Below are 144,179 nucleotides of genomic sequence, written 5' to 3' on the forward strand. Positions count from 1 at the left end.
CTGTGTACTGCATGTAAGATCATCACAGTGAATAAATGTGTGAAGTTTCAATACATTCCCAATAGCGGGTACTGAGATACCAGCTGACATATAAAACCTTTACCAAAAATTTCTAAGTCGGAAAAGGGGCATAATTTTGTAAAAAAAAAAGCAAAATAGAGTTATGGAACCAGTGCAGTTTAAATCAGTTTATCATAGTGAATAACTGTGTGATGTTTCAATCCACTCCCACAAGTGGTTACTGAGATACCAGCTACATACAAAAACTTAACCGAAATGGGACGCAGACACTGACGCCGAAGCATGGACGAGTCCAATACCTCTACCTATTCTTTGAATAGTCGAGCTAAAAATAATGGATTTCTAGTTCCGTCTCAACACGTTTTTTTTACATTTATGCACAAAGCATATGACTGTTTCAGTTTACATTCCCAGATGATTATCAGACGAGAAGAACAAGAAACTTAACGTTAACAATAAAGGGAACATTTCAAAGTCTGAAAAATAAATGTTTATTTCTGTTTAATGTTATTCATACATCTTTCTAAATGATAAAAGAAATGCGTAGATAATTTACGAGCAACATATTTATGTCTAATCTTTTCCCGAGTCATGGTTGTTGTCCCCAAGGCATGGTAATTGTGAAATTAAATTATAAATGTCAACGCCATGGAAGAAATCTAGCAGGAATGGTCCTACGCGCATCAGTTATTTAGGGCCAACAGGCCCAGCATCTACAAAGTCACAAAGAGGTGTGTACTTAACATCATCACCGTACCCAAACCTTTGAGGACCAACGAATTTCAAAGCTTGTTCAGAACTGATCATGGGCGATGCACGCAAAGCAACAACGGCAACACGTATTCCAAACCTTAATTCTTCTGTAGGAATGGGCTGTGCTGTGTCTGCGTCCATAAGAGTGATTAAATCTGGAACGCAAACAAGAACCTTGTCTTTTCCAGCCCGATTTCTCTTGCGAAAAGAAATTCATTCTGAAATTCCACACAACAGTTTTTCCTGCATAATCATAAAGGGACCATCTATAACCATTCCCTTTGTTGAGCCACCTGTTGTTCCCTTAAAACATCAGTAATTTTGCCAAAAATTAAAAATTTTTTCCATTTTCTAGTTTATTAACGCATCAAGGGTGGATCTATTTTCGGTCGAGCCGCAGAAACCGTGCCCCCAATTCCGCCAGCGTGACTTGTGCTGTACTGAACATTGAGGACAGAACTCGGTCTTTGTCAAAATGCGACAGTACCACTCCCCCGCTACATCCCATACTGATAACAACTTCTCTGAAATGATTTTCTAGACTTTTTGGATGGTCAGCATACAACACGGCTGCACGTCGACCTTTATCGTCTGCAAGAGTCGCTGGGTACGGGTTGTTTCCATAAATAAATGGTGTGAACATCTGCAACTCCGGAAATGCTCGGCCCATTCCGTCACAATCCAGGACAGGAAGATCCAACGCCGCACCTACGATTAAAGGCTCTATACAGTTCATACCGCCAATCTCAGCGCTCATCAGTGCTACTATCTTCTTATCTCCCATATTTGTGTTTGATTCAGATTTTACACCAGAATTTGCTTTGTAATCATCGATATATGTAACACCGTCTTTCATCTTTATGTCTACGCCATCTTTGTTAGTAAGCTTTCCATCTTTATACCCACCAACACTGTACAGATCTTGCAAACATTCCAAAGCGCCGACGGTCTCATTACCGGCTATAAGCTTTTCATACATAATAACTGGGGCACCCATAAACGCAACAAGCGAAACTAAATCATTTTGTGGGTGGGCGTTTTGGAAAAATCTTGAAGGTGTTATCACACGTATTGTCTTCCCTTTTCGAAGAGTACTGACAGCTAAAATGTGCCCAAGATGTGGGTTCCCGCCTCCACCACACCCCAGAATCCCTGCACCAATATGGAGACAATTTATGTCATACTCCGAGAGTAACCACTCACCGGTACTTTCATCGATGTTGGGTGATTCTATTCTAATGGTATCATTATTATCTTCAGATAGAATAACGCCTGTATTTGTAACGGTTTGTTTCTTCGTTTGCAATCCAGTCTGCGTCTCACTTTGATAGACAGTTTCAGGGACTATGAATTTATCAGAATCTGAATCAATTTTAAGATCTCCAACCACTTTCATTTTTATCCTGGTTACATTTCCGGGAAGGTATGCTAAAGCGACAGCATCCTTGTTGACAAGAGTAACAGAATCCGGATTTGCACCCGATTCAATGGTCTCTTTCTTTGCTTGTTCCAGAATTTCATACATGACCTGTTCACGTGCCCTTTGGAAAAATTCCTTCCTAACGTTTTCCGTTATTTTGCTTTCTCTTCGTCGGAAGTACACCTCTCTTTCGCTTAGCTGGCCTCTTTTTCTTTCATTTCCGAGTTATTTGTGTATTTTTCAAGGTCGACAACTTGATCTTTGTTTGTAGCGATCTGGCTTAAAGCAGCACCGACAGCATTTGCAACGTCGGAATATTTTGGACTAAGGATTTTGGATACTCCATCAAATTTCCCGTTTCTATCTACGATGATACTTCCTCCTCCAACAAGAATTAGTGGTAAATCTCTGTCATTGAATCTCATCTGATCAATACATGCACTGATCATGCTATGTATTTTATTTACAGCCCCCTTCACGTTTTCCTTGTTTAAATGTTTGACATTACTTATCAGACCAACATTGGCTATTCCTGAGGCAACAGCGACGTCAGTTGCGGTAATAACCCGATCATTGTAATCTCCCGGTTGAGCAAATACAAAAGCTTCTTTCTCAATACAGTAACCTGCACTCTGAGGACCTACTTTTATCTGATTTTGTCCTCTGACTTGCGCATTTGTTACATACGATCCACCCCCTAATCCGATACTGATGACATCAGGCATTCGAAAGTTCGTTCTAATTCCACCGACCTTCACCTCTGCAGATGCTTCCCGGGCAAAGCCTTTCAGCAGAATACCGACGTCGTACTTGTCCCCCCAACATCGACCACAATCGCGTCTTTCAAGTCCGTCAAGAATGCAGTCCTCCATGCTGTTGGTGAAACCGGTAGCGAAAGAGAAAACTGGAAAGCGAAGCGCATTTCTTTTTCAAAAATCGGGGCCATCATTCGGGGTAAGATACATCGGACTTTAAACCCCTAGATCATCAACGCGAACGAAACCCCTTGATTGTTTTAAGAAAAAGGGGTTTTAATACACTCATTGAGAATTGCAGCATTTTCCCTTCCCCAGCATACCAATTTTTCCAAATTTCGGGGACTTGCTGTGACGCTCGCTTCTGGGAAATTTTGCGAATCTTTTTAAAAGACCTGGAGTTCCTGTTCTTCTCTAACTGGTGAAAATATGCCGGATACAACAATGTTCTTTTCGCCATTTCTTTTCATAATATCGATACAGTCTTGAATCTCTTTCTCATTTACCGCCGTAATTTCGCTACCATAAAATTGGTAACCTCCGTTCAACAAGAATACCTGCTTCTAATCGATTCCACAAGTTTTCTGGAAAATCACAGAAGGGAGGCAATCTCCTCGATGCTGTCCCAACACAAACGAATCACAGCTCTTTGGTTAAATGTCTACCTTCAACAAGTGCTTTTAAATAATGTGTAGTCCCAATGTTAACTTGTTGCACCGAAAGTATTCGGTTTTCTTTCCGCGAGTCTAAAAGTGCGAGGTGAATCGCAGCCCGAACACCGTTTGTAACATCGCTCGTTGTTAGCGTCTTTGCTTGTGCAAGGATTGTTGGTTTATCGGCACTCCTGTCGACGATAACAGCATCAGTATTTGTGCCTCCAACGTCGACACCTATAATAGTTCTTATAACGTCCATATTTGATGTTATAGCACCGGAATACTTCCTTCAGGTATAAAAACAATACCCAGCCAGGCATGTATCCGGGTTCTTGTTTGGTTGAGTCGGTATAATATTTCAGGATAAGTAAGTGTATTCGAGCTGATTTTATCAGGACTATAAACATCATTTAAACTAGTTGATTAATGATACACTGTATCAAACGTGTAAAATTAGATCAAGGCCGGTATTCAACACTTTATGATAGATCTATATGTACAACGTTTGTTTTTTTTTAAAAATTCGTCAGTAAATAGCCTAAAGTAGTTTAAATAAGACTTTTAAATATGACAGTTATGTACATCTTTTGGCACTTTATGTTACTAACTCTGTATGTAGCTTAAAGCTGGTTCGACTGCCGCATATGGCGTACCGTAAGGGTCGAAAATGCCGATTTAGCTTTAAGACAATTCGATTTAGTATGACCCAGGGTCGGACATATTCCAATTAGTATGACCCTGGTTGAGAATTAGCTTAAAGCTATTTCATTAAGTACGACCCAGGGTCGGACATATCATATTTAGTATGACCCAGGTTCTGTTATAATGTTGGTGGATATAAAGGAGACACAACTGTTTTCTAAGCTTTAATCTATAGGAATGAATATTCTATATACAACAAACATACAAGTAAGAGAGTGGTCAGTGGGCGGTGCTTATCAGTAGACCTGATAGCTGTGATTCGCCAGTGGACTAGCCTATAACGTAACATCTCCCTTCTTCATAAAAAAATGAAACCATCAAACAGTTAATCATTTTCCATCAACTGTCAGTTCAAAGCAATAAAAGTCTCATGAAGTTCAGCCTTCTGTTAGAGATTGATTATGTATTCCAGGTAGACTCTATCAAGTTACAGTTCCTGTTCCACTGAATGTTTATCACTTCACAGCTCATTTACAATCAAAGATCTCTGTCTGTTTCAAAGCTGCAAGATCATCACTCTAATAATATACTCTTAGTAATCAGCTGTATTTCATTTTACTTATCTTGAACATCATTCATTATATCACCAATATTTATATAATAAACACACACATGTGAACTATTTTATCACTTTTAACTGTTTATTATTTCATATTGATCAAAAGACAACCTTGAGGTGGTTAATACTACGACTGTCTTGTTTCTATAAGTGGCTGGACTGGCCTGGGGCGATCAGGACTGTGTTTGTGGGGATTGTGTTTTTTGCGGAGATTGCTGCATAGTTTGTTCCCAGCGAGGGTGGGGTAGAATATTGAGCTTGAGGCATGTTAGACTCAATTTTTTTGGGAAACTCTCTGTAGAATTTTTTGTGTTGTGTGTTGTTTGAAAAGGGGAAAGGGTGCTGTGCATAGTTCATGATCTGGAATGGCTGTTCGTTTGACTTCAGAAGATGCTGCCTATTTCTTCTATAGCTGCCACCATTTTCAGTTGTGACAATTATGACCTATCATGTACTTTTTCTCAACTATGGCAGGTAGCCATTGTTTTCCTTGTGGGAGTTTTACACCTTCCCCAATTTTCTATGGTTTGAGCTTTTTTGTGGACATATCATAGTAACCCTTTGAGATTTGTTTTGATCTCTGTAGGTGGCCTTGATCTTTTGTTGGTCGGCACATTGGGATGTAGTTTCTCAGAAATTACAGGAAGTGTTGACCTGAGCTGTCTGCTCATTAATATTGAGCTGGCGATTTACACATGCCATGGGGAATTGCGGTACCTAAAAGTGAAAGATATGGGTCTTTTCCCAGCTTGTTTTGCTTTTGTAAAGAGTGCCTTGATTGTTTTCACAGTAATTTCTGCTAATCCATTTCCTTACTGGTGACCTGGGGAGGAATTGACATGAGAAAAATCATATGCTGTGAAAACTTTTTGAACTCTGAACTATCGTAACAAGGCCATTATCTGAGTATAACACTTCCGGAATACCATGGCGGCTAAAAAAACCCTTTTGAGTTTACAATCACAGATTTTGACCTTGCACTAGAAAGCTGACTGACCTCGAAATTCTACTGTATGCTCGACTAGCAGTATGTAATCATTGTTGTTCCAGTAAAATAAATCTGTAGAGCAAACTTGCCATGGCCTATCGGGAATTTCTGTGGTTGCAGGGGTTTCTTTAGTGTTTGAACACCTGTGTTGTATGCATTTTGGGCAGCTTAGTACTTTGCTGTTTGTCTTTGTACATACTAGGCCAGAAAAGTATTTTTTTCGCACGCTGTGTACATTTGGTTACACCTAAGTGTGAGTCATAAATTTTTTCAAGCATCATTGGCCTTAATTGTTTTGGAATCAAGATTTTTGACCTTTTCAAGATGTTTGCCATCAATCACAGATAGTTCGTCTCTATAATTCCAAATTCTAATACTTGACTGGGGCAATTGGCTCTATCATTTGCCAACCATCTAAAATGACATTGGATAGATGTTGCATTTGCGAATCTGATTGAGTTGTTGACCTGATAATTGCATTTTACTGTCACCACAGTAAGTTGGACAGACTGCATGTAATGATACTCTAAGTCATCTGCAATTTCTGGATTTTTGTCAGGTAAAAATTTTGGGCGAGATAAAGTATCTGCTAGGGGATGTTTTTTCCCGGCTAGAATACCAGATCTATATCATATTGCTGCAGCTGTAACAGCATGCGCTGTGGGCGAGGGGGTGCAGAATGCAAGTCTTTTTTCCAGATAGCAAGGAGTGGCTTGGGGTCTGTTTGGCATGTGATACGTCTACCATATGTGTACGGGGAAAAGCGCTTGCAGCCAATAGTATAGCATATAGCTCTTTGTGATTTGCGCAAAAATGACTTCTGTGGGTGTTAATGCTTTTGATGCAAATGAAATTGGCTTGTCATTTTGCATGAATGCAGCAAGGCCATATTTTGGAAGCGTCGACTTGCAGAGTAGCCTTATTTTTGGGTCAAAGTATGCGAGGATAGGACCTGGGCTTTGCGTAATGAGCTGTTTGACCTTTTGAAATGCATCTTCATGGGTGTATCCCATCTGAATTCAAAAATCTTTAGACAAAAGTTGTCTTAAAGGGGTAGTTATTTCTGATAGATTAGGTGCAAATCTTTCAGATATGTTACCATCCCAAGTACTGTTGAAGTTCTGACTTTTTTTGGGTGAAGGCATCTGTTCAATGGCTTTAACCTTGGATGGGTCCATTTTTAAACCTTCAGATGTGAGAAGGTAAACCGAAAAAAAGGGTATTTCACTTTTCCCAAACTCTGTCTTATCTGGGTTTAACTTGACCCCATTTCTCGAAAACTTTGCATGAACATGTGGAGATTTGTGTTGTGTTCAGTATGGTCTTTACCATAAACCACAATATCATCAACAATTGTCGTTACACCGGCAGATTTCAAGGCACTGATCCTTTTTTTGATTGAAACAAATCTTGCACATGAAATTCCAAGGGTAACCGTAGAAAACAATATCTTTAAAATGGCGTTTTAAAAGCATGTAAGGTATGAAGACCCTCGTAAGTTTTATGGACCATAACCACTACAAAGCGTCAAATTTAGAGAACACTGTAGCATGTGACATTCAGGAAGTATGTCATCAAGTTTTGTTTGGGGTGTGGTCCTTAATGGCATTGTTCAGGTCTTTCGGTCTAAGCAGATTCTCAGAGATCCATTAGATTTTTCAACAGTGCAAGACTGTTAAACCCATTCAGTTGGCTCTGTGACCTTTAGCGATTATGTCCTGGATTCCATATGGTCGACTCTGCCTTGAGCTTGTCCTTAATTGCTATGGGCACTTTTCGTGGAGGAGTATAACTGGAGTTGCATCCCGCGTAAATGTATTTTTACATTCACCAGGAGTTGCCCTATACCTTGAAATATATCCGGGTATTGACCTAGTACTGACTCTTTTGTTGGATGCGAGTCTGAGCCCACACTAGGACCAACTTTATGACATTAAGTTTCAAACATGTTTTAAACCTATTATGGGGTGTGACCTGGTATCTACTATATAGAACTCTTCCCTGAAATGTTTGCCCATTGTATTTAATGGCAATTTGATGATACCATCCACCCTTAACGGCTTTCCGTCTAGCCTGTTTTAAAAACTTCTGATTAGGTGTTAGTGGGCCTGCAAACTTAAGAGATGCATAAACGGACCTTGGAAGGCATTTACCTGTGCACCGCTACAATTTTCATGGAAACTGGTGTTGTACCAATTGTGATTGTGGCAAATGCTTGATTTGTGTAGATCATGCTCACTGTATTGACATAGAATTATCATCAGGGAAGGGGGTCAGGGAAGGAATATTCAAGATCAATGTAGTATCAAATGCGTTACCTCATTGATTTGTTGTTGTCAAGCTTTCTCCTTCTGCTTACTTTGGCAAAATGATTAGGTTTGGCGCAATAATCACAAAATTTCCTTTAGCGGGACTATTCATTAATCCATGCTTTGAATTCCCCCAATTGTCACAGAAATTGCTAGTCCTAAGCGTATCATATTGTCCACCTTGTTGTTTCCCTTGAAATGGTCTCTGTTGGCGATCTTGGGGGTTTCTGGAATAAGTCTGTTGCATTGTACTCCGTGATTTCTTCTGCGCTGCCCTGTGCATTGCGGTTCGTCCGATAGCATTCACCGACTGGGATTGACAATTAAAGTCCTTGACCTGAGTTTTGACTCAGCTCATAAGTCCGTGCTATATCCATGCACTTTTCAAGTGTAAGTCCCGATCCTTCGCTGATGAGTTTTTCTCGTATTTGTGCGAGCGTATTCCAACACTATGTGATCTCTGATTTATTTCGTCAGTGATTGTGTCTGGATTTCCACAGTCCTTAAAAAGGATTTCAGTTTTCCCTTACAAACGTTCAAAGACTTCTCCTTCTTGCTGAAATTTGCGATTTAAACTTGTATCTGCTGTATATGTGGTTTGACTTTGGTGCACAGTAGTTTGCGAAACCATCAAATTGTTTGCAATACTTCTTTGCTTCTCGTCAATGTTCCATGTTGAGAATATCTGCCGGCCTTTTTCCCAAACCCCAAGCATTAGATAATTGCATTTTGATTCCTCGTTTTCTTTCTAGGGGTCCACCAAACATAAATTCGGCATGCTCTTTAAAAACGCTTAAACGCATTTGGCAAGTCATTTGATTCCCCAAACCATCCTGGGATTTCTTTGGTTTCCATCTTAACAATGGTTTTTTTTATATACAAAACAATAGTCCGCAGAATATTAATTGTTTAATCCGTCAGTAATTAGGTACAGAATAAAGTCACTTTACTTCTGACACCATGTTATAATGTTGGTGGATATAAAGGAGACACAACTGTTTTCTAAGCTTTAATCATTAGGGAAAGAATATTCTACATACAACAAACTACAAGTAAGAGAGTGGTCAGTGGGCGGTGCTTATCAGTAGATCTGATAGCTGTGATTCGCCAGTGGACTAGCCTATAACGTAACAGGTTCGGAATTAGCTTAAAGCTATTTCAGATTTAGCACGACCCAGGGTCAGACATATCGGAATATGCCCGACCCAGGGTCATACTAATTGTAAATATGTCCGACCCAGGGTCATACTAATTGGAATATGTCCGACCCAGGGTCATACTAACTGGAATATGTCCGACCCAGGGTCGTACTAAAGATGGCTGCTGTAATTGGGGGGTCATACTAATTCCGAATTGTCTTAAGCCAATTGGAATATGTCCGACCCAGGGTCATACTAATTGGAATATGTCCGACCCGGGTCGTACTAAAGATGGTTGCTGTAATTGAGAGTCATTACTATTCGGAATTGTCTTAAAGCTAATTGGAATAAAGTCCGACCCAGGGGCTACTAATTGTAATATGTCCGACCCAGGGTCATACTAATTGGAATATGTCCGACCCAGGGTCGTACTAAAGATGGCTGCTGTAATTGAGGGTCATACTAATTCCGAATTGTCTTAAAGCAACTGGAATAGGGCCGACCCAGGGTCTACTAATTCGAATTGTCTTAAAGGGAAATAGATTTATCTTAATTCAGGGTCGTACTAATTCGATTTAGTATCATACAATACAAAATGAAATTGTCTGACCCTGGGTGACTAAAAAGAATAGCTTTTAAACTATTTCTCAACCAGGGTCATACTAACTGGAATATGTCCGACCCTGGGTCATACTAAATCGAATTGTCTTAAAGCTATATCGGCATTTTCGACCCTCACGGTACGTCATAGCCGCATGATACATATTATGTTAATTGTTATACGATCCTGGTAGCTCATATCATTTTAATTTCATTTTTCCTTCACATCCATTTTCATAGTATTTCCATTACATAACTTCGGTAAAATAGATTAAGTAGTGTTCTTTGACAACTTTCATACATTTCCGTTAAGTACAAGAAATTGACTAAAACGGTCGGATAATAGATCTGCTCTGGTCGGATTATACTCTGTTCCGGTTAGAAAGGAATTCGGGAGAAGAACTATATATATATATATATATACCCGAGTCATGATGATGGCGTTAAGGGTCAATATACAAAAAGGTTGCTGTTAAATTACTTAAAACATGCAAGATGTAGCGGTGCATACGCGCAGATATGATCACTGATTAAAAAACACATGGCTTCTCTGTTTTAACAATACTTGTTGCATATTGAACTTCTAGTAGACTAGTTGGTATATAATTTTCGGAAAGTACTGAGGTGTTTACATGTTATTCAGTTGAATGAAAAAAGAGAACATTTTTAAAAGTAGGTATGATGAAGTTTATTAATAATGAATTTGATATAGTTTAGTAGTTTGAGTAAATTAATGAATAAACAAGAGCTGTCGGAGGACAACAACGCTCGACTATTCAATTGAATGAATATAAAAAATGAAAAAGGGGCATAATTATGTAAAAATACAAAACAGAGTTATGGAACAGTGCTCATGATAATGGACAAGGGTGTGAAGTTTTAATCCATTCCCATTAGTGGGTACTAAGATACCAGTTTACATACAAAAACAATACTTGTCCGGCTACATTTGTTACATATTGAACTTCTAGTAGACTAGTTGGTATATAATTTTCGGAAAGTACTGAGGTGTTTACATGTTTTTCAGTTGAATGAAAAAAAGAGATCATTTTTAAAAGTAGGTATGATGAAGTTTATTAATAATGAATTTGATATAGTTTAGTAGTTTGAGTAAATTAATGAATAAACAAGAGCTGTCGGAGGACAGCAACGCTCGACTATTCAATAGCCTTGTCAATTGAATGAATATAAAAATGAAAAAGGGGCATAATTATGTAAAAATACAAAACAGGGTTATGGAACAGTGCTCATGATAATGGACAAGGGTGTGAAGTTTTAATCCATTCCCATTAGTGGGTACTGAGATACCAGTTTACATACAAAAACTTAACCAATAACATAATAAATCGAAAAAGGGATATCATTTTGTAAAAATGTAAAATAGACTTATGGAACCTTTGCACTGCACTGCATGTCAGAATATGACAGCGAACAAGTGTGTAAAGTTTCAATCCATTGGCGGGTACTGAGATATCAGCATACATGCGAATTCTTAACCAAAACTCGAAAAGTCGAAAAAGGGACATAATTTTGTAAAACAGTAAAACAGAGTTAAAGAATCTGTGCAATGTAAGTCAGTTTATCACAGTGAATAAGTGCGTCAAGTTTCAATCAATTCCCACAAGTGTTTACTGAGATACCAGCTTTCATACAAAAACTTAGCAAAAAAACTGCTCAGTCGCAATATTGTAAAAATGTAGAGTTATAGATCCTGTGCAGTGTAAGTCAGATTATCACAGTGAATAAGTGTGTGAAGTTTCAATCCATTCCCGCAAGTGGTTACTGAGATGCCAGCTTACATACAAAAACAACCAAATCGGGACGCCGACGCCCGCACGGGTGTGTCCAATAGCTCTACCTATTCTTTGAATTGTCGAGCTGAAAACTATTTCAAACATTTGTCCAAGCGGGGAATACACTTTATTGTCAAAACTTATGAATATAGAAGACCGACGCGGAAACTGGCTTCTTGCCAGACATCGTCTAAGGATCTTATGGCAATATGATGTAATTTCTTATCTGCGCATCAGTTATTTAGGGCCAACAGACCCAGCATCTACAAAATCACATAGAGGTGTGTACTGCACGTCATCCCCGTAGCCAAACGCTTGCGGACTGACGAATCTCAAAGCTTGCTCAGAACTGATCATGGGAGAAGCACGCATAGCAACAACGGCGACTCGAATTCCGAATCTTAGTTCCTCCGTTGGAATGGGTTGCGCTGTGTCCGCGTCCATCAGCGTAATCAAGTCCGGAACGCAAGCAAGAACGACGTCACCTTCTCTCGCGACAAGAAATTCATTCCTAAATTCGACGATAACCGTTTTGCCACTATACTCACCAAGGCCTTGCAGAATAAGGTTCCCCTTATTAAAACCACCTGTTGTTTCCCTAACAACATCAGTAATTTTGCCATAAACTAACAACTTTCCATTTTCTGATTTTACGACTGCATCAACGGTTGATCTTTTTTCAGCTCGAGCCCGCAAGACCGTGTCTCCAATACGCCATGCGTGGCTTGTGCTATATTGTACAGTTGACGACAGAACTTGGTCCTTATCAAAATAAGACATGACCACTCCTCCAGTACATCCCATACTGATAACAACGTCCCTGAAGTGATTTTCTAGACTTTTTGTACAGTCTGCACGCAAAACAACTGCACGTCTTCCTTTGTCGTCTGCAAGCGTTGCTGGGTATGGGTCATTTCCGTAAATAAATGGCGTCATCATCTGTAGCTCCGGAAATGCTCGGCCCATTCCGTCACAGTCTAGGATAGGAAGGTCTAACGCCGCACCTACTACTAAAGGCACAATACTGTTCATACCGCCAGTTTCCGCGCTCATCAAAGCTACGATTTTCTTATCTCCCATATTCGTGCTCTCATCGGATTTTTCACGGGCATTTACCCTGTAGTCATCGATATATGTAACACCATCTTTTGTCTTTATGTCCACACCATCTTTGTTAGTAAGCTTTCCGTCTTTAAATCCTCCAACTCTGAACAAGTCTTGCATACATTCCAAAGCATCGACGGTCTCATTTCCGGCTATAAGCTTTTCATACAGTGTTACTGGAGCACCCATAAACGCAACAATGGATACTAAATCATTTTGTGGGTGGACATTTTGGAAAAATCTTGATGGTGTAATCACACGGATTTTTTTCCCTGCTCGAAGTGTGCTGATGGCTAAAAGACGCCCAAGATAAGGGCTTCCGCCTCCGCCACATCCTAAAATCCCGGCGCCAATATGGATACAGTCAGTGTCGTACTCTGACAGTAACCACTCACCAGTGTTTTCGTCGACGTTTGGTGTTTCTATCCTGATGGCATCACTATTTTCAGACAGAAGAACACCTGTATTTGTAACAGTTTGTTTCTTCGTTTGCATTCCAGTTTGCGGCTCCTGATGATAGACCGTTTCTGGGACAATGAAATTGTTTGAATACGAATCAATCTTGAAATCTCCAACCACCTTCATTTTTATTCTGGACGCATTTCCAAGAATGTACGTCAAAGTGACGATGTCTTTCATCACCAGAGATATGGTATCTGGATTTGCACCTGATTCAACCGTTTCTATTTTTGCTTCTTTCAGAATTTCGTCCATGGCCTTTTCACGTGCCTCTTGGAGAAATTCCTTCATTACGTTTTCAGTTATCTTTAGTTTTCCCTCTTCAGAAGTATCAGCAGTTTCTTTAAGATCAGCATCAATTTTTTCTTTCATTTTCAGCTTATTTATGTATTTGTCAAGATTGACAACTTGATCTTTAACTGTGGAGATCTGACTTAAGGCAGCACCGATAGCATTGGCAACGTCGAAATATTCTGGTCTAATGATTTCTGATACTCCATCGAATTTCCAGCTCCTATCTACGATGACACTTCCTCCCCCGACAAGAACTAGTTGTAAATCTCTGTCATTGAATCTCATCTGATCAATACATGCACTGATCATGCTGTGTATTTTGTTTACAGTCCCCTTCACGTTTTCTTTGTTTAAATGTTTGACATTACTTATCATACCAACATTGGCTATTCCTGAGGCAACAGCTATGTCTGTTGCAGTAAGAACTCGACCGTTCATATCTCCTGGTTGAGCAAATACAAAAGCTTCTTTTTTGATACAGTAACCTGCACTCTGTGGACCTACTTCTATCCGGCCTTGTCCTCGAACTTTTGAATGTTTAATGTATGATCCGCCCCCTAACCCTATACTGATGACATCAGGCATTTGAAAGTTCGTCCTTATTCCACCGACCTTCTTCTCTACAGACGCTTCCCTAGCAAAGCCTTTCAGTAGAACACCGACATCGGTACTCGTTCCTCCAATATCGACAACAATTGCTTCTTTCAGTCCCGTCAAAAAGGCAGCTCCTCGAATGCTGTTGGTTGCACCAGAAGAAAAAGAGAAAATTGGGAAGCGAAGCATTTCCTCTTCTTGTAGAATTGTGCCATCGTTTCTTGTAAGATACATTGGGCATTGCAATCCTAAAGCGTCCAGAGCAGAACGGAATTCTTTGAATTTCTTAATACAAAGTGGTTTAATACACTCATTGAGAATTGCAGCGTTTTCACGTTCCAACAGACCAATTTTGCCGATTTCATGACTTAATGTGACGCTTGCCTCTGAAAAATATTTGTGAATAAGCTCCATCACTTGCAGTTCCTGCTCATTCCTGAGGGGTGAATATATGCCAGATACAACAATATTCTTTACACCGTTGCTTTTCAAAATATCAACACTGTCTTGAACCTCTTTTTCATCAATCGGCGTTATTTCCTTCCCATCAAACTGATAGCCTCCGTTTAACAAAAACACGCTGCTTTTAATCGAATCCACCAAGTTGTCTGGAAAATCACAAAAGGGAGGCAACCGCCTCGATGCCGTGCCACACAAACGAATCACCGCTACTTTGGTTAAATGTTTTCCTTCAACAAGCGTGTTTATGAAGTGGGTAGTCCCAATGTTTATTTGCTGAACAGAAAGTATTCGGTTCCTTTTCTTGGAATCTAAGAGAGCTAGGTGAATTGCAGCACGAACTCCAGTGGTAACATCGCTCGTTGTGCGAGTCTTCGCTTGTGCAAGAATTACTGGTTTATCGGCAGTTCTGTCGATGATCACGGCATCAGTATTTGTTCCTCCAACGTCCACACCTATAACAGTTCTTATAACTTCCATACTTGCAAAGTAACGCTCAGATTTTAGCAATTTGACTAAAGTACACGATATCCGCACTGAAAGCGTAGCGTTTTGAGAACATTTCATGTAATCAATATTCAGCCAGGTATGCCTTTTACATCATTTAAATCGCTAAAGGTATATCACATCCTATAAACGGCTGTACTCCCCCTCTTCCTGTTGCGACCGATCAAAACAATAATCTGAAAGCTAAAAGTTTGTTAAAACTATTTTAAAATGATTAATGTGCTTTACTGGGGTGTGTTTATAAATATATTTATTTCCATATATAATGTGTTAGTCTGATTACAGGTAAAATTATAGCAAATAACTCGATTTTGTCAAGAAATTGCATTTTGTTGGCGTCAAAAGTACATACTTTCTTGCCTGCAGAATGATCTACATATAAATCCCACTGTTTCACGGATAAAGAAAGAATACTAATTTGGTAATGTTTGCGACTTTCGTAAAAAAAGACTGTATGCCTGTTAGCAATTGACTTACTTATATTAAATATTGGCTGTTACCTTGCTCCTGTAGTATTTCTACATAGATATATCCCGCAAAGAAGTTTGAAGGAGGTGGGGTATACAGGTGTCGCCATGCAGTCTGTCTGTCTGGTCTGTTTGTATGTGTGTCCTCATAAATTTGGTCCTGCAATTACTTGAATTTGTTTCAGACGCAGCACCTCATCATCATCTTCTCCGATGAATAAACAAATAATGAATAAATGGTAAAATATTGAATTCATTTTGATAAAACAATACTTCTTGGTGTAAGAAAACTTGGATTTTTTTTTCCATTTAGAGACTTTCAGTTTTTAGGCCATTTCTGGGCAAAAGTGAACCTTCTCCTTTATTTACAACTGTATAGCCTTTATATTTTATAATATCCCCATAATTTAGTTGCTATCCCCCGCCGAACCCTAATACCACATAAAACAGACAAGTAACATATCTACGTTTTCCAGATAAATGACGTTACGTCATCACTTCCGGTTTATCAAACATGCAGAACTACCTTAACCCACTTCACAAATATTAGGGATATGTTCTTCCTGACTGCATTTGGACTGAATTTGCAGAACTACCTTAAAGTCAATGTCACAAGGTAAAAAAGGGTCAATTGTTTCGTGTCCGTTCCACAACTTCTTTATTCATTAAGGGCTGAAATAACTTGGCGCAAATGTTCACCATCATGAGACAATGTGTCGCACACAAGCTCCAAGGGCAAGGTCAAATGTCAAAAATAGGGTCGGTTCATTTTTCGTATCCGGGCCATAACGCCTTTATGCATGAAGGGATTCTGAAATAACTTGTTACAAATATTCACCATCATGAGTGGCTGTGTAGCGCATAAGACACCGGGACCCGTCTTTTAAAACATAGTACGACTAAAATCGATCATAGGTCAAACCTGTTAAATCTGTTTTTTAAAATATGGACACATTATACAAAAAATATGCTACCTGCCTGTAGGCCAACACATAAAATCTTGAACACATGCAATTGGTAACGTGTTTTATTACTGGTATCAGAAAGCGCGTTCAGACAAAATTTTGGTCGTACAATACGGTAAGATGTTTGATAAATCCAGCCCGAGCTGTTTTTGGCAGACGGACAGACAAACAGACACAAGGACAGACGGACGGGGGTAAACCTATAGTTCTCTCTTGTCTCACCGCATCGACTTTTTGAAGTCGTCAGGACACATTTCTTCGCGTGACTTCCATAGGGAATCGACAAGGTAATTTCTTGCGTGACACACTAAGGATCCTTTCGTTTTCTAATTCTGTATTTTATAATAGTATATGTCTGTAAAACCAACTGAAGCATTCAGTTGCATTATATAATTAGGTAGGATAGCGAGTCACAGACCCCACCCACAATGGATTAGTACATGCATAGCACGAGGGGTTCAACATTAAATGACATTATATACATGAAGACTGATCGATAGAGACACGTTTAAAGGACAGAAATCGCGTACTTAAGCCTAATCAAGTCGCAAAATGGAATACAGTGTCAGACACAAATAAGAGTTTAGATCGGCATACAGTGAATGTCTTTTACCGTCTAGATAAAAAGTAATTTCTTTCTAAAACGCAACGGCTATGCAACATCTTGTTTACATGGAATATGCATGCTGATTTCAGAAAACAACATGGATTATTGGATTTCAAATCAATTTGATATGGGGGTCCGTGGACGGATAGCTCAGTGGTTTGCACACTGGCCTTCCAATCCTGAGGTCGGGGGTTCGATCCCCGGCAGCTACTCGGGAATTTTCAGAAACGCTTTTCAGTGTCAACTAGAGGTGGTCAGGAACCCAGGCAATCCTTGCGTGTATCAGTGCTATACACTGGGCACGTTAAAGAACCAGGCTGTCTATTCGCAACGAGCTAGGCTAAGTTAGCCGGACAAGCCTGTATCTGATTTCTGATCTCTCTGGGGGCTTTGTCTCACTCTGTCCCTCTGGTCAGATCGCTCTGTGTTTGCACTAGTAGAGGATGAATTACTAGTATGCGCCCTGTGTGGCTGCATTTGAACTATGTAAAGCGCCTTTGAACGTGAAATTGATCATGAAAAGGGCGCTATATAAATCTGGTATAATAATAATAATAATAATAATAATAATAATATGTTATTCACCAGTTTCGCGACTTGGTCGAGGGAAATTCCATGCAATGAGTGCGATCAGTCAACATTTTGTAAACATTACTTGTCTGTTTCATCTGTTATATCACCACATACACCACATACACCTTAAATACACACACTGTCTAAAGCAAAACAATTAATTTGAAGACGATTTCATATCTTCGGACTGCCAGCAACAGGAAGAGGGAGAGTACAGTCGTTGATAGGGGGTGCATATGAGTAGGTTGTATGCATTAAACCTTTTATAGTTTGATCAAACGATAAAATATTATGTCTACATTAAGTTGCAAATGCTTCGCGTCGAGTGAACTTATCGATTAAAAAAATGACATGATATTTATAGCCAATTTGCATTATAGGTTATAGATCATTTATTGAACTTCTAATGCAATTAAGTTGCCGAAACGGAGCGTAGCGATGGTCGCCCTGACACTTGTAAACAATAAATACGCCGTCGTTGAAGCATCAAAAGCTACCGGGATCTACCAACTACCGGTTGCCGGGAGAATATGGCAGCTGGCTGAGTGGTTCTTCATATAAAATGTTATTGCCGAAATGTGGCCGACGTGGAAATGACCGTTGATGTATATTCTGAGCCATTGCTTATGTTTATTTTGTGTACGTAACATCTTTTAATCTCTTGTTTTCACAGTACTGTGAATTATACTAAACTTACATTGTGTAAACAACAGGCGTTGAAATCCAAGCATATTTTCACAGACATTTTATTGTCTTGAGATTGCTTACATAAAGCGATAGCTATATTAATAGAAATCGGTACAGGAGACGCCGACGAAGCAGTTTGACCTCATGATGTACGTGTATGTTCGTGGCGCGTACAGGATGGTGCTTGTAGCACCACTAGCAACAGACAACAGGTATGGTACGACAAACGTACATGACTTTGATTATTTACTGTCATCCGACAGTGCTAACTTGTCCTTCTGCAGAGGCTACTTGTCATCTGGCATTATTTGGTGTTAACTTTTCATTCGGTTTTTGTTTTAATCAAGCACATGTTTTCCGGAATGAGTCGTTTTTTACAAAAAAATAAAAATAAAAATAAAAAATAATACAAAAAGTATGTATTACCTACTTAAATCTAGTGTCGCAATGTCACATAAGCGGAGCACAGGTGCTGCTCGAAATTGCGTGATTAGCATCCGTGTTTATGTAAGTGCAAACCAAAGTGTGCATTTCTGTTAACACGTCTCCTTGTTCAATACTTTATGCACATGTTCACCCTTGAGTTGCGGTCAGTCCTGTTTCCTCGGTGTGGCGGTGTGATTGCGGTTTCATGCCACCCAGACTAGTAAACTGGAACAATCCCGGTGCATTTTAGTAGTGTTAGTATGTTTTGTTAAATTCACTCGGCATTCAATAAATGCACAATATCAATCAATCCAGCGTTATTGTTCCTTTTTACCTATACAACAGTGACTGACCAAAGCTGCTTTATCCGGAACAAATCATAAATGCACAGTATAGGTTATAACACACTAAATAGTTGTTGTTCTTTATTCTATATAAAATTGACCTATTTCCAATGACCGCAACACACATCAGGACCCATTTTAAATGTCTGTAACTTACATTTTCTTGAAGAATATGGTCAGTGCTAACTAAAAATCAAAAGAAAAGTTGGGGTCATGTTTGATGCAAGAAAAATAATTTCAGTCAAACACACAAACTGCAAAATCAGCTAAAAAATGAGACCCCAAATTATACTGGTGGTGTAGGATCTACGTTTCCATGAAAAATTTTGTCATGTTGCTATTTCATTATGAAAATGCTACCTACATGTCAAGCATAGATCTGTCGTGTGATTTTAGCAAAAAAATTGCAAAGAAAATAAGGAAAATAGCTCTGCAGAGCAAAAAAAACTGAGGACTATTTGTATCCGCCGAAAAAGCGCTTTGACAAAACACATGGAATTATTTTAGAAATAATATATCTCATTTAGTGATTTGTCGCTGAATAAATCATTGTTTGGAGTTCAGATGCGAAGGAATTATATCACGAGGGCGCAGCCCGAGTGATATAATAATACGCATCTGAGCGACAAGCAATGATTTTATTCAAGAGCAAATCACTAAATGATATATATTCTTTCGATTCTAACACGTTACCAAGGACTTTAAAGTACATCCTTGACGGCATTCAGAGGCGTACCTGGATGATTTTGAACTGTACGCCAGATAGACGAGCAGCATAACTACAAGCCAACAGCGATACTGTGAGTATGTGGTAGGTGAGAGTAGTGTCTCGATTGAATTGTGTAAGAATATTTTATTTTTGTTGTTAATATCGTTTTTGAAATTATCGTAATGTTTAAATTTCATGCATGACTTCTACATCCGCATTCTGACAGGTTTTTGATAAATGTGTACATTGCGAATGTGTCAGGTTTTATCAAATAATCATTCATATATCTTTCTCACATGAAAGTAAACATTTTCTAGAAAACGTAAACAACATCAATTTTTGCAAACGAAAATTCAAACTGCGTAAATTTCTTTGGTATTTCGGTATCCTGATCTTGATCTAGATTGATAGATTGAATTGCAATGACTCAAGTATTTTTGTTCTCCATTTGCATGCTTCAATACAAATGTTTCAGCTGGGGCCTTAATGGCCGAGTGGTTAAGGTTGCTAACTTTGAATCATTTGCACCTCAACGATGTGGTGGGTTCGAGCCTCACTCGGGGCGTTGAATTCTTCATATGAAGAAACCATTAAGCTGGCTTACGGAAGGTCGTTGGTTCTACCCGGGTGTCCGCCCGTGAAGAAATAATGCAAGGAGGAGTACCTGGGGATTTTTGTTTTGTAAACAATAAATGATTTCGAATGAAGAAACATATCGAAGGTTTTACCATTGCCCGTTCCTGGGCGGTGCCAACAGTGTTCCTTTTGTCATTACAGTCTGTTTGTGTGCGTGCATGCATGTGTGCGTCTGTGTTTCTATTTCAGGCGGGCCTATTTGGCGATGTGCGGCTCTGGCTGTATATGCCGTGCCTTATGCTTGCAAGGAATCTACCCTTACCATTTACAAGATAATTGCAGGAAAAAATAAATCTACCTATAAAAGAATTTGATCAATCTCATGCAGATGATATTGTTAAACGAAGAACTTGAAATAGCCACCTACTTCCCTTTAGGCTTTACATTTAATTGCATTTTTCGCACTTTAAGTTTTTTCATTTTCCCGGTGTCGAATTTAATTGTACGCACTGGCGTATCGGCGTATGCCCAGGTACGCCCTTGGCATTCATTTAATATTTGCCCGTTTTCAACCGGTTTCTTTTCCAGCGCGCCGCTATGCCGTTTGACGCTATGACGTAATACTTGTGACGTAAGAACAGTGAATTGTTGTATAAGCCTTCTTTGTTTAATAGGAAAATGAATCGGATCGTGTTAGAATAAATGATTTTCTAGTACCTGGGAAGAAGATAGAATTAAATAGATCATTGCTCCAGTGTAAACGTCAAAATATCTAGAACTCAACGACTGAACTGTTTTGCGGCAGCATATGTAGTAATGCTTTGAAATAAACGTTAACACATTTTCATTGTCGCTGAGATGCGGGAACGTCTTTAAAATAGAAAAAAATCTCCATACAAAAAGCAGTGATATACACGTCTGATCAAAATTAAACCACGTGCGTGCGTGTGTGTTTGTTTAAAATTAAACAGTATTAATTTCCAAATGTGCATTGCGTAAAAACATATGTTTATGTCATAGAATTTAGGAGTGAGTAAAACATCTGTCTTGTATAATTACTACATTACCTTTCTCATTATTTCGTTTGACTCTTTATCCGTTTTTTAAATGTATATGTAAGTCAAACTGAAAATTAGGCCTATTAAGCTAAAAGTTTAGGTTACAGTGCCGCCGTCGGGTCCCAAGTCCCGAATTTGTATAGCAGAAGTTTGTTGATAAAAAAACAAAGAAAGAAGAATTGTCTATGTTTCAGCGGAAAAGCTAACATACGATAAAGAGACCTTGATAGAGACTTTACTTAACTTGTTTAACAAAAATAACAAGAGGGCCATAATGGCCACAAGTCGCACACCTGACCTTGACTATTTGACCTTGAATATATGTATAACAAACTGAATCATGAATAGTAACAACTACGCTTATTCTAAAATACACCAAGCAGGTCAAGTGCTCCCATCTGAACAAATCTGAGGCGGAGAACTTTACAAAAATGCTACGGATTAAGCTTAATGAAGATACACAAAGCGAATCAATGTAAAACTCATTTAAAGATACTTCTATTTTTAACTCTAGTGGCTTTTTGAAGGAGCCCTATGCTCCATTTGAAGAAATTTAACAGAGGACTTAAAAGAATGTCGTCAACTAAGCTTATCAAAGTTTGATGAAGATCAATCCATCGCTTCATGAGTAGAGGTTGTTTCTAGTGACCCCTCAAGGTGTCTAAGTACCCCCATTTGAATAAAATTGGGAGTGTGCCTTATAATGATGCTACAGACAAAATTTGATGAAGATACATCCAGCTATTTATAAGAAGTGGTTAAAGTTTTTTTTTTTTTTTTTTTTTTTTTTCATTTTTTTCATTTTTAGGTCTTATGGCCATTGGCAGGGGCCTTGTACCCCCATTTGAAAACAGATTGGAAGAGAACCTTATAATGATGCTACTGACCAGTTTGATGGAGTTCCATCAAGAGGTTCTTGAGAAGTTGTGTCAAGAAATTGAATATAAGATTCACTGGTTGTGGGTGCAGATGGGAATTTCCGGCCTGGAGGGTAACTGGGCGGTAACGAGGCTCCTGCCGAGTTACCGCCTAAACGGTTACCCGAGGGCCGGATATTCCCATCTGCACCTATAACCAGTGATAGAATCTTTTTCTTGCATACCGATTTCAAGAAATAATAATAAAAATAAAATCAGTCGAGCGGCTTTCTTTTTAGAACTATTTCTTATAGCAGCGTATTTAAACAAAGCGCGGGAAACCAACGTCCGTAAACAGGAAAGGCGTCATGACGTTTCAAAGACAAATAACAATGTTTAGTTTTGTTTTGTTTTATCAGTTGCAGCGTAACGTTATGAATTTTTGATAAAATAACGTGTTTTGAATCGAGAAATAAACAGTCAAGAACAAGGAGGAACTGCCAAGGCATTTGATTTTTATTACGTTTTTTGAAATAAAGTATAAATTACTGCATAAATCTTCTACATATATGTAGTCCGTAATACATACGTCATTTACAGCTCGAGAGATGGATTTTTCCAGCACCGGTAACTTGAAATACAGGAAATTATTAGACCAGTAATTTGAACACATTCCGTCCATTGCTGAACATCAAAGCTCATGTGCGAATAAATACCATCACTTTAACCAAGTCTCAGTAGCAAATCAGCGAGAATATGTAACAGACTGAAAATACTTCAGCCCTGACTGGGAATCGAACCCGGGACCTCTCACACCTAAGGCGGACACTCTACCACGTCGCTATAAAAGCTAGCTCAATAGCAAGGAAGTATAAGTGCACCCTTATACTATACACTACTATATACACCCCCTCCATTTTAGAATTCGTCCTCGAATTCCAGGAGTTTGAACCTCTGTGGGACGTTCCAAGGTGTCCATTCAATATCTACTCGTGAGTTATTTACGTTGGGCGCAAAATGTAACAGACTGAAAATACTTCAGCACTGACCGGGTATCGAACCCGGGACCTCTCACATCTAAGTCGGACACCCTACCACGTCGCTATAAAAGCTAGTTCAATAGCAAGGAAGTATAAGTGCACCCTTATACTCTACACTACTACAAATACACTGTTAAATATGTAATGGACAATCACAATGTAAACAACACGCCATACGGATACAGATTTTTTTTACTTGGGGCTCCAGTTGAGAAGGCCTCAACGGCGAGGAGCGTAACACTCAATTGGAGAAGTGATAGGGTGTAGGTACGGGAGGTGTACCCCCTCATGAAGAGTTCAAGGTAGAATGACGAAATGGTGGCTTTCTGGTGCATGTTTGGATCTAAATTATCATTAATCTGAACGCAGGAAGAGACCAAGGCATGTAACTACCATCGATCATTTTGACAGAGCCACCAAAACTATTCAACCTCTGTGGGGTACAGGAAGTCAGATCAATGTTTACAAGGGAGTACCTTTCCTTTGGAATTTTAGAAATACAGTCCTGAAATGGTAGCCTTACTCTGTTGCAATTTGGGAACCAAAATATTATTAATTTGAACACAGGAAGAATAGGTATAGAACTTCACTGCAGACATCATTCTGGAAGAATCCCCACCGCTGTTCAAGCTTTGAGGAAGACTAGGTAGGTTCTTTTAGATATAGATATAGGTATAAAATGGTGGCCTCTGGTGCATTTTTGGGGTGTAGATTTTGATAAGTTTAGGTAACTTCCCGGTCAAATTTGAGGGTCGCGACGGGGGCGGGACAAGGATCCCGGTCTCCAACCTGGGTCCGGGCCTGAACTTGTCGGTTTAAAAGGGCGAGGTGAAACGCAACGCTAACACCGGTTATAACATCGCTTGGTGCAAAGGTCTTTCCATGTGCAAGTACAGATTATTTGTCAGCATTTCTGTCGTCAACTTGTATTTCCAACGTATGTGCCTATAACAGATTCGGAAACAGCCGTACTTGTCGAGATACATTAAGTGCTTTGGACGGGAGTATATAAAATCTATACCTATTCAGGTATGCGTTCCGTATTCTTGTTTTCGCTTATGCTGTGTTACCTCCCTTGTCTTACAGATAAATTTATTTACGGCTGAAATAGGAGTCTAGTTTTCGCTTTAATATCCCATATTTCTCAGGTAATCGAGCTAAATATCAAATTCTCTGTGGCCAAAAATGTCCTCTTAACAGTCTCCGGCAGACAAGACAATCGCTTTAGTGCTTATGCATAGAATTCTTTATTGCAAAGTACATTTCACATATGATAGGTTTGTCCGCAATCTGTTCGTCATTTTATTAACAACGTTCAAATATCGTACTTGGGCCTGTGTTTCTCGACAAAGGTGATGATAGGATGAAAAAAAAAATTGGGAATAGTCTGGTTTTCCTGGTTTTTTTTTCTTTTAAAATTGAAGGGGTCCGTGCAAAAAGGTAGGCCTACCTGTCTCCATTTTTTGTCAAAATAGAGTTAGGACCTTTGTGACATAAAAAAGAACACCTGATTAACTCCCCCCAGCAGCGTATTCTTCTGTTTAAGAGTAAAAAATGGTATTTCAGGTATGCAACATTGGGTCTATCTCCACAATTGGGTCTATCTCCACAATGATGCACAAATCAAGTTTATCACTTCTAAAACATGGTTTTAATGCAACATTGTGGTCCTATTATAAAAAGAACACTAGCCTAATGTAAATAGACTATATCAATTTTAAAAGTCATCAGGTATTTGAAATTAATATATTTCATTGATATATTTAGGCGTAAAAAAAATGTTTGTTTCCGGTATCACGGCCTACCCTAAATTTTTGTCCCGACCCTAAATTTTTTTATGGCATAGGAGAATATTTTTTTTTCAACATTTTAACAAAAAGTTGCAAAACTGCACTTTTTATGTTTTAAAAATGGTCAGTGATGTTAGAAGTCAACTTACTGATGCTCTAAAGGCATAATCCCCTTATTTGTATTCATTTTTTGACACAAAAATATTTTCCGGAAAGTCTCACTTAATAAAAAAATTCCAAAAAAAAAAAAAAAAAAAATTCCGACCTACCTGCCCTAATTTTTTTGAGCATGTTACCGGAAACAAAGATTTTTTTAGGCCTTAGGCAAAATGATGCGCAAATCAAGCTTATCAGTTCTAAAACATGGTTTTAATGCAACAATATGGTCCTAACTCTATGGACTTAGAACCCTTGTTGCATAAACATATATAGGCCCTAATCGACATGATAAAAAAAATGATATAAATAGCGCAAAATACACGAAACTATGAATGTTTAAATTGTATGCAATCTATAGCTGCAATTATTTTGGGAAAATCACACCACCGAAATTTTACAAAAATGCGTTTTTCCAACATTTTTACTAAATTGAGGTAGGTACCTTTTTGCACGGACCCCTATTATTCTAATATATTATTTTTTCAGTTGTTATCAGTAACTGTTATTAAGTATACTTAAAATCTCGCTGAAGCATTATCTGAGGTATTTCAATTTCACGAGTGCATTAAATACAGGTAGATTTGTATTATTCGTCGGTATTTCTTTGTTATTAACTTTATTGCACTAACTTCTAATATATAACGTAAAGCCAGATTGTTAGTAATTCAGAACTACTGTGTGCAATTATTACGCCCGACGTATAACCGCCCATCGTGCATAAATAGTGAGAGGCTTGCATTTTATTGTTTTATTCAACGAGTTTAATAAATTCAATATGAAAAGACACGCATATAATATACTCTATTTCCTTCACATCTGAACTCCAGCCAATGATTTTATTCGACGACAAATCACTTAATGAGATATATTATTTCTTAAATAACTAAATTTTGCAGTAGCAGAAACTAAATGGTACGTAATGCGTTCATTAAGGCAAAAAGACTAATAGAAAATTGAACCGAAGTTTTTGAGATTTTTCGAAACGGTATCATTATTTTTTTTTATTTCAATCCACAAATAAGACAACATGTTTAAAAGAAAAGAAAACAAACTACACTTAGTAGTACTTTTAAAAGCAAGATTTTTCAATTTTAGTTATTAACAGAAGTCATATGGTGTGTCTTACTTAGATCGATCGGACAATGACATCACAAAAAGCAGCCTTGGTCATTGGTGCCTCGCGTGGTATTGGTCGACAGATCGCCTTGACACTTGCAAGAAATAATTACGCCGTCGTTATAGCATCGAAGACAGAAGACGCCTCTGAAAAGTTACCGGGATCTATCAACACCGTTGCCGAGGAGATTAAGGAAGCTGGCGGGGTGGCTGTTCCGGTAAAATGTGATTGCCGAAATGAAGCCGACGTGGAAAGGGCCGTTAATGTTGCAACTGAAAGGTTGTCGTTTTTTTTTTTTTCAAAGAACTTTCCATGTATAGCTTTTGCATCATTTTTCTTCACGGCACCGTCTAAGCCCGCAGTATAGGAGATACAGTTAAATGAACTTTCTCCATGTCTATAATTTTTGATAAAAATATGTTTCATTATTCATGAGCAATATTCTTTTGATCAGTATACCCGACTTTAAAAGCATATACTGAGTGCTACGCACTGTGGTGAATGGTTTCGGGCTTTATCATTCAAAGATAATACCTTAAAAGCCTTAGTCTATTTTATTAACAAATCGAGACCTTGACAAAATAGTTACTTCAAATGTGCATAAATAATTTTTGGCAGAGTATCAAGAATTATTGCCTTTTAAACAGCATAATTACAAATAATTTCATTTAACTAATATGACTTGAGTAATGTGCATGTACGAGTTAAATGGCTTGACAACATGACTATTTTCTCCACAGGTTTGGTTGTCTGGACGCAGCTGTGTACAACGCTGGAGCTATATTATGGAAACCGGTTCTAGAGACGCCAATGAAGCGGTTTGACCTCATGATGCACGTGAATGTTCGTGGCGCGTATGCAATGGTGCTAAATGCCGTACCAAAAATGATAAAACAGAAGCACGGACGAATCGTGCTTGTAGCACCGCCGATTTATAACAGGTTTGCCTGAAAATATAAATGAAGACGGGAAGTGACTTTTAAATGTTGAAGAATACGGGACGGAACGGGGGCTGCCTTTTTTCATACAGTTTTCGTATTATTATACTTAATGGAAAAATGACAGAAGAAATGAGAGAAGGCATATTACAATTTGATCTGCAGGTTTACATATGTTTTTTTCTAGCTCACCAGGGCACAAAGTGCTCAAGGTGAGCTATTGTGACCTGTCATTGTCAGGCATCCGTCGTGCGTCATTTGCCTTGTGAACACTCTAGAGGCCACATTTGTGGCCCAATCTTTATGAAACTTGGTCAGAATGTTAGCCTTGATGATCACTAGATCAGATTCGAAACTGGGGCATGTTGGATTAAAAACTAGGTCAGTAGGCCAGATCAAAGGAAAAACTTGTGAACACTCTAGAGGCCACATTTGTGAACCAATCTTAATGAAACTTGGTCAGAATGTTTGTCTTGATGATCTCTAGTTAAAATTTGAAACTGGGTTATGTGGGATCAAAAATTAGGTCAGTAGGCCAGATCAAAGGAAAAGCTTGTGAACATTCTAGAGGCCACATTTTATACTCAATCTTTATGAAGCTTGGTCAGAATATTTGTCTTGATGATCTCTAGGTCAAGTTTGAAACTGGGTCATGTTGGGTCAAAAACTAGGTCAGTAGGCCAGATCAAAGGAACAGTTTATGGACATTCTAGAGGCCACATTTGTTACCTAATCTTTATGAAACTTGGTCAGAATATTTGTCTTGATGATCTCTAGATTAAGAAGTAAATTGGGTCATGTGGGGTCAAAAACTAGGTCAGTAGGCCATATCAAAGGGAAAGCTTTTGAACACTCTAGAGGCCACATTTATGATCCAATCTTTATGCATCTTGGTCAGAATGTTTGTCTTGATGATCTCTAGGTCAAGAAGTAAATTGGGTCATGTAGGATCAAAAACTAGATCAGTAGGCCAGATCAAAGGAAAAGCTTGTGAACATCCTAGAGGCCATATTTGTGATCCAATCCTTATGAAAACTTAGTCAGAATGTTAGTCCTGATGATCTCTAGGTTACAGTTGAAACTGGGTCATGTTAGGTCAAAAACTAGGTCAGTAGGCCAGATCAATGGAAAATCTTGTCAACACTCTTAGAGACCACAATTCAAGTTTGAAACTCATTAGAATTAGTCAGAATGTTTGTCTTGATTATCTATAGGTTAAGTTTGAATCTGGGTCATGTGGGGTCAAAAACTAGGTCACCCGGTCAAATCAAAGGAAAAGCTTGTGAACACTTTAGAGGCCACAGTTGTGACTCAATCTTTATGAAACTTGGTCAGGATGTTTGTCTTGATGATCTCTAGGCCATGTTTGAATCTGGGTCATGCTGGGTCAAAAACTAGGTCAGTAGGCCAGATTAAAGGAAAAGCTTGTGAACCCTCTGGAGGCCACAATTTTGACTTAATCTTTATGAAATTTTGTCAGAATGTTTGTCTTGATGATTTCTAGGTCAGATTCGAAACTGAGTCATGTGGGGTCAAAAACTAGGTCAATAGGCCAGATCAAAGGAAAAGCTTGTGAACACTCTAGAGGCCACAGTTGTGACTCAATCTTTATGAAACTTGGTCAGAATGTTTGTCTTGATGATCTCTAGGTCCAGTTTTGATCTGGGTCATTTGGTGTCAAAAACTAGGTCACATGGTCAAATTAAAGGAAAAGATTGTGAACACTCTAAAGGCAACAGTTTTGACTCAATCTATATGAAACTTGGTCAGAATGTTTGTCTTGATGATCTTTAAGTTCAATTCGAAACTGGGTCATTTGGGATCAAAAACTAGGTCAGTAGGCCAGATAAACTCTGATGAGCGATATAGGGCCATCATGGCCCTCTTGTTTTAATTTCAAATACATATCAGTAAGTATCAGACATCAAATCAGCAACATCAAAACTGATCTTTTTTGAGAATGCTATAAACTCTACAGGTTGACAAAAGCAGTAGTATCAACCACAGGTGCAAGACACAAAATCAAATATTTTACTTAATAAGCCGATAATTTATATATGTATTACTATATCCTATACAAAGCCCACCCGCTTAGCTCAATAGGTAAGACCGTTGGTCTATGGATCTCGGGGTTGCGAGTTCGATCCTCGGGCGGGGTGTATTTCTCCGTGACTATTTGATAAACGACATTGTGTCTGATATCATTAGTCCTTCACCTCTGATTCATTTACAGTTTGGCAGTTACTTGCGGAGAACAGGTTTGCACTGGTACAGAATCCAGGAACACTGGTTAGGTTAACTGCCCGCCGTTACATGACTGAAATACTGTTGAAAAAACGGCGTTAAACCCAAAATAAACAAAATATCCTATACATATATACATGTAGCTATATCCTGTACATATATAGACTTATTAAGTAAAATAGTTGATTATGTGTCTAGCACCTGTGGTGTCAACTGCAGTAGACAGCAGCTTTCTTCTATCATTACCTGCAAGTTTAATATAACTAAGTAGTGAATAACAGTCCCCTTAACTGCTATGGACAGTTGAAGTCTTTACATTCAGCAAGACAAATGTGTAACTAAAAGAAACAACCTTAAAATCAATGTAGTCTAGTCTCGGAGTTGTTTTGATGTATCTTTCTATTCAGGTTTTTCAAGGGGAAAACTCCATACAGTATCAGTAAGGTTGGAATGACAGTACTGGCCAAAGGAATGGCCAGCGAACTGACTGGCACTGGTAAGTGAATTAGTTGTGTCAGGCTGAAAGCCCATGGAATCATGTTTGTGAGCTTTTAACTCTTGTTGGACAGTACATTCAAAATTATACTAAGTCTAGATAGCTGTGTTAATGTACAGTCAGATGTATGCAGTTAAGCATTAATTGTTCATTTGTTTTTGATTATTGAAATGTAGCAGTAATTATTAATTTCTCATTGTGCAGAAACAACACAATAACTCTAGTAAACTCAGTGCTGTTGGTGTAATAATCCGAACGCCAAATTTTCAAAATATAAAGAAATCGAAGTGTTACTTTCCAAGGGACCCAAAGTGGTATAAAGGATATCACTCTCGCTTAATAACAACACTGATTTTTTCAAATCATAATACAAAATTCTTAATTTTAGTGTCAAAAGCCTACTTGCTATAATATAAAGTAGATCTCTTTTCATAACCACAAGTTTCTGCGAAAATTGCATGATAAATCAATGTTTTATGAACGTGCATATCTAAATTTTGTAAGACTTGGAACATTCTGAATTCTGACACTGTGTAGATGCCAGTTGAAAGGTATATATGTGTAAGCATGATTGTGTAAGAATGAAATTGTGAGGATTCTCTGATACAGTGAAGTGATCACTAGAGGTATGATGATTATGATGATGATGAAATTTCAACGTCTTTATTTGTTTGGAAATAGATGTGAGTATAAGTACGTTATGGCCAGCAACTGTGATCAAAGCTCATGTAACAGACGTGATGAACGTGCCGAACTCCCATATGAGAACGCCAGATATATTTGCTGATGCTGTACTGGGTATAGTTAATGAACCTACAGATAAGTAAGGCTTTATCTAATGACATCTTTCCATCAGTGTAAAATCTAATATGAGACAGCTGACGGGGTGTGGTTTAAGGTTTTAAGGAGAGTAAGCAGAAGGAATCAAGATAATTTCGAACACCTTTTCATAGAAATAAGTTTGTCAGAATTGCTGACGAGTTCGTTAAGATTTTACAATTCGAAAATGAAGATGAAGATATAATTATAATAATTAATTGAAAATCAAGAAATAATAAAAATCTTAAGGTAAGGGTCAGCTGCCCCAAAGGTCAGTGCGACTGGGGTCAGATATATTTCCGTTGTTAACAGACTTACTGCAGAGAAGTCAGATTAGATTAGATGATAAAGATCAAAATTAAGACAACAGTCAAACATGTCCATGATCTATGTTTGCAGACTAAATGGCGCAGTGCTACTTGACGAGGATTATTTACGTTCCGAGGGCAAAACTGACTTCACACAGTACCAGTGTGAGCCCGGAGTGGAACCACCGAGGATGATGCCCAAAAAACTCCCAGACTTAACTGTTGAAGAGGAACAAGAGAACCTTGGTCTAATTAATAAAGACAGTAAATTGTGATAATCAATAAAATAAATGTACTTGTGCCATACTATACAGTATCTAGTAAATGTAAAGGTACTTTTACAGTAACTATACAATACTAAGTAAATGTAAAAGTACTTTTACAGTAACTGTACAATACTAAGTAAATGTAAAAGTACTTTTACAGTAACTGTACAATACTAAGTAAATGTAAAGGTACTTATGCAGTAACTATACAATACTAAGTAAATGTAAAGGTACTTATGCAGTAACTATACAATACTAAGTAAATGTAAAGGTACTTATGCAGTAACTATACAATACTAAGTAAATGTAAAGGTACTTATGCAGTAACTATACAATACTAAGTAAATGTAAAGGTACTTATGCAGTAACTATACATATCCAGTAAATGTAAAGGTGCTTATGCAGTAACTATACAATACTAAGTAAATGTAAAGGTACTTATGCAGTAACTATACAATACTAAGTAAATGTAAAGGTACTTATGCAGTAACTATACAATACTAAGTAAATGTAAAGGTACTTATGCAGTAACTATACAATATCAAGGAAAGGTAAGGGTACCTGTACTGTAACTAAATATAAAGGTACTTTTGCAGTAACTGTGAAATATTCAGTAAATGTAAAGGTACTTCTGCGGTAACTTCTCAATACTTAGTAAATGTTAAGGTATTTGTGCAGTAACTGTACAATATTCAGTAAATGTAAAGGTACTTCTGCGGTAACTTCTCAATACTTAGTAAATGTTAAGGTATTTGTGCGGTAACTGTACAATATTCGGTAAATGTAAAGGTACTTCTGCGGAAACCCTCTCAATACTTAGTAAATGTTAAGGTATTTGTGCGTAAACAGTACAATATTCAGTAAATGTAAAGGTACTTCTGCGGTAACTTCTCAGTACTTAGTAAATGTTAAGGTATTTGTGCAGTAACTGTGCAATATTCAGTAAATGTAAAAGTACTTCTGCGGTAACTTCTCAATACTTAGTAAATGTTAAGGTATTTGTGCAGTAACAGTACAATATTCAGTAAATGTAAAGGTACTTCTGCGGTAACTTCTCAATACTTAGTAAATGTTAAGGTATTTGTGCAGTAACTGTGCAATATTCAGTAAATGTAAAAGTACTTCTGCGGTAACTTCTCAATACTTAGTAAATGTTAAGGTATTTGTGCAGTAACAGTACAATATTCAGTAAATGTAAAGGTACTTCTGCGGTAACTTCTCATTACTTAGTAAATGTTAAGGTATTTGTGCAGTAACTGTGCAATATTCAGTAAATGTAAAAGTACTTCTGCGGCAACTTCTCAATACTTAGTAAATGTAAAGGTATTTGTGCAGTAACTGTGCAATATTTCAGTAAATGTAAAGGTACTTTCTGCTATAGATATAGAGTAAATTATGATGTTTAGTTAATTGTGCTGTCAGAAGACAGTAAATTGTGTGTCCCCCTCAAAAATGAAGGTACTCCTGCTATATAATGAGACAATAAATTTTGCGATATTGTGAACTGGGCTATAAAAGGCAGTAAATTTAGAGTCATTTTATTATGGAATAAATGTATTTTTCCAGTAGAAGTATATTGAAGGTAGAAAATTGTGATATTCATTTGTATAAATGTGTAATTCATCTTTATCATTGTTTTTTTTTTTTTTTTTCAAATTTTACTTATAATTGAATAAAGGTGCCCCCTTCTAAATAATGTGTTTTTGTTATTTCATTCCATGCTGTATTATTTAATTCATTTGTTATTCTTTGTATACTTTATTTTACAGATTTGAAAAAAGACAACATTAGTAAGGCTACTGTTTTAGACCCAGAAATCTGACATCTTGTGTTTACCATGTCTACATGTATTTATAGAATATAGTATGACTGTATTAGAGTCTGTTGATGTATCTCACATTGTTTGTTTGTTTGTAACAAGATGAAATGGATGATACACATCTACACACCAGTGTATTTATGCATTATGACCTAGCATTGATCTATCATAAAGAGTAAGACCACTTACACTGCTCAGGTTATTATTTTGTCATAAAGGCACTCCTGTAAAATTTGCATTATTACTTAGTCATAATCATCCAATCTTACGATGAACAATATCAAAGGTCTGTGAAATCTTTTGGTATGTTCTGTGTAACAGAACAACAAAGTGCTAAATATTATAAAAGCATATTGACAAGGCAAATCTCCACTAGAATTTCTATGAATACTTCTACCTTTTTCTGCTTCTAAAACCAAACAATTGGAGACCCAGTATGTAATAAATAGGAATTTCTGGCAGTAACATCCTGCTCTTTCATACCTGTACCAATTTTGCTAGTAATAGACAACAAAAAGAACTGGAAAACTAGAAGGTGTTTTTGTCACAAAAACTTGTATCTTCCCCCTATGTATACCTTTAGCTCTGGCAGCCATTTTGTGCAGCAAAGCGGAAGGTGTCGGCAATATGCACAACTAGGCTTGGTACTGATTACTCCTGTAGAGTTTCGTCGAAATCTGTCTAGCAGTTTGACCTGTGAAAGCCGACAAGATTTTTCTATTTTTAGCTCTGGTGACCATTTTGTGCAGCAAAGCGGAACGTGCCAGCGATGTGCACAACTAGGGTTGGTACTGATCACTCCTGTGAAGTTTCATCAAAATCCAGCCAGCAGTTTGACCTGTGAAAGCTGGACAAGATTTTTATATCTTTAGCTCTGGTGGCCATTTTGTGCAGCGAAGCAGAATGTGTCGGAGACATGCAAAACTAGGCTCGGTGCTGATCACTCCTGTGAAGTTTCGTTGAAATCTGGCCATCAGTTTGACCGGGGAAACGAAAGATTTTTTCTATAGTTATGTAGGTCTTATGCGACCATTTTGTGAGCAAAGCGGAATGTGCGGCGATATACACAACTAGGCTTTGCGTAACTATCATTCAGGGTGGAAGTTTCGTCGAAATCAAGGTCTTTTGGACTGTGAAAAGTAATGTAAAGGTTATTCTGCTCTTATCATCTGGGGCCATTTTGTGCAGCGAACGACAAAAGTGTCGCAATACCGCTAAATAGGAATTGGTATGTCTTGTTAATTTCTGTCGAAACGGGCCAGCAGTTTGCCCTATGAAAGCCGGACAAGCTTAATGGGACGGACAGATGGCGAAAGCAAAAACAATGTGTCTCCCCCACCTATACTGAACAACTTTAGACCTGATGTTTTCGCATAAAATACTCTGGGAACTAAAGTCTGACCTGAGGATCACATTTGGCACGTCTGCATTCTAGCTGGTATAGTTAAAAGGACAGTGTTCAACTGTTCAAAATAACATTTTGTGATTTTGCTAGTTTTCCTATAAAAGGCAGGTCTTCAAACATAATCAGAGAAAAAAATCAGTTGGCAATTTTAAAGAAATTTAAATGGGCAAGAGAAAACAAAGGCAAAAAATGTAATAAATACATGTATTTCAGACATTTTAACAAAGGTCCATAACATCATCACATGAAAAAAAAAAAAAAAAAGATGCACTCATTTTTTACTATTTACTGAAACAAAATATTGAAAATTTATATATTTACCCCTCCTTTTATCTACAGTCTGTGAAATCTTTTCCTTTAGAAAAAAATGGTGGATAAATGTTTTATAAAAAAAATCAGGTTAGGGAAAATACAAATCAAAACATAATACAGCTATTCTATTAATACTAAAAATCATAAAAAAGAATCTGTATCATATTAGAGTTGTTTTAAATATCTACTAAAACAACACAGTTATGCCATCAGTGTTTAATTCATTATTATTATAATTAGTTATTTATTACATTATTCATTGAGAAGAAGTGTTGATTGTTTTTTTTTGGTGAGATGACAGCAAAATCTCGGACGCTGTGAATTCAACTTCAAATTCTGTATTGGATTTGAAGTACAGGGAGATTAGTGCAGAAAATAAGAGAAACAATATATAAATGCAGAGTCTAACACCTATAAGAATAACAATTTTCCCTGTAAAATATAGGAAAACTGCACATATAAGGTATCAACCTTTTTATCTATGGAATTTATATGAGCGTTCTTGGTTGCTTTTTATTTGGGACAATTAAGACCATAACTTTGCTGTAATATGGTCAGTCATTTTTGTCAGTAACATACAAATCTTGTGTATATCTCATATGGGCGAGGAATAATTGACAGACACTTGCCTTTCAGCACCCTATAGTATGAAAATATAAAGAAATATTACCGGTAGTTAAAATGTACGAAAAGTAAGTCTTAAGAAAAATGACCAATCTTTAAGTACAGATAATGGGCTGATGGCCTGTTTCTAACATAAATATTAAATACGCACCAATAGCATACTGCACTTATCTGTTAAGCTTAAACCTTACAAACATCCTGACATACAAATATTGAAGGTGTCTGTTATAAAAGTGTTTTTGTTGGGATAGAAGGTTTGTCTCAGCTAGACTACCATCATAGTAGTACAAATCACCTGTCATTCATTTTTGGATAGTTTTCTTGAGTCACTACCAGTAAGTTCCCTGAATGACCATTATAAATGGGTTGCACAGCATAATGTTATATAATGAGATGACTATCATGTATTAAAACCAAACAATTTTTACCGCCTATGATGTCTAAAAAAACACAATGTAACATGAATGATGTAAACATTGTCAGACGCAAGCTCTATGAAAATGCTGACGAGCTAACAAATGATGTATAAAACAGGGCAGTAAATCAAACATGAAAGTCCTATTAATATGCACATGTCAATTTCATGTTGATGATGTATACCAAGTATTTCAGTTTAAGAACACAATAGTCTGACATAGTTGTAACATTTTAAAGTCTAAACAAAGGACATTATTAAAAACAATCAGATAAGACAGTCTTGACAATATGGTCATGCCCACATCATATTTACAGAGATGATGTATACCAAGTTTCAGCTGGATGGAAACTGTATGAGCCAAGTACACAAGGAAGTGTTACACACATACTCACCAACAGACAGAGAGTTCATATACTGTATGCTACCATAAAAACAGAACAAGAAAATAAAATTATCAAGAAGAGACTGGTCCTGCTCATGTGCCAGGGTTCCTAGAACTACAGGTTGAAGTTATTCAGTTTCTGATAACGCACAGCTAAATGGTTCCCAGCATGAAAGAATTTGACTGGTTCTAGATATGTGCTTGGAATTTCTGGGATACCAGATGAACCTGTTCAGTCACTTAACAGGTTCCCAGCATACTAGTATAAAGATCAAACAAGTTCCTGATAACTAGTATTTGACTGGTTCCCTTTCTGATAGTGGCACAGACCACTCAGTCACAGACAACACAATATTTAACTGGTTCCCTGCATTTAATAGAAATGTCTGATTAGCTGATGATTACTGTTATATTACAGGTTTCCATAGAGACACTGCTTAAAGCTATTCAGTCATAAATGAAACAACATTTAACTGGTTCCCTGCCTAAGTTGATATGTTCAGTCCAGAATCACTTGAGCATCCTTGCCATCTATTTTATGTTTGATTCCATTCTTGAGATCAAATTCCCTCCGTAGATAGGCAAACAGTAAATCTGTGATCAGGAATATCTGTAAAATTATAACGCAAGACAACTTTATTATCAACACTGTGAAACTTTGCAAAAAATGAAATTTTAATGGTTTTTTTTTTTTTGGTATTTATTTTGTCTCCAGAACATTACTGTGTAAACTTTCTTTTGGATTTACAGATTTTTTTTATGGAAATGACGGTGTTTTTTTCAGTTGATAAACTTCTGAAATCCGAATCAGATCAGTGGGCTTGGATGTCTACAGTTTGTCCATTTAATTCAAAATTTAGTCATAGTTCCATAAGAACTACAACGCAAACACTGTCAAAGCAGCCATTCTATGGTGCCAGTAAAACTGGCTGTATATAGCAGATTTCTGTCTACGAACTAGACTGAAAATTCGGTTTAGCCCCTTCTTCACTATTTTCAGCTGTACATGGATGGATTTTACTTGTAGAATAAAGCATAATGTCCACCTTTATAGTATTGCCACACTTGAGTATCATGCCATAGACACATTACAGGATTCCCCATCCAGCCACATAATATATGCATTTGGGTGAAGAGTCCAAGAACTACTTTCTTAATATTATGTATATTGGGAAGTTAATTTATAGTAAATGTGGAAATGAAAAGTCCAAATTAATGTTACTTAAAACGTCACTGTTAATTGTTTTGGGTTTAACGCCCTTTTTCAACAGTATTTTAGTTATGTAATGGTGGGCAGTTAGCCTAACCAGTGTTCCTGGATTTTGTAGCAATACAAACCTGTTCTCCGCAAGAAACTGACAACTTCCCCATATGAATCAGAGGTGGAGGACAAATGATTTCTGACACAATATGGAGAACATATGCCTCACCAGAGGATTGAAACTCGAGTCACTGTTTGACAAAGCTAACTGTTTGTGTATATACAGTATTACCTGAGCTGTAGAGAATGTCAGAGCTATAGCAAAGTAGAAGTTTGCGTTGGCACTTCCAGCGTATATCCAAAGATGCCACAGTATAGGAGACAGCACCGTACAACATAAAAACATGTTGGTTACAATGAATGTGTTTCTCATATCTGAAATCATACAATTCCACTGTACATGTTTATGTTCCTGATACATAAAATCAGTAATAGTATTATTCTTTAGCCTGCTGGCGGCAAATGATTTTGCCTTTGCGACCAGTGCAGACTAAGATCAGCCTGCACGTCTGTGATCAGCCTGATCACGGTCTGCACTGTTTGCTACTCAGTCAGTAAATTTTCGGTGAAAACCCCTTTGAATTATAAATAGTACTGCCCAAATTTAATGATAGACCAGTCTATTTTATAAAGTTAGCGGGACAGAGGTTATAACTGTGTGTTACAGCTATATTGTTTAATTGTTTCTTAAGGGTTTAACACACTATTTCATCAGCAACAGTGGTTATTTAACCTAGATAATGTACCTGAATTCCTTACCACTTCTTGCATGTTCTTTGCAAATAACTTTCAACTCTTATATATGAATAAAACTGTGAGGGTGAATCAATTCAGATGTTTCATTTTGTGTCAAGTCGTCACACTGAAATTCTCCTTACACAGGGATCAAACTTTCAATCCCGAGATTGTTTGACAGGCCGAGTGACATATTTCATCCATGATAAGAAAAACTGTAATTTTTCAATATATATATAGATATTTTTTTTTGGTTTAGCGCCGTTTTTCAACAGTATTTCAGTTATGTAACGGCGGGCAGTTAATCTAACCAGTGTTCCTGCATTCTTTACCAGTACAAACCTGTTCTCCGCAAGTAACAGCTAACTTCCCCACATAAATCAGAGGTGGAGGAGGAATGATTTTAGACACAATATCTTCTATCAAATCATCACAGAGAACATGCGACCCACCCGGGGATAGAACTCATAACCCTGCAATCTGTGCTCTCCCTATTGAGCTAAGCGGGCTAAGCGGGCAGGTATGAATATATGTTTGTTGAGATTTAATTATGTAGCTCAATACAACCATGAAATCCACAAACTTTAGTCCATAACAATGATTTTACAGTACAAATGTACGTCTTTAAGATTTCTGATGCAAAAAATTTGAATCCATAGCATTCATTTTCAATTATGAAATTATAAACACTTACAGAAAAGACCCTTTTAACAACTTACAGCTGGGGAAGTAATATTAATACAACTTACATGTAAAGACATGCCTCCACATTGGCAGTAAAGTCACAAATATCGCAACATCAGCGTAGCTTGGATAAGATTTGAATATTGACATCAGCGTGACAAGAACATAGGCCAGGAAAACTGGGTGATCTCTGAAATATATCATCATCAGTGTAACTTTTTGGAAGACAGTTATAAACAGCAAACAATGTAACATGAACATAGGCCAGCACGAACCATACAGTCTGTGAAATACATCAACATAGGTTACCTTGGACAAATTTTACAAATAGTAAATAGGTAACAAGAACACAGGGCAGAAAAACTGGGTGATCTCTAAAAAATCAACATCAGTATCACTTTGAACTAATTTACAAATAGAAATTAGCATCTCAAGGGCTGGAGAACTGGTATCTCTGAATAATGTCATCAACTGCATAATATTTACAAAATAACAATGCCCCCATGATGGCCTCCTGTGATCACTACGACCTTTGTCCTTTGACCAACTGATCCAAAAAGAATAGGGGTTATCTACTGATCATTGCAATCTTGACCTACTCACTCCAAAATCATAAGGAGTCCTTTAATTACCGCAAGCAATCATTCTATAAAGTTTGAAGCCTGTATGCCCAAGTGTTCTTCGGTTATCAAACAGAAACGGACATACGAATGGTTCCACTTCTATATGCCTCCACGTTGGAGGGCGTAACAATTGAAAGGGTATCAGTATATCAAGGATTTCAATGAGTCAGCTATTATGCATGTTCTCATATCCATTCTTATGATACACATGTTCAATGCATCCAAATTTTAAATTAGTTAAAAGATTTTAAACGCACAAAAGCATTTTTAAGTAGACCAGAAGCAAGTGGATGTTTGCCATTTGATCGAGTTTGAAATGGTTGTTTGAAATACCCATTCAATGAAAAGTATAAATATACAGATAAATACTTTGTAAATTCTCTTAAAAGCTTTATTATTATCAAAACCCTACCTTAGTTTGATAGCTAGAGGCACTGTATATAGGAATGCATTGATCTGAAACACACAGATGAAGAATGGACGGAAATGCTCAAACATCTCGGTAAAGAAGTACCAAAATACTCCCATGTTAGGGGTCAGGTCTGGTACACCAAGTCTGAAATAAAAATTATGTAAACCTTGATACTATGTATGTATGTATGTATGTATGTCTGTCAAATTCTCTACAAAAATTAGGAATGAAATACCTCAAATATTTAAAAACACCCCAAACCATGCAACCGTTTTTGTCTTGAATCTACAGCCTTTGAACTCGAATCAGATTTTTCTTATATTGACTACTCTTTCAGATTGTGAGTTACAATGACAGTCTTCTCGAATGAATTTGGATTTTATTACAGTGTGTAAAAGATAAAACAAGAACATTCTCATGGATTTATAAAATGTTTTACATTAAGTTAATTAACCAATATTTGATGTCCTATGTTTGTTTCGCTTGACAAGCCTAAATACTATCACTTTAACATGCCTATGTTATGTCATTTTAACATGCCTAAATACTGTCTTTTTTCTTTTTTTAAATGCCTAAATACCTTCAATTTAACATGCCTAAATACAATCACTTTAATATGCCTAAATACCATCAATTTAGCATGCATAAACTTAAACACATTTAACATTTCTTTCAGACAAAAATATCCTAAACTGCCAGTACACATATACAAATGGAATTTCAACTGTGCTTACATGAATCCAGTGGTTGCATGAAGGAACTTCCAGGAATGTTCCATAAAATATGATACAATGAACAAGGCTGCTGTTAAAGCTATACCAATCATTGCCGACCCACCATACTTTGGTACAGTAGCCGATTCCTTAGATTTCTTAGCATTAGACAACTTCTGAAATATAGGCGAAATAATTTTGTGTGACATGAAAATAATCTCAGCCATAAGACTTTATACTGGACAGTTCAGAATTCTGAGTACATAAATTAATAAATAGAGTGTGCAAGTAAATGTATTCACTGACAGAGAAGCTGAGGTTGCATAAAGTAAGAAATACTTGCTGTATCAGAATATTAAGGGATTAATAAAACTGACTTACTCGCATTACTAACTGTTAGGTCGAACAAAATGCCTGATAATGTTAGAAAAATTTGCCACGAAACATCTGGAAACTGTTCTAATCTGTTAGCATGAGAAATACTTAAAGAAGAAGAAATTGGCTTACATAGAAAAAATATATTGAACATTTTTTTGTCTGTTTTTACATGACATCAACATAGAAGATTCCAAGTGCCTCTCCTGGCATTGTTTTACAAAAACTGGCACCAAGGTTAAACCACTGACCTTTCCCAAGTCAGCTGGATGGAACTGATGACCAGAGTGAGATCTGAAGTCAGAGCAAGTGATTCAAAGTCTGCCGCCTGAACCACTTGGCCACAGAGGCCAACAGACTGTTTTAGATGCAAACATTATGGTGACTGATATTATGACATTTTAAAACTCCTACATCAGACCTTCAATATTGCTGTTTAAAATTCTGGCGATGAGAAATAAATGAGTTTTAATATACAAACATTCTATCCTTAATACTCACAGTATTGAAAAAGATGGCAGCTGGTACAACAAGCATGATGGGATACAGCGACTGGTATGAGGCAAATGCTATAGCAGCCATACACAACCACTGGTTCCCTGAAAAAGAAAGTAAGGTTATTATAAAATTACACTGACTTTGTTTGGTGATTTTTCAAGACTGCAGCAGATTGCTAACACTTTCTGATATTATGTTGTTTAATCTAAACACATGTTTTGAATTCGCCACTTATACTTTGTGTGAATATTAACAAAAACTAGAAATGTGCCCATATAACAAAGATGTCCCTGCAATATCATGTTAGAACACGGAAGTTAGGTATTTCTTCTGATATGGAATGAATAGTGTCAATTTTAGGCTATTAGAAATCTGTACTCTCTGCCGAGTCCCTGGGTTGTAGTAAATTACCGAATTCATCCCCTCTAAATCTGTCCTTGGTATGCCAACCATTTTTTAAAGGCAGGGGCATAAAAACACAGAGGAAACATTAAAAATATTCAGTCAAAGTGCATTCTACCTAGAAAAATCTTATTTTGCTTTCTGTTTGCTTCTTGGAGCGAACAGAAAACAAAGCAGAATGCCTCGCTGTATTATCATCATTTTTAAACAGGGATAAACATTTTTGGCCATCCAAAATAAACAAGGGCACCGGCAGAAGTCAAATGTGTGTTTCAACTACAACATTATCTCCCTTGTAGCCACAGTAAGGAAAGTAAACAATCTCTCCTTTATTTTCTTACTATAGGATAAGACTACGATATCAGTTGCTTATCTAGTCTTACAACCTTATATATCTGACACCAAAATGTTGCAATGCTTGGCAGAACTGGAATTTCAACATAGCAATGCATGGTTGCTGATAGCTGTATACTAATATTGAATCCTTGTTGTTCATTTAATCTTATTTAATCGTAACTAATAAAACTTATGTATCTAAATAGAAGATAAGAAACTTTTACCCTAAATCCCAGTTTTTAAGTGTTTCTCTGTATAGTAAAGGCAGTGGGCAGGCAGAAAAATCTCTAAGCACAAACATGAAAATGGTCCTCAACGTTTTTGTACAGCCTTTTGTAGCCTAGTATTAATTAAATGCATAAACATTTAACAGTTCTATCAAATTCTTAGAAGCGAATAATGTTAAAAAATATTCGTAACAGTCAATTAAGCTTCAAACTGCAACATTTCTCTCCAAATCTAGTTAATTAAGCAATCACAAGAATGCACTAGAAAGCAGAAACTGTTTACAGGACATTTAAAATACCTGTTTGGAAACAACATTTTTGCAAAAATTCTTCTTATCTAGCCAGTATTTGGTATTCATTCTCCTTACCAGAAATGTTAAATTTTTTTTTTTTGTGGGGTGGAGTGGGTTTAACCCTTAGCCTGCTAAATTTCTAAAACTGACTGGTTCATCATTCAATTTGGGCAGTACCACTTCTTATTCAAAGGGGTGTTCACTGAAAATTTACTGACTGAATAGCGAACAGTACAGACCATGATCATCTTGGCCTGCACTGGTCGCAAAGGCAAAAGGTTAAGTAAGGCTATGTTTATCAGATGTATATATTTAAAGTTTTGGGGGGGGGTTTTCCTCTCGCTCTATCCCTCTGGGCAGATGACTATATACCTATACAGGAAAAGAATGAACTTTACACTCAATGTGGCTACAGTTGTACATAAAGCGCACTTGAATGTATTTTATTGACATAACGATCAAAGTGCCAATTAATCATGACTAAACTGTCCATGACGTGACCGTCGATGAAATTTTTCATCATCGTTGAACTTTGATTTTCTAATAATGCCCCGAAAAATAAGTTAAATCTTGTAAGATTACCACTCTTAGCTATGAATGTGTATGTATAATGATGACAGTTCCTGGGCAATGTGTTCAATATTTCTGGAGCTACATTATTGTGCTAAATTGAAACTGCTATCTTTCTAACTATTGTTCGAGCAAAACTGATATCAAGCATTTTTTTATACTTATATTCAACATAAAATTTTTGACCAATTCCAAACATTGACCTATTTATCATGAAAAGGTTGCTTAGAATGTTAAACATAAACAAGAGCTGTCTGTAAGACAGCGCGCTTGACTTTTCTCAGTGCTTGACTCTGAATCAGAGCTTTGCCAGTAAAAAAGATTCTAAGTTAAAAAGGGACATAACTCTGTCAAAATTCAAACCAGAGTTATGGGAATTGTGTCTCCTGGTATAGACTTTGATAGTAAATAACTATTTTGAGTTTCAAGTCAAAAGCTTTAACAGTAACAGAGATATTTGACTTTTAACAAAAAATTCTAAGTTAAAAAGGGGCATAATTCTGGCAAAATTCAAACCAGAGTTATGGATATTGTTTCTCCTGGTGTAGACTTTGATGGTAAATAAGTATTTTAAGTTTCAAGTCAAAAGCTTTGATAGTAACAGAGATATTTGACATTATCAAAAACTTTAACCAAAAAATTCAAAAATTCTAAGTTAAAAAGGGGCATAATTCTGTCAAAATTTAAAACAGAGTTATGGGAATTGTGTCTCTTGGTGCAGACTTTGATTGTATATAAATATTTTGAGTTTCAAGTCAAAAGCTTTAATAGTAACAGAGATATTTGACTTTATCAAATTTTTTTTTAAAAATTCTAAGTTAAAAAGGGGCATAATTCTGTCAAAATTCAAACCAGAGTTATGGGAATTGTTTCATCTGGTGTAACCTTTGATGGTAAATAAGTATTTTAAGTTTCATGTCAATAGCTTTGATAGTAACAGAGATATTTGACTTTATCAAAAACTTTAACCAAAACTTCTAAGTTAAAAAGGGGCATAATTCTGTCAAAATTCAAATCAGAGTTATGGGGATTGTCTCTCCTGGTGTAGACTTTGATAGTAAATAATTATTTTAAGTTTCAAGTCAATAGCTTTGATAGTAACAGAGATATTTGACTTTATCAAAAACTTTAACCAACGGCGACGCCGACGCCGGGGCGAGTGCAATAGCTCTACTTTTTCTTTAAAAAGTCGAGCTAATAAATAGGCTAGTAGCTATTTAATAATGTCATTCCCTAAATACTGAAGAGTTTCTCTTAAACACTATATTAAACGTAGAAACTGTTACGCTAGTTCACTGATACAGATTTAAGGCAGCTTAATTAAAGAAGCACAAATCGGCCAATGTTCCTCATCAGCAGATTTTCAAAGTCTACATACCAGCAGACAACCAAGAGCTCTCCCTATAAGCGCAAAAAGTGAATTTTATAGATTTTTATCATATAAAATTTGTTATTTTTATTTGTTCATCAAACTTTTACTGGTTGTGAAATAATTTTCATACGATCATGATCAAGACTGTCTATAGTTTTAACAACAGTCACTTATTTGGTGTTATTACCGCTTCATGACTGTATAAATAACTGGTCTATAGTTTGTGCTATTGACCGGTCTAGAGTTCAACATTAGATTCTGCAGATCTGAAGTGAAAACTTAAAGAAAAACAAGACTTGTCCGTTAGACAGCCAATGCTCGACTATTCAAATTGTTGTCCGAGAAGCAGGAATACTACTCTAAATGTTAAAATATCTATAGAGTTTCAATCCAGTATCTGCATTAGTTTTGGAGATAGTGACTTGCATGCAAAACTTTAACCAGAAGCTATTAAGAACTATATGAAACCTAGAAATTATAGATGTACTAAACTTACAAAATGTAAGTGTTATTGAATGCAGGCCCTGGACATGGTATTGTGTCATAACCAAATGTTTATTACGAAAGTTATGAACCAGACAATACTTTGGAGAGAACCACTGCAGATATGAAATGAACACTACTTTACACCTTTTAACTTTGACTTACTTTAGGGATGTTCAACCTACAGTGATACAGGAATTCTCTATGACAAGTATTTACTATTTATTAGTTAAATATATGCTTAAATATAATTGTTTTTGGTTTGTTTTTCCAAAAGAAAGCATTAAACTACCAGTACTTTGTTGTTATTACTTCCAAATTGTGATTTTTTTTTCTAATTAAAAAATCTGTTGCCTAGTATTTTAATCACAGAAATATATTGCAAATTCTACTTTAGGTTCCATTTTCTTATATTTTTACATTTTATCTACATGTAAACCAATTAAAGGAATGTATACCTAGTTACACTTTCAGTACCATTTACAATATATAACCAAAAAAATCACAAATTAGCTCAAAAAATGAAATTGCTATAACATTTCATGTTGGACTTAAAAACATTCATATTTTTTTGAAAACAGTTTTTTAAACTACTTTTTGTTCATATTTGATCAATATACCCTCTCTATGAAAAAATTAAATACCAGCTGGAAATGGAAGTTCAAAAGAGATAAATTTTCAACAAAGTTAAAGGTATACTAGACCCAAATTGTCACTAGACAATACTATGCATAAAGTTAAAACAGTACACACGTAATAAAAATGCATGTATAGTCAAATACAGTATAAACATGTACTAGCACTGAAAAACTGGAAGTGTTTTTAACGCTCAAATGTTATTTAATTATAAATACACAATTAATTAATACATTTAGTAAAGTTAATACATTTGATAAGGATACTGTACACTTGAAATAATTATATTAACCCTTTCGCTGCCGAGGAACCAATAACGTTATGTACACTTATTTGCCAAGGCACTTTCCTGGAAATCACCTTGGTTTTGAAAGAATAGTTAAGAGGCTTTATTGTTCAGAGAATGTACACAAAACCTATAATTTTTAGAAAGAAAAATAATAAATGCATACAAATGAAAAAAAAATTCTACAAAAAGTCTTGTTTTACTTTGAAATATGCTGACGTAAATGTGGGACGGGTATACCCATCCTACATGTAGACAGCGAAGGGGCTAGATGGGGAAGAATCACTGTAAACAGCTAAAAAAAATGAAAAATTTGCTTAGTTTGTAAACCAATATTTAGAAAACAAAGCAATATGAAGTACCTAATTTCCTTATCGAATCCTCAACCTTCAGAGGAAATATTGGAGCTGTTTTCTCTACTTTACCCAGCAGTTGAATCGCCGTCCGCCATTTTGAAAATGTGGAAATTTACACGTCACTAAGGTCATTATGGGCTTTCCTATGTACAGTATTCTAAAAATACTGCAGCGAACAACAATGGGAAACATTCTTCTGATATGACTGGTTGCTCTGGGACAAATTCATGTGATGTCATTTGCATTGTTTATAGACTGGAATGTTGGGAAATCCCAAAACAGGTATACCCGTCTTGTAGGCAAATAAGCCGACATTGTAGTGGACGGGTATACCCGTCTCGTAGGCAGCGAAAGGGTTAAGATAAAATATTTTAGTGAAAAATGAGCTCTGTATATCTTTAAAAAGGTTTAAGCTGCCCCATACCTGCAATCTACTTTAAACAATCAGATTTCAAAAAAAATATGTCTGGTACAGTTTTAACTGTCAGTGAAAAAAGTTTCAATTGACAAATAAAAAGAATAGGTGTATCTTGTTATTACACCAAATTTACACTCAATGACCAGAATTGATAATTATGTTTCAAGGATTTCAAAGTATTTTTTGATAAGTTAGCTATTTTATTTATTCCTGTTTTGTTCTGCTGAGAAATTAACACAATTTTCCTCTTTTCTACACAAAATGTCTCAACTATATATTTCATTCTTGCAACTTGTATGCCAAATATTTCGTTATTCATTTAAGATTATTACTTAAATCCAATCTTATTGTGCTACTTAAAACACAGCCTTTGCTTATGTCATAAAAAGCTTCCAAGAAAATAAATAAACACATCTGGAAAATCTTCTATAAACAAGAAGAATGCCGACACTGTATGATACATGCTAGATAGAATAAATAAAGTCCACTGCAGGGCCGTGACTCACATCTCCACTTCAAATTGATGATGTACACCAAGTTTCAATTTAATTGGATGGAAACTGAAAGACAAGTTTAATACAAACTGTTCTGATGTAGATGTAATATTTCCAAAAAAATCTAAGTCCAATAAAGGGTCATAACTTGAAACATAATAAACAGATATGAAAGTCCCCAAATTATGCACATGTCAATTTCCTGTTGATGACGTATGCCAAGTTTAATTTCAGTTGGACTGACACTGTATGAGTGAAGTACACAAGAAAGTGTGGAGCATAGACTGACATACTGTTCAAAGACTGTAATACTGCCTCCTTAGTCTTCAACAATGGGAAATAAAAATTCTTTTGAATCTACAGGCATTTTTTGGAATCCTTCAGTGTATGATCAGTTGTACAAGACTATTACACGTGTTCAAACCTAAATTCTAAATATTGGAATAGTCAACATGTTTATGACTTCTTTATACAAAGACTCATCAAATATATTAGAATTAAAACCTACTCATTAGAGAGTCATAAATGACAGCATTCACACATTTCACCTTTCAAACTGATCACAATACTTGTCTTAGCACAAATAATGTTGTTTCCCAAAAATAATATTATATACATCTCTAGTTATAAAATATTTTTAAATGTTCACTTTCATAACAATGTTCATGTATTACAGCCATCTAATCACTGTATCACTACCTCCGGACAAGGATGAAGTTTGACGACATTCTGCGGGAACTCGGAGAGTTTGGATTCTATCAGAAACGACTGTACTTGTTGCTATGTATACCTGCCATCAGTGTTGGTTGTTATATGATGGGGAACATCATCCTACTATATACCCCAGATCATAGGTTAGTTTATCATTTAACTGTACACTCTGGACCATAAGTCTAATAGTGTTTCATATTGTTGTATATCCTGGACCATTGGTTAGTGTATCATTCAACTGTATACCCTGGACCATAAGTGTTTCATTTTGTTGTATATCCTGGACCATAGCTTAGTGTATCATTCAACTGTATACCCTGACCCATAGGTAAGTGTTTCCTTTTGTCGTATATCCTGGACCATAGCTTAGTGTATCATTCAACAGTATACCCTGGGCCATAGGTAAGTGTTTCATTTTGTTGTATATCCTGGACCATAGCTTAGTGTATCATTCAACTGTATACCCTGGACCATAGGGAAGTGTTTCATTTTGTTGTATATCCTGGACCATAGGTTAGTGTATCATTCAACTGTATACCCTGGACCATAGGTAAGTGTTTCATTTTGTTCTATATCCTGGACCATAGGTTAGTGTATCATTCAACTGTATACCCTGGACCGTAGGTAAGTGTTTCATTTTGTTCTATACCCTGGACCATAGATTACTGTATCATTCTACCATATACCACTGCCCACAGGTTAGAGAATCATTATACTGTATACCCCAAACCATAGCTTAGTGAATCATTCTACTGTGTACCCCATACCATAGGACAGTGCATCATTTCACAGGTTAGTGTATCAGTGTACTGTCCCAAGACCTCAGGTCAGTGTATCATCTACTGTAATATTACCCTTGACCAAAGGTTAGTCAATAGTATTAATTGCTGACCTGCATATCGCATTAACCCCTGGTCCTTTGAACCTCAGGCAAATGGCTTAAACTATTGACTGGTTTTTCATGCTTTTCAATAAGTGTACAAAAATGAATGCCTTTAACTCAAGTGAAAATTAACCTCTCTAACACAAATTTTTTACAGATGTAAAATACCTAACCTAGACAATGACACATGGGAAATTCAGGGAGACTGGCACCAGGATATGGTCAACAAGTATATACCACCATCCTCGGATTATGACTATGACAGATGTCACGTGTACAGAGATGGTCTTAATACCAGTGAGTACGAGTGTACTGACTGGGTGTACAGCAAAGAAGTCTTCCATGAATCATTCACATCAAAGGTAAGCTTTCTGTAACATTTTATGATATATTTTTATTGTCAAATTGTATATTTCTGTTAATCATTTTAGTGGATCTGAGGGCAAGCAATATTCCAAAGTACACGAGGAATGTGTAACAGACTGAAATAGTGTTTTTTTTCATGTTATTTATGCTTCGATACAAGTTTTATCATAACAGTGTTCTCACATTTAAACCGTGCAATGTTTGTATCTTTTACAAAAGTGACCAAAACACAGTATGATCCCTCATAAATGCTGCACTACTCCTGACTGGTACAGGGAAAACTTCCTGTAATGTTGAAAATATTCAAAAATATATTACAGCAAAACTTTGTTTGTGGGGAAGCTCTGAAAACATCCCATCTACAGTTGGTGTATTACTTTGGTGTGTTGGTAGGTGATCTTGGGTTTGGCTTACTCTCTGATGTGTAAGTATAATATACTCTGAAATCGTTAGTATTTGTGGTGAACTATACATTTTCATGGATTTTGTGGCTGAGTAAATCCACAAAATTAAGTCCCAACAAGTAAAATTCCCATTCATTTTACATTCAAAATCTGAAATCCACGAATCCATATCCCCACGAAAGAACCATTTTTGCTCAAACCACAAAATTTTGTGCACAAGTAATAATAATGACTTCACAGTAAATCTTTTTCTTCTTCAAGTTAATAAATTGTTCAACTCTGGGAGGACTATTTGTAATATGATTAAAGAATTAACCTTAACTTTCTGTTGATAAGAAAATGCTCATAAAGTTTTAATCCAGAGCAATGTTTAGTGTACTTGCATTACATATACATTGTAATTAAATGATTCTTCAGTTCAAATGTTGCCATTTTAGAGAGATAGCTGACCAAACTTTGAATGGAACATTCTGACTGGATACGGTTTTTTAACTGCTGCCAGTACTGTTTCCGGAACAAACAATTAATGCAAACAAACCTAAAAATATCAACATATTGTGCCAGGGGCAGGGCTCCAGATAAGATGCGTATTAGTGTAAATTACGCTTTGAAATAATGCATATACGCATGTCTGCTAATTTTTTAGCGTATAGAAACGTACATGAAATTACAGAAACGCATGCAATGACTTTTTACAAGTGTAAACAAAATCTGAATCGTCTGGATGCTTTGCATAACAGTGCATGATCGGCATTCATTGTGCCACATTGAACGTACACAGGCATTGAATGGTACTCTATAAACCTAGGTTAAACTATATTATACACTCAATGCATGTGTAAATCAAATTGTTGGGAATTAATATTGATGGTAAGGTAGTGTATTTTAAACCGGTGTCGATTTAAAATATCAACTTCTGGTGTGGAGTAAACAACAACATGTCTCTTTCTAAGAATGTATGAAGTGAACAAACGTGCTTCGCATTCTTTAAACCAACAAAAAACGATTCCTAAAACATCGTTAAAGGTATATTGAATAATCTATTGGATTTGGCAGTGAGTGTGAAGCCAAAGCAAGCCAATGGAGAAAAAGAAGCAAAAACTTGAATGCTGAATTGAAACTGAACTGCAAACAAATTCATGGGTGTTACATCCAATAAATATGTTATAAAACTAATTTCTGTTTTTTTCTCATTTACATTTATTCAGGAGTAAAATTACCCCTAGTCAGTTTCAGATTTTACCATTTTACTCATTCGCAAGAATTATGATGAGTAAATACTCATAGGCCAAAAAAAAATATCTGGAGCCCTGGCCTGGGGTTCTATTACTGAACCATGGTACATCAATGGTGTGTAAGAATTATTACTTTAACTGTTGCGATTTCTTTTCAGAATAGGCAGGAAGAAGTCATTCTACATATCATGTATCCTACAAGTGGCAAGCGCCATGGGTGTAGCATGGGCACCAAACTTCTGGACATACCTAGTGTTAGAGTTTCTAGTGGGTGCTGCCTGTCATGGAGTCTTCATGTGCTCATGTGTCCTTGGTAAAGTTTTATTCCAATAAAGTCCTAAACAGCTCCTCAAACCACCATTTTTTTTACAGAGAACCAATTATTTAGTGATTCAACATCATTTAAATAAATTAGTATTAACCAAAAACTAAAATGGTAGCAAAGGAAGACATTATAATGTTTTAATTGATTGTTTCAAATACTGTGAAGCCATGTCCAAATTGCTAACAGAAACATGTGACTACGAAGCATTTTGATGATGAGTTCTTCAATCTAACTGTATAACATTTTCATATGTAGGGCCCATATTCATCAACAGTCTAAATCTGAAATTTAGACTTCTAAACTTTAAAAATTAAAGTTGCCATAAGTTCCTTTGTAAAGCATCTATACTGCTGAAACTTTGCAAAGCTCATTTTTGCAGTAAAAATTATATATATGACAAGTTTTATTAAGTCTATACAAAATTTCAGAATACAGGGCAAGAAGTATACTTAGCAGCACTTCATAACTGAGCCGTGCCATGGGAAAACCAACATAGTGGCTTTGCGACCAGCATGGATCCAGACCAGCCTGCGCATCCGCGCAGCCTGGTCAGGATCCATGCTGTTCGCTAACAGTTTCTCTAATTACTATAGGCTTTGAAAGCGAACAGCACGGATCCGGTCTGGATCCATGCTGGTCACAAACCCACTATGTTGGTTTTCTCATGGCACGGCTCATATATAATTTGCATATAATGCAACTCCCTAAATTAATGGTCTTTTGAACCAATTTCTCAATCAACATGAAAGTACGCAAGTATGAGCATCAAATATACATTAGCTGACACTAGACAGCAAACTTTTGCAATAAGACACCAGTATAATCATGTTTTACATTTCGCAGGCCTGGAGGTAGTGGGACCAACAAAGCGTGTATGGGCTGGGGTTGTGATTCATGGCTTCTTCACTGTGGGACTGTGTTACCTGTCTGGTGTGGCCTGGCTGCTCAAACACTGGTCTTACATACAGATAGCAGTTGCTGCACCATGTGCTCTCTACCTCACATACTGGTGGTAGGGATATGCTTACATTTCAATTACATTTGAAGGGCCACTAAATGTGCAAATACAATATCAAAATTTCTAAAACTGTAAAGTATTAAAAGTTAAAGAAAAAATACTTCATCATTTAAGTTGATGTTTTATGAGTACATATATATATATATATATAAAGTAAAGCTTTTTTTTAAATTTTAAATCAAAATTTTACCGTGCACCTTCAGACCTTTTTTCATCATTTTGGGAATGCCAGTGAAATTGGGAAAATGTTCAGGGAAATGGTCTATATGTATTGGGGAAAAATTGGAAGATCGTGTAACATTTGCACAAGTCTGAAATGGATTTCATCTTGTTTAACAAATTCCAGGTTTATCCCTGAATCTCCAAGATGGCTGATCAGTATGGGTCGTCATGCAGAAGCAGAAAAGATCATCAGACGTATGGCAGCGACCAACAAAGCTACACTACCAGAGAAAATGTTCAGTCGGGATACAGTAGAGAAAAAGAAAGGGGGAAAACTCTGGGAACTCTTCACTAATAAAGTCCTTTTTGTCAGGACTATGATCATTTTCTTTAACTGGTACATGAAACTTTGTTGTTGTTTTTTTCTAAAAGCATAAACAGTTTGAAGACACACAAATATTATGAATATTCGAACAACACTAAGTTGAAAAGTAGAAAAGCAATGAATCCCCGAAAATCCTTACCTAAAGTATCACTTCTTTGTCAGTGTACGACATAAATTCGCTACTGTGTGTATTTTTGTTCAAATAAAACATGAACAGATCAAATGTATTCTGTATAAATAAAAATTCTTTATATGCCAATAATAGCTTTACGGAATTTTATTTTAACTTTCTTTTTCGAAGTTTGTTTGTTTTTGGGTTTAACGCCGTTTTTCAACAGTATTTCAGTCATGTAACGGCGGGCAGTTAACCTAACCAGTATTCCTGGATTCTGTACCAGTACAAACCTGTTCTCCGCAAGTAACTCCCAACTTCCCCACATGAATCAGAGGTGGAGGACTAATGATTTCAGACACAATGTCGTTTATCAAATAGTCACGGAGAACATACGCCCCGCCCGAGGATCGAACTCGCGACCCCGAGATCCGTAGACCAACGCTCTTACCTACTGAGCTAAGCGGGCGGGCTCTTTTTCGAAATACTGGTAATATTAATTCATGTATTAATTTATATAAAATATAATTCAATGTCAGATTAGCACAAATGTAATTATTTTCTTACATCACCAGGATAATAGTAAGCATGTGTTACTATGGTGTAACTATGTATGCTGGGACAATTGGTGGCAATTTTTATCTCAACTTTTTCCTGCTGGCCATAATAGAGTTTCCAGCTTTCATCAATATTCCAATGTTAGACTGTATGGGACGGAAGTGGACACACATTTTCTTTATGTGGATAGGGGGATTTGCATGTATTGGAACAATTTTCACAGTTGTCTATGGAGGTGATGGTAAGTATAATGCTTAAACAATTTTCTTTCAAAACTTCCTAAGTCTCTTGGTTATCAATGAGGTCAGGAAAAATCTTACTATCAAATAAACAATGTTTTGAGCACAATGTATGTAAACTTACAACAGATGTCATTTGTCACCTAGCAACTTACTTCAATATTGACCTTAGTTGACTCTCTAAACCACACTCTAAAAATGTAGGAACATATTTGCTGCAAACTAAACACAACTGTCATTCATTCTGATTCTCAGCCATGTTAAATATACAAAATTTTTAGTTTAATCTGATCATCTGCACAATGCCGAAAAATGTTCAAAAGTTCTAATTTTTTTTATCAAGACTAAGTCTTTATTGACTTATCTCTTCCAGAAATTAACAGTGATTACTGTATACATGTATATTACCATAATATCATAATGTGTATTAATTGTCAAGTTTTGATCATGGGTCATGTTGACCTACATCAAATAAATGTTATTTGTTTTATTATGATTGTATATTGAATAAACTTCAAACTTCATCCATATTTAATTTCAGTTACATCCATATTAAAATTCAATTACATTGTTATCTATTCAATTTCAATTACAGATTATCACACCTTCACCTTGGTTCTTTCACTAATTGGCAAGTTAGGACCTTCTGGAGCTTTTGCTGTGATATATATATATTCACTAGAACTATATCCAACCCTTCTCAGGAATGCTGGAATGGGCGCCAGCTCCTGTGTGGCAAGATTTGGAGGAATGGCAGCACCTTATGTCGCAAAAATGGTATCTATTTTTATGCAGGCATTGTTGAATATATTCTAGCAAAATCACTTGTGTAACTAATAAATCCATCATCAATTTTAACCAGAGCACCGCCTATGGGTGCCATCGCTTGTCTACAAGTGCTGGACAATATGTAATAAAAGAGTAATAGTTAAGATTTTCTAAGTATAAAAAGGGCCATAATTCTGATAATATGCTGGTTAGAATTATGGTTCTTGGCTTACATAGTCCTCTTATGATGATAAAAAAGTGTGTAAAGTTTCAAAGCTGTAGCTCTTATAGTTTTTGAGAAAAGGGGGACATAAACAAAAATTTTAACCAAGAAACTTAAATTTTCCAAGTATAAAAAGAGCCATAATTCTGACAAAATGCTTCAGAGTTATGATACTTGGCCTACATAGTTCCCTAATGATGATAAACAAGTGTACAAAGTTTCAAAGCTGTACCTCTTATAGTATTTGAGAAAAGGCGGACCTAAACAAAAATTTTAAACAAGAAACTCAAATTTTCTAAGTACAAAAAGAGCCATAATTCTGACAAAATGCATATCAGAGTTATGATACTTGGCTTACATAGTTCCTTAATGATGATAAACAAGTGTGCAAAGTTTCAAAGCTCTAACAGTTTTTGAGAAAAGGTGGACCGAAACAAAAATTTTAACCAATGCCGACACCGACGATCAAGTGACGACAATACCTAGTGGATTTTTTTTAAAAATCAGACAAGCAAAAAAAACAAGAGCTGTCGGAGGACAGCAACGCTCGACTATTCAACAGCCTTGTCGCTTGAATGAAGACGGAAGTCGAAAAAGGGGCATAATTTAGTAAAAAAGTAAAATTGGGTTATGGAACCTGCATAGTGCTTATCAGCTCATGACAGTGGACAAGTGTATGAAGTTTCAATCCATTCCCATTAGTGGGTACTGAGATACCAGCTTACATATAAGAATTTAACCCAAAACTCCTAAGTTGAAAAGGGGCAAAATTTTGTAAAATGCGAAGTTGAGTTATTGACCCTTTGCACTGCATGTCATATCATGACAGTGAACTAGTGTGTGAAGTTTCAATCCTTTCCCATTAGTGAGTACTGAGATACCAGATTACATACAAAAACTTAACCAAAAATTTCTATGTTGAAAAAGGGGCATAATTTTGTAAAAAAGCAAAATAAAGTTATGGGACCTGCTTTGTGCATGTCAGATCATGACAGTGAACAAGTGTGTGAAGTTTCAATCCATTCCCATTAGTGAGTACTGAGATACCAGCTTACATACAAAACCTTAACCAAAAAATTCTAAGTCGAAAAAGGGGCATAATTTTGTAAAAAAGCAAAATAGAGTTATGAAACCTGTGCCATGTAAGTCAGTTTATCACAGTAAATAAGTGTGTGAAGTTTCAATCCATTCCCACAAGTGGTTACTGAGATACCAGCTTACATACAAAACCTTAACCAAAAATTTCTAAGTCAAAAAAGGGGCATAATTTTGTAAAAAAGCAAAACAGAGTTATGGAACCTGTGCAATGTAGGTCAGTTTATCACAGTGAATAAGTGTGTAAAGTTTCAATCCATTCCCACAAGTGGTTGCTGAGATACCAGCTTACATACAAAAACTTAACCAAATCGGGACGCGGACGCCGATGCGGACGCGGACGCCGACGCATGGGCGAGTCCAATAGCTCTACTATTCTATGAATAGTCGAGCTAAAAAAGCAAAATCTATGTTGTTTTCCCTGAAAAACTGCCATTATAAGCAGTCAGAATCAAATGATTAACACAATACTCCACACAAAATTATGGTGGAGAAGTGGAGGCTAAGAGATGACTCGACTTTGAAAAATTGTGCATGAAAATGAAAATCTGAACTATGAATCAGAATTTCAAGACAGCTGGTAATTTTTTTCATTTCCAAATTAGAACAGTATTCCTAAGTGACACATTTTGGTGTCAAATTATCACAAACACTGTTACATGAATACATGTATATTTAAGGCACTGGACTGGTGTTTGTCAATGCAACAACAAACAAAACTTGTGTTTGTTTCTTTTTTTATTTGACACCATTTTTTTACAGTACTTCACTTGTATAGTGTTCAATTTACCTTAACACATTTCTTGGATAATCTGAATAAGCTGTAAACCTCCCCATACACATGTAAATCAAAGATGAATAAACTTGTATTTTTTGCATTACACTGTGTGATCGCTTCTTGTTCTCTACCAGCCATTACCGAGTTAACAAGGCAGGTGGTAAACAAAAAAAAAAAGAAAAAAAAAAAAACTTTAGAAATGTACTTCAATTTTTTCTCAAGGAAATTTATCTCAATGAAATATTTCATTGTTCTTTTTCAGGGAGAATTGATTGGTGGAGATTTTGGTAAAGCCTTGCCACTGGCAATTTTTGGTATCACATCTGTTGTAGCTGGTTTGTTGTGTCTCTTTTTACCAGAAACACTAAACCAGAAATTACCAGATACTGTTGAGGAGGCTGCAAAATTCAAGGGGTAAACCATTTTCTTAATCAAATTACAAGAGTTGTCACTAATGGTGACAAATGCCCCCGCAGCGCCTTGACCTTTGACCTGGTGACCCCAAAGTCAGTAAGGGTCGTGTACTCAATAAGTACTATCAGCATGTGAAGTTTGAAGGTCCTGGGATCAGTGGTTAGCGGGTAAAGTGCCTTCATGCAAAAAGTTAACGTTGTGACCAACGAACTAACAGATGGACAGTTGAAAACTAATATGCCTCCCTTCGGGGGCATAAAAAATTGCTTTTGAAAACAGAGCATGACTTCCTCTACTGGAATGGATAAACTGAGATACGCTCTGTATGTTGTCTCAATATGACAAACATTTGTGTCAAGCTTCAAGGGGGTCAAGCTTCAAGGGGTTTAAAAGATATGCAGCAGACATGCAATACTGCCTACATGATGTATGTCCTTAACATTGAACCAACTTGACTTCCTCGGGTTGTCTCATTATTGCAAACATTAGTGTAAAGTTACTTGAAATCCTTTAAGAGGTTTACACAATATGGAAAAATACAATACTACCGGATATTTTCATTTCACACTTTAATCGTGACCTTGGAACCTAATTGACTTACTGCTGCATTCAGCATTTCGGCATTCATTTGAAAATCCTTCAATGCAACAAACAGATATAGAGCAGAAACTAAATACAGTCCATGTGATCTCAACAAACAATCTAAACCTTGTCAAATGAGTCAACATGACTGAAAACTGAATTCTGAGTGGTGCAAACATTAAACAAAATGAACTGAGTCCTCCAGAGGTAAAAAGATACAAAGCAGAAAGAGATAAAAAGATACAAAGCAGACATGAACTGCTATCTTTTTGAGCTTTTATCTAGCTACATACCCTAGACTTTGAAATGATGTGACTGAAAGTTGCAGTCTTCATGTCATCTCATTACTCTCATCCACAGATTTTTTTAATCATTTAGTAATTAACCATTTCGGTCAAATATTACTATTTACTATTTTTTGCGTAAGTTCATATAATAGTTTCTGTTACAATCAACATTAACTATATATAACATGAAATCATCAAAGTTTCCATTTATTTCAGGCATCAAAAGAGGAAGACAGAAGAGATCTACATCCCAGAGACAACAGAGGACATTATCCAGACAAAATTTTGAATTTGCGAGAAAAATCATACATACGATTTCATAGTGTTTGTTCATTTTTCAGCAAGTGTACAAATGGGTCTAAAATAATACATAGGTATACATAAAATACAATTTCAGACCTTTTTTCATCCATTTGGGACCTTTAAACCAAAAGAGCTTGGGAAAAAACTTACTACAGAGAAGATTCAAATTCAAAAACTTTTGAATCTCAGAAAACACAATCTCGAATAAAGAAACTATTAGGACATGATAAACACAATGAACTGTCAAGATTTAAATAAATATTTCAAGTATAAAATTGTGTATGTTATTTAATAATGTCATGTATATTCTTATGCACTAGGCCTTTTGAAAACAAATATTCAACAAGAGCACCGCCTTGCGGGTGCTGACGCTCATCTGATTTTTTTTGTGTAATAGAAATATTGTCCTACCCATGATTTTCTAAGTCTAAAAAGGGCCATCATTCTTGCAAAAAGCAGGATAGAGTTATGTTTCTTGATGTTCAGTGTCCACTTATGATGGTGAAAAACTGTTGCAAGTTTTAAAGCAATAGCTTTGATAGTTTATGAGAAAAGTTGACTTAAACATAATACTCAACCAAGAAAATGATTTTCTAAGTCCAAAAGGGGCAATAATTATTGCAAAAAGCAGGATGGAGTTATGTTGCTTGCTGTACAGGGTCAGCTTATGATGTTCAACAAGTGTTGCAAGTTTCAAAGCAATAGCTTTGATAGTTTAAGAGAAAAAGTTGACCTAAACATAAAACTTAACCAAGAAATCTGATATTTTCTAAGTCCAAAAGGGGCCATAAATCTTGCAAAAAGCAGGATGGAGTTATGTTTCTTGCTGTACAGGGTCAACTTATGATGGTGAACAAGTGTTGCAAGTTTTAAAGCAATAGCTTTGATAGTTTAGGATAAAAGCTGACCTAAACATAAAACTTAACCAAGAAAACTGATTTTCTAAGTCCAAAAGGGGCAATAAATCTTGCAAAAAGCAAGATGGAGTTATGTTTCTTGATGTACAGGGTCTGCTTATGATGGTGAACAAGTATTCCAAGTTTCAAAGCAATAGCTTTGATAGTTTAGGAGAAAAGTTGACCTAAACATAAAACTTAACCAAGAAATCTGATATTTTCTAAGTACAAAAGGGGCCATAAATCTTGCAAAAAGCAAGATGGAGTTATGTTTCTTGCTATACAGGGTCAGCTTATGATGGTGAACAAGTATTCCATGTTTCAAAGCAATAGCTTTGATAGTTTAGGAGAAAAGCTGACCTAAACATAAAACTTAACCAGGCAACGCCGACGCCGACAACCGCTCAAGTGATGACAATAACTCATCATTTTTTTTCAAAAAATCAGATGAGCTAAAAATGTTGATTTCACTTCCCAAATGGGAAGCAAATTACTATATTTAATAACAACTCTCCCATTTGTGAAGCTCCTAACAGATTCCTGAAGAGTAATGTTCATTGCCAAAGCAATAAAATCTACAAGAAAACCCTTTGGCTGCATAAAACGCAACCAAGCAATATGCAACATCCCTCACGCCCCCTAGTACTGGCTCAAGCAGAACTGAAAAAAAACTTATAAAATAAAAGTGAAACGACAATATTGCAAAGAACTAACCTTTCAGCATAAACATGAAGGAGAGGTAGATAAAGAGGTTGTTAATTACAGCTGTAGACTTGCCCAAGCATACTGCTATACTATAGGGATTCAGGAAGTGCCTGAAATAAAACATACATGTCTTTTGTCATACAAACCATGACAACATGTATTAACGGTTTCTGTAACATTTCAGTAAATCTAACTTTGGCAAAATTATAAGTATTGGCCAAAATCAGGTTATTATTGATTAACTGCATAATCTCAAATAAGTTTCTTAAGAAATGAATTAAACTGATATAAAAGAGACGAAATGAAATGAATTAAAGTAAAACATACTAAGGAAATCATCAGGTACAGGTAAACTAAGAAATTATGAACAGATTCTTGCCTTCATTTTCTTCTTGGATTTTGGGCTTCATTAGCTTTTGATGGTGAAGGATACCCTAGGCCGACATTATTTCAGGCACAGACACCCATATGGGTATAATAAACAAAGCCCACCTATATAGAGCCAGTAACATCCATGTACACAGAACAAATGGCACCCACCTGCACAGAACCACCAACCTGTCAACCAGCTGGACAGCTTTGCTTCCCCCATATAAAACAATTTCACACAAGCCAGGTCCCGAACCCACAGCCGTAAGGGACAAGTGATTCAAAGTCAGACACTTTAACCGCTTGGTGAATCATCAGAAAAAAGAGCATATTTTATCAGTCCTGTTGTGTTTGCTACATGTCAGTTATCCTCCAACAATAAACTAAACCTGTATCGAAAGTTTCAACCAATACTTTTATAATGTCAATGGCTGGGTGACAGAAGAATAATCAACAATCTTACGCAGCAACCAACGACATCTGCATCACATCCACGTCATCTTTCTTCACAATGATCTTTTCCACACCAACAGCATACTTCTTCACTTCTGACAGCTGTTTCTGTAACTGTAGTAAAGCATAAAGCAAAAATCCCTCAATAGTCAATAGTCAGGAACAGAAAATTTCAAAGGAGTAACCCTGATACATTTTTCTGTGACACGATAATAAGCATCTATAGGTGAAAACAAATATTCAGATCAAATATCAATTTAGCATGACAATTCATCACTATAACAAGAACTGAGGCGAACAGACACAAATACAACATTTAACACCATACCTCCTGTCTGTGAAAAGTTCATGAACTGTGTAATATATACATACTGTAGAAGCTTTAAAATGAGAAACTCACCAAGTATCTACTGAAGTGCTTCCCAATACTCGCAATAACCAGTCCACTGAGGATATCTATAAACTGAAATGAAATGTATAATTTACTGAGTACAGCTTTTAGAGGAAACCTTCAGGAAGCTACCGGTACCTGTATCAGCTCATGAAATGGTCTTTCTCTGTTTTGTTTGTTTGTTTTGTTGGATTTAACGTCGCAATGACACATGATAGGTCATATGGCGACTTTCCAGCTTTAATGGTGGAGGAAGACCCCAGGTGCCCCTCCGTGCATTATTTCATCAAGAGCGGGCACCCGGGTAGAACCACCGACCTTCCGTAAGCCAGCTGGATGACTTCCTCACATGAAGAATTCAATGCCCCGAGTGAGGCTCGAACCCACATCGATGAAGGGCAAGTGATTTGAAGTCAGCGACCTCAACCACTCGGCCACGGAGGACCCTTAGGTCTTTCTCTGTAAATCCATTGTAAGTGAACCGAACTAAATAACAAAACTGACCAAATTTCTAAATCCAACACTTCATATAGTTAAAAGGTTCCAGGTCAAAGTTGTTAATGTGTAAATGCTCAACTCTAGTTTTCTATAAGCTTATCAAAAACTATAGTGAATTTTCATTTGTCGTGTATCTTTATACTAACCAAGCTGATGTGTCTTGCTTACATTAAACACTCACAAATAAAGTACAGTGATTTCAAAACTTCAACATACAGATTTTAGGACTGACTCTTACCACTTTTAAAACTAAACATTCTGATATAAAAGCTAAGACTTGTGTCTTTTTGGGGTTTTAAATCACATGTATTGGTATTCGTGCACAATTCCTCTCAAAGGGCAATTTCCTACCTTTTATTGGTGAAGGAAGACCCATGTGCCTCTCTAGGCAATATTTCTGCTAAGGGCAGGCACCTGGGTAGAACCATTGACATTCAGCAAGCTACGTGTAGCTGTATAGCTTCCTAACTTGACCTGAACAACAGACTACCTAAATATCATTTTGTAATATTCAACAGAACAAGAGCACTGCCTGTGGGTGCCATCACTCGTCTGCAAGTGCTGGCCATGCTGGCCAATATGTAGGAAAAAAGAGTTATAGTTCAGATTTTCTAAGTACAAAAAGGGCCATATTTCTGACAAAATGCAGGTTAGAGTTATGGTTCTTGGCCTACATAGTCCCCTAATGATGTCAAACAAGTGTGCAAAGTTTCAAAGCTGTAGCTCTTATAGTTTTTTAGAAAAGGTGGCCCTAAACAAAAATTTTTACCAACGCTGACCATCATGTGACGGCAATACCTTCGTAGATTTTTTCAAAAATCAGACAAGATAAAAATTAGGTATACCAGTATACTCCTTAGTAAATATTTAACAAGAGCTGTCTGATGACAGCGCGCTCGACTATTTGAAGAATTGATTGAAGAATGGGGTCAAAATATTAACACAGATATTCAAACAAAAGAAAAAAATAGATTAGAATAACAATACTCCAGTATTTGTGGATTTCAATAAGTCTTGCACTAAATGGCAAAGTGTGAACCAATTTCAAAGTCCAAAAAGGGCCATAATTCAGCCAAAATAGTTGTCAGAGTTATGTACTCTTGCCTACAGATGGAAATCATAATGATAAACAAGTGTTCAAAGTTTAAAAGCTATATGTCAAGTAGTTTTGACAGAACATGGACTTGTATGAAAGAGAACAGATTTCCAAGTCCAGAAAGGGCCGTAATTCAGCCAAAATAGATGACAGAGTTATGTACTCTTTCCTACAGATAAAGACTATTATAATAAATAAGTGATAAAAGTTTCAAAGCCATATGTCAAACACTTTACACAAAATATGAACTGGTAAGAAAAACTTAACCAAGATTTCTAAGTAGAAAGGGAACATAATTCAGCCAAAATCCTTGATGGATTTATGTACGTTTGCCTACAACTGGCCATAGTGATGGTAAACAAGCGTTGAAAGTTTAAAAACTTTATCTCAAAAGACTTTGCCAAAATATGAACTGGTACGAAAAACTTAAACAAGATTTCTAAGTCAAAAAGGGCCATAATTCAGCCAAAATTCTTGATGGAGTTATGTGCTCTTGCCTATAACTGGACATGGTGATGGTAAACAAGTGTTGAAAGTTTCAAAGCTTTATCTCAAAAGACTTTGTCAAAATATGAACTGGTACGAAAAACTTAACCAAGATTTCAAAGTCAAAAGGGGCCATAATTCAGCCAAAATCCTTGATGGAGTTATGTACTCTTGCCTATAACTAGACACGGTGATGATAAACAAGTGTTGAAAGTTTCAAAGCTTTATCTCAAAAGACTTTGCCAAAATATGAACTGGTACGAAAAACTTAACCATGATTTCTAAGTCAAAAGGGGCCATAATTCAGTCAAAATGCTTGACAGAGTTATGTACTCTTGCCTACAACTGGACATGGTGATGGTAAACAAGTGTTGAAAGTTTCAAAGCTTTATCTCAAAAGACTTTGTCAAAAAGTGGACTGGTACGAAAAACTTAACCAGGGTGTGACGCCGACGCCGTGGTGAGTAGGATAGCTCTACTTATTCTTCGAATAGTCGAGCTAAAAACTTACCACAAAGAAATAGTGTATTTTATTTGGCATCAACTTGGTGACAAAACTGAAAACTCTTAGCATGATAGGAGTCTGAAATGTAGAAACACATCTTGGTTACAAAATGTATTCCTGGATAAAATTCTTACTCACATATAAATTTTACTCATAAATGCTAAGCATTCCACAGAGATGTTACTGACATAACTATGTTAAAGAGAAAAATGCCTGTTTAAGTAGAATAAAGAAATGGCAGTTTAAATTAAATAGACATATGCTTGTGAAGTTGAACAGACATATACCTTGTATGTTGAACAGATATATGTCTGTTGAGTTGAATAGACACCTGCATGTTGAGTTGAGCAGATATATACCTGTTTCAGCTGAATATGATAAAGGAAATACATATTTATTATTCGACCTGGTGATGAAATAAATGAATTATTCTTCAGTGTACTATAATTTACAACTTGTAACCTTACCATGACCTGATGCATACATGTAAACGACTAGGTAGACAGGTTACATTTTATTATATTGTAAAACATTTTCCTTTAACTTACATCATTATTTGTTACAGCATAAATATGAATGTTTTAAAAAACAAACCTCATGGAAGAGGTCCCCACTGTATGGTGATATGTCGTTATCTGCCAGAGAAATTCCATCCAAAGCTGAAAGAGATAAGTAAGACATCAGCATGGTTCTAAAAACATCCTTTCTATCTCTTTAAGTAAGAATCATCTAGACTTAACATGATTGTGTCCTCTCTAGTTTTCATTTGTCATTAAAATTCTCTTTTGTTGTAAAACTGTTGATGTTTATTTGCTTCTGTTTAAAAACTAATTTAAAGTTTAAATACCAGTAGCATAAAATAATGTGAAATATTTTGAAATTTTGGGGTATCAATGTGTGATTTTCTTTTGAATGTATTTTGAAAACATAATCAGTTCCTGTTACCATGCTCACAGTTCCATAGATTAGAATGATGTACTATGAATATTAATGGTATCAGTTGTCTTATCAGTGGGTTTTTTCTGGCCAATTTGGGGCCGAAATTTGGCCCCAATCCCAAAGGCAAATACAATGTAGTATGTTTATTTCCTAATTTCAAAGCTAAAATTCCCAAAGTTAAATTTTTGATGTTTTTTTCCAACTTTTTCAAACAAGACTGATCCCTAAACATTTGAAACACAAGACAGTTTGCTAACTTAATGCATAATGATCAATTATGGCAATTTTTTTCTTAAATGTGACATTGGTCGAGAGGGCTAAGACGCTTTCCTACAGAGCGGAGGTGAGAATCCTGCTACTCCCATTGCGGTGTGTCCTTGGGCAAGGCACTTTATCACGACTGCCTCAGTTGACCCAGCTGTAAATGGGTACCAGCAAATTGCTGGGGGTAAGGTATAATTGGTTTTAACTTTCAGGGTCGCTAAAAAACTCTATACAGAGCTTATGTTAATTGTTCCACAATGCGACGGTAACTAAAATTTACCTTTACCTTTATTTTAATAACAAATATGACTTTTAAAAATTTCCAATTTAGGCATTTTACGACGCATTTTTCCCAACTGTAAAGGCCCCGGCCCCATTCCCAAATTAGTGGGAAAAAGCACTGGTCTTATATTATAAGAGAATTTATGGGGAAAAAAAGGAAATCCATATCAAACCAAATTTGGATGAAGTGTGCTATTATGCAAAAGCCTAATCTTCTTCCTTGTGTAATGTTCCTATGTACCTCACAGTACTCATAAAATCTGAATTATAGTGTTTAATAGATTATCATGACTGTGCTGCAAAGCATAAGCTGGCATTATTACATCCTAGCATTGCTGGGATGCCGACCAAATGTTTAGCTGGTTGCCAGATGTTGAACAGCATACACAACAAATGTGAAACAAGTCAACAAAATTAGTTCATTGTGGTAGAGACTTTCCATTTATTGAAAAACTGAAAAAACTTCATTTAACAAGTTCAGCACACAGGAGATTTAGGGGAGACATGCTTGAAACTTATAAAATAAACTTTCTTTGTGCTTAAACCTACTAAGAACAATGGAAAGAAAATAACAGAGAGCAAGCAATCGTGAACTAAAGGAGGCATTTCCTCTCAGTACGCACAGTCCAAGAAAGGAGCTTACTGCCAGCCAAAATAGTTTTATAGTACCATCTTTAAATACATTTAAGATAAGATTGGACGATTTTATGGGAGACTCAGACACTAAGTATATGGTACAACCCAGAAATATTACTAGTGGCTGGATACACAACTAGGAGGGGAGCACAAGAGTCTAATAACTCGTGTCTCCAAAAGGAGTTACATCAGGTACAAACTACTTCTGGCTACCATAACTTAACTGACGCTGTTTTTATTTTCTGATGGTCGCATCCATTAAGTTATGGCGAAACCCCATTTGGTTATCTAACCAGTATCAAACCGCAACATTTCGCACAGTCTCTCATGAGAATCTGATGATGTCATGCAACAGTTCAAAGCACGTGGTTATTTTTGAAAATCATTATCAAAATTTTACCTAATTATGCATTTGATTTAATCATAAATATAACCATTTTTGATAAAATTCATAAAAACATACCTTAGAAGGTTTATTTCCTCAGAAAAGGTCAGTTAATAAAGATTCTATACCGCCTATTGGTTTTCAAAATGAAGAGTAGAGGTGACAACTGCAATGGCGGAGAAAATATTGCAGACAGGGGTACCAATTTGAAACTTGTGTGTATAATTTGTGTTCAAATTATGTTGCATTGATTATTTTATGCCAGATCAAAAGAAAAATGGATTAGAAATATTTTAAAGTTAAAAATGAGTCCATTGCATTTCATTCGAATTTTTTTGATGAAATTAGAGCATGACAGACTTCTGGCACGATTCCTGGTTAGGTTTCAGTACGGGATTCGTTTCAGCTCAGAGATCCGTAACAGCATTTAAACATCTCTGAGCTGAAATTTTTTAGCTAGGTACAAACTGACCTACAGATCTCGAAAGTTAGGTTTCTTCATGGAGGTAATATAGAGATTGAGTGCGGACGAGATAATTGGTGATAATCTTTTATTATACCACATGTTGTTCCTTGCTGAGCTCCTTTCAGAATCCTACGAGATATATCAGCACAGTCACTTAAGTATCACCATTTCACATGTAATTAACATAATCCTTTGAACACACTGTGCGGCACCGCGGTTTTATCGTAAATCAGCAGATGCATTAAAATTTCAACAAAATGCAAGTTGTGGGTGACATATGCGCACGTGTCATATTTTGAAACTAATTAATACAAACAATGCGCACTGCTGGGGATTCATCAGTAGAGTAAATGTACTACTTCTTACAGCATGCGTTTCTGTGATATTGTAACTCTTCAGATAACAGTGACTCATTAAAGTAAGCGTTTACAGTTTTCTATGTAATCATTTTAAACTAAATTCTTTTAGATTTCCTAAAATTTCCTAAAAAGTGTAGACAGGCTAAATTAAAGTTAAGGTATCAAGTTTTCATTTACTGGGTATCAAAAACGCGAGCAGTTGTGAGCATTTTAAATAATGACCATGTTTTAGGCTGCATATTTTATATAATTGGTCTTGATTACAAGTTTATGTAAGTCGTTCATATAACTTAAATTTTATTTATTTAAGTAGTTATTCAGTTACCAAACGCCTTCTTCGTGTATTTATCTCTACATCTATTTATTTATTCGATTATTTAATTTATTTCGCAGATTGGAAGCTGGTGTAAAATCTCACGGTTAAAGTGGAACATTTTTCCGCAATTTTGTCGCACGATCTCGAGGTCAGTGCCTGTAAAGATGCACATGATTTTTTTTATTATTATTATTATTTTTTAAATATGTGCCTTGCATTTCACTTATTCGCCTAGAATGTACAAGCATATTGACAAGACCTGTTTTAATATCCATATACGCTCTGTACAGCTAAAATTGGATTTGTAGGTCAGTAATATTACGTTATAATCTCATTTATTATAAAGTGAATGTTCGTATTCATATCTTTCTTGTCTTTATATTCTGGACATATCCAGGGACCCTTCGGTAAAGTTTCTGCTTTCAAATTGGCAAACGAATAGTGCCACCATTCAAATTCGCAGTTTACATGTTCGCAATTAATCATTTCTCTATCATTCGGGTGTTCACGTGGACAATATGGCTAGTCATTGTCAGAATCACTCCACAGTCCTGTTACTTGAATTAATGGAAAAGAAAATCCCTTCAAAATCTTAGTTTTCGTAATTCATTATTTGCCACAAGTAACATTTACAATAAAGTCTTTCCAAAAAGATCAAATTTGATGTAAATCAATTATAATTGCATGACCATGGGTGACATGAAAATGCATGTATTTCGTCAACTTTAATTGCCAAGATGTCAATATTTCCAAAACAACGTCAGAGTGTGTATTTGAAGCGTCAGGTAGTTACTAAACGGAAAATATCGGAACATCCCGATCTCATTATCGAATTATAACGACTGTTCATCGGGTCTCACTCGATAAACTCCGTAAGGAACAACATGATATACGATTAACACCTTGTTGCTACTGATTGACAGGTACTTATCAGAGGATAACAAAACCGCGGTGCCGCACAGTGTACCTTTGAAGTGCCTTCGTCCGCACTCCATCTCTATATTACCTCCATGGTTTCTTCCAGTCGTACAATAACATAAATGACTTGTACCTATATAGTATATAGTTTATTATAAGACACACGCTGTTTTATCGGGTAACACAAAGCATTATGTTTTTAGTCACCAGACATTCTTGCAGGAGTTCTACCTTTACAATGCAAAAAAGATAATGATTTGATGTCGCGAAAACATATTACAAAGGATTATATTTCATTTAATTTGGACCTAACCTTTCTGCCAAGATGTCAAGGCATTACTTATTTCCACGCGATTTGAAAACCATTGTGGAATGTCTGTTCTGAACAATGACAGTCTTAAAATTACGCCAATCGCAAGGCAAACACCGAGGCCGACGTTTGAAGCCATACTCTTCAAAATGGAGGTAATGACATCACCAAACTATTTCTTTGTCATACAGTGTCATAGGTGACCTATCCACTAGAACAAATTAGCTTTCATTTGAAAACATGCACGGAAACTATGTAGGAATCAATTAAATGCGAATAAGACTACACAAAATGATCAAGCGTCAGTATCCTTTTTACGATTTTTAGACATTTGATCACGAATAGTTTTGTGACACATGCAGGCTGCAAAACCAATGTTTACATTTTGTAGTCGAGTGCAATCACAAAAATACCAAAAGGAATGAATTTGACACTTTCTTCTCTTTACAGCAAGTTGATTTGTAAGATTTGCCTAGTTGATTTTTTCAGGACTATTTACTCTTTGGTCTCATATTGATATTTTATAGTTGTCAGGACCAGCTTGATATTAGACTAAGTATGGAACCCAGTTAGGGCCATCTCTGTTTTATATTTGCATTGATTAAAAAAAGTTGTGCATTATATTGTTTTCTGCAAACTGATTAAAGTATATGTTTGACATTATGTTATTATAATATCATATTGTTAGACAAGCTTACTGTTACTGCTGCTTTTTTTGAAAAACGGGATGTATTATGGGATCGCCCCTGGCTGGCGGGCGGGCGGGTCTTCTTCATGCATGGAGGGATTTTGATGAAACATGGCACAATTGTTCACCATCATGAGACGGAGTGTCATGCGCAGGAACCAGGTCCCTAGGTCTAAGGTCACCGTCAAGACTCAGGGTCACACTTAGAGGTCAAAGATCAAATTCAAGAATGACTTTGACCGGAGCATATCTTCTTCATGCTTGAAGGGATTTTGACGTAACTTGGCAGAATTGTTCACCATCATGAGACGGAGTGTAATGCGCAAGAACCAGGTCCCTAGGTCTAAGGTCAAGGTCATACTTAGAGGTCAAAGGATACAAGAATGAAAACTTTGTCCGGAGCATTTCTTCTTCATGCATGGAGGGATTTTGATATAACTTGGCACAAATGTTCACCACCATGAGACAGAGTGTCATGCGCAAGAACCAGGTCTCTAGGTCTAAGGTCACGGTCACACTTAGAGGCCAAAGGTCAGATACAAGAATGACTTTGTCCAGAGCATTTCTTCTTCATGCATGGAGGGATTTTGATATAACTTGGCACAATTATACTCCATCATGAGACGGAGTGAGATGCGCAGGTCCCTTCTTTAGAATTACTTCCCTTTGTTGTTACTGTACATGTAAATAGCTTATATTGTAATGCTTTCATTACTAGTCATAGGGAAAAATCAAGACCAGTTTTCTGTAGTACAACATGCATGTTACATCCAATTTTCTTTTTGTATGCTCGAAGGGACGTATTATGTTATGAAGCTGGTGTCCGTCTGTCCGTCCGTCCATCTGTCCATTAGCAATTTAGTGTCCACTCTGTAACTCTTGAACCCCTTGAAGGATTTCAAAGAAACTTGACACAAATGTTCACCGTACTGAGATGATATGCAGAGCGCATGTTCCGGATGACTCGCTTCAAGGTCAAGGTCACACTTAGGCGTCAAAAGTCATATCAGTTTGTTTCGTGTCCGCTCTGTAACTCTTGAACTGCTGGAAGGATTTCAAAGAAACTTGGCAGAAATATTCACCACACTGAGACGACATGCAGAGTGCATGTTCCGGATGACTCGCTTCAAGGTCAAGGTCACACTTAAGTAAGTAATTAAGTAAGTAAATAACGTCTTTATTTAATGAGGCTAACGCATTCGGTTTCCCGATCTTCCATGCGGGCCTCAACATATACACAACATATATACAGTCAACATAATACACAAAATATGTACAGTAAACAGTACGAAACATAATAAAAATGAAATATTTGAAGTAATGATTTTTATCAATTCATCACTAACAGTTTAGATATTAATATGATTATATAATGCAAAAATTTAGTTAGAGAATTGCCACTGGACATAAGATGTTTGAAATTTCCGAAGAGTGTCAGAATTTCAAATTTGTGTTGGAATGTCATTCCATATTTTTGGACCGGAGTAAGAAAATGACTTTCTAAACAATTCTGTTTTTGGTTTTGGTATAATTAAGTTTGAATTTTGTACAGATCTTAGGTTTAAGTTGTGCCTGTGATTAACTGTTTGGAATTTATTTTTCATGTAAAGTGGAAATGATGGTTCATTTATAGATTTATACATGAGAATTGACTTTTTGTACATAATTCTTTGGTCAAATGACATCCAATTTAGTTCTTTAAATAATTCATTTGAAGAGGTATCGAAACTTTTGTCCAAGATTATTCTGGCAGCTCTCTTTTTTTTGAAATTTGATAATCGCTGAAAGTAATTCATTGCTGCAGTTTCCCCAAATAGTGCAGCAGTAGTCCAAGTGAGGCAGTATGTAAGCATTAAAGAAGTTTTCTAGAATGAAGATCAAGATATTGTTTAATTCTAAGAAGCAAGTAGAGCTGTGAATTACATTTTTTTAACATTGTTTGTACATGTGTTTTCCATTTTAGATTGTTGTCTACATATACTCCTAGTAGTTTTTCAGTGCCTGTCAATTCTATTTCTTGGTCTTGAAGGTGTAGAGTAGGTGATGTAGTATTTCTTGATTTTGTATTTCTTATTGATATGTTCATGGATAAAGGTCATATATGACTTTGCTTTGTGTATATTGCTCTGCATTGCAATGCTCTTGTCTTTGGCAGATCTCCTTTTTGTTTACTTACAATAAAATGTTTTTTAATTACTTCCCTTTTATGTTACTATAAATAGCTTATTTTGAAACTTTCTTATTATTGGCCGTAGGGAAAAACCGAGACAACTTTTCTGTAGTACAATATGGATGGTACCTCCAATTTTTAGGTGTATTTTTACATACCTGTACCTGATAAGGATTTTTTTGTGGACTTTGAATATTTTTTTTTGTGGACTTAGATTTGCTTTTTGAAGTTTTTGTTATGTTGTATCAGTCCTTTGGGCTACAACAGTCAAGTTCTTTAAATTTTGCTCCCATCCTATGATGTAACCCTTTGGGCGTATATTGCCCCGCTTGGCGGAGCTCTTGTTTGATTTTTTTGTTGTTGTTGTTTTTAAAGATTAACTTCCCTTAGTTGTTACTATAAATAACTTATATTGTAACTTTTTTATATTTGAGTGTTCTTTTCTGTGGTACAACATAGATGCCACTTTCAAACTTTAGGTGTATTTTAAAGGTATCTCTGCGGTAGACTACCTGGTAAGGAGTTTTTTTTGTGGACTTAGGAAAACAAAAGAATTACAATAATTACTACACAACCACAGAATTCAAATTCCATTTGCAAATACAGGTGCTAGTGTAAAGAAATTTGTTATGACTGGCATATATTGTGACATTCTGGCACTCTTGTTAATATCTGACATTTGCAGCCATATGGCACAGTTTGACCATCTCAATATAACAAACTGTATGCATGGGATAAGTTAAACTAACCATATTGTCCTACGTATACTTTAATAATTTTGCAGAAAACAATAAAAATTAAATTCTAACATGGCTCGATTTGATTTCCAGTTAAACAAAGAAGAAAATCAAGCTCTGTATAATCTGCGATAAACAACGGTTGACGCGCGGACCGGTAAGAGAGCATTATGACGTCAGTTATGACGTCAAATTGCCGCATGACGTCCGATACATTACTTCTCGCGGAAATGAAGTCCAGTATAATATTTATTAAAAAATATCAATGAGCATGTCAGAATGAAAACAATCAAGGCCTTCTAGTGATTTATCGTCTTATTTACCACAGTTCATCGTTCAGATGCTTCAGTATTTAACCACTCGGGCTAACGCCCTCGTGGTTCAATTCCTACGCATCTGAACTCTGAACCGTTGTAAATCAGACGATAAACAACTCGAAGGCCTTGATTATTTGTTAAGTAAACGTGTGACAATATGTTATTACAAAGAAGTATTAGATACACAGAATGGCAACAGGAGATATCTGGCATAAGCTTGTGTCAGTTGTCAGCATGTTATCATATTGAAGCGTTTGCCAACTTGATCAATTGTGATCAAATCAACAGAATGAATAGATGCTTATTAAAGTATTACACTGGCGATTCGGCTGGCACGTAATAAACGGAATCGGGTCCAATTTTCAAATGACAATTAACTGTTGATTTCTCAGACTTCCAATCATAAATTCATTCCTTCCCTGTGGAGAAAATACTTATAACATTTAAAACACATTATAAACAAAGGTTCTGATAGAAAGTTTTCACAACACAAATTTTTATCCTGCTGCTGTCTGTTTCATACACCGGTAAAACGAGATCTCATTCAGTTCCCATGTGATGTTGGCGAGATTTGCTCTAGATATGCCTTTCAAGTTGCCGATCTGTTTATTTTTATAGCTCTTTGGTTGTTATATTACCATATTATTATAAGTATACTTTAATCAGTTTGCAGAAAACAATACAATACAATTTTGCCGCTTAAACCTTTTTAAAGATTATACAGTGCTAATTTTCACTAAAATATTTTATCTTTAGATACTAAGTTACTTCAGATGTATCAAATTCGCATTAAATGTATTTAACTTCTCTAAATATATATATAAATTAAGTTTGCATGTTACATTCTTTAATAATTAAATGTCATGCATTAGCAGTTGATTGTTAAAAAAAATATTGCCAGTATTTTTAGTGGTAGTTCACATTTATACACACATTTCCTATACATGTATGCAGTGTGAACTATTTTAAACCTAATGCATAGTAATGTTAATACACATAAACTTGTTGATTTTATGTACTCCTCCTGCTCAAACCCCACATTACCCCCACCCAGTACATACACACCCGTAAATAAAAGAATTAAAGGTAATATTTTTATAACTTTTTCTTGGTCTTGTGACTCTTGTCCCCACAAACATACAGTGTATGTACCAACTCTTATTTATTCATTGCAAACTTGAAAAACTTCCTGTCAGAAAACTTTAGCCCTATTTCAAAATGATTCCACAGATATTTTCCTTGCGTGACCTGCTACCAAATCTGTTCAAGCTATTTGTGAAACTCAGGTGAGTGATTGAGGAACATTGTGGCTCTCTTGTATTTAGTTTTATTCCTATCAAACATTTTCGTGGGGCATGTGTCATACAGTATTGACATCTTTCTACCTAATTTTAATAAAAGAAAAAAGATGGTGGTAAAATTATTCATGTGTATTTGGTTTCACATCATTCATTGTTACTACATGTACAAGGAAATTTAAAGTTACAAAATGTACTACAAGGCAATTTAAACCTAATTGTTCCTTGAAATAAAGCTGCATTCAACTATTGTGTGATGTTTAAAAACTGAACTGTCCATTCACACAATACAGATTGAAGGAAGTATTGGTCTATGATTTTTTTGGGGGGTCCTATTGCTATACCACTCACTGAATATATCACATCTGGTGTTTCACTCAGTGAAAAGCTATTTCGATCTTTCATTGAAACATACAATTTGGAACTGTTTGTAGTTAAGGTAGTATTGTGTGTTTACGTAATCTAATCAACACATGACAGACTTCAACACGTGGCAAACTTTTTTTGATTTGTTGTTCTTATAATGTCACAAATAAAATTAAATTTGGTTTTTAACATGCAGCATACTTAGGAGCTTTTAATCTGTCAATAATCGCGATAATTGGATTAAATGATGATTGAAATTAGACTGTTTGCAGGACAGTCACAGGACTTAATTGTGTTCTTTTTCGTAGCCATTTCCCGAATTAATTAAACAATAATTTGCTCACATTGTTTTCAAAATGGACGTGATACGAACTTTATTCTCTTGTCTGACCAGTATCATTTGGTCATTTTAAGTATTGAATTTCTTTGTGCAAGAAAAATATAAAAATGGACATAAATATGATACTGTAAGAAAATAATATCTCAGTTAACTTTAGAAAGACTTGGCATAAAGGGCAAGCACAGTGATGTGGATACCAGTGAAACTGAAAGTTCCGCGAAAAAAGATAGGACTGTGTGGAATGATTCTTGGTGTAGGACATTTCCGTGGCTTGAAAAAGTTATTGAAAAGGACAGTGTGAAAGCTATAGACGTGTTTGTGGTGTAAAGAGGTGAAAAGGACAAATTCTATGGCATCAACTGGTGGTTCACCAAATCTGCAGAGTTCTGCATTCAGCTACATGTATCAACACCACACTAGAACAGAATTTAGATGGATCAGAATATTGCACATTCACAATTTATTGGTTTAATTATGGACGAAAGCACACCATTCTGAGTCAGATATTACAGTATAATTTAAGAAATCAAATGTTTATGTCAAATGTGTTGATGGTGACAACAAATCAGTAATTCATTTCCTTGATTGCAATGATGTCCAAGCTGATGACTTTCGCCAGTGATGGTGCTTCAGTTATGAATGGCCCGAAAAATGGTGTTGATGTAAGGCTTAAAGAATACACCCAGAAATGATTCAGATCCACTGTGTTGCGCACAAATTAGCAGCCCTAGCAGCTGGTCAGGCTTGCAAAGACATTCTGCTTCATAACCCTTACCATACTAGACATGATTGGTTTTGCCTTTGCGACCAGTGTAGATCATGCAGTCTGATCATGATCTGCACTGTTCGCTATTCAGCCAATATCTTTTTGGTAAGCACCCCTGTAAACAGTTAATGGTACTGTCCAAATTGGAAGATGGACAAGTCCATTGTAGAAATTCAGCAGGGTAAGGGTTAATTACTATCGGCAGACTTTGTAACTAATCTACAAATACTTTAGTAACACTTCAGTGAGATACAATGAACTGCGTCCCAGTACATCGACCAGTTCTGAGAACATTGAAGCTATTTTGATGAACAGTCAATGAAAAGTCTGCAGCTACTGAATATTGTCTTGCATCCTGCTGGGATACTCAAGAACATTGTGATTTAAAAAGCCATGGTGAATCAGAATTGAGATTATTTTGTGAACTGTATGGTGGTGACTCTGGTATAATTTGATCCTGAAAGGACAGTGTCTGATTACTTTCAGTTGAAAGTCATTCTGAAATCTCTGAACATATCCCTGTCTGAAACCTGTACCTATCTCTTAGGCGATTACAGAGATCTGTGTCCTGACTTTGTCAAACTTGCCACAATATTGCTTGTTTCACCAATGACTTCAGTTGCATGTGAACGAGGTTTCAGTGTACACAATAAAGTTAAAACAAAGGGAAGAGCACGGCTTAAACATGAACCTGTAACAAAACTTATGAGAGTAATTGAAGAGGGCCCTGAAGTAGAGGATAAATTTTGATCCCAAACAAACCCTCTGTTGTAAAATTCATTTCCTAAATACAGTTAAATATTTTCCTTTGGTTTATTATTTATTCTTGCGCCTAAGTGGTTGACTGGCAGAAAAGAATGGGAATCCACTTTTTCACAATGGGACTCCAACTTTTTCCAGTAAGGGTGTCCAAGACTCCATCTGTGAAAAATCTTGGATTCCATGACAAATCAGATCCAATGGTAGGTTCCAAAGTTATTTTATATCTGATTACCTCCCCTGATTGTAATCAAAATGGATTTATATCAGTAAGTACTTATAGGACTTATTTGAAATTTCATAATTGTTATTAGTTGGATTGAGACAATCAGGGTAGATAACTATGAACTGATTTTATGTTAAATTTCAAACTTAAATGGGTATATCTCCATAACTAATGAAGATACTGATTTCCATTTATGTCAACAGATTTATTTGGCAAATCCTTCTTTTGTTCACTTACAATATTTATTTTTTTAATTACTTCCCTTTTACGTTACTATAAATAGCTTATTTTTAGTAACTTTTTTATTATTGGCCGTAGGGAAAAACCAAGACCACTTTTCTGTGGTACAACATGGATGGCACCTCCGATTTTTAGGTGTATTTTGATATATCTATACCTTGTAAGAATTTTTTTTTCTTTTTGGTTAAATTTCTTCGCTTTGTTGTTCCTGTCCTTTGGACTTAGATATTTTTTCTGAGGACCTTCTTGTCCTCAAGTGCAATGATTACAGGTGAGCGATATAGGGCCATCATGGCCCTCTTGTTAAGACTTTTGTGTTCGATTTTATTTTTGAGTAATGCCCCTTTTTGACTTAATCACATATTACAACTAAATCTTAACCTTGTGGACTCAACTCCTCCTATAGTTTACATCCAATTTTAATGAAACTTGATATAGATCATTAACATGCAGTTGGCATGGGCATATGCCATGGTTGAAACTTTCGTATAATTGATTTTTTTTTTTTTTTAGTTATGCCCATTTTTTGGACTTAGATGCCTAGATCCACTTACTATTTAAAGGCCTAGATTCACTCCTTTGCCTCCAAATCTAATAAACATCTCCAGCCTTATCTGCTGCTTATCAGCAATTATGTAACAGCAATTAATTAGAGGGTAATTATAGCATAGGAGAGATCGCCGTGACGTCACGCGTTAACATCTGTTTATCTGGTGGTTGGCAAAACAAATGATTTTAACACCGTTTGCGTATTGAATCAGAATTTTTAATTTTTAATAACTTTTTTGCTCATTTATGGATTTTCAAAATTCAAAAAGATTTGAAATACTAACAATCTTCATATTTTTGTATCCAAATATCTTTTTTCAATGAATAACCGTTTTAAATGACATATAATTTTAAAAGCGGCGTAGTGATTTTCACAACCTTTAGAAAAACAGTGTAAGTTAAGCGTTCATAATTAATCCATTTTATTTCGAAATAACAATTAAAAGTAATCAATAAATTGCTTGTTTTATAACCTTTCCATTGATCAAAAAATTATTTATGTAATTTGTGTTTTAAGAAAGTTTAGACCGTTAGAAAAACATCACTGTTTACAAAAAACATGGACGGTCGGCTTCTGCCCACCCGATCACTGTCTTATCAGTTCTAAAAATAGAATTTGTATACAAACACGATCTCTCCTATACCAGGGGGTCCCTACTAGACCATGAAGATGTGATCAATGGGGTTTTATTTTATCAAAACTTATCAAGATTTTTAGCAATGCTCTTTATATAATGCGACCTCTTTTGTTTATTTACTTGACCTTTATAATACATTACCAAATGAATCTAGAGTAATGCGATAAAGCAAGTATTGTTAAACTGTTAATTATCAACAGGATAATGTAGTTGAATATACATTGTGTATTGTATTGCAGCTCCCTTGATATGATAACCTATTTAATCAAGGTAATGATAAAATTAATATATCTGTTCTGTTTCCCATGTTTCTGTGCTAATTTCTGCACTTAGAAGTTTGTGTATCTTTTAAAAGTGATTTTGTGTTTTAATATGTAAGTGATTCTTGTGGTGAAAGATATTAAATGTGTCGACATTCAAAGAAATTGAAAGTTTGAAAGATCTGAAGAAAAAAAACAACAGTTGTTGTGGATTCCAGCCAATAATTGATTTAGTTATATAGATTTGAAATTATATGATTTTTGAAAATTTATTATTTTTTATTTTCAGTTTAAATGGATCTGAATTGAACTGCCATCAAAGGGGATCATAATGATGGCTTCTGTAGATGGGAACTGGAATGTACTTGCAATTCTATGATATTTTGAAAAAGATTAATTGGCACATGATAAAAGTGTATGTAAATGACAAAGCTGTGTAAAAATGGGTTGGTCTACAAAGAGGCGTATTGTGGTAGCAAATGTTGTTGGATGGGGGCTTGCTATTATTGGGGCTGTTATGATACCATTGATGGAATATATTATCAAGAAAAAGGTAGAAGATGTAAGTACAAATATGTAAAATACATTTTCATTCTTATCTCCTACTAAGGTGAATAAACCTTGCATGGAAACTGTATATTTTCCATGCTCATCACTCCGGCCATACATGACCTTCCATATTAGGTTTTCATAAGAGTTACTGAACTTTTTTTCTGTTAGTGACAACATGGTGTGGCAGAAACAAGAGCATGAAATGTAGCTCACATGTCAAAAATATATAATATGCTGCTGAATATAGAATAGATAATTATGTCTCCCACCACACAGTGGTGTGGGAGACATATTGATTTACTCCAGTCTGTGTGTCAGCCTGTCTGTCTGTCACAAAGCTTGTCCACACTCTAAGTCGAACATTTCTCATCCGATCTTCACCAAACTTGAACAAAATGTGTTTGACCATAAGACCTCGGCCAAGTTCGATAACTAGCCAAATCCGCCCAGGCACTTGAATTATGGCCCTTGAATTACTGATTGGATCCACTCGTCCAGACCATCTAATTGGATCCACTCGTCTAGACCATCTAATTGGATCCACTCGTCTAAATCATCCAGAGAAACTAGACATTTTTGATAGGGGCAGTTGTGGGAGACAATTGCGCTTTTCTCAAAAGCATCTCTAGTATTTAACCTAATCTGAACTTGGCACTCAGCATTAAGAGGATAGTGCTAGGACTGGTCATCCCGATGTCAGTTTAATCTGACTGGGTGGGGTATCATGTCAGGTGTCTATGGTGTGATATTCCAGTGAGGCAGCACTATTAGTTGGGCATTCTGCTCACTGCTACAAGTTGACACCGTCATTTATATGACAGAAAAATTGTTGAAAAAGACGTTAACCCCCCCCCCCCCCCCCCCCACCCACACACACACTGAACTTGACGTGAAATATTGAGTCGCCTTTCCTGTTTGTGAGCATTGATTACCCAGGCTTTGGTGAAATAAGCTACTGTAAGAAGATAGAAATGATGTTAAAACTCAGAAAACTTACTTATTCTTATTTATTAACATGAAATATAGTTGGTAAGAGATGTTAAGTTTCCTTCTTGCCATTTAGTCATCATCATGTTCATTTACCTGCAGTTTATGTTCAATAATATTTAAACTACCCACTGTATAACTACGTAATGACACAATTGACCTATAATGGAATGCAAAATATACAGGTTTAAATAAAAAGTTGTAATATTAAAATGTTTCTCTTTTTATTTGTCCAGACTGTAGTTATCCGGAAGGGAGGACCTGTGTATGAATACTGGGAGGACCCTCCAGTTCCGGTGTACCTGCAGATCTACATGTTCAACATTACCAATCAACAGGAATTTTATGATGGACAGAAACCTAGTCTGAATCAAGTAGGCCCATACACATACAGGTAAAATTACTGTGAACATTTCTTTTAAGAAATTAATTGTAGCTTTGTTGTTTTCATTTCAGTATGAGCTACAAGGGTGTGTTTAAAATGTCCTAAGCTTGAAAACCTCTGTGTTAACATCATATACTTCAAATGTTTTTCCAAAGTAAAACTTTGATTCCTATCTTTGATTTTCAGTTTTTTTCTCTCATTTTCATTTTTGATTCTGTGTTGTATACTTTTGAAGTTTTATATCTGTATAAGAAAACCAGATTGTTGTTTGATCGATAATGTTGAAATACAACATAACAATCGTCAGGTTAAACATTAAGGGCTAGTAAAATCTCGGTATACAGTAAAACATTGATCGCTTTGGGTTGCAAGAGAATGAGAAAACTGCTCTAGTTTTCCAGGGTTTGGAATATTCCAAATATAGGTCAATATAAAGAGAGTAGCACTGACTTCTTGAATTGATCTTAGTGAGCCCATGTTCTTGGCTTGTCAGTGCTTGTACAGGCAATGTTTCATTGTTATTCATTAGAAATGAAACACTGCATGAATAATTTCATGGATTTGAACTGTTACCAAACCTAAAGAAATCAGGAAAACAGAATGAAAAAAAACAACAACATTTATTATGTACATTAGTTAGGTAAGAACTTAACTGTCCTATAAATTGGTATGGATGTACTGTGAAATCATTAATATGCATCGGGGACTAATTTTCGTGGATTTCGTGGTTGAGTCAATCCACGAAATTTAATCCCAATGAACAAGTAAAATTCCCATTCATTTTATGTTCAAAAGTTGAAATCCACGAATTCATAACCCCACGAAATTGCCGTTTTGACCAAAACCACGAAATTTCATGCTCTCGAAATTAGATGATTTTACATTATATGTCTAAAATGTTGCTATTTTGCTGTTGAAATGCTGCATTATTTTGGCAAGAACTAAAATTTGTGATGTTTTTTTTTTTGAAGCCTGGTTTGCCTAAATAAAGATTTCAGGAAGCACATTTTACTGCTGTTGATAGCTTGACATTGCAAAGTACAAGGGGGCATTATTTACATTCTTTGTCTTAATTTTATTCCCAGTGAAAGGCGAGTCAAGTTCAATATCATTTTCAATGACAATGGGACTGTATCATATAGACAGAAGAGAATTTTCACGTTTCTACCTGAAATGTCACAGGGTAAAGAATCTGACATTTTCCTTTCACCTAATCCAGTTTACTGGGTAAGTATATGTGTACAGTAAAAAATCTTGTGTTTTTTTCAAAATGTTTAAATGAAATTGCATAAAAGTCAGGCAACTTAGGGGTGTTTGCATTAATGTAATAATTGTTAGTTTCAGATAGCTTTAAAAAGGCCTTGGATTCATAAAAGAAGATGAAGCGTTTAAGGAGATTTAATTTAGTTTAAAACAAATTTAAAGTAAAAAGAAAGTATGGACACTATGCTAAAGTTATGAATATTAATGAATATTTATATTTTTAGCTCATCAGAACTTTGTTCAGGGTGGGTTGTTAGTATAGTTGGATGGTCTGGCATCATGAATCTGTCATCCTGCATCAATATTTTTTTACTTAAAATCTACTATCTTCTCCTCTGAAACTACTGTCAGAATTATACCAAGCTAGGTCTGTAGCATTCTTGTATGTTCCTTTCTCAAGTTTGTTTAATTTTTTTCATCTGGCCCTTTTACGGACTGCCAGAGTTAAAAATAGAAAAACCTTTAAACAGCTTCTTCTCATGAGCTGTAAGATGGATCTTCACCAAACTTGGTCTGTAGCATTCTTTTTTTAGACCTTTTATGTATGTGTTCAAATGATTTGCACTAGCTTCTTGTAGGGGCCATAAGAACTAAGAATAGAAAAAAATCCTTTAAATGACTTCTTCTCATGAACCACTTGATAGATCTTCATCAAACTTGGTCTGTAGTATCCTTATATGGCCCTCTCTCAATTGTTGTTTTCAAATGGTTCCCCTTGGCACCTTTAAAGAGCTGCTAAAACTCTGGATAGAAAAAGCTTTTAAGCAAGTTCATGCACTTTGCTTTAAAACAGATCATCACCAAACTTCACCTGAAGCATTTTTTTTCTTGGACCTTTCTTAAGTTTATCAAATGGTTCTACATGGTGACTTTTAATGGCAGCTAGAACTGAAAATTCTTTAACTGAATTCTTTTCATGTACCACGAGATGGATCTCCACCAATGGTCTGTAGCCTCATTGTGTAGTCCTCTCTCATGTTCGTTAGAATGGCCCTACGTAGTTCATTTAAGTTGCCATCAGAGATACATAAATAATTCTTCTCGTGAACTGCTTGATGGATCATCACCAACCTTGGCATGTAAAGTCCTTGCATTGACGCTCCCAAGATTGTCCAATTGATCCCACTTGACCCCATTTAGGAGCCACCAGAGCTAAAAGTAGAAATGTTTTAAATGACTTAATAATGAACTCCTTGATTGATTATTAGTAATTTACAAAATTTGACCTGTAGCATACTTGCATAGACCTCTCTTAAGTTTTTGAAAATGGTTTTGCTTCACCCATTTTAGTCACTGAAACTAAAAATAGAAAAATCTTTAAACAACTTCTTATAAATCACTTTATGGACTTAATCTGTAACACCCTTGGTTAGACGTCTAAAATTTAATCAAATGGTTACACATTTGAGGTTGTCATAGCAAAAACTAGAAAAATACTCTAAATATCTTTGAATGAACTACTTAATAGAGGTTAACCAAATTTGGTCAGAAGCAAGGCCAAAAGATAAAGTTCCTCCTGAGATGAGTGACTTAGGCCCATTTGGACTTCTTGTATAAAGTTTAATCAGTTTTGCTCTTGTCAGACTGTTTGTCATAGCAGCTGTTTTCTTGATCTCTAAAATCTTTCATCATGATTTCAATGTGCAGTCAAAATTTGAAATATCTAGCTCCAGTGTTATAAAAACAGAGCTGTGAGACCTGTCTTGGAATGTGACCTTGCCATTGTTCATTTTCAAATTTGTGCTTGGATATACCTACTATTACCTATAGTGCTTAAGGTTAGGAAAGTACAGCTGGCGACCAGTCTAAGAATGCAGCCTTTTCATTGGTCAGTTTCAAAATTTAGCTCGAGACCAACCAATCGGTTGCAGGAGTTTTGAGACTGGTCTTCAGACTCTGCTTTGTTACCTTAGACCCAGATCTTTTGTTAAATATTTTATATTAAGCAACCAAACATGTGCACAAGTATTTATGTATGTTGATACTTTCAGGCCTTGTACAACGCCTTAAAATATGAAGATCCAAAAGTGCGAGAAGCTATTTACGCAGCAACTCAGCTGTTTGGGGAGCATCCTTTAATGGCACGACCGATGAAGGAGCTGATCTGGGGCTACCATGATCCCTTATTGAATGTGACAAAAGTAATAGATCCGAACTGGTTTTATACAGATTATATTGGATTTTTTATGAATGTAAGTTTTATACTCCTTACTTGTTTTTATGGCTATAAAATGATTTCCATTGATTTCTACATCTAAGTATAAATGTTATACTCTGAAAATTACAGGGTTTTTATGAAGGAAAAAATTATGAGATTTGTACACTAGGTTTTCCTGAGATACTGCAGAAGTTGCCTTTACAGTCACTTTGCACCAAAATATTTGTCAGCTTTTAAATTAATGAGCTGAATACTGTACTTGAATTTCAAGGTTACAGTTTTAAAATTTCAAGGTAAGTCATTTTTAAGATTTTTTTTCTGTTGTTGAGGGCCTTTGGCAGAAAAGACCTAAATAAAGTATTATTTGCATTTTTTATTTATTGCAGAAAAACAACACAGATGATGGTGTATATACAGTATTTACAGGTGCTAACAATATATCTGCTCTTGGTATCATAGATAAATATAATGGATCAAGGTAAATATTTGATAAAATACTGTAATTTCATTTAATTTTGTTGCCTCAAAGTTATGTTGTTTAAATGTCTATTTTGTGGGGAGAAAAATTCTGGGGCTAAGAAATTTATTTCTTGGCAAACATGAAATGCACAAACAAATGTTACCCATTGAATGCTAAAGATTCACAATATGAGCCGTGCCATCGGAAAACCAGCTTTGGCGCAGTCTGGTCAGGATCCATACTGTTCGCTAACGGTTTCTCTAATTGCAATAGGCTCTGAAAGCGAACAGTATGGATCCTGACCAGACTGCGCGAATGCGCAGGCTGGTCTGAATCCATGCTGGTCGCAAAGCCACTATGTTGGTTTTCTCATGGCACGGCTCAATTATAATTTCTGAAAAGCTTAACAAGTTTCTCCAAACAAAATCCACTGGGTCTACATACATTTGTTGTAAGTTACATGTAAATCTGTGTTTAAGTCATGTCAAGCAAAGTTGTTTTAAAAAATTTATGATATTTCATTACATGTTGATTTGTTAAGCAAAAAGAAGTGGTTTATCATCATCAGTTTTCTTTTTAACCTTTACCCTGCTAAATTGTTAAAATGGACTGGTCCATCATTCAATATGGGCAGTACCACTTATCATTCAAAGGGTTGTTCACTGAAAATTTACTGACAATAGTGAACTGCTGGCTTATGGAAGGTCGGTGGTTCTACCCAGGTACCCGCCTTTGATGTAATAATTCACAGAGAGGCACCTGGATCTTCCTCCACCATCAAAGCTGGAAAGTCACCATATGACCCATGATAGTGTTGGTGCAAGGTTAAACCCAATAAAACAAACAAAAGACCTAGATCAGCCTGCAGGGTATTCTTGTTCTGCACCGGTCGCAAAGGCAAAATCACTTACCCCCAGCAGGCTAAGAACTTGATGTCAGTATATATGAGGGGTGTTAAAAAAATACCCAGAACAGTGCTTTTAAATTAATGTTTTTAACACCATTATGACTTAAAGTTTATATTATTAACATGTTATAAGACACGTTGATTTTTGAAGATTTGTGAAAATTGAGACTCCTTTTAACAGTCAATCATAGTACCAGTTAGTGTATACATGTATAAAATTACTGATGTATTTTGTGAAGTTTTATATTCAGCTTACAACTTAGTTGATTAATTGTTCAATTTTTGCAATTACGAAATTGAAGATGATTTTCAATCAACAAAGTTCAGAAATTTACTGAAAGTATTAGATTAGTAAGATAAATTAATCCCTTTATTATTTCACATTATTTTAGTTACCTAGATTTTTGGACTACTGAATGGGCTAATATGATAAATGGATCAGGTATGTGAAAATGGTTTCCAGGATCTATAGCATTCTTAAAATCTATAATTACAACCCACCATAAGAGGAACACATGACTACTAATCTAGGCTGTGAAGTTAAAACACTTGAACCAGTCTCAGAATGCAAGCTTGCCATTGGTCAATTTCAAAATTGTGTGCTGAAGCGACAAGTCAGATGTCTGAGTTTGGAGACTGGTCTGCAAACTAAAGATTTGTATCCTTGGAACAGGATGTTGCTGTGGTCCCTACTTGATATCAGTGTTTTGAATGACATCTTCATATCTAAAGTCATGCATCTACCACTTGGGTTGTGTTACGAGTTGGTACGTTGAAATGTAGGATAATCTTTGTGCTTTATGTCATAAATACATATGATATATATGGAGTTTTTATACAGTTTACTAATTGGGCAGCCCGTTTAAAGGGACACACCTGTAGATTTTTGTGAATTTCTTAAAAATTTAGAAATAAAAAGAAACAAAAAAGTGATTTAGAGAGTTCTTGGCTGTATTTACATGGACTGCTTTTAAAGCTGAAGCCACACTTTTGCAAAGGTTTTTGAACAGGAATAGGGGTAGAAAGGAAACTGTTTAGAGTGCTGCTTGATATGCACTAAGACCACATTTGCACTAGTATCAACATTGGTTATTGAACTCTAGATTAAATCTGTATTAAGAAAGTCACTTTGATGATTACATGTAAAATGATGTTTTCAGATGGCACTCTTGGTCCACCATATTTACCGAAGAGTGAAAAAATGTATACCTTTGCTTCTGATATTTGCAGGTAAAATTTAATATTTATATTATAAGAATCTTTTACTGATTGAAAGTGCAGATGGAAATATCTGGCTTGAGGGTAACTGTTTAGGCAGTAACGAGGCTCTGTGGAGTTACTGCGAAACAGTTACCCCGAGAACCAGATATATCCATCCGCACCTTCATTTAGTGATAGATTCTTTCTCTTGCATACTGTATTCTTCAATTAATAGAAGAAATTAAATATTAAAACAAATGTTTTTTCTTTTCAGCACTATTTTATTATAGTAGACTATGAATTTACGCATTCATTCGTAACTTTCAGCACAATAATGAGTCATCTTGCACCATGGGTGTAAGATGAGTTTTTCCAGCACCAGCAAAAACACAGGAAAATCCTGTCTGGGAAGCAAGAATATTCATGTATGAATGAAATCAGTCGTCTTATTGATGAGAATGCAGTGACATAACTTATTAGACTAATTCTGTTAATGAACATGGCAAAGAAATAGGATTAAAAAACAAAAAAAATCGTAGGTTCAAATATGGTTGTAATACTTTCCACTTTTATGTCAGAAGTATGATCATGTGATTATGTATATGTTTGGTGATTTCAGGAGTGTACCTGGTATATTCTATACAGAAGTACAAACTCCACAAGGTATAGGTCTGTGGCGGTTTGGAGCTGCACCTGATGGTCTTGCCAATGTTACACTTAATCCAGACAACATAGGTTTTTGTACACCCGCACGAGAAAATTGTTTAGGAAATGGTGTAGTCAATATTACAAGGTGTCAATCAGGTAAGTGTACAGTAACTACTTTCATATAACACACTTCTTTGAGTTGAAAATGAAATAATGTTCAATGTTTCAAGTTTGGAAGTTTTCAAGAGGTTGACATTTTGTCTTGAAAAATAGACAGTATTTCTCTCTGACAAGGAGCAGCTTTGTAAATAAAAAATAAAAAAATTGGATGTTATATTAGGAAAAAAAACATTTTTGGTTTGGAAATGGGGTAGGCTTTCTGTACAGTGTCTGAAACTTGTGACAACAGAACATTTTGGGAGATCTCTTAATTTAGAAAAATATGTTCAAATTAATTCTTGATTTTAAATTGGTTACCTAGGAACATCTTTTTCAGCTTTTTTATGTTAACAGAAAATAACCATTTCAAGTTGAATTTTGGTTCGACATGAGAAAATGCATTTAGCACTGTTCTACTACATGTAAATACACTTTCAGTGTATTACTGTGAAATTAGTTATTGTTGGAGAGCTATTTTTATGGATACCAGGTGGTGTAAAACAATAAAATTAAATCCCATTAAAAATATGAAATTACAATTCATTTTATCTTCAAACATAAAAAATTTAGGAATATATATCCACCATTCTTATGGCCATTTTGCCCAAAAAATTTAAGCAATTTCAGTCAAGTAGAAATGTGTAAAAAAATGTATCATTGTATTTTTCAGTTGACTTCTTCCATTTACCAGTAGCAATATCATTTCCCCATTTTCTGTTTGGTGATCCACGATATATCCATGGTGTCGACGGTATCAATCCTAATATAGAGGAGCATAACACAGTAATAGATTTAGAACCTGTGAGTTCATTTTGATAAGTTCATAGAGTTAATACCTTTCAATAAATTTAATAAATAAGATTGTCGGGAACATGCCAGCTGTATCATTGATTTTCATTTTCTATAAATTAATGTATACAGTATATTCATAGATTACTGTGAAATCATTTATTTTCATGGGGGGAGTGGGAGGTGGGGGGGGCTAATTTTTGTGGATTTTTTGGTTTGGTCAATCCATGAAATTAAATCACAGTGAAAAAGGAAAATTTTGATTTATTTTGTCTTCTGATATCAGTATGTGAAATTTACAAATTCAGATCCCAACGAAATACTCGTTTTTACCACAACTGCAAATCTCTTTGCCCTCAGAAGTAAATGTAAGATCACCTCAGATTCAATCTGCCCACTTAGCTCAATTGGGGGAGTGCAGATCTACGGATTGCGGCGTTTTGAGTTTGATCCCCGGGCGAGGCATATGTTCTTCATGACGATTTGATACCAGACATTGTGTCTGAAATCATTCGTCCTCCACCTCTGATTCATGTGGGGAAGTTGGCAGCTACTTGCGAAGAACAGGTTGTACTGGTACAGAATCCAGGAACACTAGTTAGGTTAACAGTTAACTGCCCACAGTTACATAACTGAAATACTGTTGACAAACGGTTTAAAACCCAAAACAAGCAACACCTCAGATTCAGACTTTTTATAAATTGAATTATGAATGTCATTGATTTATTGATGAGAATTTATAGATACACCTGTACTACTATTAAGCAGTGACTTGCATTAAGCAGCCAGTCAGCAAACTTCTCAAATTGACTTTCTGTTCTAATTTGAACTAGTCTTATTAAAGCAAACATCTGCCTTAACGGCACTGACCTCCAGATTTTGGCTAAAAAATGATCTTTCTTTCAAATGGAAATTTGGTCATATTATGAACATTAGAATAGAGGTTTTGTTTCTGAGCTATTTTAAAAATGCCAAATCAAGAAAGAAAGATGACAGCGTCGGGAATTGAAAGTGGACCGCGACGGCAGTAAAGAAGTTTTCCGCTGTCGTTACCAATACTGCTTTAGAGGATTTAGTGTTCAATTTGCCTTAAATATAGATATTTATAATCGAGGCAATTTACCTTGAGTAAAGCATTTTCGATTATCATAGTAAAAAGTAGTAAAAACATCTAATTCTCATGTGTTTCCATGACATACAGTCTGTCAGTAATTAAGTTTCAAAGCATTCTTAAGAAATATAGCGTTAATTTCCAGATATCTAAACAAATCTTTTTTTTGTTGTTTTCAAACAATCTGGAGGCCAGTGCCTTTAAGCTACCATGTTCTGTTGCTTCTTTGGCTGGCTGCTTAATTCAGGTTTGACTAATCTTGCTTTTGATTGACATTTTGTACCATTTTCCGTTCGATTTATTCTGTTCCTCTGCATTTCTTCGGATGTAATCTAATCAATTTTTCAATTTTCAGTATACGGGTTTGGTGCTACAAGCAGCTAAAAGACTCCAAATAAATATGTACTTGGAACCTTTAGCAGATGTTCCGTAAGTTGCTTTTGTTATATTTTTGGTTAGCAAGTACAAGAAAAATAAGGTAGGCATCCTCTGAACACAGGAACTCAGAAGCTTTGTTTTATTTAAGAAATAATATATCTCATCCAGTGATTTGTCATTGAATAAATCATTGGTTGGAGTTCAGATGCGAAGGAATTATATCAGGAGGGCGCAGCCAGAGTGATATAATAATACGCATCTGAACGACAATGATTTATTCAAGAGCAAATCACTAAATGAGATATATTATTTCGATTCTAACACGTTACCAAGGATTTTTAAGTACATTCTTGACGACATTCATTGAATATTTGCCCGTTTTCAATCGGTTTCTTTTCCAGCGCGCTGCTATGCCGTTTGACGCCATGACGTAATAATTGTGACGTCAGAACAGTGATTTGTTGTATAATAATTAACTGCTTTCTGCCTTCTTTGTTTAATAGGAAAATGAATAGGATCGTGTTAGAATGTTTGATACTTTGAATGGTTATTGTGCTTTCATTCAAAAATATCTTCTAAAGTCAACTATAACACTTAGCTATTGAACTTGACCCTGTAACATACATGTACATGCATCAAGCTATGTTTAATTTCACAGTAAAACAGAGTAGTTCAGGAGCAAAAATATGGGTAAAAACTGTTGATCATCAACTTCGTTATGTTCAGTTCAGGTTATTTGATTTATAAAGAGGCATTTTCATACATACCTTTTTTTCAGGGAGACGTTAAAAATAAAGCCAGTATTTTTACCAGTGTTTTGGTTAAATGAGGTAAGGAATGCTCAGAAGTCCTTGTTTGCTTTCTTTTATGTGCTGGTTGGGAGCTGGTTAACAGACAAGACCAGTTGCCAAACAGGTTTAATAATCATATTGTTTTGGCATTCTTACAATAGCTTGATCTAAACTATTCTAATGTTCCATCATTGTTTTTATGAAGATAACTTTTTTCTGCAAATTATCATGTATGTCACAATTTATAATGATATCTCCCCTGTGTTTACAAAAGAACCTGCTATCATATTAGGCCATAAAGAAAGTATTGCACATTTACAATTTTAACATGTTGCAGTACTTATGGAAGGAATAGTCATTCTTGCATGCTGGACAGGATTTTTCCATATTTTGCCAGTGCTGGAAAAATGTGTATTACACCCCAGGGTGTTAGATGACTCACAAGTTATAATTTTTGCATGAATGCTTAAATATGTACACTACTATAGTAAAATAGTGCCTCAAAGAAAAGTAATAATTTTTTATTGTTTTGTTTTCTTTCTTCCGTTAACTGAAAAGTACAGTATGCAAAAAAGAATCTATCACAAGTTGAAGGTGCGGATGACATGTGTTACTTTTAAATCGCAGTATAAATTTATATAGATGAAGGGCTGATGATTTTTGTGCTACTTCAATACTATATCTAGTGCTAATAATTAATTTTGTGGGTACAAAATTTAATGATTTCTGCAAACATTAGACTATTTCAGAATGTAAATTGTTCATTGGGATTTGATTTCCAGAATGGATACAATAGCAACCCCATGAAAACTATTTCTTGCTGTCTGCATTGAAAAATAGTTACGCATTGATGTAAGAATGTGTATTTTCTATTGCAGAGTGCTGCTATTGATGATAAAAGTTCAAAGAAGTTTTTCCACCTGTTGTTTACCCCATTACTCATCATACATGTCACAGAGATAGTCCTCATTTCAGCAGGGGCCTTGGTGCTCATTTCTACAGTTATATATGGAGTTTGGAAATATAGATTGTCCAAAAGTGTATGTTGTTTTTCTACATGACCCGATTTATTTCCCTGTTTACCCTGCTTAATTTCTAAAATGGACTGGTCTATCAGCAGTACCATTTATTATTCGAAGGGGTGTTCACTGAAAATTGACTGACTGAATAGCAAACAGTGTAGACCAATATGAGCCTGCACAGATGTGCAGGATGATCTTGGTCTGCACTGACAGAATGACTTGCCGCCAGCAGGCTAAAGGTTAAACAAAGAAGGCTGTATTATTTTGCAATATATTCACTGTTTGTATGTCACAATTATTATGTCATAGTGTCAAGTGTTATAGTGCCACACCAGAAGAAAACCACACAGAGAAAGCAACTTTTTTGATGGTTGTTGAATGTCTTCAAGGGTGTTGATAATAATTCTTAAAAACATGTTATAATGAAAATAATATTTCTCAAACGGTGATTTGCTTGTGAATAAAATCATTGTTGTTCAGATGAGTATTACTGTATCACGAGGGCACACCTGAACTCCAAACAATGATTTTATTCAATGACAGTTCACTGTTGGAGATATTATTTCTTAAATTTCCCTTAAATCACCTTCCTCTTCTCTTACTGCTGTGGCTTTGAAACTCTGTTCTTTCATTTGAGGAAGCCACCCTGTGAAGGATGGTGGTATGATCCACATGCCAGCTTGTGTACAAACAAACTAACTTTATTGTATGTGTTCCGAGTTACAGCCCTTTGAATAAATCTGTCAGCATAAAGCACATTTAAACTTGTTTTCTATGCTTCTCTTAGTGGCAGTCATTTCTAGTTCTGAGTGTGCTTTAAATTGGTAATATAACAATATCATATGACATGTAATGTTTTAGTTTTGGTTTTGAATCTTGGTGAAAATAGAATATGATCACCTTCTCTATATGCCATACTAAGGCTTGAATATTTAATTGAAATCCAGACAGCTATCATTCAGCATAGTTAACATAGGTCTTAATTATTTTTAACAATCAATTTTTAATTAACATGTTTTAATTAGGAATTACTTTATTTTAGTTTATAGCCCATGGAGGAAGGTCAGATACAGTCAATGATACTCAACCAATAGTTAATTATGATGATGACATCACTGCTGACGAGACCAATCAAAATGGACATCCAGATATTGGCCAATCAAATCAAGTTACGTAAAGGATATTTCAGTCTAAGATGGAAGTGTCTCAAAAATTGACAATGTTCTGTTGACCACACATACAAGTAAAAATAGCTAAAAGCTGTTTAAATTCAGTGTGTGATACAACTATATTAAACTGGATATTGTGATACGAACAAGTTCAGTAATTTGATTGGTGCGGAAAACTAGTCAGTGGAAAATCAACTGCTGTTCTAATCATGAAATATAGTGATTTGAGCCTCACCATGAGAAAACCAACTTAGTGCATTTGTAACCAGCATGGATACAGACCAACCTGTGCATCTGCGCAGTCTGGTCAGGATCCATGCTGTTTGCTTTCAAAGCCTATTGCAATTAGAGAAACTGTTAGCGAACAGCATGGATCCTGACCAGACTGCAGGCATCCGCGCAGTCTGGCCTGGTTGGTTTTCTCATGGTGCGGCTCATTTTTTTTTTTGGTATAGTATAGAGGCAAAAGGTTGTTATGTTGTCATGATATAATGCATTTTTGTTGAATTGTCTTTTTTTAATGAAAAACATTAATGGCCAGTAAAAGAAAGCCTAGTTTGATTATTATTATACCAGATTTACATAGCGCCCTTCTCATAACAAAATCTTTCAAAGGCACTTTACATACATGATTAATTTTAACTTGAAGCAAAGATTTAAATGTAGTAAAATCAATAAAATGAGAACATTGTACGTAAAAAGTTTATACTAGATGAAATCCTGAGTCATAGAAATGCTGTAATAACATTTTGACACGGTATTGATTGAATAAAGGGATTGTAAGTAAAATATCAGGATTTGTACATATCTGTGATATTTATAAATTCACTGATATTTCATTGTTTTTTAGGGACTTTATGTTGTGGTTGTGTTTGTAACTGGTGATGTGGCAAGGATTTGACAATACAATTATTTCTAATGCCATTGTCATTTGATGTATGTATCTACCCAAGCCCTGCTTACTAATCCTTTAATTTTTAAAAGATCCAGATTCATGTTGGAAAATATGGAAGAAATACATCATTATATCTGTGAAATCATAAAATTAACATGTTTTTGTGTATAAACAATATTGTGTGTTAGGTTTAGAATAGTACACACATATTACATGCATAGTAAAGAGTGGTATAAATGTGTTCTTCCACTAAAATATACATTTTTTAAAACGACTTTTACACTTTACATCTAATTGCTAATGTAGCTCTACAAACACAGTTGATAAACTTAGTAAAGTTAACTTCATTCGATAAGAAATTTTCTACGTTCAGTGTCTAAAAGTACACCATTTTAGTAAAAGACATGCATGGGATATCTTTAAGCTTATACTGTGATAGATAATACCTCAGGAATTCCAAGTATTCTTTATGGTTGCTTTTTCATAATACTTATTCCTAATTTGTGAAATTATTAGCATTATTTCCATTGATGTTGTATTTTTGTCAATCCGTGATATCAGATCTCAACAAGACTCCCATTTGTTTTATAATCTATAAAATTTTAACCCCTGCTAAATTTCTATAATGAACTTGTCCATCTTTCAATTTGGACAGTACCATTAACTGTTAAAAGAGGTGCTTGCCAAAAAGATACTGACTGAATGGCAAACAGTGCAGATCTTGATCAGTGCAGTCTGATCATGATCTACACTGGTCACAAAGGCAGTATCAAACATGTCCAGCATGATAAGGGTTAATATCTGTATAAAATAGCCATTTTTTGTTGAAACCATGAAATGATTTATCAAAGCTCGATATTCTCATGTTTTAAGCTTTTGCATTGTCATGTAAAAATAAGATTCTTCAGATTGTTATTTTTGATTTATTTATAAGTGAAATGTAAAAATTTGATAGTAACAGTTGTGAATTTTGATGATACCAGTGATATTATTGCCTAATGATAAGGAAAGATGTAAATAGAATTATTTTGATCTGGTTGTACAGAACTTATCATGCATTTTCACTGGTATGTTAAACCCATTTTTTCCTGTAAAACAGAAAGAATGCTTACAGATTTACAGATATAATGCACCCCATAATATAATTATATATACTGTTGTATACAAATTATGGTTATGTAAACTTTTTTGTATATTTTGTTATGATACTTTGCATATTTTGTATTTTATAATAATTTATACAAGATAATCAGAATTTATAATTTATTTCTGTTATAAATTTGTGCTTTATTAGCATGATGCATGATGTTAAATAAACAACTGAATTAAGTTTTTGCTCTTTTGTTTTGTTATTAAAATCCATGTTATATTGTCTTGACCTTAGTGTAGTATGGTTGTTATAATTGATTTCTACCATCTTACCTTATACTGTAGATTGGGAAAATTTTCTAAAGGCTTTATACGGTGATTTCATGGTTACAGGCAGTTTTTTGCGATGTTAAGAATTTGGTGAAACTCAAGTGTTTTAGGACATATGCAGATGATTATTCACAAATATTTTGAATTCACGAGTGGCATTGATTATGAATGGAACAAGAGCTGTCCGTAAGACAGCGCGCTAGACTATTCGGGGATTTGACAGTAAAATGAATACATGTCTGAATAAGAGACCTCTACTATAAAAGGAAGATACACCAAGGGGCATAATTCCATCAAATACACAAACTAGATTTATTAGGATTGTTACAACAAATGCAGATGATGATGGTAAAGACATATTTTGAGTTTCAAGTCATTATCTTGTATAGTACCAAAGTTATGTCCAGAAAACAAAGTTTGTTAAAAACATTCAAGTATGAAAGGGGCATAATTTGGTCAAAAATACAAATCAAGAGTTATGGGGATTGTTACCACACGCGCAAATGATGGTGATAAAGATACATTTTAAGTTTCAAGTCTTTATCTTATATTGCATTAAAGTAATATCCAGAAAGCGAAGATTGCAAAAAAAGTTTTAAGTATAAAGGGGACATATTCTGTCAAAAATGCAATTAGAGTTATGGGGTATGTAACCACACTTGCAAATGATGATTATAAACAAATATTTTTTAATTTCAAGTCGTTATGTTTTAAAATACCAAAGATACGTCTATTAATTAAGCTTTTGAAAAAATTTAACATGAAAATAATTCCAAGTATAACTCCTTCGTGACCTTGACCTTGGGTATAATGGGCCCAGCCCCTGCATATATTATGTTTGTATGCTGGACAATGTAAGAACTTACAGTAAGATATAAGCAAAAGTAACAAAGTTTTGACAGAAAAACGAAGGTTGCCGAAAAACTTTAACCTTAAAAATAACCTAAGTATAACAGCTTGGTGACCTTGACCTTGGATAAAATAGGCCCAGTCCCTGTACTTTGTTTGCATACTGGACAATGTTTATGTAAAGTTACAGTAAGATATTAAAGCAATAGTAACAAAGATATGACAGAAACACAAAGGTTGCCGAAAAACTAACCTTAAAAATAACCTAAGTATAACAGCTTGGTGACCTTGACCTTGGGTATAATGGGCTCAGCCCCAACACATACTTTGTTTGCATACTGGACAATGTTTATGTAAAGTTACAGTAAGATATAAGCAATATTAACAAAGAAATGACAGAAACACAAAGGTTGCCGAAAAACTAACCTTAACAAGAGATCACAGAGTGATCTTGGCGCCCACCAATGTGCCATTTTTGAGTGTTCCAAATTTCAAGACTTACTGACTAGCTCAAGGTCAAATTTTATTTCCGTACACAACACTGTGCATGTGGTCCAAATTCGAAAGCTGTAGCTTGAGAAATGTGAAAGTAGGTCACTAGGTCAATCTTAAGGTCAAAATTTAATTCAGTACACAAAACTATGCAAGTGGTCCAAATTTGAAGGCTTACCTAGAGAAATGTGTAAGTAGGTCACTAGGTCAAAATCAAGGGTCAAATTTCACTTCAGAACACAAATCTATGCATGTGGTCCAAATCTGAAGCCTGTACCTTCAAAAATGTGAAAGTAAGTCACTAGGTCAATGTCAAGGTCAAAGTTTGTTTCGGTACACAATCCTATGCATGTGGTCTAAATTTGAAGCCTGTAGCTACAGAAATGTGAAAGTAGGTCACTAGGTCAATCTTAAGGTCAAAGTTCATTTCAGTACACAAAACTATGCATGTGGTCCAAATTTGAAGGCTGTAGCTTGAGAAATGTGAAAGTAGGTCACTAAGTCAAAATCAAGGTCAAATTTTATTTCAGAATACAGAACTATGCATGTGGTCCAAATCTGAAGCTTGTACCTTCAAAAATGTAAAAGTAGGTCACTAGGTCAATGTAAAGGTCAAAGTTTGTTTCGGTACATAAAACCATGCATGTGGTCCAAATTTGAAGGCTGTAACTTGAGAAATGAGAAAGTAGGTCACTGGGTCAAAATCAAGGTCAAATTTCATTTCGGAACACAAAACTATGCAAGTGGTCCAGATTTGAAGACTGTACCTTCAAAAATGTGAAAGTAGGTCACTAGGTCAAAATCAATGTCAAATTTCATTTTGAAACACGGAACTATGCATATGGTCCAAATTTGATACCTGTACCTTCAAAAATGTGAAAGTAGGTCACTAGGTCAAAATCAAGGTCAAAGTTTTTTCAAGTGCACAAAACTATGCATGTGGTCCAAATTTGAAGGCTGTAGCTACAGAAATGTGAAAGTAGGTCACTAGGTCAAAATCAAGGTCAACTCATGTCAAGGTTCATCTTGCCACTCAAAAATATACATGTCCAAATTTGAATGTTGTACTTACTGACAAGAAGATTTTAAAAGCTTTTCCCTATATAAGTCTATATGAACCATGTGACCCCAGGGCATATTTGAACAAACTTGGTAGAGAACCACTAGATGATGCTACATTACAAGTATCAAAGCCCTAGGTTTTGTGGTTTGGACAAGAAGATTTTCAAAGTTTTTCCCAGGGTGGGGCCATATTTGACCCTAGGGGTATAATTTGAACAATCTTAGTTGAAGACCACTAGATAATGTCACATATAAAATATCAAAGCCCTAGGCCCTGTAGTTTTGGACAAGAGGTTTTTCAAAGTTTTTCCCTATACAAGTCTTTATAAACCATGTGACCCCCAGGGCGGGGCCATATTTGACCCCAGAGAAATAATTTGAATCATCTTGGTAGAGGACCACTAGATAATGCTTCATACCAAATATCAAAGCCCTAGGCTCTGTGGTTTTGAACAAGAAGGTTTTCGAAGTTTTTCCCTATATAAATCTATGTAAATTATAGAAATAAACAAAGGGCCATAACTCACTCATAAATTGTTGAACCAGTCTGATTTTCAGGGGGACACAACTAGGGTATCAATACATCATTCTGACAAAGTTTGGTCAAAATCCCCCCAGTAGTTTCTGAGGAGATGCGATAACGAGAAATTGTTAACGGACGGACGGACGGACTGACGGACGGACGGAATGACGGACGGACGGACCACGGACGCAGAGTGATTTTAATAGCCCACCATCTGATGATGGTGGGCTAAAAATAACCGAAGTATAACAGTTTGGTGACCTTGACCTTGGGTATAATGGGCTCAGCCCCTACACATATATTTTTTTTATACTGGACAATGTTTATGTGAAGTTACAGTAAGATATAAAAAATAAAGATACGACAGAAAAACAAACGTTGCCGAAAAACTTTAACCAAGAAGGGTCACGCCGACGCAGACACCGACGCCGGGCCGAGTAGTATAGCCCCACTATTCTCCGAATAGTGGAGCTAAAAATAAAACCAAATCTACAGTATCAGTCACTTGAAACAGAGCACAAGTTATGTCATTTCACAAATTCCCCTTAAAGATGGTTATTGTTAGGTCAAGGGGTATAACCTACCATCCAGTAACACCGACACCTCCCTCAGCTACTGATCATATCAGTGCTATTCACAGAGGTATTTCAATTGTCACAACAGTTGAGCTACCCAGTGTTCTTCAATTCTATAGCCATTCTTTTTTTTCTTTTTTTTTCAGCTGAGGGGCCTCTGTGGCCAAGCGGTTAAGGTCATTGACTTGGAATCACTTTCCCTTCACTGTTGTGGGTTCAAAACCACATGCAAGTGTAGAATTCTTTCATGTGAGGAAGGCTTATTGAAGGTTGGTGGTTCTATCCATGTGCCCACAAATGATGAAATAATGCCTAGGGGAGCACCATAGGTCTTCCTTCACCATGAAAAACTGGAAAGTCATTATATAGCCTACAGTTGTGTCAGTGTGACATCAAACCAAACAAAAATATAGAACAAATTGTTTTCATCCGGTAACAATTTCCCCAAAGTGAATGACTTCAATTGCTTTGTTTTCTGTCAACCTTACACAGCCTTTAGATAGGTGGTATTAAATTCTCCCAACTGAACCAATCACAATCGGAGACTGGAAACCAGTCTCAAAATGTTGCTTTGCCATTGGTCAATTTCAAAACGGTGTTCTGAAACAGCCAATCAGATACTCCAGTTCCGAGACTGGACACAGGCTGCATTATACTGGTAAATGTCTAACTGTACCAATGAAGATCTTGACCTATTTGCCTCAGACTGGATTCTGCTCTTTCTGGAGACCTATGGACAATTGAATCCTGATAAATGCTACGCTTAAAGATGCTGTAAATTCATTATAATTTTCACAGATTCTGCGGTTGCATCAATTCACAGAATTAAATACAAAAAACCTCAAAAATGTTCAATTCATTTAGTCTAAATAACTTGAATTTGATTAATTCATGACATCACAAAATAGCTGTTTTTTCCTACAAAATATCCATTTTGTCCATTACTACTACATTTTATGCCAGCTAAATTAAATAATTTCAAAGAATGTATCAGGAGATAAGTATATGTGTTTTCAGTAAAAATTGAAAGTTGTTTGATACGTTTTATAATGGTATTATACTTAGTTCTGAATAAAAAAGGAACAATAATTGAATGTATTAATTTTATTTATCAAAATAGAAATGAGTATTTGATACAGAATGTTTAAAGTATAATATATAATTATGGAATGTTGCAAGAAAAAGCAGAAACATAATATGGCATACACATACATGTAAATAATACTGCACACTCTTACACAATGCTGCAAAAACTCAGGTTGCACACACATACACCATGGTATATACATTACATCTAACAAAACTACATGGTCTCTGACTGCCAGCAATCAAAAATACAAATAAATAAGTTAGATACATGATCAATCATACTTTAACATAAAATGTTCAAACAATCAACAATTATGCATGAGAATATGAGTATTTCACAGGCATTGAGATAACAAGAAGGCCAGACAGGCCTTTGATGCGTCTGCAGGTTCTGTAGCCTGTTTGTGCAATAGAACAAGAACATTTTTAAATTAATGGAATCCAGTTGTTAATGTGACCAAGCAGTTTATGAGCTGTTAAAATGCTGCATTTTTTCTTCTTTTTTTTTTAAAGCTATTTGAACTAAACTAGAAGAAATACTCAAGAATAGAGCGTTTTCCCTAGGTAGAGACATGCTACTTTTAAACAATCAACTTTTTCAAGCCTAAGTTGTCCAAAAACTACATGGGAGTAAATCTGGTTCAAATACAAGAAAGAATATTCAGGGGTTATTTGGCTGAAACCAACTTTTGTCAAGCCCGCCCGCTTAGCTCAGTAGGTAAGAGCGTTGGTCTACGGATCGCGGGGTCGCGAGTTCGATCCTCGGGCGGGGCGTATGTTCTCCGTGACTATTTGATAAACGACATTGTGTCTGAAATCATTAGTCCTCCACCTCTGATCATTCATGTGGGGAAGTTGGCAGTTACTTGCGGAGAACAGGTTTGTACTGGTACAGAATCCAGGAAAACTGGTTAGGTTAACTGCCCGCCGTTACATGACTGAAATACTGTTGAAAAACGGCGTTAAACCCAAAACAAACAAAACCAACTTCTGTCAATCCTATAACTAGCCTGCCATACTTAAATGGTGAAAAAACATTGCACCTCATAAAAAGATCGTATTTATTCGCTTTATAACAATATAGCTTGCATTGATTTTAATTATATACTGGTACTACATAACTCAAAATATTTCACCTTTCCTATATTAACATTTTTTTTACAGTGAATAACATCCTAAATAGAAAGAAACATTGTGTATACAAGAGATTCCTAGATTTCCCTATACAGATATCTTCTGGGCCAAAATTCATCTGTTTAATGTCTTAAATTTAAATCTCTTAAACTTCCTAGTTGCCATAACTTTATTATGCATATATTCTTCTGAAAATCTGCAGTATTTTTAAAGAAATAAAGCTATTAAATTAAAAAATTTGCATTTCATAGTACAATCTAAATTTAGATAAATGGGGCTGATGAATATGACTCCAGAGTTCAGTCTCATTATCGGCTAGTGTCTTGTATTCCATCCCTAGACACAACCATTGGTCGTGGTGGAGGCCTCGTTGGTTTAGACCGCTCCGTAGGTTGCCCAGTTTCCTCCACTATTTCCATATCAATATTCTCCGTACCAACACTCTCCACATCTCTCGTGTTGGGACGTGGCGGTGCTTTCTTTGGAGGATGTAGACTGGTTACCCGCTTCACTTGACTTTTCTCATCCAGTCCAGCTGGAGCCCATTCTTCACCTTTAATAGCAGCCTGAAATAAAAAGGTATTGATAAACACCAAAGCAATAACCAGTATAGTTATACTAACTGATACCAGAGACTTCCTTTAGTAACTGTACATGTCTCTTCAACAGAACAAGGCAACTAAAGCTGTCACCCTATGCTATTTTTTATTTCAATGAAGACAATCATTGCATAAACAATTTTAAATTTATGCCTACAGATACAGATACAAAATGTGTTTTAAGAGAATCATATTGGATTTATATACACTTTATCTCCAAACATTATGAATACAAAAGTATTGACTGTATAACATTACCAGTATAATTTTGTTGTGATGCACTGTTATAATTACATGATATGTTTTTTCTCTTATTAGGATTTTTGTCCCCCGCTTTTTCCGTCCTTCCATCCGTCACACTTCGTGTCCAGTCCATAACTCTGCCATCCATGAAGGGATTTTGAAATAACTTGGCATAAATGTTCATCATAATGAGACAACGTGTCAAGCGCAAGACCCAGACCCCTAGCTCTAAGGTCAAGGTCACACTTAGAGGTCAAAGGTCAGATATAAGAATGACTTTTTCTGGAGCATTTCTTCTTCATGCATGGAGGGATTTTGATGTAACTTGGCACAATTGTTCACCATCATGAGACAGAGTGTCAAGCGCAAGAATCAGGTCCCTAATTTAGAATTACTTCCCTTTTTCATTACTATAAACAGCTTATATTGTAACTTTATTACTACTGGCCGTAGAGAAAAATCGAGACCACATTTCTGTAGTACAACATGCATGTTACATCCAATTTGTAGGTGTATTTTGACCTATCACTACCTGGTAAGGATTATTTTGTTTTTTTGAACCTTTTTTTCAAGATTAACTTCCCTTTGTTGTGACTATAAATAACTTATATTGTAACTTTTTGATAACTGACCGTAGGGAAAAATCAAGACCACTTTTCTGTGGTACAAGTAACAACAGAGATGTTACTTTTAAATTTTAGGTGTATTTTAAGGTATCTCTTCCTGGTAAGGACTTTTTTGTGGTCTTAGAAAAACAAAACTTACTTCCCATTGTTGCTACTATAAATAGCTTATTCTTGAAACTTTTTAACCTGGTTGTTAGAATTGGATATGTCATTGTTTTGGCTTACTGTCTACCAAATTTATACAGAATATGTTTAATGTAACATCTACATGACGGGTGTATATTGTGACATTCTGGCACTTGTGTTATTTTTTGTTCATGCCAAGATGCTGCACTGGCATGCAGTATGTTTTGTGGAAAATGTCCTTAGGCGGGGGACAATGGTAACTCTGTTACAAATTCTTGTTTATTATAGTTACTTATGAGAAATTCTGCATCCATAGCATGTTTATTATCTGCATCTGCTTTACTATTACAGTAATGTATAATTTTTGCTTCAAACATACTGTATTATATGACATAGCTTCTTTTCCGCATTACATCACTTTCAGTTTAGCGTTGTTGTTAAATGGACATTATGTCATTTGTTATTTCATTTTAAACCTTGTTAGTATTCTGAAGTTGGAAGCTCAGTTAAGTTTTTGTTTTCTTTTAAAAGAGTCTATTTATTAAGAATGAGATCATGGGTAGCCAATCAAAATGACCCTTTAATTTTAACACACTTACCAAGTAATTAATAGGTCACTGGTAGCCAATCAAAATTAGCCTTATGTACTTACCAAGAAATAGATTCCCCCTGTGCAGAGTAAGCAGACACCTCCGAGGAGAGTGGCAAGCGTGAAACAACATGGTATACACATTCTACAAATAGATTTTTTTTTAATTGTAAGTAACATAATATTACCAACAGAAACAATGGAATATTTTGTTTTTGTTTTACCATTTTATACAATAGTCATCTAACGAAAGGATGATAAACAAACTGCAAGTATATAATACTGGTTTCTAAATACAAGACTACATTGTTTCCTTTAGATGTTATACTGTGAAATTATTAATACAATCGTGTATCTTGAGAGGGAATAATTTTGGTGGGTTTTGTGTTACCTGATTGAGAATGTAATAATCCATAAAATTAGATCCCAGCAAAAAAATTAAAACCCCCATAAATTTCATACTTAATTTTGAAATTCATGACATTATGTCCCTACAAAATAGCAAATTCAGCTGATATCACAGAACAATATAGAATTGTTCCACAGTAAACTTGTCTGCAAACAACAGGTTTTCCTTGATTCCCGATTTCTACAATTTTAAGTTGCATATTAAAACCTAACTTAGGTCACATGACAACTTACCAGTTTTCAATGATTGAGGAAGTCCCACGGTATCCCTCTAGTCATTATTTCAACTAAAGCTTGCACCTGGGTAGAATCACCAACCTTTTGTAATCCAAATGGATGTCTTCCTCAGATGAAAGACTTCCACAATTCAAACCCACAGCTGTGACTGACTAGCGATTCCAAGTCACAGATCTTAACCACTTGGCCTGGGAGGCCCCTCGCCTTGAGACCAAACTCTTGACTGGTTCCTTTGTACTTGCATGGCTAACCAGGCAACATAAAACACTAAGTCAATATGTCACTGGATATACTAACTATTATACTTACAAGAGATAAGCTATAAATCTGATAAAATAGTTTCTTCCCAATAGGCCAAGCTTATCAACAGCCAAAGTGAATGGTCTTTGAAAACTGGAATATAAAAAAAAAACAGAAGAGTAAAGAATAAAGATAGTTAATTATAAATATGCTTTAATTAATCACACTACTAATTATATTTTGTATATATGATATAATAATACTTGTTGAGAATGTAACTCTGACTTACCGTCTAAGCACTGTGCTGCCTTTTTTCCGTTTACTTCTTGGCCATTCAATTACTAGTATAAACAGGCTAGCAATACTAGATAAAATTAAGGATATATAAATCTGCTGTGTGTTTGTTTTGCACAGTTTCACTAAAGTAGAATCATACACCAACCATTTTCAGCTAGACAGAATGCTAATTCCTATCAAAAGAATGCTACATTCCTGCCAGCATTTGGTATAAACCCGAAATAGTGATAGGCAAGTAATTTAAAATCAGCAACCGTAACCACCTGACCCCCTGGTTACATTACTATACAATTCAACACAGATATCCTGAAAAACTGATAAATGGGAGACTTTGGTCAGTTATCTCCCTTGCATACTCTCTAAGTACAAAAAGTGTAGGTCCTTTCATTTGGATTACTCTGATGTTATCTTTACATTATTTGTAACAATATGATGTAAATGAAGCTAAGATATTGATCATCATGCCTACTGATTTAATAATGCCTTAAGCTACATATTCTATAAACACACATGTATCTTAATTTTGACATTTCAGACATTTAATTTAACAAATATGCAAGATATCTCACAGACAAAACAGCAATAAAGTCAGAGGATTCCAAATAATGGGACCGACTTACAATTTTATTATCTTGGACATAATCTAGTAAGGGAAGACAATTTGAAACTCACTAAAGTCCGTCATTGAGTAACAGTACCCATTTTTTTTCTTACGAGTTAATTAAAACTGAAGAATCTGTAATACATTAACAATATTAACCCAACAGCCTCAGTACCAAAGGAAAAATTCAGTTTTGAGAAACTTTAAGTTTTAAGGAATTATCTGCAACAATAGCAAATTGTACCAGACCAAGACAAGTGATGGTTACGGTTTAAATGCTTTATATTGTTCTAAAAGTACTATGGTGATGTGATCAAAGGATGCTGGTTAACCTCATAATGTCATCATCAGGAGCACTTCCCTGCTTACTGTCTTCTTGATGGCATATCAGAGCAATGGGCTTCTTTGGATTAGTACTTTTCATAAGAAAGTAACTTTATCAACAAATTATACAGTACTACAGATAATTTTGTCTAATTGATAATATCACTATTGTGCCACTTTTTGTGTCCTTCCGACTGGTGTTTTACATTTCTTACATAAAAATTATTTCTTAAAACAAAAATTGAAAAAAAAGTTATTGTCTTAAAAAAACCCAATGGGAATGCCAACAAAATATTGGATATTCAGCAGATGTTATAATTTTTATGATATCATCACTCATTTAATACTATCATGATGAGAAGATCTACAGCTGATCCTGTTTTATATCATGAAGACTGACATTTATAGGTTATTAGATTTGTATTGAGAAATATGCACGAGTTCTGCAGCGAAAATTTTGCATGACTTAAGAAGCGCAATATTATTCCGCGAAAGAACGAGTGCATATTTCTCGATGTAAGTCAAATAATCTTTTTATTACATACCCATCTACACTTAAAATTATAATATAAATTATATAAATCTGTTATTAAGCCTGAGCGAAACTGAAAGTATCGTCGTTAAAGAACTTTTAAACGCGACAACATAATATATGAAACTGATGTCACAGATGACGTCACACACCCGATATGAAATTTGAATGTCACTGGAAAAATATTGACGTATCAGGTTCCATTGAAAGTGAACAGAGTTTTTAAATGAGTATGTAATAACTAATGTTAAGTACTGCAGGCTTGTTGGATCTGCACCATCAATCCTGTAAGTGATCATTCAAACTAAGCATACATCAGCATTCTGTTTTATACAAAAATGAACATGTAGTTGGAAAGGATACAGTCCATATATTCCAAACTGCCATCTGTTAAACATACCAGCTATATCAACTGCGCTCCCCAATAGCAAAACTGTGAAGAGACAAAACTGTGTTTAACAATTTGTAAATAGCAAACAGTATACCAAGAAATCAAGGTATCATAGTTACAACTTTCAAATTATCACAACTCTTTTCATGGATAAGCAAAAATACCCACTGAACAGAATTTTTTGTTATATACCTTTAGAAATAAATCCTGTCAAAAATACAGCTTCAAATACAAATTCCGTATTGCACTTTTTGTATTGTATGTTGCCTGACTCCTTTCATTTAATATCCATGATCTGACACAGTTCTATAAATAGCGCAGACAAAAATTACATTCAGTTTTATTTTTACATTTATAAACATTGAAGATTTCATTCAATTATAAAATGTGGAGGTATATATAAAAGGGTCATTAAAACAGTAGCTAGATCTGGAATTTTGTAAGTTTGGCTCTCATGGATTTTGCCATGAATACAGCAACCCAGATCAAGCTACTATTATAATAACCCTACTGTATCTTCTTTTCAAATTTTGAATAAAACCTAGACATTCTTTCTACCTAAGTCTTTGAATATAAAAGAATATTTGCAGTTCATTTTAACATCACTGGAATTTTGAATATTACATCTTAAATATTAAGGACTTTATTTTTGGCAACACAAACGGTTTGGGCAAGTAAAAGTTGCAGGAACAAGAGTAGGTTGGAGTAGTGTTGCAGGGGTAGAGTATGTGTCTGACTACAAGAACTTGGTCCAGATAATAGTCCCCTGACATAAAGGACGGAATCTGATGAATAATTTTTAACTGCATCATGGTCACAGTCTTTCATATCTTAGAGGGATGGCAACTATAAATTATCAGATTATAAAATAAGCCATCCTAGAAAAACGGAACCCATTAATCCAAGTGTCATAAGTCGATCATAAAGCTAGTTAACACATACATGCAGGTTGGGAGAATTTCATATACAGTCAATATGAAACAAATTTAGATTTAAATGAAAAAAATGAACGAAATTGTGTTGTTTTGTCACATAAAGTAGCCGTAGCCTTCTGGGTTAGACATGGACATTTGAAATATTAGTTGACTAAATGTTTGTGACAACATGCTAAATCTAACTGTTGTCCAAATAATAGGACGTTTTAGGATGGAGGATATAAAATATCAGATCATCAAGAAATGGGGCATGGAGTTCCACCCTATGAATACCATCTGAAAGGAGTTGTTCTGGTTAAGGATCGCAGCACAAAATACATATGTGTACATGCAGATATACAGTCAAGTTTAGCCTGGAAGCAACACTTTGATGGAACATCAAAGAAAGCTAACAACATACTCGGCTTTCTGAGATGAAATCTGCAAAAAGGTACAGAAGACACCAAAACAAACGCATACAAGACCCTTTGGAACCCTCATCAAAAGGACTAAATACATCAGTTAGAAATGGTACAGCGAAGGACAGCACATTTTGTCACAAACAGATACAGAAACACCAGCAGTGTGACAGATATGTTACAACATCTAGAACGGGACTCACACTCACTGGAAACTAGATGACAGAAAGCCCAACTAACATTGTTGTATAAGATCATGAATGAACTAGTGGATATATACCACCAGCCACATATTTAACACCAGTAACCTCCAGGACATGAGCAGCACACAAACACAAGTTCCAGCAGTACTCTCCAACTAGTGACTACTTCCAAGAACAGCTTCTTTCCTAGGACCATACCCACTTGGAACAGACTCCCAGCCAGAGTTGCTGAGGCTCCCTCTCTGGTATCCTTCAAATGGGAGCTATCGTCCCAACCCTTCTCAAGGGATGATGCCTTACTACTACACTTAAAAATGACAAGTGAGCTGTGTCGGCAAGACATTGTGTCCAGGAAGCACCAAGCAAGCCGAACTGGTTTCTCTGATGGGGTGTAGTGGTTTGGTACACTGCTTTTTATCTTTCTTTTACTATCTACAACCAATATCTTGAATGTATTTCTTTTCTTTTCTTACTTTTACTTTGTAAAAACTATGCTTTTTTTTCTTGCGCACCGTTATACCATGGTCAAAGTTGACATTATAACGTACATTAAGATAATTCTTTCATATGGGCAATATTTCCACTCGCGTCAAACACTCAAAAGACCAAAATAGCTAGTGGAGGAAATTTCTAATGAAATTTTCATAGCTGCCAGTGTTTTACAGGCTATAGGTTTAAATGCCGATTATGTCAGGAACTGGGCATAAATTCAAATAAAACTTAATGTATCAAAAGGGGATTCGATTCCTCATTGACTTATGTAAAAATTATCAAATAATTTCCAAAATCACGAATTTTCTGGTGATTTAGACCTATGTATGTACTGTACACGATTAACGTTTACCGCGTCTATATGCCAATATGTGTAAGTGATAAAACCAATAACTTTATATGACTGTGTACTGTACTTCAAAGTTTTGACATTCAGACTGCCCAACACAAATATAAAACAATCTAAACGTTGAATTATTTTGACTAGATCCAGATATTAGCCAGTGAGGTAAGGCTAATCAAACTGATGACAAGTGGTCCAATAATACATAAATTATTTCAGTTTGGAAAAGGTATAAATGTGTTAATACTATGGAATGATAAATAAATGATGACTCTGGCAATTTGCCATTGCTGACTTCGTCAACGTTGAAAATGTTTTCGCACATGTATAATTACTGTACCCGAACTAACTTTACCCGATTACTACTCTAGTACTGAATTTATTCTTAAAATATGGGCCACAGAAGTGGTTTGGAAAAGTAAAAATTTTCATACCAGAACAGCTTGTAAGTGCTTGTTCGTTTGCCCACATTGCCCATTCAATCTGGCTCATTGTTAACGTTTATTTTTACACAAATATTTTAGTAAAGTCGCAGAGCAGAAACTTCCGTGTTTCCAATTACCGTGCCGTACCCTACTGTACGTTCCAGTTTCAACATATTTTAAGTACAACTGACTCACGCCTATTATTTTCCGCAATTACGAAGGTAAAAACAATAATTTATATTAATAAGTGCTTGAATATGAATATGAAGCTTGCTAGAGATGGGAAATAGAAAGTTTTAGTAAGCTAAATTAGTGAGAAAGAGAAAATACAAGCTTTAATGTAGTAGTCCTCGGATAGTATATAGTCACCGTACAAAAATTGTATATATATATTAATTTGCATTGCAGTTTTGCAATATTTCATAATTTAATACAGCATTTTGAAAAAGAATTATCTATGTTTGTTTCTTAATCATTGTTTTCGTTAAAATCAGTCATTAAAGAAATACACATCAAAAGATGACAGGAAAAAATGGCAGTGCCTGGTAATTATAACTTCCAAGTTTTAAAGGGACATTGCCCTTTCCCGCTTTCTAAACTCAGTCCTGTGGAAATACTGGATTTTGAATAAATGGTGTTTTAACACATAGCCAGTGACTTGATTATTAGAGAAATCATGCATGAAGTTAGATCAATTTTGGATTTTTTTTCAGGTTTCATACTTTCACTTTCATTGCAGTAAGTAAATGTAACTAATAGTAAATAACTTGCAAACAAATACAACATACCCATTTTTTTAATCATTTATATACTATCTTTTGTGGTTATTGAATGCACAGATGAAATAAACATTATGTACAGTGAGGTTTAATTTTAGGTTGTGGGCTACTTCATTAGTTTTGAAATTCAATATATGAGCCGCGCCATGAGAAAACCAACATAGTGGGTTTGCGACCAGCATGGATCCAGACCAGCCTGCGCATCCGCGCAGTCTGGTCAAGATCCATGCTCTTCGCTTTCAAAGTCTATTGCAATTAGAGAAACTGTTAGCGAACAGCATGGATCCTGACCAGACTGCACGGATGCGCAGGCTGGTCTGGATCCATGCTGGTCGCAAACCCACTATGTTGGTTTTCTCATGGCACGGCTCATATGTATTTAAACCTGAAATTCTGCTGTATATACACCATTTTCCACAAAGTTTGCATGTTGGATTCAGAGTGTGTTTTTTGCTTTGTTTAATCTACCAGAGAAAATCTGCAAAGTAATGCCTATATATAGGAGTTATTGTTCAGATATGATTAAATCATGGTAAGTGATTTGCCTGGCATTTACCTGACCCTACAAGCTTTTTGCAATCATTTGTTGAGAAAGAATATTCAGCTGAACACTATTCATAAATATATGTGACACTTTAAAACAAACTAGTTTTGAAATGGAAACAATACACAGTTGCGGATCAGAAAGGGTATCTTTGTTGTGAGAAGTTAGTTCAGGTTGATCAAACACAAGGAACAGGGCCAGTAGGAATTACGAAATTCAGTCATCCAGCAGTTTATTTTCAGTTACTGATACCTGTTAGGAGCAAAGACTAGTGAAATCATCAATATTTGTAGAGGACTAACTTCAATTCACAGTTTTAATTGAAGTCCAGCAAACATGTTAAATTCCCATTCAAGTGGAAATTCACTAATTCATATCTCCAAAAAATAGCTGTTGTGTCAAAAAAACATGAAATTTCTTGCCCACAAATTTAAGTTAAATGATTTCACATACCCCATATGATTGCAGATATGGTATTTTATTTGAGCCACTGTCTGACAAAAGGGACATTATCACATGACAAAAGGGACATTACCACAAAGAATGATTTAATTCTAAAAAATTCAGAAAAAAAGGTGTATGTGTTGATATTGGTAGAAACAGTATTTATTCACTGTCAGGATCATATTGTATTGCAAACATATGTTCTTAATTTGAACTTTGTTGCCATGGAAACAATATTTCTCTACCAACCCTTAATTTGGGGAAGGCATGATCATGTTTTTTTTATGAAACTTCTATGTGTAATAGCTGTAAATTTCATTACAATTTAAAGAATATATTACATCTTAAATGAAACAAAAAATGATATGAAGTATGTAGGTCCAGTTTTTAGCTCACCTGAGCACGAAGTGCTCAAAGGTGAGCTTTAGTGATCGTCCTGTGTCCGTCGTCCGTCCGTCCGTCGTCAACAATTTGACTGTTAACACTCTAGAGGTCACATTTTTGGCCCAGTCTTAATGAAACTTGGTCAGAATGTTATCCTCAATAAAATCTTGGACGAGTTCGATATTGGGTCATCTGGGGTCAAAAACTAGGTCACCAGGTCAAATCAAAGGAAAAGCTTGTTAACACTTTAGAGGTCACAATTTTGGCCCAATCTTAATGAAACTTGGTCAGAATGTTACCCTCAATAAAATCTTGGATGAATTCGATATTGGGTCATCTGGGATTAAAAACTAGGTCACCAGGTCAAATCAAAGGAAAAGCTTGTTAACACTCCAGAGGTCACATTTTTGGCCCAATTTTAATGAAACTTGGTCAGAATGTTACCCTTAATAAAATCTTGGACGAGTTCGATATTGGGTCATCTGGGATCAAAAACTAGGTCACCAGGTCAAATCAAAAGAAAGCTTGTTAACACTCTAGAGGTCACAATTTTGGTCCAATCTTAATGAAACTTGATCAGAATGTTATCCTCAATAAAGTCTTGGACGAGATCGATATTGGGCCATCTGGCTTCAAAAACTAGGTCACCAGGTCAAATCAAAGGAAAAGCTTGTTAACACTGTAGAGGCCGCATTTATGACTGTATCTTCATGAAACTTGGTCAGGATGTTAATATTGATGATCTTAACATCCAGTTTGAATCTGGGTCATGTAGGATCAAAAACTAGGTCACCAGGTCAAATCAAAGGAAAAGCTAGTTTACACTGTAGAGGCCACATTTATGACCGTATCTTAATGAAACTTGGTCAGAATGTTAATCTTGATGGTCTTTAGATCAGATTTAAATCTGGGTCAGGTGGGGTCAAAAACTAGATCACCAGGTCAAATCAAAGGAAAAGCTTGCTAACACTCTAGAGGCCATATTTATGACTGTATCTTCATGAAACTTAGTCAGAATGTTAAACTTGATGATGTTTAGGACAAGTTCGAATCTGGGTCATGTCGGGTCAAATACTAGGTCACCAGGTCCAATCAAAGGAAAAGCTAGTTAACACTTAAGTGGCCACATTTATGATCATATCTTAATGAAACTTGGTCAGAATGTTAATCTTGATGATCTTTAGGTCAAGATTAAATCTGGGTCAAGTGGGATCAAAAACTAGGTCACTAGGTCATATCAAAGGAAAAGCTTGTTAACACTCTAGAAGCCACATTTTTGACTGTATCTTCATGAAATTTAGTCAGAATGTTAAACCTGATGATCTTTAGGTCAAATTCGAATCTGGGTCATGTCGGGTCAAAAACTAGGTCACAGGGTTAAATCAAAGGAATAGCTAGTTAACACTTTAGAGGCCACATTTATGACCATATCTTAATGAAACTTGGTCAGAATGTTAGTCTTAATGATCTTTAGGTCATTAGGTCAGGTGAGCGATACAAGGCCTTCATGGCCCTCTTGTTCTTGAAAACCTTCGAATTATTGCTTGTGAATGACATTCCTAACATTGTCTAATTGCAATTCCATGGATAAAGTGCATTTCTCCAATAACGCCTAAGAAGTTTTGACTTGGATTTGTCGTTTCTGTAATACTTTGTTACATTAAACTCTTTTTGACTTGATACATAGTCTATAACATGCAGTTTCACAGTTTCTGCTCTTTTCTGCAGTAGTTTTAGGGCTGGCTCATAGATGATAATGTTTAATTTTTCAGTCTGGATTTTCATGTCTTCTTATATCATGGATTTTAACAGTTTTTAACATTGAAGTGTCTGAGCAAATTTGACTTGTGAACAAAATACATACCTAAATAAACTGAGTAAGTTGTGTTGCATCTTTTCTGGTGTTTTAGACTGTTCAGATTTTCTGCGATGTAGTTGACACTGGTATAGAACGAAAAATAGCACACCTTGATTGCATGACATAATATTTTTATGCCCCCTCCCCAACACCCGACCATCAAAGAAGAGGGGGTATATTGTTTTGCTCTCATGGTGTCTGTTGGTCTGTCCATTCTATTTCATGTTGGGGTATGTGATTTACAAAATGTACAAACAGCTCTTGTTAATGACTTACATTTTTTTTAGTTCACCTGAATTTTGTTCAGGGTGAGCAATTAGAATAGATGGATGGCCAGGCGTCCATTCTCCTGCTTCAACATTTTTACTTAAAGAAACTACTAGTGAGAATTACACCAAACTTGGTCAGTAGCATCCTGGCACAAACCTCTATCAAGTTTGTTAAAATGGTTCACCTTGGCCCCTTTTAGGGGCCACTAGAGTTAAAGATAGAAAAACCTTAAACAACTTCTCAGGAACCGCAGAATGGATCTTCATCAAACTTAGTTTTCTTCAGGTGAGCGACTTAGGCTCATTTGGGCCTCTTGTTGTGAACTTTGTCTGGTGCTCATCCTGCAAGACAGGATGTAACAGATATTACTGCTTTTATAAACATACAATTGTTAATGCGCATTAGGCTATAGAAATGTGTTTCTGGAAAAAGAAAGTATTATCAACAGAGGTCTTAGTGACTAGATTCTAATGAGATCCAAGATGTCTATATTTCCAGTGAATCCTTACATGTTTTAATTTTCAGTGAGACCCTAGATATCTACGGTAGATTTACAATACAGGGCTCCAGATAATTATTTTGGCCTATGTGTATTTACTCATCATATTTTTTGTGAGTAAGTAAAACTGTAACATCTGTAATTGACTAGGAGTAATTTTACCTTTGAAAATTTATAATGATTGAAATCAGTTTTATAACATATTTATTAAGTACATAACACCCATGAATTTGTTTGCAGTTCAGTTTCAATTAAGTATGCAAGTTTTGCTTCTTTTTTAGCTCGACTATACGAAGTATAAGGAGAGCTATCCTACTCGCCCCAGCATCGGCGTCGGCGTCTTTTCGCGTCCCCACCTTGGTTAAAGTTTTGGTGCACTTTCTCTTTTTTCAACTTATCTCTGTAATTACTTGATGGATTTGATTCAAACTTGAAATACTTATTCCTCATCATCATCCACATCATCTGACATAAGGGCCATAACACTGGCACCAATGTTTCATGAATTTTCCCCCCTTTTTACTTAGAATTTCAGGTTAAAGTTTTGGTGCACTTTCACTCTATCTCTGTTATTACTGAATGGATCTGATTCAAACTCAATTGTTCAGTATCATTACCCTTATCATATGACACAAGGTGCATAACTCTGGGACCAATTTTTCATGAATTATTTCCCCTTTTTACTTAGAATTTCAGGTTAAAGTTTTGGTGCACTTTCGCTCTACCTCTGTTATTACTGAATGGATTTGATTCAAACTTAAAATAGTTGTTCAGCATCATCACCCACATCATATGACACAAGATGCATAACTCTGGCTCAATTTTTCATGAATTATTTCCCTATTTACCTAGAATTTCAGGTTTAATTTTTATGCATTTTTACTCTATCTTTATTATTACTGAATGGATCTGATTCAAACTTAAACAATTGTTCAACATCATTACCCTTATCATATGACACAAGGTACATAACCCTGGGACTAATTTTTCATGAATTATTTCCCCTTTTTACTTAGAATTTTAGGTTAAAGTTTTAATGCACTTTCACTTTGTCTCTGTTATTACTGAATGGATTTGATTCAAACTTAAAATAGTTGTTCAGCATCATCACCCACACCATATGACACAAGGTGCATAACTCTGGCATCAGTATTTAATGAATTATGCCCCTTTTTGCTTAGGATATACTTATATAGTGTTTTGATGCATTTTATCTTTACCTCTCTTATTACTTTAAGTTGATATTTTTGACATAGACTCGGGCTTTTGTGCAATATCTTCATCCACAATTGGAGTCATTAAACACTCCAGTGACAGCTCTAGTTTCCTCAGATGTGCCCAGTTTCACTATCCAGCATCGAAATAGTCGAGCGTGCTGTCTCCTGTGACAGCTCTTGTTCTCTCTTGGCTTCATTCACAAAAATATGATGAGTCCAATATTTAATATACCTTAAGCTATATTTTTGGGATCAGTTTTGTTGGTTTAAAGAATGCGTAGAGTGTTTGTTCACTTTTTCATTCGTAGAAAGAGAAATTTTTGTTGTGAACTCCGCACTGGAAGTTGATATTTTAAATCGACACCGCTTTCAAATACACTACCGTACTGTCAATATAAATTCCCAACTATTTGATTTACGCACGCATTGAGTGTATAATAAAGTTTAACCTAGGTTTACAGTTTATTGAGTACCATTTCAATGCTTGTGTACGTTCAGTGTGGGAGAATTAATGCCTACCGTGCTCTGTGACATAAAACATCCAGACGATTCAGATTTTGTTTACGCTAGTAAAAAGTAATTGCGTGCGTTTCTGTAATTTCTTATACGTTTTTATATGCTTAAAAATAATCAGACATGCGTGTATGCATTATTTCAAAGCGTAATTTACGCTCATACGCATCTTTTCTGGAGCCCTGCAATATTTAAATCCCTAAATGTTTACATTTCCAAATATCTAAATTTCTGCTTAGACCCTATCTAGACTTCCAGAGAGATCCAAAATGTATAGATTTGACATTTGATTCTAGATTTGATACTAGATGTCTGGATTACAAATAAGTCTTTAGATATCTAGATTTACAGTGAGGCCTTAGATGTCTATATATTTCCAGCAAATTTTTTGATGTCTAGTTTTCAGTTAGTCATTATATCTCTAGATTTCTAGGGAGATTCAGGATGTCTAGATTTCATATTTGATCCCAGACATCTAGATTTCAAATGAGATGAGTCTTTAAATATCTAAATTGACTAAGAGTCCTTAGATTTCTAAATTTCCAGTAAGTATTCAGATATCTAGATTTCATTTTGAGAACAGGTGTCTAGATTTCCAGTGATGCCTTAAATGTCTACCTTTTATTTTCATTTCTGCATTGCCATTGGTTTCATTGAGCTGTATAAATATTCAGTGAGTCCCTAGATTTCTTGATTTCAGATAAATCTTTTAATTTAGACATTTAGATATCATACATTCAAGATCCTTACTGTCTTCATGAGATCTAGGTTCCCAATGTGTTTCAAAATGTCTAGATTTCTGATCGGTCTCTAGATGTTTAGGAGTGGGCCTCAAAGGCTGAGTAGTTAAGGTCACTGCCTTGAGATCACTTGCCTCTCATGGCTGAGTGGTTAATGTCACTCCCTTGAGATCACTTGCCCCTCATGGCTTAGTGGTTAAGGTCACTGCCTTGAGATCACTTGCTTCTCATGGCTGAGTGGTTTATGTCACTGCCTTGAGATTACTTGCCTCTCATGGCTGAGTGGTTAAGGTCACTGCCTTGAGATCACTTGCCTCTCATGGCTGAATGGTTAATGTCACTGCCTTGAGATCACTTGCCTCTTGTGGCTGAGTGGTTAAGGTCACTGCCTTGAGATCACTTGCCCCTCATGGCTGAGTGGTTAAGGTCACTGCCTTGAGATTACTTGCCCCTCATGGCTGAGTAGTTAAGGTCACTGCCTTGAGATTACTTGCCCCTCATGGCTGAGTGGTTAAGGTCACTGCCTTGAGATTACTTGCCCCTCATGGCTGAGTGGTTAAGGTCACTGCCTTGAGATTACTTGCCCCTCATGGCTGAGTGGTTAAGGTCACTGCCTTGAGATCACTTGCCCCTCATGGCTGAGTGGTTAAGGTCACTGCCTTGAGATCACTTGCCTCTCATGGCTGAGTGATTAAGGTCATTGCCTTGAGATCACTTGCCCCTCATGGCTGAGTGGTTAATGTCACTGCCTTGAGATCACTTGCCTCTCATGGCTGAGTGGTTAAGGTCACTGCCTTGAGATCACTTGCCTCTCATGGCTGAATGGTTAATGTCACTGCCTTGAGATCATTTGCCTCTCGTGGCTGAGTGGTTAAGGTCACTGCCTTGAGATCACTTGCCCCACATGGCTGAGTGGTTAAGGTCACTGCCTTGAGATCACTTGCCCCTCATGGCTGAGTAGTTAAGGTCACTGCCTTGAGATCACTTGCCCCTCATGGCTGAGTGGTTAAGGTCACTGCCTTGAGATCACTTGCCTCTCATGGCTGAGTAGTTAAGGTTACTGCTTTGAGATCACTTGCCTCTCATGGCTGTAGTTTTGAAACCTTGCTTAGGGTGTAGAATTATTTCATGTGAGGGAGCCATCCATTGGGTTTAGTACTGTTTATGGAAGGTCAGTGGTTCTACCAAGGGGCTTGCTTGTACCAGAAATAATGCTCGGATGATCACCTGGAGTCTTCCTTCAACATCAAAAATAGAAAGCTGCCATATGACCTGAAATTTTAAAGATGTGATGACAAATCAAACAAAAAAAAACAAGATGCTTGGAATTCCAGTGTGCCCTTAGATCACTAGGTTATTCTAGGGTCTTGTATAGAAAACCTGATATTTGAAAATTACAGTTTAACAGACTGTTGCCATGTTTGCTGGCATTTTGTTTGTGTCAGTGAAATGTTTTGCAGAAGTTGAATTGTAAAGTTTAGTGAAAATCCTATTTTCATCATCACTGTTCTGACATAAATGACTTTTGAAAAGAATTGATTTATATAAGACATAAATATTAATACTGTTTAAACCTGTTTCATTGTACTTTATGTATGTTAATCTCTAGTTTGGCTACCGACTAGATAATCTTTTTTTTTTAGAAAAAAAATAATTCTTTTTTATATTCTGACTTTGTCAGTCTTGGCTCTGATTATCTTATGTTTTGAGAATAAAAGGGACATAATGATACAAAATTTGTTTAGCCTCAGGAGTTATCTCCTGTGAACAAAACATAGGGTCTGAACACAGACTAGTTAATCTCTAACACACTTTTGTTTTGCTCTAAATAAATACTTTACTGTAAACTTTATAATGAAATAGGATTTTTTGTACAGATCTTATAATCTGCTGAACAATTACTAAAATGAAGTCCATTAATATATTGCACAAAAGGTATCTAGAAGTCCATTATAATTTAATATATTACACAAAAGATATCTTTACATGTACATAAATTTTGGTAATTTGCAAATTTTCCTAAATAAGACAATTTCTGAGAGCATTTTCCCAATTCCATTGGTGTTGGTGGCATTCCCAAAATGATGAAAAAAGGCTGACTTCCTGCAGTGTTACTCATCTCTGTATCTTTTTGGATGAGGAACCATATTGGCTGAAGTCAATTTGTTTGAAATAAGGTTCATCATCTTTATTATCTTCTCCCTTAATTTTACTCAAATTATACAGATGGGTCATTTTTACTAAAATTAGAAAATGCCTATGTACCGGTACCTCTTGATATGTATAATATGGTGTTGAAAAAAGTATGAAGGTTTAAACAAATCTAAACTAAACTACTTGAGTACTTTATTAAAGCCTTGTTGTAATTTCATTATAAAAATGAAAATTTATTCCAGCAGACTGAACTTAAAATATTTGCATATACATACATACATACATACATACATACATACATACATACTATTATATTCCAATTATAATTCAATAGTCCTGACTTTTATCTGTATTTCTTAAACCAATGGTAATGCTTTGAAACTTTGTGTCTTTCACAAGAAATGGGGTAAGGAGCATGAATTCTATATCTTTAACATCAAGTTACTTGACCTAATACCAGAGGATGCACAGTGTAAGTGTTACATGAATTATGGCTTTTTATGCCCTCACTTCGTGGGGGTCGGTGGTGGGGGGGAATCAGGGGTGGCAAATTCAGTTGTCCGTATTGCCCAGGTTGTCCCAAAGCTTGTACGGACAAGTGAAATTTGACCAGAATTTACTATATAACTATCATACAGACAAGTACAAAATGGCAATTGACAAAAATGGACAAGCAAGTCAAAATCAGATTTCGCGGCCCCTACGGGGCATATGGATTTGCCCTTGTCCATCCGTCCGTCCTTCCAAGAATGTTGTGTCACGCCTAGCTCCAAAAGTATTTGAGGTAGAGTCACAAAACTTTACAGGAATGTTGGTCAGCATGTGTAGTTGTGCACCTGGCTTTCGCATCTGGATTCATTCAGTCCTGTAGGAGTTATAGCCCCTGACTTCGTAAAAATTTGTCTTTTAAATGTTGTGTCGCACCTAGCTCTCAAAGTATTTGACATAGTCACAAAACTTTACAGGAATGTTGGTCAGCATGTGTAGTTATGCACCTGGGGTTTCGCATCCGGATTCATTCAGTCTTGTAGGAGTTATGGCCCCTGACTTAGTAAAAAATTGGTCATTTTAATGTTGTGTCGCGCGTAGCTCCAAAAGTATTTGACCTAGAGTCACCAAAGTTTACAGGAATGTTGGTCAGCATGTGCAGTTGTGCACCTGGGGTTTCGCGTCTGGATTCATTCAGTCGTGTAGGAGTTATGGCCCCTGACTTAGTTAAAATTGGTCATTTTAATGTTGTGTCGCGCGTAGCTCCAGAAGTATTTGACCTAGAGTCACCAAAGTTTACGGGAATGTTGGTCAGCATGTGCAGTTATGCACCTGGGTTTCATGTCCAGATTCATTCAGTATTGTAGGAGTTATGGCCCCTGACCTAGGAAAAAATTGTCATGGTTATTTTTTGCATTTTATTTTAAATAGCAACATATTGTTTTCCCAAAGTTGATCTGTGTCCTTTGTCATGTAGTGGAGGCATCTTTGTCCCATGGACACATTTCTAGTTTACTCTTCACTTCTTCTAGCTTGATAATTCTTGGTGGATTTCCTTCAAACTTGAACTAGTTTTTTTACATCATCACCCATAACATATGACAAGGTCAATAACTCCTGCATCAATATTTCATGAATTTTGCCTAATTTTATTGAAAATATTAGGAACTTTTATTCAATAGATGTCCTTCAGTCTCATCATCACCAACATTTTAAATATCATTTGATTTTGCGTACATTTCTGGCATCAATCCAGTTAAAAGTTTTAATTAAAGTTTAATGGGTTAACTACAAACTTATAAAAGTTTTTTGTGATAAAAAGAGTCCACATTTCCAGGGGTTTCCTAAATTATGAAACTATAAGATGGAAGTTGCCAGGTAGGGTAGGGTCATGGAGTCCTACCATTTAGAACTTTATTTGCAACAGGATAAGTAGCCGGGGCTTCAGAAATTCCTTCCCCAAAGCCTTTAATGAAACTGCTGCAATTCTGGCAGCAAATTACATCATGAATTTTCACCTAGAATTTCATAAAGTTATAAATTTTGTATACTTCTCATTAATGTCAGTAACACCCTTCCATTTATATTCTTCATATGGTTTATAGCTTACTACATTGTATATAGACGTGTTCCAAGAGTTAAAAAATGAAAACATCAGTTTATTAGCATCTTGTCATAAGCTTATTCACACTGCATTTTTGTGCAGTTTCTAACATTTAAAGTTATTTCTAGGACTTTACTATTCAAGGAATGTATTAAATATAAAGACTTGAGCAAAAAGGCCCATAATAATATTTCTGACATTGTCGGGGGTTTCATTAAGAGTAGGGAGGCAAGGATTTCCAACTTATATTGTGGTCTGAAGTTCCTGTAACAAGTTAAGTTCTGAATGGAAGGAAACCCAGACCCACTTCTACTTTGCAGCTGAATAATGATTTAGCCCTTATCATGCTGGACACTGATTCTGCCTTTGCAAGCAGTGTAGATCATGATCAGCCTGCACATCCATGCAGTCCCCTTTTAACAGTTAATGGTAATGTCCAAATTGAAAGATGGACAAGTTCATTATAAAAAATTAGCAGGGTAATGGTTAAACCCCTGCTTTATGAACTATGGCTGTACCTAGCTATATACAAGCAGGTTTATAACATTAACATTATAAAAAATCATCATAAAAAAATAACAAAGATAAAATCGATTTATTAAGTAAAATAAAAAGCCTCTTGCTATACAGACTATAGTAGAAAAATAAAAAGGTTTCACTGTGAGATTTAAACCTTTAGCTTGCTGGCGGCAAGTGATTCTCAGCGCAGACCAAGATCAGCCTGCACAGATGATTTTTTTGTTCATTAGGATTAAATTTGATTTAAGGAATGATTAAACCATGAATTCCATAGAAATCAGTCTGCTACAAATATTTATGGTTTGACACTGTTTTTGGCCTTTTTTCAATTTTGTGTATGTGTGGATTATGATAGTAAATATATACCAATAACACTTAGAATACAAAGGTAAAGAATGCGATAACCTAGTTGGTAAAACAACCAGAAAGCCTTAACTGAAACAAGGAAGTGAAATGAAACTGTGGTATTTATATAGATAAATGTCATTCAAGAATTAGAAAACCATCAAATCATTGTATCTCTGTACTCAGATTCTTTCATTGGATCTAGTTATGTTGACTCATGAGGAAGTAAAAGGTCTTTTTATAGTGAACTGCATTCTTGTAAAGAAAAACTACCAACTTTATTTTTGGCAGTTGAATAATGTATGAGGTGGTATTAATCATTCAAATGGATTTAACATGTTTACTTAAAGGAACATTTTGAGGATAAAAAGAAATGTAGTTAAACTGAAGAAAAGTTTATACAGTAGGGAATATTGAAGATAAATAGTGTTTGGTTTGGTGCTGATTTTTTTCAGCTGAAATATTAAAAGCTGTTTACATATAATTTATACCATGGTCTTTTAAGACTGACTCGCAGAATCATATGTTAGATATGAAATAGGCATTTAAAAGTTTTGTGACAGACATATTTAAATGGAACAGTGGTATATAAATATAGGATTTGAAATAATTCTTGTTTGTCAGACTAAACTATACTTGGGAATAATAACAAGACTAATTTTAAGGTATTGTATCAGACTGGTGAAAAAATAAAATAAGCAATGCCGTGGAGGAAAAAGAAGCAGAGGCAGTCATTTTTCACAGATCAAGTGATAAAAGATTTTTCAGTTACGCACTGTCCCTGCGAGCTGTATTTTCCGGAGCCCTCAGTGAAACTTGATGAATTTGGGGCTATAAAGGAAGTGTGCCTATCAGGGGAGACCCTTCAGTGGAGTAAACATTGTATTCTGCATTTGTGTGAGATACCAGGAATACCGCCCAGTGCTCAGTTCACATTGGAAGATACTGGTCAGGACTGTGAGGTGCATCTTTCTCTCTTTTTATGACTTGTATGATAGATATACTGCTCCTTCCAGGGGTTTAGCCAGCTCATATTGGCTCTGCAGGCTCATTTTTGCTGGGACAAAATGTTGAGGAAGTTGGTGGTTATGGGAATGCTCTCTCTCCCCACCCACATCCACCCCCTCCCTACACCCTTGCAAAAAATGACTTTATGGGACAACTTTGGTGCTTTTTGACATATGGTTTGAGGTATAATCTTACCCAATTTGAAAAGATTACGCTTGTAAATATCTTGTGCAGGTTTGATAGTTACACTACTCTTTCACACATTTGAAGTCAGGCAGTGGCTCAGTGCACTAATGTTTCTAAAATAGACTACTTTATATTTCAATTTAGACATTACCATTTATAGTTCATAGGGGTATTCGCTGAAGATTTACTGACTGAGCAGCGAACAGTGCAATTCATGTTCAGACAGACTGCACAGATGTGCAGGCTGATCTTGATCTGTACTGGTCGCAAAGGCAGACACAATTGCCACTAGTATTACAGACTTACAAAAATATGATTGACAATAACACAAATTTGTCTTTATGATGTATTGTGGTTGAGGGTTGTGTATGTAAAATAGACATATTTCTACTGCTATAAATACTGACATTTCCTACTAGAGCTACTAAACTGTCTTGTCAGTCAGCCCAGGCCAGAAGAAAGTTATTCCTAGATTTCTCTTTTAACAGTCTTTACCTGTCTCCACACTGTAATGATTTGAAGCTAAAAGCACATCAAGGGATGTGCCTTGATGTGCATTACTGTGATGAAGAAATGATTCGGATGAGCCTCAGTAATTGATTTCTGAGCAAAGTGTCACAGATTTCAGGATGACTTTTGCTGTGATCCAAAATGAAAGTACTACGTTGAATTGGTATGTCTCTTCAACATCCACTTTTGTTAAAGCTAAGTAACACTATATATTATGAAAATTAAGTTCAGTATTGAACAAACATATCAGTTCTGTTAAATGTCAGCTTACTTTTGTTTTCAATGAATGCAAATAACACAGAAGGCATCCTGAAATCTGTGACACTTTTTTGTTTGTTTGTTTTTTGAAATCTGTGACACTTTACTCAGAAATCCATTGACCAGGTTTGTCCAAAAAAATTTCTTTGTGTGACAGGCATCCCTAGAAGTAAAAAGTAATACACAAAATTTGACCCACCTGTTCAGAAGGTGTGATAACCTAGGACTTAGTTTACCTGACCTTAAATTGTGATTTATTACTCTATGTTAATTAAGCTATGATAAAGGTAGTATTATTATTATACTAATTGCATTGATATAGTGTTCTATAATATTTTTTTCTTGTTATCAGATATCATTTAGGGCTGTCATTGATTGAAAATTTGCATAAGTATTAAGGGATAAAATTAATATTGACGATATATTGATTTGTTAACTGACTCTTGCAGAAAGAAACAGATTTATCTAAGGCAAATTTCAACATATAAAAACTGTTTTTGCAAATTGAAATTTAAGGAAGTTTTAAATGAAAGAAGAAGCATAATACGTATACATAAGTAATTGTAAATGTCAAGTTTTTTAGTTATTTGAAAATCAGGGAAATTTTCTACTCTGTTTTTCATTGATTTTTTCTACTCCTTAACACTTACACTATTAAATTTATGTAATGAACTCGTCCATCTTTCAATTTGGACAGTGCTATTAGCAAAAGGGATGCTTACATAAAAGATACTGACTGAATGGCGAACAGCGTAATCTTGATCAGACTGCACAGATATGCAGTCTGATCATGATTTACACTGGTCGCAGAGGCAGAACAATCGTGTCCAGCATGATAAGGGTAGTTTCAGATTTTATTATGCCCCCCTTTGAAAAAGGAGGGGTATATTGTTTTGCAGATGTCGGTCGGTAGGTCAGTCGGTCGGTCGGAATGTAGACCTATCCGTTTCCGGATGATAACTCAAGAACGCTTGGGCCTAGGTTCATGAAAGTTGATAGGGAGGTTGGTCATCACCAGTAGATGACCCCTATTGATTTTGAGGTCTGTATGTCAAAGGTCAAGGTCACAGTGACCCTGAATAGTAAAACGGTTTCCGGATGATAACTCAAGAACACTTGGGCCTAGGATCATGAAAGATAATAGGGAGGTTGTTAATGACCAGCAGATGACCCCTATTGATTTTGAGGTCAGTATGTTAAAGGTCAAGGTCACAGTGACCCTGAATAGTAAAACGGTTTCCGGATGATAACTCAAGAACACTTGGGCCTAGGATCATGAAAGTTGATAGGGAGGTTGGTAATGACCAGCAGATGACCCCTATTGATTTTGAGGTCAGTATGTTAAAGGTCAAGGTCACAGTGACCCTGAACAGTAAAACAGTTTCCGGATGATAACTCAAGAACACTTGGGCCTAGGATCATGAAAGTTGATAGGGAGGTTGGTCATGACCAGCAGATGAACCCTATTGATTTTGAGGTCAGTATGTTAAAGGTCAAGGTCACAGTGACCCTGAACAGTAAAACAGTTTCCGGATGATAACTCAAGAACGCTTAGGCCTAGGGTCACGAAAGTTGATAGGGAGGTTGGTCATGACCAGCAGGTGACCCCTATTGATTTTGAGGTCAGTATGTCAAAGGTCAAGGTCACAGTGACCAGGAACAGTAAAATGGTTTCCAGGCAATAACTCAAGAACGCTTGGGCCTAATATCAGGAAAATTGATAGTTAGGTTGGCCATGACCAGCAGATGACCCTTATTGATTTTGAGGTCATTAGGTCAAAGGTCAAGGTCACATTGGCCAGGAACAGTTAAATGGTTTCTGATCTTCTTGTCCAAAACCATAGGGCCTAGGGCTTTGATATTTGGTATGTAGCAAAATCTAGTGGTCCTCTACCAAGATTATTCAGATTATTTCCCTGGGGTCAAATATGGCCCCACCCTAGGGTCACATGGTTTATATAGACTTATATAGGAAAAAACTTTGAAAAACCTCTTGTCCAAAACCACAGGGCCTAGGGCTTTGATATTTTGTATATGACATCATCTAGTGATCCTCTACTAAGATTATTCAAATTATTCCCCTAGGGTCAAATATGGCTCTGCCCTGGGTTTCACATGGTTTACATATACTTATATAGGGAAAAACTTTGAAAATCTTCTTGTCCAAACCGCAAAGTCTATGGCTTTGGTATTTTGTAATGTAGCATCATTTAGTGGTTCTATACCAAGTTTGTTCAAGTTATCCCTCTCGGGTCAAATATGGCCCTGCCTCAGAGGTCAAATGGTTCATATAGACTTATATAGGGAAAAACTTAGAATCTTCATGTCCATAACTTACATCATTCAAATTTGGACCACATGGACCACATGTATAGTTTTGAGTGGCAAGATGAACCTTGACATGAGTTGACCTTGATCTTGACCTAGTGACCTACTTTCACATTTTTGTACCTACAGCCTTCAAATTTGGACCCATGCATAGGTTTGTATACTGAAAAAAACATTTGACCTTGTTATTGACCTACTTTCACATTTTTGAAGTACAGGTTTCAGATTTGGACCACATGCATAGTTTTTTGTTCCAAAATAAAATTTGACCTTGATTTTGACCTAGTGACCTAGTTTCACATTTCTCAAGCTACAGCCTTCAAATTTGAACCACAAGCGTACTTTTGTGTACTGAAATGAACTTTGATCTTGAGATTGACCTAGTGACCTACTTTCACATTTCTGAAGGTACAGGCTTCAAATTTGGACCACTTGCATATTTTGTGTTCCGAAATAAAATTTGACCTTGATTTTGACCTAGTGACCTACTTTCACATTTCTCAAGCTACAGCCTTCAAATTTGAACCACATGCATAGTTTTGTGTACCGAAATGAACTTTGATCTTAAGATTGACCTAGTGACCTACTTTCACATTTTTGAAGGTACAGGCTTCAAATTTGGACTGCATGCATATTTTTGTGTTCTGAATTGAAATTTTACATTGATTTTTATCTATTACCTACTTTCACATTTCTCAAGCTACAGCCTCCAAATTTGAAGCATATGCATAGTTTTGTTTACCGAAATGAACTTTACCTTGAAATTGATCTAGTGACCTGCTTTCACATTTCTCAAGCCACCGCTTTCAAATTTGGACCACATACACATTGTTTTGTACATAAATGAAATTTGACCTTGATTTTGACCTTGAGCTAGTCTTGAAATTTGGAACATTCAAAAATGGCTCAGTGGCTGGCGCCAAGATTAATCTGTAATCTCTTGTTAGGTTAATAGGTTAAAGGTCAAGGTCAGATTAAACCAGAATGGTAGTACTTTTGTTTACAGTGAGCATATAATTTCTGTTCCTTGTGCAATTACTAAATGCATCAAGGGGGGCATTTCGTGTTCGACGAGCTCTTGTTTTATTATTGTATCCTTATTCCAAAATTAGGTTTAACCATTTGAAATTTCACTATTCTGACAAGAGCATGTACATTAATCAGACAGGAAGCATTTTTGAAAGGATGGAGGAATTATACTGTTTCTTGGATGAACGTCAGTCTTTCTGCATGACATTGTATCTGTTTGTCGTAAATTCTTACTATGTTTAATTAAAAATGATTTAAAAACATGTATTTTCAGATATGTCTTAGTAAAGTTTTGAATCGCAGTAAACGGGGAGACTTTAGTTACAATATCCGAGACAAACATTGGCACGAATACAGTGATAAAGTGGGTGAAAGTTGGCGGCGATTTGTTCTTAAGTTTGATGAGGAGGATGAGAACAGATATCAGCAGTTCGAAGAAAAGATAAAAAACATCTTGCAGCTAGTGAATAGAATTGAAGATTCAAAGAGTAATAAATGTAAACTTTTGCTAATATTTTTGTACTGTGTAAGTTTAGATAAAACTATCATGAGCTTACGCTCACAGTTTAAAATCAAATGTGAAGGTTTTCGACATTCCTTGATTGTTGATAAAACTTCTAATCAAGAAATATTTCAATTTATTTTTTAGCAAACTGGTCTAAGTTGCTTAATCTTTATTGTTTACTTTTGAAGGTTTGAATTACCAGTTTAAGGAATTTTTACATGAAAGTTTTTATTGACTCTATTAGGGCTGTATTTGGGGTGCTCTGTGCTTCCAGGAAATCTGCCCTTACGTTTTATCTTTTATATAAGGATGTGCACCATTACTGATAAATCTTTTGCTTCGCATATACTTAGTTCTTTTTTTTTTTTTCTTCAGTATACGTTCTTGTTGCCATACAGACAAAGCAGGAGAAGAGGAAAAGTTCATCGAGTCTAAACAGAGGTAGCAGACTGTCTCTGTTAGATTTACGGGAAATTGAACCTGAAACAAATCCTTCTCCAGTGACTGAAGATTCACTAAGTGAAAGTGAGGACTCTCTAGTAAAGGAGGGCAGAGATAGTCCTGAACATTTCTCTTTAACACCTCCATTTGATCCTGCTCCATTTATTCCTGATGGTGGGCTTTATCAGGAAAGGAAAGATTCCTCTGTAAATTACCCGGCACACGATTCGGGAGTGCTAAAGAGTATAACTGACCTCTGTGACAGTCTGCATATCCATCCCAATGAACTACCACAGACTTTAGGATCTATTTTAAAATCAGCTCGTTTGACTTCTGATGAAAAAGAGAGAGATCTATTGGGAAGTTTAGGCAAAAAGCCAGATTTTAAAAGTCAGTTGAATGTTCCAGTGATTAACCAATACCAAAAAGATGATTCCCCCGAAAGACTTGCATCAGAGTTTTTGCCTACTGAAGACTTATATATGCCAATGGGATTTGCAGCAGTAGACCAACAGAAGACATACCAGTCAGTCAAGAAAAAGACAAATATGGCAGAACAGAGTCAAAGCAATCCCAGATTGCACAGGGCTCAGGAAATAGCGCAGTTATTGCAGACAGCTATAAATAGTAATGATGCAATTCATGCTCAGGATTATGCAAAACAATTGACTGCTGAAAATGTGGTTGTTACAATTGATGTAAAGTTGCAGACACATTCTCCAGGAGAGAAGGACAAAGACTTCAAGTAAGTTTACAAGTAGAAGCCCATATCTCGTGCTGTTTTGATTGCAGAGTAAAACTGTAAAATCACTTGACCTTTAGCCTTCTAAATTTCTAAAATGGACTGGTCCATCATTCAGTTTGGGCAATACCATTTATTATTTTAAGAGGTGTTCATCCAAAATTTACTGTCTGAATAGTGAAAAGTGCAGACCATGATCAGCCTGTACGGATATGCAGTCTGATCTTGGTCTTCACTGGTCACAGAGGCAGAATCACTTTCCACCAGAGGCTAAAAGTTAATTTCTTCGAATAAAATGCAGTAGTTTGTTTGGGACATGAACATGTCAGTTTTAGTTTTTAAAGGTGAAATAAGAATGAAAATTGCCCTGAAATTTATTTCATTAGGGCTTTTAACCTTTTGAATCTTTGCAAGCCCTAAATCCTGAAAAAGTAGCACTGCATGTATAATGTTGATTTTCTGAACATTAATTTTTAGCTCACTTGAATTTTGTTCAGGGTAAACTATTGGTATAGGTTTATGATCTTTGTCTATCGTCCTGCATCAATATTTTTGCTTAAACATCGTCTTCTGCTCTGAAAATACTGGTCAGAATTTCACCACACTTAGTCTTAGTCACTAGTATCCTGGCATTGACCTCTATTAAGTTTGTTCAAATGGTTTTAGGGGGCTGTCAGAACTAAAAATAGAAAAATCTTTAAATGACATCTTCTTACAAACCAACAGAATGGATCTTCACCAAACTTGGTCTGAAGCTTTGTTATATTTTTCTCTTGTCAAATTTCAAATGGTTCCACTTGGCCCCTTTAAATCTTTAAATGAGTCGTGTCATGAGAAAACCAACATAGTGGGTTTGCGACCAGCATGGATCCAGACCAGCCTGCGCATCCGCGCAGTCTAGTCAGGATCCATACTGTTCACTATTAGTTTCTCTAATTCCATTAGGCTTTGAAAGCGAACAGCATGGATCCTGACCAGACTGTGCGGATGCGCAGGCTGGTCTGGATCCATGCTGGTCGCAAACCCACTATGTTGGTTTTCTCATGGCTCAAATGACTTTCTCATGAACCACTTCATGAATCATCACCAAACTTGGTCTGTAACAGCTTTTCAAAGTTTTTTCTCACTTTTATATGAATAGGTCCACTTGGCCCCTTTAAGGGACCAACAGAAAAAAGTTTTAGATAGCTTTTTCATGAACAAATGTATGGATCTTCACTAAACTTAGTGGGTAGCATCCTGTAGGGCTTTGCCCTAGTTTTGATTAATTCAGATAGTTCCACTTAGCCCTTTTTAGGGGCCACCAGAGCTTAAAATAGAGAAGGCTTTAAATGGCAGCTTCTGGTAAACCAATTGGTATATCTTCACCAAACTTGATCTGTGTCATGTGTGTTCCTTTCAAATGCTTTAGCTTGGCCCCTTGTATGGACTGTAATAACTTAAAAAGGAACAGACCTTTAAACAATTTTTGCATTATGAACCACATGGTAGATCTTCATGAAACTTGGCCTGTAGCTTCCTAATGTGGTCTTTCTCTCAGTTTATTCAAATGATTCTGAATTCTTCTCATGGACTGTTAGATTAAGACAAATCGTGGCTAGTTTCATTGTATGGTCTCCTCACAAGTTTGCTCAAATGGTTCTGTTTAGCCCCTTTTAGAGGCTGCTACAGCTAAAAATAGAAAACAAACTTTGATTTCTTCTCTTGAACCATTTAACGGGTCTTCACAAAACTTAGTCTGTACCGGCCTTGTATGGATCTTTGGGGCTGCCACAGTGAAAAAATAGCAAAACCTTGAAATAACTGCTCAATGGATGTGCATCAAACTTGGTCAGAAGCAAGGTCTGAAGGTCACAATCCACATCAGGTGAGTGACTAAGGCTAGGGTTAATTTGAAGCTCTTGTTGAAAAGAGCATACCAGAAGTTTTCAAAGAAGATTTTGCTACTGACTTTTTAAAAAAAATTGTATTGATAACAGTGTTTGGAATCTGTTGTATTATTGTATTCTAAATATGCAAACATATATTCCATTGATCTGAGAAATGTAATGAGTCATGACATTTATTGTATTTTAACAGTTTGAAGGTGAATATAGAAGACAAGGAATCATCTGGCGGTACTATTACACTGAAGGTGAAAGCCTCGGATACCATTAGAGATCTCAAAAATAGGGTATATACTTAACTAAACTTTGGTTTTTACGTATTGAAATTGGTAACCTTTATAAAATACTTTTTTATTCACCGGTGACAAAAATTAAAATGGGTAAAGTTAAGATAAAACATACAATATAAGGAAACTGTGTCTATTTTATGTTTAAGCTCTGCCACTTGTGAAAATACTACATCTGGTGTTCACTGCATTAACATTTTTTTTGGTCTCGCTCTGAAACAAACAGATATCCTTTTAATACAGTCAATCCTGTCTTAAGCAGCCAGTCAAGGGAAGGAACAAAAGTGACCTTTTAAGACAGGTTGTTGCTTAATAGAGGTTCATTTGCTCTGGCAGATTAGAAATGGAGAATAACGAAGTTGACTGCGTAAGACAAATGGCTGCTTAATATCTAAAAGATTAGAAATGGAGAATAGCAAGTTTGGCTGCTTAATAAAGGTTACTGCTTTGTATGACTGTAGGTCAATTTCATGAAAATGTATCAGGAGATCTTTTAAAAACTTTTCGTTTCACTTTCCTAGATGTTGATGAAGCACATGTTTCCAGTGGAAGTTCAGTATTGGATCATTGGAAAACGGATACCACAGGACACAGAGACGTTAGAAAGATGTAAAATAAAGAACCATGGTTATACAGCATTTTTGTATCTAATCTCTGCAAAGGCTGCTGGGATAAACAAGGAGGAGTTTATGAGAAGACAGAACATGCCACAAGCACCAGGTATATTTTTTAAAATTCTTGTAGTGCATAGATGTTACATCCAGTGTACATGTATAAGTAAGTTGGTTGTTTTGGGTTTAACGCCGTTTTTCAACAGTATTTACATGTATAAGTGTTTAGATAATCAGAAATATATAACAGAGGGCTAGCAAGAATTTCACTAAATCTGTTTGCCAATCAACTTTGAAAATCCAGATATCATTATGTTAATGATCAAAGGGATTGACCCCTTTTTTCTGAAAATAAAGTTCAGACAATGCCTGTATTGTGTTCCATTTACTATCCTTTTTAAGCATTCTTATTTATCTTGTAATAATTTAAAATGAAGGGTGCTTAACATTAGAAGTCTGGGATTTGAACCCTGCAGAGGTCTCAAAGCGGTCACCTCATCAGGCTTATGAGATACCAGCAAAGCACTTCAGTAACTTGTAAGCTTTCTTAGACATTAAAGTTGCAACGTTCAGGCGAATACATTTTATACCATGATCATAGATCAGTCTTTATGTATTGTTTAAGGGACAGAACAACAGACAGCTTGATTTTGATTTATGGACATAAACTTTATTTATATAAAAAGTTCAGAACCCTTAATCGAACCAAACTGATTTATAGAACAATAGGAATATTAAAGAGTATTGCATATCTAAAGTGCTAAATCAGTAATACTCACAAGGGACTAATTTGGTTATTTAAAATCGATCCCTTAAATTCAATTCCAGCAAACAAATTAAATACCCCATCTGTTTTATCTTCAGAGTTTGAAGTCGTATCCACACAAAGTATCCATTTTGGCCAAAACCTTAAAACTTCATGCTTAAAAATTTTAATGATTTTACAGTAATGCATACTAAGAATATGATCTTGAAATGTAACTTGTACATTACTTTGTTTATTTTGTTTACTTCGTAAAGATTTTGCCATTGCTCAGCCACTGAAGACCCCTGCCCCAGCACCTGAGTTGAGTCAAACACCAAGTAGACCAGGGTCTTCAGCTACACCTGGGTCCAGTGCTACAGGCTCTGCCTCCTCTGGCAAACCCAAAATGGTGAGTTAACAATCAAACAATGCTCTAGTATATTTTTGTGCAAATAGAATCTGATGTGCGGGTCACTTCCCATAGTTATATTAGGTACTTGTATTCAGGGTTCACGGAGTAATTCACACTGTAGAAAGAAATTTTTAAGGGGGCTATAACTTTGGGCTGTATGTGGTGATTTTTACAAGAACTATTGCAATACCCTTGGGCATTGGCATCAAGTGTAGACACCTACTTTTGAAAAACTAAATGAATATACATGTGTATAATGTAATTCTGAAAGTTCTAAATGCTTGCATAGTTGAAAATAAAATGCTGCAGCCTGTGATGTCACTTGTGTTATTTACGATATTAAGTAAAAGTACCAGTAATAGAAAGTAATCACAATTACTTTTTAAAATAACTGTTATTTAATCAATTACCCCCCAAAATAGTAAGTAGGTTGGTGGTGCTATCCAGGTGCTAGCCCATGCCTGATATAATGCCCGAAATAGCACCTGGGGTCTTCCTACATCTTAAAAAGCTGGAAAAGTCACGATATGACCTAAATTATGATTGTGTGACTCTACACCCAGCAACAAAAACAGGAGAAGCATCAAGACATGACAGATCCCTTACCACTCAAGCATGAATTTCTTTCACCCTAAAAATGCGGGACCATATAATCCACATGTTTATGTAAAGAGTTTTGAAAAGTATGCCCCATTATCTTTCTTGCGTATTATTTAGAAAATACAATTAAATGAAAACTGCAGTATGAAAAGATCATTACAATTAAGTTTTTACAAGGTAGTGGTGATTTTTCTCTGTTTATTTATCTCTATATTTCGAAGCTCGACCATTTTCTCCATTTTCAGGAGCCACGTGTTTTAGCACAAAATCTAAACATAAAGAATGAGAAACCGTCCCCTGAGAAGTTACCGCAGGCAGCAAGAGTAAAAAACGAACTGAACAGAAACCCTGTGAGACAAACTGGTGCTGAGATTGCACAAGTTTTGAACCAGATTGGCCCACAGATAGGAGCAGCCGTTGGACAGTTCGGTGATACACCGTATGGCGAGTCTAGACAACGAGTCCCCGTCATGCATCCTGAAGAAAATGAAGAACCTCAGGTTGAGTTTTATAATAAGAAATTGTTTGACTTATCTCTGTTGTAACTACAGGATGCATCTTTTGGTAGTTTTGACTTAGAAAAATGTGAATGAATTGTTTAAATGATGATATTGCTTAAAGATGAAAAATGGACTGCATCTAAACTGTGGATATGTATTGCTGTCTTGCATTATATTAGGGTTTATGTATGAAGCATATGGTAGTGTTTCAATACTAGCAGACAGAAATTTTACCATGAATGTATTCAGTTTATTCAGACAGCTACATTGTATGAATGTGAGTGAATTTGGTTGTTTGACATATTGCACAAACTTAAAACAAAAAAAGGAGAGTAAAGGCTGAGGGTGGTGGTGGTTGTGGGCATGGGTTGAGGTGGGTGGGGGAGTTGAAGTTGAACCATTTTGTCTATCAATGCAGAAATGAGCATTCTAATGACTTTGTCTTGATGCCACATACACGTATATGTTTGTGTGTTTTCTTCAGCAAGGATGGTCATGTCCAGCATGTACATATATCAACCAGCCAACACGGCCTGGGTGTGAGCTGTGTGCTAGCGACAGACCGGCTGATTATGAAATACCGCCAGATTATGTGATAACTGAAGAGGAGAAAAAACGCCTGGAAATGGAGGCAATTATTGAAAGACAAACTAGAGAGGTAAGATCTAGATTAATCTAGAAAGTAAGAAAGTTTTTTCTGTAACGTTGACGAAAGCATAAAAGATGCGGAGTGTCTCTGCTGTATGAAATATTGAGACAGTGTGGTTGAAGCATGATGGAAAATAAACAACCACTTGTTCAGTATGCGTAGTTTCCATTTACTGATCAGTGTGTTTTCGGTGAGAAATGACGATTGAAATGTGTAAGTGCATTTTCCCATTCATGACCATGGTTCTTATAGTATACGTTACCTAGGGGTAGGGTATAACATGTACAGTGACATTTTTTTTCTGGTCTGGTGCCAGTGTTTTGACCTGTAATATTTGCATATTTCAGAGAACTAATTATAGTAAGAAAATTATACGTACAAAATAAAAGACTGAGGAAAGAGTAAGGAGCATACAGATGTGAGTAAATAAGTGTGTCCAAGTGTTTAAATCATGTCAAAATGCATTGTACCTCCATAATAGCTTGCTCTTAATAAGTACACTGTGTTAACATATACTGCAGACATTGAGAACTGTTGTAAATTGTTATCCTGGTTGCTATTGCAACGAGCTGTTGTCAGATTCTCTCTCCTGTGTTGCAGGTTCCGCCGGGCAGCCAGGGCAGAAAATATGACAGTGACTCGGAACGCGATCTTGACAATTTGCTACAGTTCCATGATGCATTGCAAGACACACTGCAACGTATGCCGTCAAAATCGGAGCAGCAGAACACTCCGGCATTTGGTCAGGGGACTACTTTCAGACGTAGTTCTGCTGGTGAAATAGACTCAGATAGTGAAAACCCTATGTCCTGATGACATTGAAAATTCAAAAATTGTTTGATATTATTTTCTTGTCTGTGTAAAAGACAGAAGTACCACCACTGCCTTATTTAATATTTTACAGTTTTGTAGCACCAGTTTACAGTGATAAAACTTTATTTGTGCCGTAAAAACTTAGGTTGAAATGAAAAATTTTGGAAGTATATTCATGCATTGCTAATACAGTTAAACCTGCCTTAACGGTCACCTGTGTTGAGCAACCACTTGCCTTAAGCAGTCAGTCAGTTACTTTTCCAAAGTGACTTTTTGTTCTCATTTTCAACTTACGCAAGCAAATGCCTTGAGCAGTTATATATTTTCACCCGCTTTGCTTGCTGCTTAACACAGGTTTGACTGTATAGGTAAACAGTCAGAAGAATGGATAGTGCTGTTGCATTATTCAGAATTCCAGAAAATCAGGCTGCATTAATTACTTTCAGATATGAGTAGCATTTATGAAAAACAGTTTACCTAGCGTTTTCATTCTGACATTTGAAGTTAGGCCGTAAGAGTTACTTGCCAAGAGAAAAAAGGCTGAATTTGATGAAATGTAATGGCAAAAACATTCTAATGTGCATGTTGATATAACAATTCAGGGTCTGGAATGACTGTAATAGGGCCATATTAGCACAATCATTTATTTTATACATAACCATTAAAACAAATTTACGTAATAAATATACATATACAATTAATACCATTTAACTTGCTTAAGTGATTTTAACATGTCATTGGTACACTCTAGTCCCAGACATAATATTGGTGCATTCTGACAAGAACATCATACAATTTTATATATAATAAAATGGTCTATAAACAGCTATCATATGTTTTTCTGGACATCATGGCATATCTAGTTTCACATTTGCCTTTGGGCTAAAGCCTTCAAGTCGTTATTGCAATAGGTGTAACGTTATATCCAGAAAGCACAACTAGGCGGTATATTAACCTCCAGGTATTCAGTATTTAACTTACTTGATATAAAATGAAATTATCTAACTGTATATTGATTACTCTGATTGTTTGCTTGTTTTGCAAATTACAAATGCTTCCATATTAAATGTCATTAAATGTGTAATTGTTATTTGTCTTTCCATCAGCTTAACAGAATTATCTTATTGTTGAAAACCTGAGTTATTAGATTGGGGTATGTCGTTGGTCGGGCGGGCGGGCGGGTGGGCGGCAGCGTCAAACTGGTGTTTCTGGTCAATAACTTTTGTTTCGGTAAAGATATTTGAATAAAACTTGGTATGTATGTAGCTTATATCAAGACAAAGGCTGGGATTGATTTTGGGGTTTCTGGGGTCAAGGTCAAGGTCACTGTTACTTAAAATAGAAAAAGAGTTTCCAGTCAATAACTTATGTTTCGGTAAAGATATTTGAATAAAACTTGGTATGTATGTAGATTATGTCAAGACAAAGGCTGGGATTGATTTTGGGGTTTCTGGGATCAAGGTCAAGGTCACTGTTACTTAAAATAGAAAAAGGGTTTCCGGTCAATAACTTATGTTTCGGTAAAGATATTTGAATAAAACTTGGTATGTATGTAGCTTATATCAAGACAAAGGCTGGGATTGATTTTGGCGTTTCTGGGATCAAGGTCAAGGTCATTGTTACTAAAAATAGGGTTAGGGTTAGGGTTGTGCTTTAAAGTGGTGCACTGTGATTCAGTATACTTTTTTATTCTTATGAAAGGTGTTGAAAACCTGGTTTCGTGGCATTGCCGCGTTTCTTGTTTCTATTATTGAATGCAGCCACAACTGAATGGCATGTCTTGCTAAAATAGTGATTACTGAATTATAATTGCCATTATATCCAGTCATGTCCATTGAAAGAACTGCATTATAATTGCCATTATATCCAATCATGTCCATTGAAAGAACTGCATTATAATTGCCATTATATCAGTCATGTCCATTGCAAGTAATGCATAATAGTGCATTTATATCCAGTTGTGTCCATTGCAAGTAATGTATAATACTACCTTTATATTCAGTTATGTCCATTGCAAGTAATGCATTATTACTGCACTTTATATCCAGTCATGTCCATTGCAAGTAATGCATAATACTGCTTTAAAGTTTATATTCAGTTATGTCCATTGCAAGTAATGCATTATTACTGCCCTTTATATGCAGTCATGTCCATTGCAAGAACTGCATTATTATTGCCATTGTATCCAGCCATGTCCATTGAAAGAACTGCATTATTATTGCCATTATATCCAGTCATGTCCATCGCAAGTACTTCATTATTATTTCCATTATATCCTGTCGACCATTGCAAGTAATGCATTATTATTGCCATTATATCCAGGCGTGTCCATTGAAAATACTGCATTATTACTGCCATTATATGCAGTCATGTCCATTAAAATACTTCATTATTGCTGCCATTATATGCAGTCATGTCCATTGAAAGTACTGCATTATTACTGCCATTATATCCAGTCATGTCCATTGCAAGTACTGCATTATTACTGCCATTATATCCAGTCATGTCCATTGAAAGAACTGCATTATTACTGCCATTATATCCAGTCATGTCCATTGAAAGAACTGCATTATTACTGCCATTATATTCGGTCATGTCCATTGAAAGAACTGCATTATTACTGGGATTGTATCCAGTCATGTCCATTGAAAGAACTGCATTATTACTGGGATTGTATCCAATCATGTCCATTGAAAGTACTGCATTATTACTGCCATTATATCCAGTCATGTCCATTGAAAGTACCCATGCGCTATTACTGGGACTGTATCCAATCACATCTGTTATATTTCATTATAATTGCGATTATACCAGATGATGTCTGTTGAAAATTCTGCATTGCTATTGCACTGGTACTATTTTAAATGTTATTAGACAAATTCTTATTACCAGTGTATTTACATAAACTATATATAGTAATTGTTCATAATATATTTTTATATATGAACTTTTGGTCTAGTATACCTTAAATGAATACATGATTATGGTATATGTATTTTCTAGCATAGCTAGCATACGTAAAATTGCTAAAGTTTGAAGAAAATCATTTCAAGATTGTGAAGATATACAGTACCTTGTATATTACTAGTACTATCAAAGTCTACACCAGCAGAAACAGTCCCCATAACTCTAATTTGAATTTTGACAGAGTTATGCCTCTTTTTAGTTCACATGTCACAAAGTGACAATGTGAGCTTTTGTGATCACGCAGCGTCCGTCGTCCGTCGTGCGTCCGTGCGTGCGTAAACTTTTGCTTGTGACCTCTCTAGAGGTCACATTTTTCATGGGATCTTTATGAAAGTTGGTCAGAATGTTTATCTTGATGATATCTAGGTCAAGTTCGAAACTGGGTCAACTGCGATCAAAAACTAGGTCAGTAGGTCAAATAATAAAAAAACCTTGTGACCTCTCTAGAGGCCATATTTTTCATGGGATCTGTATGAAAGTTGGTCAGAATGTTCATCTTGATGATATCTAGGTCAAGTTCGAAACTGGGTCAACTGCGGTCAAAAAGTAGGTCAGTAGGTCAAATAATAAAAAAACGTTGTGACCTCTCTAGAGGCCATATTTTTCATGGGATCTTCATGAAAGTTATTCAGAATGTTCACCTTGATGGTATCTAGGTCAAGTTCGAAACTGGGTCAACTGCCGTCAAAAACTAGGTCAGTAGGTCAAATAATAAAAAAACCTTGTGACCTCTCTAGAGGCCATATTTTTTATGGGATCTGTATGAAAGTTGGTCAGAATGTTCATCTTGATGATATCTAGGTCAAGTTCGAAACTGGGTCAACTGCGGTCAAAAAGTAGGTCAGTAGGTCAAATAATAAAAAAACCTTGTGACCTCTCTAGAGGCCATACTTTTCATGGGATCTGTATGAAAGTTGGTCAGAATGTTTATCTTGATGATATCTAGGTCAAGTTCAAAACTGGGTCAACTGCGGTCAAAAACTAGGTCAGTAGGTCTAAAAATAGAAAAACCTTGTGGCCTCTGTAGAGGCCAAACTTGTGAATGGATCTTCATGAAAATTGGTCAGAATGTTCACCTTGATGATATCTAGGTCAAGTTCGAAACTGGGTCACATGCCATTAATAACTAGGTCAGTAGGTCAAATAACAAAAAAACCTTGTGACCTCTCTAGAGGCCATATTTTTCATGGGATCTGTATGAAAATTGGTCAGAATTTTTATCTTGATGATATCTAGGTCAAGTTCGAAACTGGTTCAACTGCGGTCAAAAAGTAGGTCAGTAGGTCTAAAAATAGAAAAACCTTGTGACCTCTCTAGAGGCCATACTTTCAATGGATCTTCATGAAAATAAGTCAGAATGTTCACCTTGATGATATCTAGGTCTTGTTCGAAACTTGGTCACATGTTTTTAATAACTAGGTCAGTAGGTCAAATAACAAAAAAGCCTTGTGACCTCTCTAGAGGCCATATTTTTCATGGGAACTATATGAAAATTGGTCTGAATGTTCATCTTGATGATATCTAGGTCAGGTTTGAAACTGGGTCAACTGCGGTCAAAAACTAGGTCAGTAGGTCTAAAAATAGAAAAACCTTGTGACCTCTCTAGAGGCCATACTTTTGAATGGATCTTCATGAAAATTGGTCAGAATGTTCACCTTGATGATATCTAGGTCAGTTTCGAAACTGGGTCATGTGCCTTCAATAACTAGGTCAGTAGGTCAAATAATAAAAAATCTTGTGACCTCTCTAGAGGCCATATTTTTCAAATAATAGAAAAAAACGACATCATACTCGGTTTAAAACTGGGTCATGTGGGGACAGGTGAGCGATTCAGGACCATCATGGTCCTCTTGTTAACTTAGAATGTTTTGGTTGAAGTTTTATAAAGTTTTTACTGGCAAAGCTGTAATTCAGACTCAAGCACTGAGAAAAGTCGAACGTGCTGTCTTTCAGACAGCTCTTGTTTGATGACTTCTTTATTTAGAAATTGCTAATGCTCTTATTCTGAGGACAACTTTGTATGATATCAACATTTAACAATATAGGAATTTAGGAATTTTTGATGAATTTTTGTCGTAAAATTTTCAGATATTTAACAAAACAAAACTGATAAAGAGGAACATAGGCATGTTTGTAATGATGATACAGAAAAAATAATGATAGCATTTTAAAGAAGAAAGAAATATCAAAACTTTTGTACTTTTCTATTGTTCTAAATGTTTTAACATGATTGGGATATATTACCCTGAACAAAGTAATTTACCCCATTCGTGAGATGTGCCCAGCCTATATACGGTAAGAATAAACGATGATTGCACATTATCCTCAGCATCTGTTGACTGTATTGACTGTTTCTGAACAGGCAGAGGAAAGGGAAAGATTAATGCATCGGCAAGAACAACAGCAGAACTTTGCCCACCTACAGGAAACAGATGCACTAGATTTGATTCCAAACACTGAAGTGTTTACATGCCCTATCTGCTTCGATGATTTTTCTGAGGGACAGGGAGTTGTGTTGAGGGAATGTTTACATTCTTTTTGCAAGTAAAGTTTATCTATTCTTTTTGCAAGTAAGTTAAAGTTTATCTATTCTTTTTGCAAGTAAGTTAAAGTTTATCCATGCTTTTTGCAAGTAAGTTAAAGTTTATCCATATAATTTTCTGTATTTGTCAGTTGGTTTGTCAAGTCCATGTGTCATCATTTCATGATGAATGACTTGAAATTACATGTATTTAAAAACTGATGTGCTGTTGTGAGAATAAGTCGCAGGTTGTCATACCCCCACAAAACGAAGTTTGGGGGGGTATATAGGAGTGAGCTTGTCTGTCAGTTCGTTGGTTTTCATGGTTTCCGGACAGTAACTCAAGAAAGGCTTGACAGATATAAATAATTTTTGGTACACAGGTGTAACATTATAAAATACAGGTCAAGTTAGACTCTGAGGTCAGTAGGTCAAAGGTTAAGGTCGCAATGACCTGCAACATTTAAACGGTTTCCGGATGATAACTTGAGAATGTTTAGCGTAGGATCATAAATTTTGGTACGCAGGTGTAACATCATAAAGTACAGGTCAAGTTTGACTAAGGTCAGTAGGTCAAGGTCACAATGACCCGGATTAGTTAAACGGTTTTCGATGATGACTTTAGAACTGAGCCTAGGATCATGAAAGTTGATAAGGCGGAACATGCAGATGACCCCTATTGATTTTGAGGTCAGTAGGTCAAAGGTCAAGGTCTCAGTGACCTGGAACAGTTAAACCATATCCGGACGATAACTTGAGAATGCTTGGGCCTAGGATCATAAATTTTGGTACACAGGTGTAACATCATAAAATACAGGTCAAGTTCGACTTTGAGGTCAGTAGGTCAAGGGTCAAGGTCACAATGACTCGGAACAGTTAAACGGTTTCTGAACAATAACTTAAGAATGCTTAGGCCTAGGATCATGAAAGTTGATAGGGAAGTTGGTCATGACATGCAGATGATCCCTATTGATTTTGAGGTCAGTAGTAAAGGTCAAGGTCACAATGACCTGGAACAGTTAAATGATTTCTGGATGATAGCTTGAGAACACTTGGGCCAGCAGATGACCCCTATTGATTTTGAGGTTCAAAGTTGACATTGGCTTACTTCTGTGACAAGGCTGTATTGTGGGGGTATAATTCGTTACTACTGTGACAGCTCTAGTTGAATTTGCAGGAGGTCAGTGTTGTATTGTTCATTTTCATGTCAGGTACATAAGTTGTATGCAATTTTGAAATTACTGGGCTCAAACTTTCCACACAATAAGACAAAAGGTTACCTGCAAGACATTCAAATGCAAGGATAGGAAGATTGGATTGATATCTGTCTTTCTCAAACCGTCTTATAACTTTTGTATGGAAAAATTAAATTGCATTGTAAATTCTGCATGTTTGAAATAAATGTCTTTCTACAGTGTAAATTTTATCAAACCATATTTTTGCAAAGCATCATTTAATCCAAAGTAAATTCAGCCAGTAAAACGATATGGTTGCCTGCATGATTTTTTTGTTAGACCGATTTGAAAAAAACTGCTCCTCCGATCAATTTTCATAGTGGAAAGTATCTTTTATGATGACATTTTCATGTATACAAGAAGTTCCACATTGTAGATATTAATAAACCTTTCCATAGTTGTAGATTTATCTATTTTTAATCATATGGTAAAATAAAAAATATAGGTCTTGTGCCTAACTTTTCAGTTTTGTCAAATATCAATTTGAGCCCTTTCCTTGCTACTCCTTTTATGTTATCATTTTGAATTATTTTACATCAAAACTATTGTCAAATTTTGATGAAAAGTCAAACACATTTTGTAAGAATAAAACAAAAATACAAAATAAATGTAAAGCTTCACTAATTTTTGTTCTATTGTGAGATGGAAAGAGCAGAAAATAGTTAATGATCAACTGTAATATGACATGCATTTATCTGATGGCAGGGATTGTTTACGAGATGCGGTACAGTATAACGAGGAACCAGTATTAACATGTCCCTTCGTTGATGAAGATTATGCTTGTGATGGTATTGTACAGGAACGAGAAGTTAAGGCGGTAAGTAACACAATCACATTCTGGTAAATTTTCTCACTTGCATGTTGGAGATGAAGGCTCGTAGGTACCTTAAATTTGCTTGAATGTGTAATGTGTCTTATATACAGTATTAGATCCCCAGTATTAAAATTATTATTCTGTCCTTTGGAGAAGATTGTGTATTGTTTGCTCATATCATGTTAGGCCTAGTTGGAATGTCAGTTTGTTGGTCAGTGGATAGAACATTCAGTTTCTGTTTAATTGCTAGAGAATGCTTGGCCCATGGTCATCAGCTCAGAGAATGATTTCCTGTGGTCAGTAGATGACCCCCTGTTGTTTTAGGGGTCAGTATATCAGGGTTTGTGGTTACAGTGACTTTAAGAATCATGACTGTTTCCAGTCAATAACTCACTCAGAAGAGGGATTTGGAATACTGTCATAAATTTCAAAGAATGGTTACCTGTAAATAGGGTCTGGTTTTCGAACTCAGTATGTCAAATTTCAAGGTTATAGTGACCTTGAAACTGATTACAGAAAATGGTTTCTGATCAATAACTGGGAAATTCTTACGCCTGTAACATTTGTATATATGTCCATCTGTAAATCTTTTTTTGTCCATCAGTATCAGGTCAGAAACTTCACTGGTATTTTGCATGGAAGGGTTTTGAAATTACTTTTCGCATACATTAACCATATATATAGTGCAAGACTTAGGCTCCAAGAATCAGGGTCAATGCCACAAGGTGTTAACCACATCAGACAAAGAGCCCGAGGTCCAAATCCCTACATCATAGGTGAAGTTCGCAATGTTCAAGATAGTTTAAACTTTAAATGGAAATATCTATTTGACAAAAACCAATATATCCACTTTAGAGTAATCTCGGATTTCTTTATTTTTGCTGTAATGTGTGTAAAAAAAAAAGCATTTCTTGGTTGCTTTCACACAAATACAGGTATGTAGTTAAATGTAGCTTATTTATTTTTAGCAGGTATATAACGCAATATCATTTAATATTGTTGTCAGGATAGATATTTTTGTAAGGACAAAATTTTTTTTATGTGTTTTGTTTTAATTTTAAAGATACATAATGTAAATGCATGGAATTGTGTCTCCCCCACTCTGTTTTTGCCCTGTCCTTCCATCCGTCCGTACGTCACACTTCATTTCCGAGCAATAACTGGAGAACCATTTGACCTAGAACCTGCAAACTTCATAGGTTGGTAGGGCTTATGGAGGAGACGACCCCTATTGTTTTTGGGGTCACTCCGTCAAAGGTCAAGGTCACAGGGCCTGAACATGGAAAACCATTTCCAATCAATAACTCAAGAACGACTTGACCCAGAATGTTGAAACTTCATAGGATGATTGATCATGCAAAGTAGATGACCCCTATTGATTTTGGGGTCACTTTGTTGAAGGTCAAGGTCACAGGGGCCTGAACATGGAAAACCATTTCTGATCAATAACTTGAGAACGACTTGACCCAGAATGTTGAAACTTCATAGGATGATTGATCATGCAGAGCAGATGACCCCTATTGATTTTTGGATCACTCTGTTGAAGGTCAAGGTCACATGGGCCTGAACATCGAAAACTGTTTCCAATCAATAACTTGAGAACCTCTCGACCCAGAATGTTGAAACTTCATAGGATGATTGTTCCTGCAGAGTAAATGACCCCTATTTGTTTTTGGGGGTCACTCCATTAAAGGTCAAGGTCACAGGGGCCTGAACATCTATAGGACTTTGCATTGGGGGAGACATGCGCTTTTTTACAAAAGCAGTTTCTAGTTTTTTTTACATTGGAATTTGTGGATTGACAAAACATCTATAAAAATTAGTCCTTTACAAATATTGATGATCTGCCTGTTAGTAAAATGCTTTATGTATATACTTACAGTTAGTCACTGCAGATGGGTTTGCGAGGTATCTTGCACGAAGCCTGGCCACAGCTGAGAGTCAGGCTCAGAATAGCTTCCATTGTAAGACTGCTGACTGTCCAGGCTGGTGTATATACGAGGACCATGTCAACTTCTTTGTATGTCAAGTGTGTGGCAAGGAAAATTGCCTAACGTGTAAAGCTATACATCAAGGTAACATAAATTCTTTTATTATATATAATGCTGACAATTTGCTTGTTTGGTTGATCAAGTCAGCTGTGTGAGCAGGTATGCCAAAATACAAAAATGACTTGAGAGGATTCTAAAACAAAATACTCTTACTTATTTTTGCACTTTTTCATGTTTCATTGTGGGTATTTAATATAATAACTTGAGACTTAAGTTTCGTTCATCAGGTTGTAATGTTACTTACATTGCAACTCATTGTTCCATACGTGTCAAAATAAGGTTATGATGATAAAAGCAATGTTCATGTCTACATGTCATAAATATCATCTTGTTGCATGTTTTTATCACTCAAAAATGTTTTTTCTTATGTAAATACATGTTTAGTGTTTCCTAGTGGTATCAAAGTATTAAAAATACGTATTTATTATTAATTAATTCTTTGTTGATATCAAAATTACAAGAGCGTATCTGTCCCTGACAATATATTGAAAAACTACGGTCAGCCTATGTTGTTGTTACTACTACTGAG

At 35.8% G+C, this 144,179-nt stretch overlaps 8 protein-coding genes across 16 annotated transcripts in view; 4 read left to right on the forward strand and 4 right to left on the reverse strand.

Annotated features, from left to right (window-relative positions):
• Window positions 1–708: 708 nt before the first annotated feature.
• LOC123549024 (uncharacterized) lies at window positions 709–2,299 on the reverse strand. Its single transcript, XM_053546786.1, has 2 exons — window positions 1,262–2,299; window positions 709–972 (listed from the first exon to the last, which is right to left on the reverse strand). The coding sequence occupies exons 1-2, from the start codon at window positions 2,297–2,299 to the stop codon at window positions 709–711; spliced, it is 1,302 nt and encodes a 433-aa protein (XP_053402761.1).
• An 8,266-nt stretch (window positions 2,300–10,565) lies between these two features.
• LOC123549023 (uncharacterized) lies at window positions 10,566–15,205 on the reverse strand. The gene has a single exon (XM_045336787.2). It carries the CDS (start codon window positions 15,170–15,172, stop codon window positions 11,933–11,935), a length of 3,240 nt encoding a protein of 1,079 aa, XP_045192722.2. The 5' UTR covers window positions 15,173–15,205; the 3' UTR covers window positions 10,566–11,932.
• Window positions 15,206–24,228: 9,023 nt separating this feature from the next.
• Window positions 24,229–32,352, forward strand: LOC123549020 (hydroxysteroid dehydrogenase-like protein 2). Its single transcript, XM_045336786.2, has 6 exons — window positions 24,229–24,450; window positions 26,466–26,766; window positions 27,228–27,428; window positions 30,077–30,165; window positions 30,847–30,988; window positions 31,384–32,352. Exons 2-6 carry the CDS (start codon window positions 26,513–26,515, stop codon window positions 31,565–31,567), a joined length of 870 nt encoding a protein of 289 aa, XP_045192721.2. The 5' UTR covers window positions 24,229–24,450; window positions 26,466–26,512; the 3' UTR covers window positions 31,568–32,352.
• Window positions 32,353–36,062: 3,710 nt separating this feature from the next.
• LOC123549017 (phosphatidylinositol glycan anchor biosynthesis class U protein-like) lies at window positions 36,063–68,971 on the reverse strand. Its single transcript, XM_053545742.1, has 12 exons — window positions 68,818–68,971; window positions 64,534–64,598; window positions 63,946–64,017; window positions 61,364–61,426; window positions 60,974–61,077; window positions 60,151–60,251; window positions 41,823–41,920; window positions 40,968–41,122; window positions 40,234–40,377; window positions 39,264–39,388; window positions 38,012–38,154; window positions 36,063–37,128 (listed from the first exon to the last, which is right to left on the reverse strand). The coding sequence occupies exons 1-12, from the start codon at window positions 68,951–68,953 to the stop codon at window positions 37,018–37,020; spliced, it is 1,317 nt and encodes a 438-aa protein (XP_053401717.1). The 5' UTR covers window positions 68,954–68,971; the 3' UTR covers window positions 36,063–37,017.
• On the forward strand, window positions 48,371–58,590 carry LOC123549018 (organic cation transporter protein-like). Its single transcript, XM_053545733.1, has 10 exons — window positions 48,371–48,546; window positions 49,444–49,648; window positions 49,973–50,076; window positions 51,450–51,604; window positions 52,460–52,628; window positions 52,981–53,193; window positions 53,869–54,092; window positions 54,686–54,867; window positions 57,217–57,368; window positions 58,454–58,590. Exons 1-10 carry the CDS (start codon window positions 48,404–48,406, stop codon window positions 58,524–58,526), a joined length of 1,620 nt encoding a protein of 539 aa, XP_053401708.1. The 5' UTR covers window positions 48,371–48,403; the 3' UTR covers window positions 58,527–58,590.
• A 47-nt stretch (window positions 68,972–69,018) lies between the features above and the next one.
• Window positions 69,019–92,210, forward strand: LOC123549015 (lysosome membrane protein 2-like). Of its 7 annotated transcripts, none has more exons than XM_053545737.1 (14): window positions 69,019–69,115; window positions 78,458–78,730; window positions 79,944–80,101; window positions 81,178–81,319; window positions 83,347–83,547; window positions 83,900–83,991; window positions 85,273–85,322; window positions 86,041–86,110; window positions 86,700–86,884; window positions 87,558–87,688; window positions 89,143–89,216; window positions 89,944–89,995; window positions 90,835–90,996; window positions 92,021–92,210. In XM_053545737.1, exons 2-14 carry the CDS (start codon window positions 78,611–78,613, stop codon window positions 92,153–92,155), a joined length of 1,572 nt encoding a protein of 523 aa, XP_053401712.1. In that variant the 5' UTR covers window positions 69,019–69,115; window positions 78,458–78,610; the 3' UTR covers window positions 92,156–92,210. The 7 variants fall into 7 exon arrangements, with proteins under 7 accessions (XP_053401712.1, XP_053401710.1, XP_053401709.1 ...); XM_053545735.1 differs by lacking the exon at window positions 69,019–69,115 and adding an exon at window positions 69,150–69,275; XM_053545734.1 differs by lacking the exon at window positions 69,019–69,115 and adding an exon at window positions 74,344–74,463.
• Window positions 92,211–100,039: 7,829 nt separating this feature from the next.
• On the reverse strand, window positions 100,040–108,358 carry LOC123549014 (cytochrome b-245 light chain-like). Its single transcript, XM_045336772.2, has 6 exons — window positions 108,204–108,358; window positions 105,371–105,440; window positions 103,543–103,617; window positions 103,323–103,406; window positions 102,432–102,513; window positions 100,040–100,751 (listed from the first exon to the last, which is right to left on the reverse strand). The coding sequence occupies exons 1-6, from the start codon at window positions 108,259–108,261 to the stop codon at window positions 100,494–100,496; spliced, it is 627 nt and encodes a 208-aa protein (XP_045192707.2). The 5' UTR covers window positions 108,262–108,358; the 3' UTR covers window positions 100,040–100,493.
• Window positions 108,359–120,661: 12,303 nt separating this feature from the next.
• The window catches only part of LOC123549012 (ranBP-type and C3HC4-type zinc finger-containing protein 1-like), a 25,389-nt gene continuing 1,871 nt past the window's right edge, over window positions 120,662–144,179 (forward strand). Inside the window, exons 1-11 of one of the 3 annotated variants that reach the window (XM_053545724.1) lie at window positions 120,662–121,514; window positions 126,146–126,359; window positions 126,752–127,562; window positions 129,639–129,732; window positions 130,254–130,452; window positions 131,364–131,497; window positions 132,346–132,600; window positions 133,085–133,258; window positions 139,392–139,573; window positions 141,491–141,602; window positions 143,482–143,674. In XM_053545724.1, the coding sequence (XP_053401699.1) occupies window positions 121,254–121,514; window positions 126,146–126,359; window positions 126,752–127,562; window positions 129,639–129,732; window positions 130,254–130,452; window positions 131,364–131,497; window positions 132,346–132,600; window positions 133,085–133,258; window positions 139,392–139,573; window positions 141,491–141,602; window positions 143,482–143,674 (2,629 nt within the window). In that variant the 5' untranslated portion in view covers window positions 120,662–121,253. Of the gene's footprint in view, window positions 121,515–126,145; window positions 126,369–126,751; window positions 127,563–129,638; window positions 129,733–130,253; window positions 130,453–131,363; window positions 131,498–132,345; window positions 132,601–133,084; window positions 133,259–133,849; window positions 134,464–139,391; window positions 139,574–141,490; window positions 141,603–143,481; window positions 143,675–144,179 lie in introns of those variants that run through there. The other 2 variants (XM_053545723.1, XM_045336770.2) reach the window with 2 other exon arrangements.

This window comes from Mercenaria mercenaria, chromosome 6 (genome assembly GCF_021730395.1).
Source record: "Mercenaria mercenaria strain notata chromosome 6, MADL_Memer_1, whole genome shotgun sequence".
Lineage (NCBI taxonomy): Eukaryota > Metazoa > Mollusca > Bivalvia > Venerida > Veneridae > Mercenaria > Mercenaria mercenaria.

Bases quoted from the DNA above. Each gene is read 5' to 3' on its own strand.
- LOC123549024 (XM_053546786.1), bottom strand. From the start codon at position 2,299: ATGTATGAAATTCTGGAACAAGCAAAGAAAGAGACCATTGAATCGGGT. The intron at 973-1,261 runs GTACTGTCGCAT...TCTTTTCGCAAG, and splicing joins TGGGATGTAGCGGGGGAGTG to AGAAATCGGGCTGGAAAAGA.
- LOC123549023 (XM_045336787.2), bottom strand. From the start codon at position 15,172: ATGAAATGTTCTCAAAACGCTACGCTTTCAGTGCGGATATCGTGTACT.
- LOC123549020 (XM_045336786.2), top strand. From the start codon at position 26,513: ATGACATCACAAAAAGCAGCCTTGGTCATTGGTGCCTCGCGTGGTATT. The intron at 27,429-30,076 runs GTTTGCCTGAAA...CTTTCTATTCAG, and splicing joins GCACCGCCGATTTATAACAG to GTTTTTCAAGGGGAAAACTC. The intron at 30,166-30,846 runs GTAAGTGAATTA...GTTTGGAAATAG, and splicing joins CAGCGAACTGACTGGCACTG to ATGTGAGTATAAGTACGTTA.
- LOC123549018 (XM_053545733.1), top strand. From the start codon at position 48,404: ATGAAGTTTGACGACATTCTGCGGGAACTCGGAGAGTTTGGATTCTAT. The intron at 49,649-49,972 runs GTAAGCTTTCTG...AATATATTACAG, and splicing joins ATGAATCATTCACATCAAAG to CAAAACTTTGTTTGTGGGGA. The intron at 51,605-52,459 runs GTAAAGTTTTAT...TACATTTCGCAG, and splicing joins CATGTGCTCATGTGTCCTTG to GCCTGGAGGTAGTGGGACCA.
- LOC123549017 (XM_053545742.1), bottom strand. From the start codon at position 68,953: ATGGCTTCAAACGTCGGCCTCGGTGTTTGCCTTGCGATTGGCGTAATT. The intron at 61,427-63,945 runs GTAAGTTTTTAG...ATTTCATTTCAG, and splicing joins AAATACACTATTTCTTTGTG to TTTATAGATATCCTCAGTGG. The intron at 41,921-60,150 runs GTTAGTTCTTTG...TTTCTTTTTCAG, and splicing joins CTTCATGTTTATGCTGAAAG to GGAACCAGTGGTTGTGTATG.
- LOC123549015 (XM_053545737.1), top strand. From the start codon at position 78,611: ATGGGTTGGTCTACAAAGAGGCGTATTGTGGTAGCAAATGTTGTTGGA. The intron at 85,323-86,040 runs GTATGTGAAAAT...TGATGTTTTCAG, and splicing joins TAATATGATAAATGGATCAG to ATGGCACTCTTGGTCCACCA. The intron at 89,996-90,834 runs GTAAGGAATGCT...TTTCTATTGCAG, and splicing joins CAGTGTTTTGGTTAAATGAG to AGTGCTGCTATTGATGATAA.
- LOC123549014 (XM_045336772.2), bottom strand. From the start codon at position 108,261: ATGAGCCAGATTGAATGGGCAATGTGGGCAAACGAACAAGCACTTACA. The intron at 102,514-103,322 runs GTAAGTATAATA...ATCTATTTGTAG, and splicing joins AGATTTATAGCTTATCTCTT to AATGTGTATACCATGTTGTT. The intron at 100,752-102,431 runs GTAAGTACATAA...TTTTTATTTCAG, and splicing joins CAGGGGGAATCTATTTCTTG to GCTGCTATTAAAGGTGAAGA.